This window comes from Hirsutella rhossiliensis, assembly GCF_020360975.1.
Source record: "Hirsutella rhossiliensis strain HR02 chromosome Unknown scaffold00009, whole genome shotgun sequence".
Taxonomy (NCBI): domain Eukaryota; kingdom Fungi; phylum Ascomycota; class Sordariomycetes; order Hypocreales; family Ophiocordycipitaceae; genus Hirsutella; species Hirsutella rhossiliensis.
The window spans coordinates 2204768-2345784 of NW_025408675.1; the positions used below are offsets into that span (position 1 = coordinate 2204768).

At 47.1% G+C, this 141017-nt stretch overlaps 21 protein-coding genes across 21 annotated transcripts; 7 read left to right on the plus strand and 14 right to left on the minus strand.

Annotated features, from left to right (window-relative positions):
- Positions 1–558: 558 nt before the first annotated feature.
- On the minus strand, positions 559–1487 carry HRG_08184 (uncharacterized protein; the record flags this gene model as incomplete). The annotated part of the gene is made up of 2 exons (XM_044866655.1): positions 559–843; positions 1329–1487. The coding sequence occupies 2 exons, from the start codon at positions 1485–1487 to the stop codon at positions 559–561; spliced, it is 444 nt and encodes a 147-aa protein (XP_044718544.1).
- A 3826-nt stretch (positions 1488–5313) lies between these two features.
- Positions 5314–5923, plus strand: HRG_08185 (uncharacterized protein; the record flags this gene model as incomplete). Its single annotated transcript, XM_044866656.1, has 2 exons — positions 5314–5744; positions 5812–5923. The coding sequence occupies 2 exons, from the start codon at positions 5314–5316 to the stop codon at positions 5921–5923; spliced, it is 543 nt and encodes a 180-aa protein (XP_044718545.1).
- A 2275-nt stretch (positions 5924–8198) lies between these two features.
- Positions 8199–11626, minus strand: HRG_08186 (AMP-binding enzyme domain-containing protein; the record flags this gene model as incomplete). The annotated part of the gene is made up of 6 exons (XM_044866657.1): positions 8199–9923; positions 9988–10081; positions 10148–10536; positions 10601–10683; positions 10826–10960; positions 11047–11626. The coding sequence occupies 6 exons, from the start codon at positions 11624–11626 to the stop codon at positions 8199–8201; spliced, it is 3006 nt and encodes a 1001-aa protein (XP_044718546.1).
- Positions 11627–14350: 2724 nt separating this feature from the next.
- Positions 14351–15769, plus strand: HRG_08187 (enoyl-CoA hydratase/isomerase domain-containing protein; the record flags this gene model as incomplete). Its single annotated transcript, XM_044866658.1, has 6 exons — positions 14351–14549; positions 14652–14782; positions 14865–14894; positions 14943–15059; positions 15281–15458; positions 15615–15769. The coding sequence occupies 6 exons, from the start codon at positions 14351–14353 to the stop codon at positions 15767–15769; spliced, it is 810 nt and encodes a 269-aa protein (XP_044718547.1).
- Positions 15770–18082: 2313 nt separating this feature from the next.
- Positions 18083–21587, minus strand: HRG_08188 (response regulator receiver domain-containing protein; the record flags this gene model as incomplete). The annotated part of the gene is made up of 5 exons (XM_044866659.1): positions 18083–18755; positions 18807–19076; positions 19302–19443; positions 19489–19692; positions 19775–21587. 5 exons carry the CDS (start codon positions 21585–21587, stop codon positions 18083–18085), a joined length of 3102 nt encoding a protein of 1033 aa, XP_044718548.1.
- Positions 21588–25109: 3522 nt separating this feature from the next.
- Positions 25110–26288, minus strand: HRG_08189 (heat-labile enterotoxin alpha chain domain-containing protein; the record flags this gene model as incomplete). The annotated part of the gene is made up of 1 exon (XM_044866660.1): positions 25110–26288. One exon carries the CDS (start codon positions 26286–26288, stop codon positions 25110–25112), a length of 1179 nt encoding a protein of 392 aa, XP_044718549.1.
- A 778-nt stretch (positions 26289–27066) lies between these two features.
- Positions 27067–28122, minus strand: HRG_08190 (uncharacterized protein; the record flags this gene model as incomplete). The annotated part of the gene is made up of 1 exon (XM_044866661.1): positions 27067–28122. The coding sequence occupies one exon, from the start codon at positions 28120–28122 to the stop codon at positions 27067–27069; it is 1056 nt and encodes a 351-aa protein (XP_044718550.1).
- Positions 28123–29545: 1423 nt separating this feature from the next.
- HRG_08191 (Regulator of G protein signaling superfamily) lies at positions 29546–31505 on the minus strand (the record flags this gene model as incomplete). The annotated part of the gene is made up of 5 exons (XM_044866662.1): positions 29546–30377; positions 30428–30511; positions 30601–30726; positions 30801–30925; positions 31014–31505. The coding sequence occupies 5 exons, from the start codon at positions 31503–31505 to the stop codon at positions 29546–29548; spliced, it is 1659 nt and encodes a 552-aa protein (XP_044718551.1).
- Positions 31506–37717: 6212 nt separating this feature from the next.
- On the minus strand, positions 37718–38491 carry HRG_08192 (uncharacterized protein; the record flags this gene model as incomplete). Its single annotated transcript, XM_044866663.1, has 2 exons — positions 37718–37819; positions 37868–38491. 2 exons carry the CDS (start codon positions 38489–38491, stop codon positions 37718–37720), a joined length of 726 nt encoding a protein of 241 aa, XP_044718552.1.
- A 3680-nt stretch (positions 38492–42171) lies between these two features.
- On the minus strand, positions 42172–44283 carry HRG_08193 (uncharacterized protein; the record flags this gene model as incomplete). Its single annotated transcript, XM_044866664.1, has 1 exon — positions 42172–44283. One exon carries the CDS (start codon positions 44281–44283, stop codon positions 42172–42174), a length of 2112 nt encoding a protein of 703 aa, XP_044718553.1.
- A 3765-nt stretch (positions 44284–48048) lies between these two features.
- Positions 48049–48399, minus strand: HRG_08194 (uncharacterized protein; the record flags this gene model as incomplete). Its single annotated transcript, XM_044866665.1, has 1 exon — positions 48049–48399. One exon carries the CDS (start codon positions 48397–48399, stop codon positions 48049–48051), a length of 351 nt encoding a protein of 116 aa, XP_044718554.1.
- A 1985-nt stretch (positions 48400–50384) lies between these two features.
- HRG_08195 (phosphotransferase enzyme family domain-containing protein) lies at positions 50385–51080 on the plus strand (the record flags this gene model as incomplete). Its single annotated transcript, XM_044866666.1, has 3 exons — positions 50385–50609; positions 50691–50931; positions 50998–51080. 3 exons carry the CDS (start codon positions 50385–50387, stop codon positions 51078–51080), a joined length of 549 nt encoding a protein of 182 aa, XP_044718555.1.
- A 5066-nt stretch (positions 51081–56146) lies between these two features.
- Positions 56147–57585, plus strand: HRG_08196 (cytochrome p450 domain-containing protein; the record flags this gene model as incomplete). The annotated part of the gene is made up of 2 exons (XM_044866667.1): positions 56147–56358; positions 56496–57585. The coding sequence occupies 2 exons, from the start codon at positions 56147–56149 to the stop codon at positions 57583–57585; spliced, it is 1302 nt and encodes a 433-aa protein (XP_044718556.1).
- A 2378-nt stretch (positions 57586–59963) lies between these two features.
- Positions 59964–60798, minus strand: HRG_08197 (uncharacterized protein; the record flags this gene model as incomplete). The annotated part of the gene is made up of 2 exons (XM_044866668.1): positions 59964–60632; positions 60688–60798. 2 exons carry the CDS (start codon positions 60796–60798, stop codon positions 59964–59966), a joined length of 780 nt encoding a protein of 259 aa, XP_044718557.1.
- A 1549-nt stretch (positions 60799–62347) lies between these two features.
- On the minus strand, positions 62348–62791 carry HRG_08198 (uncharacterized protein; the record flags this gene model as incomplete). The annotated part of the gene is made up of 1 exon (XM_044866669.1): positions 62348–62791. One exon carries the CDS (start codon positions 62789–62791, stop codon positions 62348–62350), a length of 444 nt encoding a protein of 147 aa, XP_044718558.1.
- A 5846-nt stretch (positions 62792–68637) lies between these two features.
- On the plus strand, positions 68638–71849 carry HRG_08199 (PIF1 protein; the record flags this gene model as incomplete). The annotated part of the gene is made up of 8 exons (XM_044866670.1): positions 68638–69614; positions 69809–70295; positions 70382–70519; positions 70566–70607; positions 70651–70852; positions 70918–71150; positions 71348–71439; positions 71501–71849. The coding sequence occupies 8 exons, from the start codon at positions 68638–68640 to the stop codon at positions 71847–71849; spliced, it is 2520 nt and encodes an 839-aa protein (XP_044718559.1).
- A 789-nt stretch (positions 71850–72638) lies between these two features.
- On the plus strand, positions 72639–73932 carry HRG_08200 (PIF1-like helicase domain-containing protein; the record flags this gene model as incomplete). The annotated part of the gene is made up of 4 exons (XM_044866671.1): positions 72639–73042; positions 73108–73486; positions 73541–73712; positions 73763–73932. The coding sequence occupies 4 exons, from the start codon at positions 72639–72641 to the stop codon at positions 73930–73932; spliced, it is 1125 nt and encodes a 374-aa protein (XP_044718560.1).
- Positions 73933–74380: 448 nt separating this feature from the next.
- Positions 74381–75374, plus strand: HRG_08201 (uncharacterized protein; the record flags this gene model as incomplete). Its single annotated transcript, XM_044866672.1, has 3 exons — positions 74381–74817; positions 74874–75273; positions 75336–75374. The coding sequence occupies 3 exons, from the start codon at positions 74381–74383 to the stop codon at positions 75372–75374; spliced, it is 876 nt and encodes a 291-aa protein (XP_044718561.1).
- A 3148-nt stretch (positions 75375–78522) lies between these two features.
- Positions 78523–80345, minus strand: HRG_08202 (lipase (class 3) domain-containing protein; the record flags this gene model as incomplete). Its single annotated transcript, XM_044866673.1, has 3 exons — positions 78523–80125; positions 80189–80301; positions 80337–80345. 3 exons carry the CDS (start codon positions 80343–80345, stop codon positions 78523–78525), a joined length of 1725 nt encoding a protein of 574 aa, XP_044718562.1.
- Positions 80346–84709: 4364 nt separating this feature from the next.
- Positions 84710–86932, minus strand: HRG_08203 (protein-arginine deiminase (PAD) domain-containing protein; the record flags this gene model as incomplete). The annotated part of the gene is made up of 1 exon (XM_044866674.1): positions 84710–86932. The coding sequence occupies one exon, from the start codon at positions 86930–86932 to the stop codon at positions 84710–84712; it is 2223 nt and encodes a 740-aa protein (XP_044718563.1).
- Positions 86933–109501: 22569 nt separating this feature from the next.
- Positions 109502–112258, minus strand: HRG_08204 (uncharacterized protein; the record flags this gene model as incomplete). The annotated part of the gene is made up of 3 exons (XM_044866675.1): positions 109502–109567; positions 109639–109898; positions 112213–112258. 3 exons carry the CDS (start codon positions 112256–112258, stop codon positions 109502–109504), a joined length of 372 nt encoding a protein of 123 aa, XP_044718564.1.
- Between the last annotated feature and the right edge of the window lie 28759 nt (positions 112259–141017).

Below are 141017 nucleotides of genomic sequence, written 5' to 3' on the forward strand. Positions count from 1 at the left end.
GTCAAATCAGCCTGGGTTGTCGTCCATTTCGTCCATATTGCGTCGGAGACTACATATACGCCCTGAGCCAGCTGCATGCGAGAAGCTCTTGGACAAGGGTGAGTGTTTAGTCCGCATTGTTTATAACAATGCGACGAACGTTGAGCAGCATGGCGAGAGGCTTGTGGCGCCCTCGTCGGGAACGTGATGTGGACATACCACATTTAGCTGTGCTGCTCTTTCAGTTTCGCTTCATTGTGGCTAGAAGACTTTGTCTGCTGTCGATAATGACCGCTCCATATTTTTAAACATGTGCGGCATAGCCTTCATTTCGATGCCTTGTCGTTACCCTTTGTCTCCAGTGCTGAACTGGATCCAGCCCCAGGGCTGCTATACGTCCCGCTCTTTGACTCCCAGCTGCTAGTTCTTTAAATGGTCAAAGCATCAACCGGCGGCCGAGATTCATAAAAAAGACCAGCCTCCCTCGCATATTTCGTTCGCACTGCCCATTACCAACAAAACAACATTGAGCCTCGACATCTCCGCACTCTCCAACCATCACAAATCACTCCTACCAAACTACAGCTCTTCTCCGACATAATCTACATAATGAAGCCTGCTTGCCTGGCGATTCTTTTCATAGCCTGCGTCGCGGCGGCGCCTTTGGCTACCGGAGATGGCGACAAGCTTGTCCAGACGCTCGAGATCATGAATCAGAATGGACTCCCAGTACCCAAGCCGGAGGCTGCTGCTAAGGGCGTCGAGTGCTGAGCACGTGGAGCATATTCGTCGGCCATCACGTCTGCATACGGCCACATCGACCTCGGCACCGTCAACCAAAGAGTCTACCCAGGTCATGGCCTCCTACAGATGCCAAGTCAGTGAAGTGATCGGGTTAAGTCATAGAGACGCCCCACGAGATAATATAAAATCTGGATTTCAGCTCCCCGAGCGCATCAGTGCTTTCGTGGACTCTTTTCCGGTGTAAGAGGTGAACGGTACAGTGGCAAGTCATATTTCAATGCCTACGGATGAGGGCGGGTAACTTGTCCTCCTTTTTGGGAGGCAAAGCGGCGTTAGATGGCGACAAGTAGAAACTGAAGCTACAACATTTCACTTTGTCAATATGGATTAGCAGGCAGATATAGTATCAGTATCAGGAAAGCCTGAGGATGAATTGAACAAGAACGCATTCGAGGTTGTAGCGCCTTGCAAAGAGAGATGGAAAATGGCGGCCGAGTGTCTCCCTGTCAATTTTATGCCACGCAATGCAAATACATACTCCAGTACTCTGGGTACCATCCGGCGAATTCCCAACCCAGGGGGGCGACGATGCGACCATCACGCACCATAGCGTTCCGCGCGGCAATATCACCATGCGTGAAGACGATAGGATAGTCGGCGAAATCGGGGGCAAGTCGGTCCTCGACGCCGTCGCGGCGGATGACGCCCTTGGCCAACCAGTAGATCAACTCTTTGCGCACCACAGTCCCACAAGACCTTTCCATGAAAACCCAATACAGAACCCGGCTCTCCTGTTCGCCCGATAGTTGCTGCCGCTGCGAGAGAGACGATGAGCTATTCGACAGTGGTTCTGCCTTTCAGTTGGATAGCCTTTATACGTGAATCAGATGGTCGAACTTGGGATGCGGCGCCATGTCAGCCTCTGGCGGCGAATCTGGGCACGAGCGCTTGCCGTCAATCGAGGATGTCGTTTTATGGCTAGTGGCGGAGCGGATGGGATTTTGCGGGCACGAGTCACCACATCCCTTGAGGAAACAAAACTCCCCCTTCCCATTGGCTCCAATTAGTCGCCACCGACCGTGCCCGGCGACTCTTCTTCAGTCAGCGTAATAAAGGGACAAATGATGCACATGGGCTGCAAGTCGGGAAAGCGCCGCCGAAAGGACATGTACATATGCCCTTAATGCCATCTATACCGCCAAAGTCAGTGGAGTGCAGGAGGCCCTTCTTATTTGCTGGGCTGATAGTGATACGACTATACACCCGGCTTAAGATGAATACAGCCCGGGCAATTTGGTCTTGGCTGATGGTGGAGCTAGTGCCCGACTATAAGGGGATCATCGATGCTTGGGTCGATGAAGAGGCATTCAAGCAGGTGCTTGAGAGTGCGGTGAAAGGCAAAGGGGGGCTATACATGTTTGAAGAAAGTAATGCACGTCCTATTCTATCTAGCGGGATATCTGTACTAGTATGGATACGTCTTGTGGCCCAAGGTAACCAGCATAATATATTTCGTACGTCGTGCTCTTTATGCATCCCGCCGGTAAGGGTGTAACTCGAAGGGAAAGGGGTGCTCGCACTGACTCTGCTGACGCCTTGGGTCGGCTCATCAAATAGTGGCCTTTTTAGAGGTTACAGCAGGGGTCGTGATTAAGGAACTGAACGTAGCCTGGCAATAGGCAGGGGAGGGCGCTAAATAACTCTCGCAATCAATGCATCAATGCAACGAGGGCGACGGGTTTTTTTATATATATATTATTACTCGCATGCAGCCTCTAGGGCCATGGCGAGGCTAGTAGGGGCCTAGGCCCCTATTAGCAGTCCTAGCTAGCTATAGAGCCTAGGGGCTTATAACTAATTAGGGAAAGGGTAGCTATAAAGGCAATAATAAAGGAAAGGTTAGTCTGGTTCCTCCCGCGCGGTGTTTTCCCCCCCTAAGGGCCCTAGGGCCCCTAGGTTACTCCTTTTCGAGCTACTTAGCTGTCCCTATCTCCGTTTTAGCTAAGAAGGTTAGAAGGGCTTCCCTTCCTTCCTTAGAGCTATAGAGAATAGGTAGGCTAAGGGCCCCCTGCCGTCTCTTAGAGGTCCGGTAAAGGGCCTCTCTTTCCCACCTATAGTTCGGGCGCCTTAGGATAAGGTGCCTAGCCGTATGCCTTCCTCGGCCGCAGCGGCAGTCGTCTCGGTCTACCTTATTAGTCCTTTTTAAGAAGGAAAATAGGAAGCCGGCCCCGAAGAGGAGCTGGTAGAAGGCCGAGAGGGTCGGCCTAGGCCTCCCTATAAGGTCCTTTTCCGGGCTAAGGGCTAGGCGGGGGGTCTTTCGAATAGACGTATAGTGCTTGCCTAGGCCCTTAGCGGGCGACGGGTTACGTGGCTAATATAAGCCGTCGATCTACGCAACTTGACTGTTCGGTGAGTTAATTGAGTGGTTTGCCACTCTGTGAATACCACAAACACTCCGGCGAGCAATAACAGCGGGCAGGAGCGGTATATCGACCAGTCGCTATATTGCCGCTCGCAGCTATCAGTAGCACGCAATACGTCTGTAATAACAGAGCCATTCATGTGAACCCTGCTGCTCCGGGCTCGAGTTGGCACAGTCTTAGTATAAGGTTTGAAACTAGTAATTCTACAAAGTACTCCATTCGCCTCGATTGCTAATGATGGAAGGTCCGGCAGGAGCTATATGCTGGTCCCAAAATTGGTAACGGAGCATCTCGCGACCTCGAGTCAAGTAGCTTTGTATGTAGATCTGCTAGTGGGTATCAATCGAGATGTTCTTTCCTAATTCGGAGGGAAGCTAGGGCCCACAAGTTACAGCCCTATGTTCTGGGTGGGCCATCCTGCTATTACCCTCTCCGCGATCGGCAATCTTTAAAAACTCTACTTGGCAGCTAGGAATCTGTGACTTCTTGGACTAGTCAGAGCCGAGCCGAGCTTTAACCACTGCGTGCTCATGGATGAAGGGTAGATATACCCTCTTAGCGCGGCATACATCTAACAAGACGTTATGTAGGCTATGTTAGTCGTAGGACGCAGCTAAACTTGATAGGTACTACAAAGGCCGCAATCAAAAGATTCTCAACTTCACTCGTTCACAAATCCTCCCTGTCACCGTATTAGCCAGAGCTCACATACTTTGTAACAACGAGCTACTGTCCAACTAGGTAGGAAAGTGAAGCTATTTCCAACTATTTCATCTTAAATAGGTTCAACCTGACAGTCCATAAAGATAGACCCCAACTGAGATAATGGACGCTGTATCTCTTTGGCTTGTCGCTCTTTATTCGAGAGCTCCATCGGGGCTATTTCTTCCTTGTAGTAGTTGCCTGTCGTAAATACCTGTTGTATAGAACTGGGCATTCGTTCCACACGCTGCCTCGTTAGCTTGGCTGGCTCTATTAGCTTAGCTTTACGTTATGACATTTCATGGGGTTTTAGCAACTTCGTTACTGGTCCTTAGGAAGAGAAATAGCAGGTACAGTACAATTTACTAAGGTTATTAGCTTTCTCGACGGGGTAAAGGGGGACAGTACAAAAATCAAGCAAGACCCGACTTATCGGAGACAGGGGGCCCTTGGAATGAGTTGAGTTTCGTTTGATCGCAGCCTGGGCACTTATGTTTCACTGTCATAGCCATTGACTGTAAAGTCTGTTTCATGTGGAGGGAGGCCTATCATGGAATTGTTAGGCTCTTCATTAGATTGATGGGTTGCATTGTGTAAATGACTCCAAAGAACCTTGGTTGGTGCTCCGGCCAGGTATATAAGAGAGAATGCGCGGTGGCCTATTGTTGCCTTTTATCATCACCATCATCAACATTCGCTTATCCTAACCTCGCTCGTCTTTCGTTTTGATCTTGTACGGTCATTTCCCTCTTTTAAAAAACAAGACTCGTACATCAAGCCAGCTATCATAAAATGAAGGCTCTCAGTGTTATCATAGCCACTGCTGCCGTCCTTAGCGCGGCTTCCCCAGCCAACATAACAGCTTCGTCGGAAGCAGATGCCAGGGATGACATTGGTTTGTCGAATGGCGAAGATTCCTCGGATGTCAGCACTCGCCAGGGTGCAGAAGATTCCCCGGGCGCAGCACCATCTCCGGCTGTGGCGCCGATTCCAGTCCAAAGCGCTGAGGAGTACTGCAAGAAGCTTTTTATCGACACCGATATGTGCACCAAGGTCCAAAGCGCATGCAACTTTCAAGGACCCAGCACACAGGAGGTGAATGAATTTCTGCTATGCGCTCGTGACGTTCAACAACATGCGCCAGAAGGAACGATGGAGGCGCCGCCATCTGCGGGTAGCAACACCAGCGCAGTCCAAGGGGAAACCTTCACTATCCCCATTTATGTCCATATAATGGCATTCGACAACCTGAAGCCAAGCGACCCCCCAGAGCTCAAGATTGTGGGGAATGAGTTCACAGCGACTGTAAGCTAAGCGCCGCTGCATCAGCACCTCCCCGTGCCCCCGTTTTTCTTCCACCTTTTCTGGTTTGTTCTGAATATAAGCTTACGCACGCTCCCCTGTATAGAGAGCGCAGATCGAGGCGCAGATAAAAGTAGCCAACAGAGCCTACGTCGCGGCAAAGATGCAGTTCGTTCTCAAGGACGTCGACTGGTCGAGAGCGTATTGGACACGGGAGAATATAGCACAACTTCATCAAGGTAAATGGGCCTCTTTGAACGTTTACGTGTTGCAACTCTCGGAAAAGCACGCCGGGCAGGCGCGGGCGAACCGCTTCGAAGACTCGTTTGATCCTATGCATGACTTCATCAGGTTGAATGCCAAGGCTCTGCCAGGCAGCAGCCACGCTCTCTACAACGAGGGTAAATCGTTGCCCCACGAAATTGCCCACTGGCTCGGCCTGGGCGCTCATTCGGCAGGCAGGTCGTGCGTCTTCAACGCCGGCAATGTTCCCGCCGAAAAGCCGGCAATCGAAGGGGGCCGCATCAGCGAGACCTGTGTCGAAGAGGAGTACGAAAACACCACGAACAATTTGTTGATTACAGTTGCGCCAGAGTACGTTGTGCCCCCATTGGAAATCGTATCTGGCACTTTGGAGGCTAACTCTTTCTTCTCTCAACAGTAACTGCAGCTGGCAGTTTACTTGCGAGCAGGTCCGGCTCATGCGCGAGTATTGGACTAAGAGGGTCGAGGCAGACGCTAAGGGCGACCCAGGCACTGCTCAAACAGAATAAGGATAAAGGGTCTTGTCAGGTATAAATTGTGGAGGTCATGGGATTGGATATATATATATGGACCCAGAGGTGTACCAGTGTCCAGAGGGAGTTCTTCCAAGAAAAGGGAAACATTATAGAGAGCTTTATACAGTATTAACTATATTTGTTTATTTGGGCCTCTCTTTTGGGCTTATCTGCCTGACTTTTATGGAGTTGTATTATTAGACAGGCTGTAGAGCCTCCAGTACTAACAGCTGCTTGTCGGTCATCTAGAGCAATCAACAAGAAAGGTGTTTCATAAGAGCCACTGCCGATCGCCATCGACGAATTTATGCATTTCATAAATGTGGCCACCGTTTCGCTGTATCCATCCTGTACTGAGATCAATACGGATAGAAACCCCCCCAAAACTACAAGGTGCGCGGGTGGGGTGCCGTGGAGATATCAGCAGGGGCATAGGAGGACGGATGAATCCAACCCCTCGATGTGCATGGAGTTAAACCGGCTCAAGATCGCAAGGCTTTTCAGCTGCTTCGATACACCTGTACGGAGTGTCCTCGCCGAGCGATGGCCAAAGAATAGAGTCAGTGTTCCTGCTTAAAGAAAAAAAGTCTTCACGAAGGCTGAGGTAATCTCGCAAATCCGTAGAAGCTGCAGCGAAGATTGGTCGGCGTTAGAATCGCCATAAATGACCATCTCCCCTGGCATGGACCGCCGCCACCGTCGTTCCGGTGACTGTCTCAGTTGAAATGTCGATAATGCCTCCGTCTCGTTCATGGCCGGCCACAAGCCACTGTGTTCGAGACCGCAAGAGAATTTCTTCTCCCTTGAGCTGAGTTGGCCTGGAGCGCCGGGAGGGGTAGCTTGGACATTTTGGAACCTCTCGTGAACAAGCCTTCCTCATCCAACCCCCCTGTTGATATGCGGGAAGCAGCTGCGTCATGACGTCGACTTTTCGTCCCAGCTGAGCCGCCGGGTCGGTGCTTGTAGACTTTTGACGCACACGCAGGTAGTGTGTGTTTCGGCCTACAGGGTTCGACACCCCCCCACCCCTTGCGTCTTGAAGGCGGAACATGGAGCACTCTGACTATCCCGAGGGCGGAAGCTACCGGGAGCTGGCACGCAAGTTCCATCCACACACGCGCATCTTTGACTGCTGGCGGATTTGACTCACGGCTACTCCCAGAGTGGCTGAGAACCAACATGCGATGAATGACACCGAGTTACCAAACATGAAGAGGCGGCTACAGGTGCCGTGTAACATGGAGTCTGACTGCTGTCGGCGCTCACTCGGCGGCTAATCGGGTTAGCCGCCCATCTTTACGTCGCCATCCGGTAGACGGCAAAATTGCGTGACAGTCGTGGAAATCTGTATTCTAAAAGTGAATAGGGAACAAGTTATTGCGTCAAAGCCCGAGGGACGGAAGCCTCTGTGACAAACTCTCCACCGGACACCAAGCTCAGCGACGCTGATGGAGCCAGCTCACTCATCCCGTCTGCACAGTGCGGTCGTCACCTAGTCTCAAAGAGCAGAGTAATGCCAAATCTCAGTTGCGCATTTCGTTTCCTCGAGCTTCAGAACACGCCGGTGCTTCGACAGGAACGTTCGTCAGGCGGGGCCGGCCAGAGGAGCTGACCTTACCCGAGAGGTCGTGTGGAAGGCCCTCCCACACGACCTCTCGGGTAAGAAGTGACTCAAGCCGGGCACAGCTGTGGCGGACTAGGGAGGCGGTGTTAATACCGATCTGGAAGAGCCTGGCTCTTAATCGCAACGGCGTAGCTTGTGCCTCGATGGCCGGATTCGGGACTGTTGCAGCGGCGCAGCGCATTTCTCGAGCAAGAGATATAGATAGCCTAGACATGTCAACATATTTGGGAACCATTTTCGCCGGATTCCATTTCATGTTCTGTGACATCTCATGATGCTGACCGTCCGTCCGTCTCCAGCCCGGCGCAGATCATGGCGGAGGGCGGCCCCACCCGGAGCCGAAGCTAGGGCCGGCGGGGGCGGAGACGGACCGGCCCGCGCCATTTCAACGACCATGGGCGGTGCGCTGACAGGCGGTGGAATGGGCAGCAGGCTTGGAGAAGAGCAAATGCAAATGGTATTCAAAGTGGTATCCTGAAGGTCTCCGACCCAGCTATGTGCATCATAAGATATTCGTTTCGCCGTAACCAATTCGTCTCGTGGATTGTCCACGCCCTGCCCAGTAAAAATGCAAAGATCCCGCCACATTATCATGTACAAATTGTGCAGTATTAGAAACCGGAAGAAAAAAACATTTCAACGCTTTTAGCTGTCCCAAATGGCTCCATAGGCCGGCAGACCTCTCGACTCGAGGCCATAGACTACCTTTTTGGTAATCTTCTCGTTGGCAATGATGATGACGGCCTCGGCGCCAAAGTCCTTTGCGAGGTTGAAGCCCATCTTGACCAGGTCGGGCCGGCCCTTGACTCTCGTGTCGTGGATAATGGCGCCCGGGATGGACCGCCGGATCTTGTCGATGACGCTCTTGCCAAACGTCTGCTCGGGGTTTGGCGTTGACCAGATGAGCTGCGTCGGACAGCTGGGCTGGCCGATGTGCCCGAGCAGGGGGCCGATGCCGGACCCGGTGGCGATGACGACGACGCGGTTGAAGAGGGTTGCGATGCGCATGACACCGCAAGCCGGGAGCCCGCGGACCCAAAGATGCGTCGGGGGGTTGCGGATGCACGCCTCTGTCCAGTCGCCGGCCTTGGACACCACGAGCGAGTAGCCCGGCTTGGTGGCGGTGCCCGACGGCTTGGGGGTGGGGATGGTGGCGAACGAGTGCCATTCGAGCAGGGGCCGCGTCGAGATGCGGGTGAAGCTGCCGTTGACGGGCACCGTGTAGCCAAAGTGCAGCTGGATGGCGTGGTCCGACAACGGCACGGCGTTGACGGGCACGCGGCGGAGGAAGAACCACGACGAGGCGATGCTGCACGTCGCCACGCCCAACATCCAGAAGCCGGGACTGCGGGCCAGGGCCAGGCCGAGATCTTGGCCGACCGACGTGGCGTCGTAGACGGACAGGACGGTGCGGACCCAGAAGAGACAGAGGGCGGTCCAGCCGAGGAAGCGGTGCAGGCGCTCAAATAGGTTGTGGTGGTTCTTGCGGAAGGACGGCCAGGCGAAGCCGACAATGGTGCAGCAGAGAGCCGACAGCAGCCAGGAGACAACAATGGTGGCGAGCGAGTCGACGGCAGAGCCCTTTTCCTTGGCGTAGGTCACTGTTGAGCGGATGGTGGAGGCGAGGAGCCACGAGGTCGCGCACACGCCGGCGCCAGAATGGACGCCGCCGAGGTGGTAAATCTTGGCGCAGCGAGTCCGCATCCACAGGGGGGCGCCCTTGGGCATGGAGCAGAAGAGGGTGTAGAGGAGGTTGATGACGGCGTCCTGGCGCACCAGCACGGCTGTGACGAGGTTGGCCGCCGTCAGGATGGCGAGCCACTCCGGGCCGGGGCTCAAGACGACGAAGGCGATGAGCGCGGCCATATTTGTGAGCCCGACGAGGCTGAAGAGCAGCCGGTAGACGATGAGGATGCGGTGTCTGAGACCCCGTAGTGGTTGCGGCAACCGTTTGCTCGGCATGTCTTGGTCGAGGTCCGGCGTGTCGGACACGACGGTGAAGGTCGACGACGATGACCGCGTCTCGATGAGTGTGCCGCAGTCGCTGGACATCTTGGCCGCCGACGCCGGATGCTTCTCGCTCAAATCTTCCTCTGTGATCACCGAGACGGGCTCGGCGGCCACGCGCAGCATCTTCTTATCGATTTTGCCGTTGGCCGTCGTCGGGAACTCGTCCAGCTGATGGATCTTGGCCGGAACAGCGTAATAGGGCTGGAGCGTGCGGACATACTCGAGGATGGCCTCTATGCTCTGCCCCGACGGGGTGACAAAGCCGTGGAGGTCGCCGTCAACCATCAGCGCCGTGGCCCGGGAGACGCCCGGCGCCGACGCCAACGACGACGAGACGCCGTCCAGCTCAACTCGGAACCCCTTATTTCTCAAGTCAGCCGGACAGTCTCCTCGTATAGGTGGGGGAGAAAGGAGGGCAGCGCACCTTTACTTTGACCTGGTCATCGCAGCGGCCGAGGATGTCGATGGATCCGTCTAGCCTCCACTGACCCAAGTCTCCGGTGCAGTACATGTGGGACCTGGTGAGACAGACGGCCGTCAGTCAGAATGCGAAACGTCAGCTGGTAGCAGGAGCAGCGTCTTACCCGTCGTCGACAAAGGGGTCTGGAATATACGACTCGCTTGTCTTGGACTCGAGTCCCACATAACCACGAGAGACTCCGTGGCCGCCCGCCCACATCACTCCGGGCACGCCCACAGGGACAGGCTCGCCGGCGTCGTCGACAATGTAGACGCTGTTGTTGGGCGTCGGCCGGCCGATGGAGACTGGGTCGCCAGCCACGTGCCGCGACATGGTGTTGACAATGGTCGTCTCGGTCGGACCGCAGCAGTTCCAGTACGTCGCGTGCGTGGCCCAGAGGTCGGCCAGCGCCTGGGACGTGGGCTCGCCCGCCGTGGCCACCACTTTGATCTTGGGGTACTGGGCCGGGTGGTACTTGGACAGGATGGTAGGGGTGCAGATGAGCACGTCAAGCTACACGGACGTCCCGTCAGCGGTCCGAAATGCCCATTTTTGATGCTCGCGCGTCACAACTCACCTCCCGGATCGTGGGCTCCCACTGAGACCCCCTGACCACCAGCGTGCCGCCGTTACACAGACACGCGAAAATCTCCCACGCGGCTACACGGTCCCGAGTCAGTCGTTGATGAGCATCACTTGACGGAGCACGATGTGGTGGAACGTGACAAAGCATGGGTCCCGGATACGGGACATAGGCGGGCGTGTGAATGTGTATGTTTGTGTCGGCGGCGGGAGAGCTTACCCATGTCAAAGCTGATGTTGAGCAACTGGCCGACGCACATGCCGGGACGGATGCCCAGGCCGCCGGGCGAGAGGCAAACCAGGTTGGCCACGTTCCTGTGCGTGACATCAACGCCTTTGGGCTTGCCCGTGGTCCCTGAGCGCGTGTATCAGCGCTACGTGTCCACACGTGTGAGTCGGAAGTAGAGAGACTAGGCTGTCACCGCCACGAGGAGGACGAACCAGAGGTATAGATGACATAGCATCCGGCATCTGGAGAGGCCAGATCTATCCAGCCGTCTGACGAGGGCTCGGCAGGGTCCGCCGCCATGTACTGGTCGATGAGGACGGGAGTGAGATGGGGGAACTGGCTCCGGATTCGATGCTCTGTCGTCGACAGGCAAAGAACGACGTCTCCACCAGACTGCTCGACGACGTGCTTGATGGTGGAGTCAGGGACGACGCCGCCGTCGAGGGGAACATACTGAGCACCGCAGGACAAGATGGCCCATATGCCGACGACCATCTCAAGCCCTCGCTTGACGACAAGGGGGATCCGTTGGCGGGGCTGGACGCCAAGGCCGCGTAGCCTCAAGGCAAGGGCCTGGGCATGGCTGGCAAGCTGGGGATAGGTCAACTCGCGAGGGGCGGTGCCGGATAGGTCACGGACGGCAATGTGGGAATGTGTGGAGGAGGAAGCTGAGGAGGAGGCTTGGTGGTAGAAGGCGGCGGTGACGGTGGGAAATGGGCAGGTAACGAGCTCGCCGAAGCTCAAGGAGGTGGTGGGACGGGGGCGAGTATTCCGAGCCACGGAGACGGCCATGGTGAAGAGCGTGGGTTATGTCAAGCCGAGTCCTGGTGACAGAGACCGGAAGACGATATCAAGAGGAGAGGAAGAAGAGGAGGGGGGAGGGGGAGAGAGGGAGAGAGGGAGAGAGGGAGAGCCAGAGGAGGAGGAAGGGTGCTCTGGTTGCTGGGCACTGCTGCCTTGCCTGGCACGACAGGACGGCTCCATCTGTCTGTGAAACGGAGGCTCTTTATATAGTTTTCGTCCATGCCGAACGCGGGCCCTGCTGGCGCTGTACTGCTCTTTGCCTGCTCTTCGGTCGTCGGTCGTCGTCGCCGGTCGCCGGTCCGGAGGTCCATCCGCAGGAACCTAGCCTAGGCTTGGTCTGTCTCCGGGGGATGGTAGCCCTGACTACGGGAGACAGGCCAGACGCACCCCCTTCCCCCTTCCACCTCCTCTTGGATGATGGACGGAGGAGTATGTCAAGTAAAAGGGAAATGTGACAAAAGAATGGATTAAATGGGATAAATGGGAGCTGGCTCGAGACAGGGCATCTGCGAAGGCCGACTGCGTCTGCGTCAACGATATGTACTCGATGGAATCAGTGGCCGCTACCGTCTCTCTCTCTCTCCGTCTTTCGCCTGCTCACTCTCCCGCCCTTTCTTTCCCCCGTTTCCGTGCGATCCGGACCGCACGCCCTTACACGCCCCTCTGTTCTCTTGGGGGGCAACGGAGGCGGTGGGGACGAGAGAGGCCGATTTTCGACAATGCTGGACATGAACGCGTTAGCCGGGGGCCTGTCGCATTCCGGGCCCCAGAGGAGGCGACGAGAGGTTTGCGTTGCCCGCGGCTCCGGCCAACAGGAGACGGCGGAGACTTGGTGGGGAGCCACATCGGCCGGAGGAATGCCGTGGATGGGGAAACCGTCAGTCCCAAAGGGGCAAGCAGCTGCATGGCCTGACGGAGGAGGCAGCTTGTTACCAAGAGCAAGACGCCCGAGGTCGAACCCATGTAGAGTGCAGCGCGCCTTTGAGACATCACTCGAACCATGGCAGAGGCACGGAGGGTGGTGATCGATCTGCCAGGCAGTCTCAGCCCGCGAGCTCCACCAGGGCCGTGCAGGGATTCAATCGCCATGGGGGCGGCGTGCAGACACGTTGCCAGCGTTTCTTTCTTTTTTTTTTCTCGCGCGCCTTTGACCGACCATTGACCGAGAACGAGAACTAGGTCGCCGCCAGGGAGGACGACTGCTCACCTCAATAAGAGATGTCTGGCGGAAGTGAGCTCAAGGTTCTGGACGGCGACAACCATCGAATCCAAGGGGAGAAAAGAGAAGCACATGTAGCTGGCGAGACGCGAGAGAGAGACAATCCAGCGCGATGGGAGAGGGAGCAAGCACATGATGAAAGGGGGGGGGGGGAGCTGCTGGTGGGAGTGTTGGCCAAGGGAGGGCGATTCATTCTCGAGTCGAAAACAGACAGTACAGTGTTGAGGTTGGGAATGACATGTCTACATCCTGGCGTTTGAGCGATGAAGGAAAGCCTGAGTGAGAGCGACGGCTGGAGCAGCAGTAGTGTCAGTGCGTGCAGGCGTGACAGCGGCACGCCGATCCATCGCCGCAGCGACAACTGCCGCGTTTCCATGGTTGGAGCCTCTTCCTTCTTTTCACGTCCGTCTCATGGTCTTCTTCTTCTTCGCCTCCTTGCTTTCTTTTTCCTGCAGCCCACCTGCCCCCCCGTGTGAAGCTGCATATTCTTGCCCCCCCCCCCTTCCCCTGTCTGCGCCCCAGCCAAAACTCTATGCGCACGAGAACGGGCATACGGGCAGGTAGCAAACTCGAGGGTAATCCCAGGCGCATACAGTTCCCGTACGGTCTCAACCTACAGCGTGAATTCGTACATGCATGCGTGTTGGCGAGAAGTCCGTTGATGGGCTAATAATACTGTGCTGGCAAAGACACGGCTGGTCTCTCGTGTCTCTTATCACCCCCCATCTCTGACCGACCCGGGACGAGTGCCATATCAAGCAGCATCATCATGATGTTCTTCTTCTTCATCTTCATAGCCACCTTCTCTTTCCAGTTTTGCTTCACGCCCCAACCCCCCCCCTTTCTCCCTGCCACGCCCTTTGCCGCGCTCTTATTTTCTTTTTTTGCTTTTTGGTGAGCTCACAACACGGTGTACTGTATGTGCGACGAGTCCCTTTTTTCAGGTTTCATCGCCTGGCCCTGGGTTACCGTATGCTTTCGGGTGGAATGCTTGCCCCGACGCCTCCCTTTGGCACATGGTTGTCGATTTGACTCAACGTCCCATCGTGTCGAAAAAGCTGTGCCCAAGCATGCTTATGTGGTCGTCGTCCTTCTCCACAGTCGCTTCTCGACTTGGACCAGGACCCCCCGGTCCCCTCCCTCTTCCCGCTGACCAGGGATCCATCTGGCCGACAAGGCTCCGGCCGGCCGTCCAGCCTTTGCCCCTCCCCGCCTCTCTCACTCTGTCTCTCTCTCTTGCTCTCCCTCACCACCGCTCACCTTGATCTTCCTCGCTCTCAACCTCCCTCTTCCTCTAGACCGTCTTCGTCTTACCTCCTCCTGGGCTCTCTGTACCCGACCTGTTCTTCTTCCTCACGGCCGCCTGCATCGCCCCTTGTTTCCTCTCGTCTCGTCCACGCCCCGGCCACTAACCTGCCCTCGTCCAGTCGTCCGACCCGGACGAGCGAAACACACAGCCCGTGTTGCTTGCACGCCTGCTTTGAATCACCAACATGTCCGGATCTGGCTCGGGCCTTGTCCAAGCCACGTCACCGGCCGATGGCGTCAGGGTTATCTCGTTCAATCGGCCAGCCAAGCGCAACGCCCTCTCGAGTCAGCTGATCGCCGCCTTTCTCGACAGCCTGGCCGGGGCCTCGCAAGACTCGGCCGTCAAGGTCATTGTTGTGACTGGCAACGGCCCGTTCTTCTCAGGTGAACCAATCCTTTCCCGCTGAATCAGCCCACTCACTCCTCTCCCTCCTCCCTCCTTGATGTCCTCCCCTCCCCCTCCGCCGGGCTGACAAGGACTCGTAGCCGGCGCCGATCTCAACGACATCGCGGCGCTCGACTCGGCAGGGGCCCGGTCGTGTCGCTACCTCGAGGACCTGTGCAATGGCATGGCGGCCGTTCGCAAGCCCGTCGTTGCCGCTGTCAACGGCCCAGCGGTGAGCGCCGCCCCTTGTCTTCTGGGCTAGCCGGACGACGATGGGACGCGAGGAGGGACACTAACCACTGGCGACGGTGCAGCTCGGCGGAGGGTTCGAGGTTGCCCTCATGGTGAGTGCGGCAGCAAGGGAGAGAGAGGCCCAGCTGACACGATGAAAGTGCGACCTCATCATTGCGGCCAAGTCGGCCTACTTTGCCCTGCCCGAGACTCAGAAGGGGCTCATTCCCGGCGCCGGAGGCACGCAGCGACTGACGGCGGCCGTGGGCAAGTATCGCGTCCGTCACTCTCCTGCTTTCTTTTCCCGCTTGTTGTTCTCTGTCTGTTCGTCCTCGTGATCCCCTGTCCCCATCCCCTGTCCCCTGTCCCGTATTGTCCTCCCCTTCTCCACCCGCGGGCGCATAACTGTACATGTATGCGGTCCAAGGATGCGTTTGCGCACTGAGACGTACATACATGCATGGGGGCACTGACCGTCGTTCGCTTTCCCGACTGATAGGCAATGCGCACCATCCTGCTCGGCCGGCCAATTACGGGCGACGAGGCCATGTCCTGGGGCCTGCTGTGCGACCTGGTGGCCGATGCCGACCTGATGGAGCAAACCATGATGACCGCTACCGAGCTCGCGGGCCGGGGGCAGGAGGCACTTCAGTTTGCCAAGGAGGCCATCGGCAGAGGTATGTATCCGGACAGGCATGCAGAAGGGTGCGAACGGGGATGAATTTGTCACATTCTGGCTGTGTCCCCTGAACACCAACGGTCTCCCCAACCACCTAACGCTGTGGTCCTTGACGCTGACGCTTCCTCTCTTCCCCCTCTCCCCCCGCCGGCAGCCGACAGCCTGTGCCGCGATGACGCGTTGGAGAGAACCCTGTATTACGCAACCTTTGGCACCGAAGAGAAACGGAGAGGCGTCGACGGCTTTCTCGTGCGGAAGGCCAAGACGAGCAACACCTCGGCGACCGGGGCGGGAGCGGCTTGCAGCTGACGCTACCACGGCTGCATGATCTGACCTGCCTTTCCTATACTGGAAGCATCTGTATCTATGTTTGGAACCTGCGGTTGTAACGATGGGCCGGAGAAGGGGGGAGGGGCGTGAAGGGGGGGACGGGCATGCAGCCCAGATCGTCGCCCATCAAGCCCGATTCTCTCCGGCAGGCCAATGCGTACATATGTAACTTATTATATGCATGCATCGAGCCTTGGACCAAACTCTTGGGGGTCTTGGTCGATAAACAAAGCCAAAACGTGGACCGGACCGCGACTTGCAACCCTCGGGGAGCAAAGCCCGGTTGCTTTCGCACCGGCTGCTCTCCCATTGCCCAGCCTTGCCCTGCCAACTGTGACCGGGTTTTTCGTTCCTTTTTACTTGTTGGTATGGCTTGCTTCTGCTTCGAATGGCCTTCTAGATGAAGAATAAATAACATGAGCACGGCCATCGAGTAGATGATGCGAGAGTCAAGACGGAGCTTTCCCTCAGGCTTCAAGCTTCTCGCCGTCCTTTTCTCTGCCTCCTCCCCTCTCCCATCCCTTAAGATCTCCGCCTTGCTTGCCAATCGTCGTATGTATATGCATCGCTCCGTCTCCCAGCCGGCAAACTGCTCTGCTCACCCACGCTCGAAAGCGAAACAGCAGTAGGGCTCCTGCGGCCGCACACATGGGGGAGCTGCACGAACCATCCATCATGAGGTCGTCGACAAGGGGAATCGGAAAACTTGACCGTTTCTTCCACACCGCAGAATTCCTCCTCATCGCTCGGGCCTCGTCGCTGTCGAGTGCTACAGAGGACGAGGAGGGCGGTCTGGACGCAACCCCCCCCCCCCTGGCCTAGGATTGCGGCACCGACCGTTGAGGCCGCGCCTAGCTTAGCCCGACGTTTGCAAGTGCCGGGCAACAGGCATTGATTAGTGCAAACTACACCGAAAGGGGAGCCGATTCCCATCCCTCCGGTGCCTCGCCTGAGACAGGCGTTCAGGCTGCCACGCGCTGTTACAGATAGGGCGTGCCGCCAGCAGCCCGGCCTATCGTCGGCATGTCCGGTGGGAGAGGGTGAGGCCGTAGGACATGCCAGAGACCTTGACTGGGACTCCACGGGCCTATTGTTCCGCGCCGACTGGATGATGGTCACATGCAAAGGGAAAGACGAAGGAGCAGGGGCCGATGACATTGGAGCCCTGCTCCTCCGACGGTGTTGACGTGTACTCGATTTGCTGCCGTCAAATGTTGCTGCCTCTCACCTTTCACCCGGGCTCCAGTCCCGGCAAGCTGAACCGAAGTGAGTCCGTGTCAGTCACCAAGAGGATGGATTTCCTTGCTGGCCCTGTTGGTCCTGTCACAGCCTCGTTCCATTCAACGTCTGCTTCTCAGCCCTTGCAAGCTGCCAAGGCAGGGCCTGGCACCGAGGAGTCAGACTTCCTCGCAGGGTCCTGGTCCGGTGGAATGGCGTCCCTCTAGCGCATTCAAACGTCGTCTCCCTCGCCCTCCCTCGCCCTCCTCGTGCTTGACCAGGTCGACGCTTACCACTTGTACGGGCCGCTGTCTCATCCGATTGCTACAGACGAGAAAACAGGGGATCAAGTCACGCAAACGGTCCGTGCTCGCCACGCCGTGCCCAGCAGCCAAAGCCACGAGTGTCTCATCCCGCCAATCCTCCCCAACCATCCATCCCTTCAAGGGACGCGTCAGAGAATTGCCATGAGCACACACCAACACCGCGAGAGAGCTGACGGGACAGGGTGGTCTGGCCGAGACCTGCCGACGCGGCGCTTCTTCGTACGCTATTGCCGTCTCAACTCGTGTTTTTTCCTGAGAATTCATGTAGCTTGAGGTGTTGGTGAGCCCATCCCCCACCCCTCCCCATTGAGACGACAAGGGGAAGTATACCCCCTGTTTATAATTTCTTTTTTCCAGTTCTCTCTCTACTGCAAGACACCGTGAGCGACGTGTCAGAAAAACATATAAGAGGGGGGCGAGTTCCTCCTCACCCGGGGGCAAATTTCTCTGCGTACCTGACAGCTGGGCCCTGCGTGCGCCCTGCCGTTCCTCCGCGTCTCCCCACCTCGACGACAGCTGCGCATGGCATTGAACCGGTGGATATTGTCTCGCAGGTTACAGCACCCTGGGGACGACATGCGTACAATCTGGCGCGCTCATATGCGCCAAAGACGCGAAAACTGAAGCCGTTCCTCTGCTCGTGTAGACAAGGCCCATCGCAGCCATGCTCAGTCTGCGCAACGCACATCTCTGCAGAAGAGCTCTATCGCTTTATATACACCCTCATCATAATTAGTACAACGTGTCCCTAACTGCTTGGGTTGACCGCCAAAGGTCTCCTGTACAGCGTTGCCTTCGTAGTCTCCGCCGCCTCCTCCGGTATAGTTGCGAACTTGGTAAGGACCTTTTTCAGGGCTGGTCGCCGAATCGGCTTGCTCAAGAACTCGTCCATGCCCGACTCCATGCACTCCTTCACGTTGCTCTCCTCCGAGAAGGCGGTCAGGGCCACAATGGGCGCCGCGTAGCCCATCTTGCGGATGAGGCGCGTCGATTGCAAACCGTCGAGGTTGGGCATTTGCACATCCATGAAGATGACGTCGAAGTTCCGGTCCTTGTCCATGTTGGCCTTGACCAGTTCGTAGGCCTCTTGGCCATCCGTGGCAATGGTCACATCATACACGTCCTCGAGCTTGAGCATCCTGCTCACGACCTCAACGTTTGTCGAGTTGTCGTCGGCGACCAGCACGCGCAGCCTGCCCTGGCCCGAGCCCTTGTTCGCCATGGCCTTGTCGATGGCGGCCGTCTGCTCCTTTTTACTGGCAAGGGGCGGCGGGTTCGGGTTGGCCGCAAAAAAGGGCGCGCTAAGCCCGACGAGTCGAGGCTGCTCGTCCTCTAGCACGCTCGACGTGTTGTTGGCGTTCTGCTCAAACGAGTTGCGGTGGAAGTGGCTGGCGGCCGACGACGCGATGCTGGCCGGCCGACTGGACGGCAAACTGCTTGACGCGGTGCTCGACGCTCGATCCTTGACGTACTTGAGCGGGATCTGCATGGTAAAAACGGAGCCTACGCCCAGCGTGCTGTTGACGCCGATGGATCCGCCCATGAGCTGCGCCAGTTGCGCGCAGATGCTCAGCCCAAGGCCCGCACCGCCAAACTTCTTGCTGAGGCCCAGATCCCCTTGAACAAAGGGCTCGAAAATCTTCTTCTGCATTGGCTCGGGAATGCCCAGCCCGGTATCCTCGACCTGGAACTCGAAAGTGTATGTTTTTGCGTTTGGCGGTGGCGGCGTCGGCATTCTCTCCCTTATGTAGACGTGAGGAGCGGCCTTGGGGTCGATGGATCTCATCTCCGCAGGCGTGGCCCTTTCTTTCATTGGCGTTGCGGGAGTTTGGTGCGTGGCCCTGGAGTCGACCGAGTGCGTCGTAGATGCGGAGCCGTCGTGCCGACCGCGCCCGGTCCTCGCGGAGCCGTTCTTGACGACCGACGGTGCCCTGTTGTCGTCATTGCGCCTGACCTCGCCGACGCACCGAATCCTTAGCTCCACCCTGCCCCCGGCCGGCGTAAATTTCAAGCTGTTGCTGACCAGGTTGATGATGACCTGCAGAATTCGATGCTGGTCTCCCCAGAGGCACATGTCCTGAAGCCGGCTCGTGCCCGGCAGCCCTCCTTCTGTTGGTTTCCTGCCTGAGCTGCCGGAATCCGGGCTGGACGTGCCCGGCTCGGAGTTGTCCGAGGTGGGCAAGGCCACAGTAAACGTAATTTTGCTCTCGCGCACCTGCTTGTCAAAGATGGACAGCATCTGTGACCTGATGTCGCCTAAGCGAAACACCTTCTCCTCGAGACTGACGTGCTGGCCGATCTGGTTCTTGGAAAAACTAAGGAGATCCTCGAGAAGGTGAAGCAGAAGGTCACCTAATGCTGTTCAGTAAAGGGTCATGTCACTTGGTCGACGCATCCCGCGACGGGGCAGCGAGCAGGCAAGGTAAACAAGGCGACGTACCCGACTTGTAGAGGGTCTTGAGTGATTGCTTTATGCGCACAATGCTCTCTTCCTCCATGCAAATGGCGCACATGCCCATGATGCCGTTGAGTGGCGTCTTGAGCTCATGGGACAGATTGGCGATGAAGAGCGTCTTGCTTTCGTTGGCAGCCTCGGCGGCCTTTTTGCTCAATTCCAGTTCGCGAGTCCTCTCGGCAACCTTATCGTCTAGAGACGTGTACTGCTTGAGCAGCTCGTCCGTCATTTCGTTGAATGTCTGCGTAAGCTCCGTCAGCTCGTCGGTGATGTAGTGTTTGCGGTCCTCGACCCGGCCGGGAATCTTGAATATGTGGCGACGAGCCTCGGCGTCTGCCTCGGCGGTAGCTTTGGCTCTCTGCCTCTTTTTGATGCTCCGTCGGATGTTGGCGATGATACCCTTTTTGGATCCCTGAGACAAAGTGCCGCCCGAGCCGGGGCTCCCATCCTCGAGGTTGTCGTCGTACTCGTCCTCGTAGCCTGGCGGAGCAATGGACTTTTCCGTTGCAGCCTTGAGCCGGCTGATGGGTCGTACGCTGAGATGGGCACAAGGGCAGACCAGAAGCACGACGAGGCCGGCAGTCCCGAACACACAGGCCAGAAGAATCGTTCTCAGGGTTCGGATGGGCTCGTAAGCCTCGCTCCTGGCCTGTTCGACGACCACGGCCCAGTCGACCAGGGTGGATTGAGGACGGGCGACGCCAACTGCGACCGGGATGCCTTGCTCGTTTGTCGTGGACAAGAATGCGGTGGCGTTGTTTGGTCTTGAATTGTTTTGGTAGTAGACGTCGAAGAGACCCGGATACTCGGACAGGGTAAATTGACGTCGGAAGCCTCCGTCGCCATATCCCCTACTCGAGTGGCGATCGGGTTGCCCCTGCGCTGCAATGGGGGGAAGGACGAATCGGGCTGAGGAGCGGGCGAAGGGACCCCGAGGAGGAGAATATGTGCCGTTGCTGGCGGGGAGGGAGGTATTGAAGCGGTTTGAAGGGTTGCCGGGCCCGATGAGGAGGGCCATGCCGGTCGAGCCCAGGCCTTCACGAGTGGTCTGGACGCCGACGAACGACTTGGCCGAGGCTACCAAGGTCATGTAGCCGAGGATGAAGCCGTCGATGGTGAGAGACTTGATGGGGATGGTGAGGGAGATCAAAGCAAAGGATTCGTTGACGATCAAGGGGCCGAGGAGGAGGCCGACATTGTCGTTGAGCCGGACGCCCGGGAAGGCGTTTGCGACAAAGGCCGGAGTGGAGGGGACATAGGGGTTGGGATATCCGAGGCCCTCGTAGGTGAGGTTGGGGTAGAGCGAGGGCGGGAAGCCGTCGTCGGGGTCGCCGAGATAGACACGGGAGCCGTTGGACCTGAGGTAGGGCAGCTCGATGCCCTGGTCGGGGACGCCGCTGCCAGTGACGTTGAGGAGGCCGGTGGGGCTGCCGGTTGTGTTCCTCGGATAGAGCCTGGCCTGGAGCAGGCCGGCGACGCGGCCGGCGCCCATTGCGCTCTCGAGATCGGAGCGGGCATTGATGAAAGGGTTGACGGTGGAGTTGGCGTTGTAGAAGTCGATAAAGGCCTGCTGGAGGAGGATGCGGGTGGCGACGGTCTGGCAAATGGTCTTGACGAGGTCGATTTCCGAGGCGATGCGCGAGGCCTTGAGCGAGGCGGTGAGGGAAAGGCCGTCGGACTCGACGCGGACGACAAAGTTGTTGACGTAGATCCAGGTCGGGATGGCGACGATGGCGAGGGCGACGAGGACGGCCGAGATGACGAGGGCGGCAAGCTGTTCGCGGATGGCGATTCTCATCTTGGCGGCAATCGGGCGACGCAGGCATCTTCTTAGCGAGCTCTGCGCGACATGGTGCGGCGGATCCAGCCCGGCATCGGCGTCGGCGTAGGCGCTGAGCAGGAGGGCCAGGTCGACAGTCGGGGGATGAGGCGGTGGACGGGGCGAGAGGAGGAGGACGAGGGGGAAAATGGAAGAGCTGGGCGAGAAGCTCAGCTCGACGGCCGACAGCAGCTAGTGCCGGATAACAGGATTGGCGGACGCACATGCGAGTGGGCAGATCGAGATAGGTAGGTATAGGAAGTGGGCGCTGCAGGAGCCGCAGCCTCGGGGACGGCCTAGACTTTTTCAGCTAATATTTAGCGCATATGCCCTAGACCTACAGCGGGCTAGCACTGCCTGCGTTGTGAGAATGGATGCCCGTGGATGGATGCGCTTACTTTTTCCCAAGAGCATTGTCTCTCGCGCTTGTGCTTCGGCGCTCCTCTCCGACTCTGCCACTCTGACAGGGCTGCGGTCTCCTGGACGGATTGGGCCACGGTATCCACTGCCAGTTCATCCCTACTCTGGACTCGTGGAGCAGCAAAACGCGGCATTCGCGTGCCACGGAGAGGCATGCAGTGTCACCAACGGCCACATGGCCCGTGGAGAGGATGAGCGACTCGAACTATTACTGTATGTATAATATATGTATGTGTGTATGTCCAGTACGTTTGGCGACAAAACCCGCCATTCACACAGCTCGAACAAAGGCGAGACAGGTCTCGCTTTGGCGCGTCCAAAAACCTGCCGATTTGGGCAAGATAAACAGGCCTATGCTGCTACGGAGTCTTGTGTAGACGTCTCTGTACGCATACAGCCGGCGGCGGAGCTCCGTCGCGGCAAGCAACTCTTCGGTATGCCCCCACGGGCTCAGCGCCGACCCGCCGCCAGCAGCAATTATCGCACAGGGGCATGGCGATGAACCTCTGATGCACAGGCTGTCTGTCCCACAGGCTGCAGCGCGCAGGGATGGCTCGGAAATGAGGCCGTTGCGAGGCGCCCCTTCGGGAGGTGCCCCGGAGAGGATGGTCCGGCGACGGGACTCGGCGGGTACTGCACAGAACGCCTTTCCATGGCGCCGTTAACTGACTAGTGAGTGGCTGCAATCAATCTGACCCCCGTTAACTTATTAATTAATACTCCGTGGCACTTGGAAGGTGGTCCTGGGGTAACAGTGGGGTCCTCCGACACGTGCGGCGGCTAGGCCCGATTCGTCCTCGAAGCGGCCCGGACCGTTGTATCGGGCCCGTTGCCAAAGGGGGTTCAACATGCTGCACTCGACATGTTACAGATGATCAACACTGTTCCCCTCGTACTGGCATGCCTCGGATTATGACACTGGACGAGCCAAGCTCAACTCTCTGCCGGGGACCGCCATCGCAGAGGCTGGGACTGCATGGCGTTTCAGGGGTACACCAGCCTTTGCATCATACTTCGTCCATCCCACCCACGGGCACCTCTACAAATAGTGCTCGGCGAGTATCTCAAACTCGTCCTCGAACCTGTCCATGGCCTACCTTGCCGGCCCACCCGTGGGTCCGCCACTCGTGCGAAAGCTCAACCCCAAGGAGAAACTTGCAATACTGCCAGTACTTTGGATACCACCCAGCCTGCTCCCAGTCGGTAATCTCGACAGTACTGAAATTGCCCGGCGTGCCTGTGACCATGATGTTTCCGAGATCGCTGCTCTAGACGCTTTAGAGCTGCGACGATTTGTTCCAATTGAGTCGTCATAGATTCCTTGACCTCCTCGATAAAAGACGGCCACGCACGACGCAAGGTTTGGCCAGGCATCAAATTCATATATACGAACACGTGCCGATCTAATTTCCTGCGCCCAAACAGCTCGGGCACTGGGATTTCGTTGATTTGAAAAGCATGCTTAATGGCTCACATTGTCTGCGCTTCCTCCAGCCTAAGCCAGACATGGTGCGCAAATTTGACCACGAGGTTCAGTGGCTCGTAGATGACCATGTTGCTGTGCTGGTAGCTGCGGCCTTGGAGGGCCTCGGCCCGACTTGGCAGAGACGCGTGGCAACGAGAGAAGGTCGTGTCGCGAAAGTCGGCTTATGCTTGCGTGATGTCGAGCAAGGAAGCAACATCGATGATGGGCTCACGCGGGCTTCTAAGTAGCCATGGTTGATCCGCCATCCTGCTACTGAACGCAGGTCGAGTGGTAGGGCGTTTAAACAGGCGTTGGTTGGTGCGTGCAGAAAACATTAAAGTCCAATCACGTCTTTTGTAGCTTTAGCCAAAGGCCGGTAAGCATCACGTTTCTTCCGCCAATCTCGCTAAGGAAAAGTACAGACTTGTAGTCTTGGATCGACAAAGTATACTAAGTCAGTTTGGCCTCTTTCAAGGTTCTACTTCCACAGATATACTTGCCTACATATACATGCAACACAACACCTACCCGCTTCTTCGTAGAGTAGGCTGTACTATCACTTATATAGCCTGTAGCTGTCGAATCGCCCGCTCAGAGGAAAGTTGGACGAGCGAGCCATGGAAATTCGACGCAGACATGACCCATGGAAGACTGTGGTCCCGGGGTCCGAAAGAAGCGACAGAAATCGGATGCAAAAATCTCAGGAATGTGCCGGGGTGCTGCCCAGATTCCCTTCATTATCGAGAGACTCTCACCCATAAACATCCTCACGCTACCTGTTCCGAAAACCGTTTCTTAGTAGGCGTCCGTCTTAGACATTTTTCATTAACACATGGTGTCTTCTGTTCCACTTGCCAAGGGAGAAGATCTACTCGGCTCTCGGTCGGCGCTAGGGCGAGGAGCAAAGGGGGATTTTAGGTCGCAGGTCGTTTTACTGCAAGTTATCTCACTGTACGAAGTAAGACATCAGATGAGGCAATATTACGAGTGGCTGAAACAGGTTCAGTGCCGAGACCCGAGCGCTGCTGCTACTCGTCCGTTTATGTCCTGAGCCGGGAGTCATTCGATCGTGGGTAACAAGACTACTGACCTCACGTCTCTGTGCTAACGAGATTTACAGGCAGCGAAAGCCACCTAGAAAGGTCGGATTATCTATCAACTCAAATCAACCATGTGGAATAAAATGATCATGGCCGGTGTCACTCACATTACACCAGATTTACGGACGATGAGGGCATGGGGGGATGTATTCGAGCACTTGTAGGGACGGATGTATTATTATGATATAGCCGCCCCTTCTCCTGACTTTGCTTCTTTCTCTCCGTCGTATGGATTCTGGACCTGTTATCCTTGACAAGAGTTCTGCCACTCACTTAGCTTGCTGCATCTGCGGCATCCCTAGGGTCTTGGCCTCGTTAGAAATGCTTTTCTTTGATGTCTGTATTGCTTCAACAGCTTTCAAATGATGCTCTCAGTCTCTCATCGGGCCATGAACAACGTTCACCCTTTTTTTACCAGATTCCCTTTTTCGTCACTTGGGACTGTCGTATTCAACAAGCACCCGGCTCGGCTGAATAACCGTCACATGCATGGCGTCTTCCATTCCATTTTGACCACTATGATATTGTGCACTTGACCCGGTGCCGCCAAGAAGTCCCTGGCTTTTTCTTGTTCTCATTGTCCCTCTCCCTATCGCGTCTACTTCCCGTATAGCTCTTGTCCTTGCAACGGGAGTCTTCCGCCTCGGGCGGTGGGCCTTCTTTATCGGCCCCGTCTCCTTCTTTGTTCGGCTCTCGTCCGTTACCCGGCTGATCAGTACCAGCATCGGGAGTCCTCTCTTCCTCCCCTTCTTTCTTTTTATCCTTGTCCTCTTCGTCCCCCTCCTTCTCCCTCTCCTTCTTCATCGCTTCGTCGTTTTCGGTCGCCTTGCCTTCCTTCATTTTCTTCCTTTTCTTCTTTTCCTCCTCCTCCTCCTCCCGGGGGTCCACAGGCCGAAAATTTTTATAGCAACTGAGATCGTTGTTGCATACCTTCATCTTAATGAAATCATCCAGTTCGTCTGCCATAGACTTGTCCGCGAATTCCTTCCACCTATCGTCTTCCCACGCGGGAGAACCTTTGGGAAACCCGGCGAGCTGAAACTGCGCGCCGCTGCCTTTCTTACCTTCATACTTGGCCGCTTTGTAAAGAGGGTTTGGGACGAATGCATCCTCTCTGAAACCCCTCTTATCCGCGGTTAACAGACTTTTGGCGTTGTCCCGGGTTACCACATAGTGCCCCATGATCTGGTCGGCCGGGACGTATCCCGCCACTGATTGCTCCAGCTCCCGATAAATACCGTGCTCACGGAGACTGGCCCTTGCATCGATCATCTTCTCATCGGCGTGTATCAGGTATACGTATCCGGTTGTGGCCGGATTCTTCTTATCGCGAGCATATGAGAGGGCATATTCCGGGCTCGTAGTCGTTGAGACGTACTGCGAAAACTTGAGATTAAACCCTTGGCTGTGCATAAATAGACTGCTCCCATCATCGGCATCTGTGGTAGAAATATCTTCTTTTTTACGGATTGCCTCGAGGCCTCGTGAGAAGAAACCGTCTGCGTCGTAGACCTTGTCTGAAGACCTGATATGTTCGCCGCGCCAAACAATTTCTGGATACAAGGGGGCATATTCGTCTTCGACACCGCGTTTGACTTGTCGCCGAGCCGCGGGGGATGAAGGCAGGCTTTCGCAAAACCCGAAAAGCAGCGAGAGGGTCGCCCATAGGAGGGACAGCCAGAGCCTCTCCACCATGGCTGGGTCTTTCGATATACTCGAGAGCAGAAGGCCGGTTTGAAATGTGTCAAGTCAATGGGGATGAAGGACGGGAACGGAGAACATATTTATTGCGTACTTGGGCATGACGAGAGAGAAAATTCCTGCTCTCTTGTCTTAGTTATGTGACCCAGGCCGCACAGCAGGCACAAGCGCGCCCACTAATATCATGCAAATAGCTACACCAACTTCAAAACCGTGGATCAGGGTGACTGAGTAGATATTAATTAAATACGAGCAATATGTTCATGCTGGAGATCCACGAGGCATAATCGCCAATATTCGCCAGACTAGCCCACGGAAAGAATCCACAGCATTGGATGATTGTTGGGTGCATGAACACGGGATGCTTGTGGGATGCATGAACAGGCGCCCGCCGCCCCGTGTTTCCCGCTTGCCAAGATCAGGCGGCCTATCGCTGAGTTCGTGTCAAAATGCATGTTACTATTTCGTAATGTCGCACAAGCACTGAGCATTCTAGGTGAAAATGCAGCTCAGGTGGCAACATCGCCACCCAAAGGCAACAGAACAACTACGAATCCAAGAGCCTTGTTTTCGGGGCTTTAAACACAACCATAAGAAGCCAAGTTTATGTGTACCTAGGTAGCTGGCTAACTCATCTTACTAAGCGAGTACCCTACTTTTGTAAACGCCTTATTATAACTCCATGGAGCTGAGTTAAGTTGGTTGACAGCATCCTAATTGACAAACTTCTTGAAATTGCCACCATGCCTCGATGCGGGAATAAGCGAATTTCTCAGTCGAGGAACTCCCGCAGAATTATAACCTTGAGACCAAGTTCCTCAGGAGTCTGCTCCTCGTCTCTCTTAACCATGCGCTTATCGAATAACTTATCTGGATATTCAACAATCACCTGTGACCTCTTGGGCGTCTTGTTGTCCTGGTACAGAGGCGTGGCTAAGTCACACGGCTTATTTTCGGTCCAGGTGATTGTATATTCCTTCTCAGAGGCCCACCAATTATTGCCAATAAGCTTGGACGGAAGGACCTTGCCAGCCGGCGAATTATTCTTCTTGGTCATGTTGTAGTATTCGGCTCCGATCTTGGCCCAAGCAGGCACCTGCTCGTTGACAGAGGGAAGCGTGAGATTGGCCTGCATAAAGTTCTTCAAGGCCTCATGGGCGGGGAACTCGTCGGAGCTCCCCACCCCCTGGACCAACCTATCGAAGCAAACTGGGTCGACTGTTGGCACCTGGGGGCAGGTCCCCGTGAGCTTTGCAACATAAGTCCAGGTTTGGATGGAGCAAGTAGTCTGGGCAGGACACTCGAAAGTCATGCTGACATCCTCGCGAAGCTCGTTTTGCTGGCCCGTCTCGCTGTTCTGCTCATTGGAGCCTGTCTGACTGCCAGAAATAGAGACCGTCGCGCCAGAGCCGGCGAAGCCGACGGTGACGGAAGCTTCAGCCCCAATCGTCGTAGAGTCTTCTATCCTCAACCCGCTGGAGGAAGTGTCAACCCTTGCGGTAGACGTAGAGATGTCGATCGACGCAGCGCTTGATCCAGTCGAGAATTCCTTGTCTATATTGGCAACAATCTCGATGTCGAGTCCCTCTGGAGTGGCAAGGAGTGGGCGATGCATATGGTAACAAGCGTAGCCCTCGCCTTTGAGATCATAAGCCACATGTGGCGGCCCCTTGGCTAGAATGTCGCCCTTGAGGCGTCTGATAGTCCTCTGGGCTTTTTGCGTCCTGCGAGCCAGATCTCCAAGGTCCAAAACGCCAAAGTCTCCTGTGGCGGCACCGTGGGCGCCCAGGGTAAAGAAGAGAGCGGCGAGGGCGCGTTCGGGAATCATTTTGGGTTTAAACGAGGGCTTGATATGTGTTTGAATGCACCAGAGGCAACTCTGTAACAAGCAGCGATGCCTTGAACGAATGAATGAGCGACAGGGGGGGTGAAAATCAGTCTCGTGAGGGAGCGGGTATATATGTGTGACAGTATGCGTGTGCAGCAGATGAACTTGCAAAGCGCCGTCGTCCAGTCATGAAGCACAGCTGCCATGGCGGCCTGAGCTTGCCATAAAGCTAATTCTCCGATAATAAGTGAAGAGAGCCAGGCGTTCCTAGCTAGGCGGGTTTACCGAGTAATGAATGCATGGCGCAGCACCGGCCACTAGGCCACAGCATAGCAACCAAGACCGAATTAGGCAATGCAAATATATTGAAAATGCAGCAACCGTTGGTACGCTAGTGCGGTATGCATCGCTCGTCTTGTTTATGGACCCGTCTACTCCGAGACGCGGGATGCCCATCTTCCTTCTGGTTTGCCTCGGCAGGAGACTCGAACGTGGCACGGGCTGCAATCAAACAAAGATTCATGCAAGGCCAGACGCTGAGACGGCCTTGCGGGGTCGCTACGCGAGTCATAGTGGTCACTGGCTAGAATACTGAAGCTATAACCAGAGATCCAAGCTCCCTCTTCCCCCATTCGTGCCTCTTGTCGCGAGGTTTCAACTCGTGAACCTGACCACGGTTTCCGATACTGACGTCGACAAGGAGGATGGAATTGGCACATCTACTCCCACAACGGGGCTGGAGTACTTCGCTTTTGGGCCCGGACGGTGCTCGGACGGCGGCCCTTTCCCGGCCGGTACCTGACGGGTTGCACTTGAAGGTGCAGGGTATGAGGTTGTAGACGCATACGAGATGACGGCAGTTCCGGGGCCAGGACGGCTTTGGTCGGGAGACTGCATGAATAATACCTTGCATCAAAGAGGCACAGTACGCCAAAGGATATGGATGCTGATAACGGGTTACTGACAAACGTGAAGTGCAGGCATATATGTAGCCCTTGGGAGTGCTAAAGAGCAATATTACTACCCGACCTGAACGGAGCTCCATGCCGATGCCTTGCTTAGAAATGCTTTGAAGTGAACTGGCCGCGTTGTCGAAGGACTTATCACGGGCTTCGAGGGTATCTCTGCGTCTCTTCCCCGATGGTGGTCTCAATCGGTAGCAATACTCCAAAGATATTTTAGGGATGAGACATATAAGCGTTATGAAAAGAATTCGCTGTGCTCGCAGCACTAAGTAAAATAGATAACATTTTTAATACCGACTGTTCGGCCTTCATCAAACAATGCGCCCACATGCTATACAACTAGAGCCTTCTCCCTCGCTGAGGGAGAAGGCAACGACATGTACCATTATAGACATTCTCTTTCCCGATACATATACAGAAAACGGCCGAGGAAGAAAGCATTCGAGACCGACAGTTGCTCACGGCCTCGCCGTTTCGACGCTGCCGGCCGCATCGAACGACCGTCTTTCCTTGATAAACTTGGGCCACGTGTTGGTGAGGACGAGGTATTTGATGCTCATTTCTGAGTCGTCAAAGACGGTGTCGACAAAGATCTCTGGGATGTCGCCCCAGTAGCGCACCTTGTCCAGCGTCTCGTTGGAGCGCGGCTCGTCGTCAAACGGCGTGGCCGGGTCAGGGGTTCGGCTTTCTCCGTAGATGACGCGGGCGGCCGGCTCGAAGACGGCCTGGAGATTCTTGAAGTCCTGTGATGACAGATTTACCTGGAACTCGGCGCTGTTGCTGCTGATAAAGTCTATGTAGATGCGCAGGGCGCTCTCGAAGCACTCGCGCGACAGGACATGCTGCCCCGACAGCACAGTCTCCTTTTCGTTGGAGACCCGGTCAAGAGACGACTCGCGGTTGTTGTGCGCCTGGACCAGATACGTGGCCCGCCACTCGCGAACGCGCGTCAGGAAGGCAATGTTCTCGCCCGAAAAGTCGCGCAGGGCGGAAAAGTGCTGCAACGGCTCCGGGTTCTTGGCAAGCGTGTGCTCGAGGGCGTCCATGGTGAGGATGGAGCCGTTGCCCGAGCTGCTAATGGACGACGTCTTGCCACGGCCCATCCATGCAGGCATTCCTGAGGAGCCGCCCGATGTGAGCGACTTTGCGCAGTGCGCTGCAGACTTTTGCCGCGACTCCCACCGTGCGATCGAGTTGAGCGTCTCCTGGCATAGAGCCTGCTGTTTGCGAACCTCCCAGCAGGGAATGAAGACGGTGAAGATTTCAATCATCATGATGGACAGGCCGATCCTGCAGAGTCTTAGCATCTGAGTCTGTCTCTGACGTGATGGGAAACATACCATTGTGGCGGAATAAAGTATTTGTTGACGGGGGCCATCCCGGGAGCGTAGATGCCAATGAGCCACATGGGCGCGGCGTGAAGACTGAAGAGACAATGTTAGTTGAGTCCATTACCTACGAGGTGCTTTCACCTGAAAGATCCCACCCTGGCTGACGAATGGTCCACACTTACCCAGAAAGACAGCAGGCAATGGTCTGCGTACGCCATCCCTGCGTGTCGCGAAGACCGCGAGCGCGCCATAGGATAGTGGGAGCTATAATCCAGGCCCAAAAGAGCTGCCAAAAGACTGAGGGCCACCTAGTTTGCCGAAAAATGTCAGCTGTGTTGCAAAAGATCAACAGGACGAACAACTGGGTCTGCAGGGGCCATACCATTCCCAACCTCGACCTTGAGCCGTCTTAACCTCCATGTAGGTGCCGCTGACCTCGGTGCCGGGGATGCCGAAAGACGAGTGGAATTTACGCGAGACGATGAACATGAAGAGCGTCAGGAAAAGCTGTTTCCCCTGCTGTTAGCTATGGGAGCCGGCTCGGCCTCTCTGCTACCGTCATGAATGGGACAGCCGAGTAGCACTCTGTGCTCACCTGGAAACCCATGCCGAGGCCGACGACCAGGAGCATCTTGTAGCTGTAGTCGAGCATCTTCCACCTGGCGACGAGCGTCTTGCGAATCCGCGGCCGCTCGTGGTCCCAGCCGGCGTCGGCGGCGTTGTTGACGTATTTTTTCTGGGCGTTCGCAACGTAGAGGAAGCGGCTGTTGGAGGCATGGAAGAGGGCGATGCCAAAGGGGAACCAGATTCCCATGATCCAGTACTCGGCCACCTCGGGCATCAGGGGCCCGTAGACGTACCCTGTCGTGACGGCAAGCCAGTAGAAATGTAGTAGGGTGACGGCGGCGAAGGATAACGGCAGGCCTCGGATCCTCAATATGGGCATGTCGCGCCGGGTATAGAGATATACCATGCCTCCGATGAGAACCGTCGTCCAGACGACGGCCCAGACGATCCAGAATATGCCCACCCCGTCGAGCCGCAGCTCGGGCACCGTGTCGGGCGTGACGCCGAACTCGGAACCCATGGCTGCTGTTTGTGGATGACAAGCAAACTAGGTTGCGGAAGCAGGATTAATGGTCAGGAAGCGGGGGAACGTCGAGGAAGAAGTGGGTTTATCGTCCTCGTTGGGAGAGCAAGAGCCACAAGATCCCTAATGGCGGCCGTGGCAGTCCGACGGTGCGGAACTTGCGAGGTGCATTGGGGTGAGGGGAGCTTGGTCTTTTGATATAGTTGCTAGGACGAGAGGATGCAGATCGAGAAAAGTGCCGGCACCGGCACCGGCACCGATGAGGCGTATGTAGTCGAAAAGTGACAGAATCTCTCCCCCTCTCACTCACCTTTCGCCCATGTACTGTACCCAGTCGTATGTGATCTCTGCCTTGTCTCACATCGCCTTTTTTACAAAGCCCCACCCCTGCCTTTATTACGCAGTATTGCTTTTATTTTTCTATACCTAGAACTTCCCAACTCTCGGGCGTACTCGTGGGGGGGAATGGCTGGGGCTGGAGGCGGCGGGGGATAGAACCCCATTATACGGTCAGTACTTCGCACGTTTGGCAAAAGAATGGCATTGCCCGTCGATCCCTATGGCTTTCCTGACGGCGTCGCAAAAGTAAAGACGGAGTGGACCGGGCAGGCAAGAAGAGCCGTTGAAAAGATGCCAGTCCGCTAAGGCCGTCACTGATGGACGAGCAAGACGAGCGTGTAAATGACGAGAGAAACAAAAAATGGAGACGCAAAAAGAAAGCATACTTGTCCGGCGATGTTGCTCCAGGTGGGTGGCGTGGGGGTCGGTAATCTAAACCATGCTTCTTGTCCGGGGCAAAAGGCACGGGGAGGGAAAAGGAGGGCGGGGAGAACGCAAGAGAGAGTGTGAGGCTGGATCAGGCTTGCCTGTTCGGACGAATCTCCTACCAAGGACAGCGCCCGAGGTGGATGTGAAATGCGGATCGTCGTCCGCATGTGTTGGCTAGCTGAGACAGCCAACACGCAAGCCCGCCAGCCTATCCAGCTAGCCGGCATATGGGAGCCGAGGTTGCTTTTTGTCTTCTTCTCTGTCTTTTGCTCTTTACTTGCTTTCTTTTTGGCATGCGGCTAAACCTCCTTTCTAGTCCAAAGCGGGCTTGAAACAAAAAAAGTTAGAACAAGCCCAGGACGACAAGAGAAAGATCATCTGGTAAGCTTGGCAAAAGAGATTTCATGTCGCCGTTCAGCCTTTGGAGGTACGGTACACAGTTGATACGTCAACATCACACACGAATAAAGGTACGTAGTACGAACAGGTCACTTACATGCATTGCGCGAGCGGCAGGGGTAAATATTTGTCTGTCCTTTTACAGTGGGGAGAGACACCGGCGAGGGCTGAGCGCCATCAACCCTTGCCAGTAATCCACGCTCGGTCTACCCTGTCTGCCTGTGTAGCCCGAGATCCCGGGGAGCTGGAAGGCCAGAGATTCCCGTGCCTGTGATATCTTGTTCTCCTCCTGCTGAACCCTGCCGGGGCCCCTACCCGCATGCTCTTCGCAGCAAGGGTTTCCGTCGCTGCGGCCCTGCTCACGCGGGTGTGGTGGGAAATGTGTGACGAGTTTGATGACCCTTTTCTTGTGAGTTGTTGTCATTTTCCTCCCGGCGTTCGAGGCCTAGCAGCCTGGTATGCCAGAGAGCTCGGACTCGCTCATCCTGGCCGACAGCATAGTTACTATGTCTATATGTACCTTTCTACTCATCAGATTGCTTATACGGTGTGAAGTATAAGCACTTGTCAAACCTTACTCGAAGTTCGACCTCGCAGCTCGGGCCAGCAAACACTCCCTGCCCACACGAATAGATCTAACGGCGGCCTCGCAACTAACCAAAGGCGGAACTCTCAACGGCCCCCGCTAGCCTTGCATGTGCGTCGGGCTCAGCGTGCCGGCGTTGGCCTTGAGACCTCGACACACGGGTTGGACCTTGCAGCCTCTACACAGCAAAATGGTATCAAAGGCGGGACGCGAACAGACGTCGCGCCGCTGCCGCCGCCATGTTTCTCGTCCGATTTGCCCCCTCCCCTTCAGGCTTAGGAGCATTTGAGATGGTGGGCGGCGTTTACGGTGGAGAAAGTGACGCAAAGAACACTGAGTCGCGCAATCACAGACTCGCGCCAGCGTGGAGTAATTACCTTGTCGTTAAAAACCCTCTCACTCAGAAACACACACGGGAATTCAGGCGGGAGCGGCGAGGTGTAACATGACGAGCCTATTATGAGCAGCGGCGCCAGGGCCGTGGGGCTGAGACCCGGAGGCATGGTCATGTCCCTGCTCTCTTGGCTCTTGGAAGCTTGGCTGCTTGGCCAGCCGCTATCATTATGGCACGTGAGTTCCACAAACACTGGACGAAGGTGAGAATAGAAATATGAGTGAAAGGGGGGAAAGGCGCCGTGGGCACGGCCCGTGTTGGGACACATCGTGGCTGTATCACCCCGTCGACGCGCATCTGCACTTGTCAACGATTTGTGCGCATGACCGTCAGTCAGTGCTGACTGCTGATGAAACGAAAAGAAAAATAATAACAAGAGCACGTTCCTCTTTCTTGGGCTGAACAAGTCATTCCTCTCTGTGGCTCCAGCTCTTTCTCGCTGTCGGGCTTTCTTCTTTGCTTCTCGCCGAAGAGGCTCCGGAGGATAGAAGGGAAAACTAAAGAAGAAAACAAAAGCAAGGAGTAAAGCTCGACGGTCGCGCCAGGGTTCTGCGAGTTCGCCCCCCAGCATTTTGTCGTTGCGGGAGTCGTAGCGGCAAAGGGGAAAAAATGAAGGCCAGCAGCTAGGGAGCGGAGAACCTGACGATCGCCGCTTTCGAGAGCTGGCGCACTGTCATGCTTTCTTTTTCTCCCAGACACCGGACCGGGGTTGTCCAAACTGGGCTTTGGAGCGCCGTCGAGGTCGCCCCAGGCTTGCTACCTAGGCCTGTACGAAGCATCACTCCAGCAAAGCGCCGGCACGATCAATCAATGCCATGGGGGGATATAAACATTGCCCATCTCGAACAGGCGTTGGCTAATACAGAGACGTGGGCATCAATCGAACCGTACAATTCAATTAGGCAACCATCGAATTGAGAAACAGAAAAGGCGAGCAAGTGGAAATTTGTCTCTGCAAAGCCAAAGCAAGTCTAGGATGCAATGCGCTGTCCGAGCTTTTCTCTCCGAGCGGTCAGGGGCTACACCGAAGCGATCCCCACTTGGAGCATGGCGTAGAAAGGGTCTCTTGGCATGCCCGGGAAGCAGAAGAGGCCATTCCCGATGGGCTGCTTCATCGAACAATACGTCGGCGGCAGACGGCCTGAGCGTCCGCAGTCAACGCCGCAGGGGCGCATCGTGCCATGTCCGCCCGAGAGGAGCATGTCAAGGAGATCGTGAAGAGACGAGTCGTTTTTGTCCTCCCCCTCCCTGCCTCCAATCTTTACATCCCTGCATTTATGTGCCTTTTGTCTCGCTCGGCTTTCTTTTTTCTTCCCCTTCTTTCTTCATACCGGCGTCCTCGGCACGCTAAAGGCAGGGTCAGGGTTCCGACTGAACCCGAAGCTAGACAAGGGGGACCAGACGGTTCCCCCTCTTCAAGCCTTTCTCCCCCTCCCCCTCACTCTTACTCTTTGCTGTCGGCAGAGCTCGTCGTCGAGTCCGGTCCCCTTAAGGTGCATGCGTGCCGTGCTTGTGACCCGGTCTCTGGACATGGTCGCCTTCGTACTGCCCGGGCCTTTGATGCAGGAGTACATCCTAAAGCTCTGCTGCATCGGCCAGGGGGCGCCACTACAGTATTCACCAACGAACGCTGACATGAAGGGGCGTGCCTGGAGCTGAATGAACTTGATGGACGAAATCCCAACATGTCTATAATCAGCTGCCCACATGCAGCTCATCGCAAGGACTCCGTATGCACTTCGTACTTACATTGTCGGTAACTCGTTACGCAAGGCGAGAGCTCCCCTCTGAGTGGACACATTGACCCAAGAAGGGAAAACGACAAGAGAACGTAACACAGAGCGTGCAGGTCATCCAGCCCTTTTCCAGCCGGGCAGCTTCGCAATCTCCCTGCCGCGAACAAGCTTTCCCCGGCAACGTGACAGCACCGCGCAGGCCGACTGGTTCTCTACCATGGCCGGGTAAGCGCAGCGGTCAGGGTACCAGCACCGCAAAGCCTCAATGACGGTTCCCGATGGCACGTGTATCTGGTTTACAAGTAATTCCTGTCAATTGCGCCGAGCACAATTCCCGATTCATATCACGGTATGCGGGATCCCGTCTTTGGCAAAAAACCCTCTTTTTCCCGCCCCCCCCTTCCCTCCCCCCCCATCCCCCGGGCCCGACAGGAGTGTGAGAGAAAAGGAGACGGGCTGAGGACATCTTCAGCTTGCGCCTTCGCCGCTTCGCATTTACCTACCCGACACAAACGCCACAGAGAACAGCTCGCGGGGAAATATTGGACGCTTGTCGTTGATGTCTGTCATTTTCCCGAGATTTCTTTCTTTTTCCAGATGGCTTTGGTTTAGCTTGTGCCGTCGCGGTGTGCGCCAAAGACCTCTGACCGCACCTCTCCTTTTTGCCCGACACTTTTGTGACAACTCAAGGGTGGCAAAGAAACAAGGAAACGGTCTCTCTGTGACGATTTCAAGTTGTGTAGCCGCATTAGTTTTGTCTCTCTTTGCTTTACCTTTTGCTTTTTCCTTGACTTCATCTTTCCCCACTACCCATGGATCAAATACCGACCGGCGGTGTGTCGACGCGTCTGCTACTGTGCCAACGTGTTACCTGAGCAAGTCAATAGCAACAGATCAATTTGACACAAGGTTCGAGGCGTTTGGGTTGCTAAGAGATGCCCTGATTCGGTATCATTCTTCTCATGCCCAACGGAATGTTAGCCGGGGCAAGATGCGTTGACGAACGTGCACGACAAGGAAGCAAGCCTCCTCCGCAAAAGGCTCTCGTCCTGTCTGTGCACGCCAAACCCAAAACATGGGTCCAGCGCCAGCACGATTGGCGAGCGTTCACGCATGCATAAGCGTTGAGAAATCTTGGTCCTGACCAACTTTGCACCGTGGACGACATGGTTCTTGGCCCAGTCCCAACCCTCCTCTTGAAGCAAGAGCAAGAAAGAGATGCAGTCACCTGACGGGAAATGGCGGAGCTTTGTATCGCCTTACTGCCAGCCACACCGCGCAGCTTGGCTGTCACTTAGACTAACATGCTCTTCTCCACCCCTGAATGTGACAGCTGCCCCATGCGCGGATCCATTCCAGGATGAGTGCGTGTCTGCGAGGTGGCTGGCCGCGGCGTCTGAATCAACCATCTCGTTCAGGGAGGGTTGCGGGTTCAAACCTTGATTGGGACCAACAGGAGAAAGGAGACGACTGGAGTGGCGGAGGAATGGCTTTAGGTATCCTATCAAGCCTATGTATGTACAAACACTCCGCTAAATACATCAAATCAAGCTCCGGATTCTCCTTGTTCTCCGACACGACCGGAAATAGAGGCGGATATGAGGCCCGGGCCGCAACCCTGATGAGACTCCATGACGACACCCTGCCCTCGAGAACACATGGACCACCGATGGATGGGTCTTTCCGCCAGATGCGTGAAGGTTGAAAGGGAAATTCCCTGTCATTCGTCAAAGCATCCAAGGTCAGGCAGGAGATAAAGAAAGCAACAAGGCTGCTTATCCAAAAGGCATCAGCCACGTGTTAGCCCGAGGAGCAGCGTGAGCCAACAATGGTAATAGTTTGGTTGAGAGCGTCGAAGGCATGACCGAACATTCGATTGATCAATTTTCAAGCCCAGCTCGGGCCGAAAGCTGGCTCATGGCTGATTACAGGATTCGAAGAGAGGGGCATTGAGCCTTGTCTGCTGAACGGGAAATGACTGCGGGTTATCCGGCCTTCAAATGGAGCCAGATATTCGCCGGGGGGGCGAAGACGGCCACGCGAGATGGCCATGGAGACTTCTTTGCATGGAAACGTGAAACGCGGCCGCATGCGTCAAGGGTATGTGTGTTGGCCGTCGACGACGTTGGAGTTGGATGTTCCCTACCTTCAAACAGGGATAGCTGGATGTTCTTCACCACGCTTCTTCTTCATTAGTCGACTCGAAGCCAACAGCGTCACCGAGGCTGATGGTGTAGGTTTGAGGAGGTAGCATCCAAGGCGACGACGACACAACATGGAGGTATGTAAACCGGGTAGCAAGCACCCTCCAGAGACATATCCAATCTCATTGAGGCAGCTTGGCGGGAGAGCAGGATCGGCGCATCTCCTCGTCGCGCCTCATGTCCGCAAACCACATGTCGAGGCGCAGCTTCTTGTCCTCGCTGGCCTGCAGACGAGCCTGGTAAGCAGCAGCCGCGGCAGCAGGGCGGCCGGCCCCTCCTTCGTGGTCAGCAGCCATGGTCCAGAGGGTAACGTGCTCGACAATAGCAAGCGTGGCGACGGCTCCAATCTCGGCAACGGGGCTGCGACGGTGCTGCCGCCAACACGCGGCCGCGAAGATGAGGACAAATGTGTCGGCGGCGTCGCTCAGCAGGTTGACGGCCAAGGCGCGGCGCACCTCGCGGTCGGAGCGGCGGTCAGCCGTGGCCAGCAGGCCGCCGAGCAGAACGTCGCGCACGCCCAGCAAGCCGCTGACCAGGAGCACCAGCGAAGCCCCCTCGCCACCACTGCCGCTGGCTCCGGATAGGGGCGGCGGCAGGTCGACGAGGCCCGGCAGCCCGAGGCCCAGCGCGGGAAAGGCGAGGAGGATGATGCCGCGGGCGATGTGCAGGGCGGCGAGGACGGCGATGGCGATGCGCTGTGCGCGGTTAACGGCCAGAGCGGCGGCGGTGTGCGGGGCCGGAAGTGGAGGAGAGAGTCGCCCCGGCTTCCGATCCGGAGCCCCACTTTCGGGCGGCGCCGCTGCCGCAGTGGAGCCGTAGCCGTAGCCGTAGAGAAGTGGGGTTGTGACGGAGGCGGGGGCGGGGGCGGGAGCGGGGGCGAGGGCGGTGGCGTTCATGGCGACCCGAGAACCCTCAAGGCTGCGCTACCAGGCGCTGCTTGCAAAGGTCTTGCCAACAAGACGATGCGAGATAAAAAATGCTCAGGGTCTCCAGGGCGTGCAACAGCGAGACCTCTTCTCCCAAGCTCCTCGGCACGGCTTCGAGCGCTGGGGGAGGAGAGGACTGGAGATGAGGTGGCTGCCGAGGAGCAAACGCGAGAAAAATGACGAGCAGGCGAAAGTAGAGCAAGATCAAGCCAGGAAAAGAAAAGACCAGCCCAGCCCATCGAGGTTTTCCTCTTGGTGCCCTTTTATTTTGTTCCCTGCTCAGTTTATCGGCTTGCTCTCCTTGGGAACGAAACCTCCGTCTCACCGCCCCATTCAAAGGCGAATTCTCACCTCCCCCCCCTCCATCTTCCTTCCCCCTTTTTCCCGGTACCACCAGAATGCCATCATCAGTGATCACCGTGCCGTTGTGACATGGGGGTGTCGTCACCACTAGCTCGCCTCGCTTCCCGCCAGGTCCTCCTCCTTTCACAGGTTCTTTCGAGGGACATGATAAATGCGAAGAAATATACCGAGAAAAAATAACCAACGGCGTACTTCTCTTCTCTCTTACCCTTCTAATATATTATAGACCTGTCTTCCTCCTCCCCGTGAATTCCTTGTTTAATCCCCGTGGCAACACAGAGATAGATAGGCGCACACACTACAATCGCGCCAAAACTAAAGGCCAACCAGTCACGGCTAACAGATGCTGTGGCGATCATGCGAGCCGTTTTGGCCTCTGCCGCTACCCTCCATCAGCCCCCACCGGCGGCTCTTTGGCCCCCCATCTCTTTTTTTCCCGAGTCTCTTCCTGTCTTTGCCTCTCGGATGCGACCCGTGATGCCATCCTCTTGTTCTCGCTCGACATAATTCGACCTATCTGTTCGTCGGAGCTGTGCTCTTGAAGCTGCATTATCGTCGTGGCTTTGGCTGGCCGCCTGTGGCGTTGACCCGGCTTCGTTTCTTCCGTCTTGTCTCTCGTCTCAGAGATCACCATTGCATGGTTGCGCCCCCCAGCTTCGCCCATTCGTGGCGTGGCGCGGCGCTCCTCTTTCCACGGCTCCATTGTCGAATGGGCGTTCCAGCTGCAACTGACGAGAAGCCTCGCTCGGACTGCGAGATAAGAAAAGCCCCCTCCCCCCTTGCGGGGATATGCAACACCCCCCGTCATGAGACAGACAAAAACGTGGGGGTGGGCAGGAGGAGGCGGGGATGCTACTGGACGGTACGCCATCCTTTCAAGGGTCAAGATAAGAGCCCGTTTCCCAGTCTGTCTTCACGTTCCCATAGAGGGAAAATGCCTCGTCACGCTGTAGCCAGCTTGTTGCACTTGGGTGTCACGCGCCATTTTTGGGGCCAGCGCCTTGAACAGATGCGGCTTGAGGCCTTGTCTAGCTATATCCCTTCCGCCTTGTTTGCGTGAGTGAGAGATCGACAACCACAGTATCATGTCCATCATGAGAAGAGCGACTTTTGCACATACAGTACACTCGCCGGGGAATTTCCCCAGGTTTTACTTATTAGTCGCTGATGGAATAAACATGCAATGCTTGACATGGCCCCATCGATTCTGGGATGCGAGCCTGAGTTAGGTGAGTAGCAAGCGGCTGACCCAAACCACATATAATAACTCATACCCTACAATAGATCGCCGTCTAGCTGGCTGCCGTAAGCCACCACCACCTCGGTCAAGCTCGTGGGTATGAATACGTAGGAGGAAAGGTGGTGAGGGGGACTGGAAAGCGGCTTTGGTCGATCGGTATAACAGTGTTATTATTAACCTTTCGATCGTATGACTTAGGCCGCCTCTAGCAATGTTTATTTCGCACTTTACTTCGTAAATTTACTTTAAATACTGGTTATTAAACTTGAAGTTTAAAATTTTTTAAGCTCTTTGAGGCACTTGGCTATAGCAACAAGCCCTTATTGTACACCTTAAACAATGGCTTGGAACATTGCTCATTTCTCTTGTTCCTTATATACCCATCCGTGCGCTTCCTTTGATGATGAGGTTGCGCGCTGAGGCGGCGATAGAGAAGATGTATTTCATCGCAATGCGTGCATCTCCACGAGTGCACCGCTGAAAATGAGGAACAACTTGCTCGCGCCACCGAAGAGTACGTGTCCACGAGGAGGTCTGATGGATTCTCTAACCGTGTGCGCCATTCGGATGGAATCTGTCAACCGAAGGCTGCTTTGCCGGCTGCTGCTCCGCTCCTTTTGCCGTAATAGCTCCCTTTGGTTGTCTATATTCTAATCCCATCTCCTCCACCACTCCCGTTAAGACTTTGTAGCCAGCAAGATGACTATCTCGTTAAGAAACGCTGGCGATGAAAGTCGTCATAGGCGTAACAGTCGCTTTCTTGTAGAAGATACAAGGACAGAGCGCGAGAAGGAAGGCAAACAGTGTGATGTCAACGCGGTGACTTTCTTTTCCCAATTGGCTGCTCTTTGACGCCGGCCTGGGGTGAGCTTGCCAAGCCCTCGGAGACTTGACGGCGGTTTCCATCACTAAGTTCGAACGTTACGACAGAAGGTCGCAATGAATGCCTCATCGTGGAGATCTTTGGCGAACATGTATAACAAGCACGTATGATTATTATGGTGACAACAAGGAATCAATTTGATGTTTAGGATGCGGCTCAACGGCCCTTCCCCACAGAGAAATGACGCATATCTTTGCCGAAGAACCTTGGTTGCTCGGCGGCCCACCTCGTTGGACTCTATTAGTTCGATGTTATCGGATCAGGTGCCTGTCTGGGTGCTGGCTCGAGACATTTTGGATGTGTAGAAGGTTAGACTTGGAGCGGCGGGGCGTTGAACGAAACCACCAAACTAGAAATCACCGCCTCACCGGGCAAAAGTGGAACGCTCCATTAGACGTGATACTCGTACGATTGTTACAGCTGATTCCTTATCTGCGCTGTCTAAGATTCCCCCGAGGTTGATGATCCTCGTTTGCCCTGCCTGGCAGAAACAGTGGGTATATACAGCTTGGTTTCACGACACAAAACAGGTCCAAAATACTATGATCTTCAGTCGACAGATCAGGCCCCAAACTGTTGTATGGGCGAACAGTAACAGCCGGCTCCCTCTTCCTGGACTTCCAAGTCGCTGCGTATTGCCATTGTTAGAATGCCTAGAAACTGGAGAGCATAAGCAGGCGATGGAGAACCTAGGCATGGCGTCCTATTCTTTCCCCGCCTTCTTTCCCTGTCTGGTGCCTAGAAGAGTGAGGTTTTGAAAGTGGAGAGACCTATAGATCAACGTCAGGCTCTGCAGAAGGTTGTGGTAGCAAACCTGTATTCTTAAACCGACAACATTCGATACTTCAAATCTTGTCTTGCAGATTCGAGTCAGTTGCCACTCACCAAGCAGAGGGCGAGCATAATCGACCCTCGTGTATGATGCCTTTTGGATCAGCTGCTTAGGTAGAGCCCCAGATGTGCCGTTTGGAGATGTCAAATTTCGTTCATGACAGCTTGGGCTGGATATGTCGCTGTCCATCTACCCGACTCTTGCAGGCCGCCAATTAGTCCAGCAAGAATAGCAGCCGTGTGCGAGAGCAGTAGAGCCCGACCCTGCGAGGCCGTTACCTGCACAAGCTCCTAGACTACAAGTCATTTCGACTAGGCACCCTCGCCGCATCGTTACCGCCCTCCCTTCTTCGCCCTCTTGCTCGCCCCTCTTGCAGTCTCTCCCCTCTCCACATTGTCGCCAGCCTTCCTCTTCTTGCGCCCCTCCTCCAGCAACTTCTTCATCCCCCCCGTTGCCTTGAACTTGGGGTTTGACGGGTCAATCGCAAACTCGTGACTGTCGAATACGGCATTGAATCGATCGTCGCCCACGTCCAATTCGAACCCTTGCTGGAGACCGCCCCGGCCTGAGCTTCCCTCGTTCTTCTTCTTCTTCCTCCTTGCCTTCTTGGTCTCCTCCTTCTCCGCCCGCATAATCTCGTTCATGTCGAAATGCTCCAGATGGTCAGCCCGATTCTCGTCCGCGCTCTCGGCCATGACCTTAGACAAGCGTGCTGCTTGTTCCGCCACCTCGGCTTCAGCCGCTTGGCGCGCCTCGCGCTTCTTGCGCCGCTCCTCTTTGCGCATAGACGTCTTGGACGGCGCGGCAGCAGGTTCGTCCGTCGTGAAGAACGGGTCTCCGAACCCTGCATCGTCCTCGGCACCCTCTTCCACTGCCATCTCCTCCTCGTCTTCACCTTGCGAGGGAGCCTCGCGCCTGGCCTTTGCGTCTTGTCGCTTCCTCTCTTTCCGTTCCCGCTCCTTGCGCTTGTACTTGTCAATGGTCGTCTCTTCTTGGTCGGGCTCCTTTGCCTTGCGGTCTGTAAGTGCCGGGGCAAACGTGATTTGCATCTCGCCGACGGGTCCGTCTTTTGAGCGACTCGACGCTGCTTCATCTGCCAGTCCAAGCGCCTCTCGCATTTTTTTGCGGGCGAGCTCCTTCTTGGTCAACGTTGGCTCGCCAGCTCCACTTCTATCGTCTTCGCCTTTATCCGCATCCTCCTCTTCGCCGTCGCTGTCGCTGGCGAGGTAGGCTCGCAAATCGTTCTCCTCCAGCTCGTTCCGACTCCCGCTGAATGCCCGGTTGATAGACTCCTTGCGCGATGCTTCTTCCGGGTGCATGTCCCAGGTCAGTTTCACCTTGGAGCTCTGCAGCGCGTTGGTCACAAAGTCCACGGGCTTGTATGAGTCGGGCACCGTGGAACACTCGTCCCGAGCCTCGTCATCAAAGGCGACGTCGTCGGGAACGAACCGCAGGTCAATCACGTTGGACGAGGACTGGTACTCGGTCCCGTCGGTCGCCTCGTAAATGTTCTTGGCTGTCTCTGGACTCGAGCAGACCATGACGGCGTAGTAATAACGCAAGCGGTCCAATTGATAAGAGCGCAACGCGTCGCTGTCGAAGTCTTGATCGTCGCCCTCCTTGATCAGCTCCTTTTTGATGTCCTCGTCCCCGCTGTCGCTGTCGCTGTTGGAGGCGTCGGAGTCGGAGTCGGAGTCGTCTCCCGGCTCATCCTTGAAGAGAGCCTTGGGAGGCCCTTCGACTTCTTCCTGCTGCATGCGCTCTTTGCCAAACTCACTAGGGTAGACGGAGATTTTCAGGATGCGCCCAGAGCTGGGCGGGATGAAGCTGGAGAAGAGGGCCATGAGGTCGGTGGAGTTGACGTGATCCCAGTCCAGGTTAACAATGGCCAGACGGCTTGTGACTTCGCCTATCTCCACCTCTGCGTGTTGGCCCTGGAGGCGCTGCATGTCGTGTTGCGCAACGAGGCCCACGCCGCCATCCTCTTGGTCCTCGTCGTCTTCGTCTGCCGACGAGTCATCGTCCGAGTCCGACTCTGAGGATGAGAAGCCGCCCTGGCGAGCGGGATCGTGCGCTTTCTGCGTAGCTTTCTCGTGTGCCGCCCTCAGCTCCCTCTGGACGAGCTCGTCGTCGTCCACGTCGTCCACGTTGTCGTCCTCTGCCTCGTCGGCAGGCTGGCCGTCTTGTTCGTCTTCTTCAGTTTGGTACAGCCTCTGGAGAGCCTTCTTCTTGGCGTCTGACTGGACTTTCCGGCCGTATCGATCGACCTTTGCGGTGGCGGTAAAGTCTTCATCGTTGAGCATGCCCGAGAATCTCTTGTCGATTGTCGTCTTGGTGTGCTTCTTGGACGGCAGGCGGAATCGAGGGTCAGTTTCGAAGCTCGCAAAGCGCGCATCGGCTATGCGGCTGGAGGAGGAACCCCCATCTCTCCTTTGCTTCTTCATCGGGCGCTGAGTTTTGCAGATTTGCTCCGCGCGCAATTGTAGGCTTGATGATGGAGGGGCTGCTGTGAGAAATTGGACATGGCCGCTTTTTTTCTGCCGGGCGGTGACGGTATCTCTGCCAAAGGCGGTGGGGTGATAATTGCCCAATCGGGAACATTGTCCAGGACTCGACTCGGCGTCTCTCGACATCGGAAACACTCCCATGTGATGCTCTTCCGATGCTATTTCTCGCTTTAAAGCTGTCACGACTTGAAGATGGGGCACGAAGGATATTCGAGCAGTCTTGACACCCAGCATGTGCCCCCCAGAAGCTGCTGTCCATCCATTCACCAGGCGCCGGATCGCATGGACGGTTCACACTCACAGTTGGATATATTGAATGAAGCCTCTATCCCGCCATGGAAAAGGTACGACATGCCTGTTGAGAACTGAGCCGGTGCAATGCATTAGACATTATTGTCAAGAGCTTTTTGCCCTGCCTGTGTTGAATCCAGTCTTTGGCCCTCAAACGCCAGCGGCCTCAGTCAGACTGGTCGGAGGCGATCACAGCCGGGTACGCATGACCAGGCCATGATTCTCCTAATGTCGTCGATCGTAACCCTTTCAAATGACGAAGCTGCTGAAAAGAGCTGCCTGCGTCTTGCAGACATATTTCCTTGCACAAAACGGGCATATATCTCCATCCGACAAGCTCGAGTCAAAGGCCAGACAGGATTCACTAGAAGGACTCGCTGCTATCCATTGGATAAGTGCCGTCGTGTTCATTCCGCCTGGTTGTCCAATGTCACGGATGCTCTTAGGATGTCAGTTGTTTCTATCGAGGCCCCCTGCATCCTGCTCGTCTTCGTTGTTTCCGCGCAGCCACTCCCCCATGGCATAATATACGTCGCCCATTCGAGTGGCGAACATCTAGCAATGTCCTTGGGCTCTGTATTTGCGCATTTTCCCAGAATATACACGGCGATCTTCGAATTCCTGCTGTTCTCTTCCATGGACAATGGCGTGTGGCCTTGCTCATCCACAGCCTCCAAGCTGGCGTCCTTGTCGGGCAGCAGCCGGACGATGGCCTCGTGGCCCTTGCGTATTGTGCAGAACAACGGCGTCGGACCGAAGTGGTTACACCTGGCATCCAATTCGGCGCCCCAGTCTAGAAGCAGCTCGTCGACGGCCTCGTACCCTCCCCACGCAGCTCTGTTCAACGGCGTCCTTGGTACCTTGCGTCCTTGGCTTCCATGTTGGCCCCCTTTTCCGTGACCTCTTAACGCCATATGGCTGCGTGGCTCTTTTCGGTAGCCAGCCACAACGTTCTCTGCCGGAAAGAAGGGGATCTGTTTCCGTCGACAGATCCAGTGTACACAAGCAGCCCGGAGACATTTTCGTGACTATTTTCAGCCGCCCTAAGCAACGGAGTCAAGTCGTTATTCTTCTTCTTTGCCAAGTCCAATGCGGCTCCATGGTCAACCAGGGGCTTCACGTAGACATGGCGACCGAGGGATGCGAAGTGCGAAATCGCTGTTATGCTATTTTCATCTCGGCTGTTGGGATTTGCTTCAAGTTCCAGAAGTGCGCCCACAACCTCGCTCCAGTCGTTTCGAAAGGCGAGAGGAAGCGCTGGCCGCAGATTCTGGGATCCAAGAGATCATTTCTTGATGAAGTCGAGCGCAAACAAAGCCTCTGTCCTGTGTTTGTCTCCTCGGATTGCGTCAACTAGTCGTCGATGGATGTGGTTAGATGACGGGTCTACGTATAGACCTGCGCCGAGCTTGGTGACCGTTTGCTTGACGTCTTGGTAACAGCCCAGAATCTCCATGAGCTCGAGATTTATCTGTTACTCCTGAGTGCCCCAGCCAAATGCATCGTTCACCCGATCAATACCTTGACTCAAGGATTCTCTCCTAGTAGAGTCAGTATAACTGGAAAGTGAGTGGCGATACAGCTTTCCGGTTGCCCGCAGCGCTCTGGCGAAGAAAGATACGGTGTCGGGCTGTCGCATAGAGAAACGCGAGCCGGCCCATCTCAACAAACTCTTCGCCCGATACCATTGCAACCTCTGGTATTCGCTGGTCACCTTGATTATGGCGTCGAGCAACTCATCGGCATCTGGAAGGGAAAGGTTATTTCGCAACGCAGGGTTCATGCACAGAAATGCGTCAGCCTGGATCCCAGGCAGTTCTGCACGAGTGCGTCGGCAAAGACTTTCATTGTGGTGCTCTCAAACCGCACCGAGCCGCCGCTCTTCGTATTAATATTTGCCTTGTCTTGAAGCGGGACAGTCGTGAGCGACCCAATAAGTGCCGAAAAACCTCAAGTGCTCAGATATCGAGCAACGAAAGTTCTGTTGTCGGAGGCAAGTACATTACTTGAAGCCTCTCTTTTTGGTAACCCCGCTGGTCTCCTGCTTCACCTGACACCTTAACTGATGAACCGCTGGGGTCGTTGTATTCTTTCACGGTCTCCTCAGAAGCGCTCCACTCGGAGTATCGCCTCAGCTGATGGCTCGATTTCCCGTCTTGGGCTTTCATGGAGAGATGCAATTGTTCGGGACCGGGCTTCCAAAGAGCTGCGAGTCCGCGAGTGCCCCCTCTGTGAGAGGTGAGGGTGGCCTCGCGATTCTGCAACACGCCGGCTCTAAGCTAGAGACTGATCTCGCCCTGCGTGCTGTGTAATTGCATCCTCGTCGCCGCTTCGGTCGACAGGAACGATTCTCGCGCTTGGAAACTTTTCAGCCGGGGCTGCGGACTTGACAATCACTCCGTTTGAGACGCTCATCAGAGATCAAGGCCCAAATCCAGAAGCCTAGAATCGCCTCCAATTACGCAGAGTTCGTAAGCCATTTGCCCTGCGAGGACGCTGCTGGTGGGTAAAATCTAATGTCGATGGCATGGGGGTTACGATTTATTGGGCACCTCGTCTGCCCTTCCCCCGAAACGGTAACTGAGATCCGGAGCCTGAAGCCGCGAGGCTCCAAGATCGGCTCCGTCGCCACACTGCAGATGGCAGCGGCAAGGTCTCGAGCTTTGGATCGGACCTTGACGTTGGCTTTCTCCGCCCAAGCCTGAGCTGAGCTCGGCATCCATGGCGGAGATTTGACCGATAGGATGAGCAAGCCTTATGCGTACACGAAGCGTCTTTTCAAAGTCCACGAAACTGCGTGGAGTGACGTTTGCTGGAGGAATGACGAAGCTGATTAGCCATTTATATCTTTGTTTGTTCTCATTTATCCTTCCAAAACGGCAACCACCTAGATAGAATCAAAAATCCCCATCAAAATACAGGTTAGTGATAGAAAGCGCTGTTGCGCCCACCGAATCGGGCGGGACCTGCCGCCGCTTTTGGTGGTTTCGACAGTGGGGGCCGGGCGCTGCCCGCCAGGTACAGTGAGTGGTTGGCAGCGGTTAGGTACGGTGGCCAAAACTCAAACAACACAAAATCACAACTTGGAAACTAATAAAGCCACTATATTTATAGGGGATAGCCACTATAAATACAAGAGAAGCTCACTATAAACATGGGGTATAGCCCAGAAAAAAGTGCCAACATCTCAACCATCTCCCCAGCTACTTTAAAACTGGCCGCTTCCTCGATATATATGATTTCGGAGCAATAACCACAAAAACTCGCCAAGTTCACACTTGACGTCTCTTATCTCAATGCATGTCCCTCTGAGTACTACTATTCTACTATGCCCTCCAAAAAGTCCAGGTCAAAACAAAAAGAAAACTACACGCGGGAACAAGCAAAAGCCGAGAGGGCATCTCTAACCTCCTAACTGTTATACTCTATCACCTTGGGCTCTCTCGACCTCGGTTGGCCGATCCATTGATCGGCGCAGGAGAGCGCGAAGTCCTTGAAGTATCGAAGTTCAAAATCTCGCACCCAACCTTGTCTCTGAAGGCGCTGAATAGCATTCATCACCCACGTCACGCAGCTCTGTTGGGGATCCATGTCTTTGCCCGGTAGGGGCACACTCTCAAAAAGAGTACTGACCTCAGCGATCGTGATTTTGTCTGGCACCTGTCCGATGATAATGCGTCCAAGAAGTTTGGTGCTGAGTGCGGGGTCAACGTTATCCCTATGATTGAACCACCAGTTCATGGTAGGATTTACCATTCGCATGGTGGCGGTGTCCAGATAGCATTTGTCGGTAGCTTCGTAAGCCCAGCAGTCTCGTCCTCGGCTAACCTGGGGCGTGATGATTATGCCCCAATGGTAAGCTTCGTAGCCAAAAACCCGTCTGGAATTTCCTCGAGAAAAGTGATCTCGGTGGTACAAAGCTACAGTAATCAGTCGCACCATGGCTGTTCAAGCAGTAAGAAGTCGACGCGTGGTCCTTTGCCAGGCCAAAATTGGCCTACTGCGATGTGAATGCTTATGGTATCAGCGCACAGAGCCAACCCAAAGTTGATATTGATGCGAAAAAAAAGAAGCAGATGAGCGGCGAGCAGCCATCAAAGTCACTCACTGGCTGACGTCCTACTCTTTAATGTCCCAGTCCTTGCCGGCAAACCTTTTGGGTAGCGCTTACATGCATGCTCAATGTTACATACATGTAGTTATGGCGCTTCAATTCGGCCATCTGCCGCCGGCCGTCCTCTTGGCCAAGTAGTTGGCCTCGATGTGTTCAAAAACCAGTCATTAGTTGCACTTGGCCGACATGCTTAACAATCAGACGACTTGTGAACCATTGATGGTCTGCGGCTTAGCGCCTGGGCTCACACATCGGCGCTGCATGGACCATGCCTGAAACAAGCTTTGTACCCGACGTGCCAGGGGACCCAATAGATGGACGGGTACCTATAATTACGCCTAAGATTTTAGCAAAATATTAAGAGTACTGCTATGTACACAATAGCATATTGCTGTTTGCACACTTACCCCATTTTTAAGATACGTACCAACGCCAGCCCGCCCCGCCTATTTGTACCGCGCGCGCCTGGTAAGTACCCGTACCGCCCAAATGCCCGCGCCCGCGCACACAGCGCACTTTTGGTCACATAACCCCGACTCAACGATCCCTCCAACGCCTGACGAAGCCGGCGGCGCGCCCCTCCTGCCGCGTCCTCCTCTTAATCCACTTCCCCCTTATATTTCCTCGGGCTAACGATCCTTATTATAACGCTGCGAGAGACCGCGGGCTACGGCTAAGTTTATCGATTGCGGCGTTAGTAATAGCTTTAAATTTAGTATGTGTGTTTATATAGGCGGGCGCGGGCGCGGGCATTTAGGCGGTACGGGTACTTACCAGGCGCGCGCGGTACAAATAGGCGGGGCGGGCTGGCGTTAGTACGTATCTTAAAAATGGGGTAAGTGTGCAAACAGCAATATGCTATTGTGTAAATAGCAATACTCAATATTAAACACACGGGTCAAATTATTAAGCAGTAGCAGCAACAGCGGCAGCTAGTAGTAGCAGTGGTAATAGTACCTAGGTAGTAGTGGTGGTAGTAGTGGTAGCAATAGTAGCGGTAGCAGCAGCAGCAGCAGCAGTGCAAGTGGCAGCAGCGGCGCCAGCAGCATCGGCAGCAGCAGTAGCAGCGGCAAGTGAGAGTAGTAGGCGTATTACTTATTAATTCGACCCGTACGTTTATTATTCTATAGGCAAAAATCTTACATAGACGTACGGGTGCCTATATATATATTACCGTACGGGTACCCGTGTAGTTTTTAGGCACACGGGACCCCGTACGATAATAGATGTACGGGTAATACCCGTCCGTCTATTGGGTCCCACGTACCTGACGTATCTGACAAATCTGAAGCGTCATGGTCACGTGTACACGTGCGGGATTCAACACCCAAGGCAGGAGCTAGCACGACCGTCGCCTCATCAAAGGAAACCGTTCTCTCCGCATTTCGCATCCATGGGCCTTTCAATCTCCATTCTATCCGTATTTCCACTACAACTGCGGCTTTGGCTCGGCAGGCTGTTCTTTCGTTCCCTTGGCCCCGCCACTGTGAGAGTGAGCTGGCATCGCGTCATCAAGGGACCATGCGACCCAACTGAGGTCGAGGCCATGCAATACATTGCCTCGCACACGACAATTCCAGTACCTAGGGTCTACGCAGTCCACACTGAGCATAATGATTTCATTTACATAGAGATGGCCTATGTACAAGGCGAGGATCTGGAATACGCCTGGAGTGGCCTTTCGACGGACCAAATAGATTCTATCTTTGCCGACCTAAAGCAGCACATATCGAGCCTCCGCGAGCTTCAACCTCCGGCGCAAGGAGTTGTCTCATCGGCTCTTCAGAATCCCGCCTATGACTGCCGGATCGGAAATCGCTTCTTCGGCCCCATGACCCATGATGAGTTCCATTCACTAGTACGAGCGACCGTGAGCCTAGAAGACGTTACATCTATGCTCAGCGAGGAGATCGCCAAGGTACATACGCGTCACTATCAGACTCTCTTCGCGCATGCAGACCTAAGTCCTAGGAATATCATCGTCAAGGGCGGGCGCATTGTCGCTATTCTTGACTGGGCATTTGCGGGATGGTATCCGGAATACTGGGACTTCACTAGGGCGCACTATAACTTATTTTTTGATCAGGACCGCTGGGAGGAGTACCTTCGTCTTGTTATGCCTTGCTACGAGATGGAACTCACGGCAGAGCGGATTCTCTGGGACAGGCTGCCGGAGCCGGGTACGACGTTATCTTGGTACCGCAATGGAGTTCATGGTAAGACTGAGGGCTCTGCGCCTGCGGCAGCCTGGTTGCAGGCGAGGGCAGGCCGTCAGTTGGCAGATTTGTGGACTCTGGCCCTTCGTCGAGAACGCTACGTTGTTGACTGATGTGATGGAGCATTGGGGCCAGGAACGGCACGTGGCCGAGGAGCTGCACGGGATTTTTTTAGGTTTTAAGGAACGGCGCACCTCATTATATATCTTGGGGAATTCGTCCTCTGGAAGTTTAGCATGGTACAAGTCGAGGTACTGATATGGGAGATCGGCGCAGATGAATACGCAGTTGGTTTCACCCGTTTTCGGATCGGCAAGCTCTCCAAGCTTCCCGGTTGCCTGTTGCTGTTTCAGGTATGCAAGTAAGCCGTGGAGAGCTTCACTAGACGACGGGCCACAGATAATGCCATTGCGGCAAAGCTCCATGGAGGTTCGAAAAGAGTCTACTGATTTCACTATCTCGTAACGGTCGATTGTTTGGAATATTTCCTTCGCGAACGGGGCACAGTCCATGCCGGGAAGATGTCGAGGCCCCGGAGTAGTGTCACCGTGGGCGTTGAAGACACTATCAATTGGTATTGGTTAGTATCAGTAACGTTTTTTATTTAAGGGGAATCATGCTTACCCGAGGATTGTGGCAGAAGGCTTCTCGGATTTGATATACTTTCCATTCCAAACGATACACCCTTTGGACAATAATATAATTGGTGGATACTTTGGCACCATATTGCGTGGTAGAAACACTTGCCTCCAGTGCCAACCGTGGCGCAGAAGACATTGATCTCGAGTAGTTGCCTCAAAATTTGCGGGCCTGTCCAACTAATATGGAACTTCCAATTCTGTAGAAGGGAAAGGGAGTCAACACTTGGCTTGAAGTGGAAGCCTCTTGGAATCAAGGCAGTAAAAGCAACCCACATTCTCATTGTGATACTGTCCAAGATTGAAAATGTCTCCTTTTTGGATGCCCCTGTTCCTCAATCTTCCCATTATTCCTTTCGGATCATCGTACGTTGGTTGGGTCATGCCTCCAAATAGGTCTCTTTTTGAATCCATGGTCAGCCTTGCATACTAGATGCCAGACAGAGCACTGTTGGGCGGGTAGGATATACACGTTGATGCCAAAAAGTCTCAACAGCTTCATCTGAGAAATGGGCTTTGTGTTGGAAACATAGGCATGGACATCATCGTGGCCGTAGAGTGCCCTGGCGACAATTCCGAGGGAAATGGCAGTGGAGCCGGAGCTTGCCCTCTGCGAGCGGCTTGCTTTTTACGTCAGGATCTTGTTGAAGCATGTTCAGGACTGCAGACACATGTAAGTCAAATTCGTGTAGTGGGTCCCATAGCGATCTTAAGCATACCAAATAATGGACTTGACATTTTGGGCCGGCGACGCTGTAAGCATCTTTGCCTAAATCCTGACGCCAATTTTACGCATAGGACCAAGACGCTCAGGGATTTCAACGAGCGGCAATGGGGGATTTTGTTATGGATCATAGTACCGGGCCACTGAGTCGGGGCCATGGATTTGCAGTAGCCATAACTTTCTCGTTTCTTGAGAGGTTCGGTTAACTTGTTTTCTCCTTAGGAAATAAATAGAGATTGTTCAGAAATTCCAAAGTAGCATCTTGGATAGCTTGTAACGATTTCTGTTCTTACCCTCTTGGACTGAACTGTGACTCGCGGCACCGTTCTTTAAAGGTCTCGTCCAGGGCGTTGCCTGGCTATCCCACTTATAGCGTCGCGGCAGTCCCTAGTTTACAAGAGGGGACAGCAACGTGGTAGATCACAAGACCATCAGCTGGGTTTTGTCCCGCTGGCTGGGCTGAATATGCCACTTCATGGGTTTACCTCATGTCTCGGTTGCGCCGAAAGCGGGCGCGTCGTGGCTTGCCATGCACCCCTAACCGAAGGGCATGTTTCAGTTCTTGATGGACTGTCTCGGCCGCGTCATTATGAGGGGACAGGGTCGGCGGCAGGCTTCAACCCGAAGAGTTTCTCTCGCGATGAAGGCGCGCAAGACTGGGACACTGGTGGACATGTTGAGATTATGAGAGGTTCCCTACGGATTAACAGGCGGGGTGCTAACAGCGCGCGGAAAGCCAATAAAACACTATGGACTGGCGCAGATAGCCTTCAATGTCTTGATCTTATCACATTGCTTGACCGTGTAAAGAGAGGCACCAAGGGCTTCGATAACCGAATCTTCGCCTCGCATTCGTCAATTCGGTTGTGGTTCGTGTGCCTCTAGAAATATTGAGTTGCAATGGCCAGAGTCATTGGCAACCTTGGCCAGCGGCCCACGGCTGCGCAGATCATGGCCTATGCCTGGCTGAATCCAGATCATGGCCGTAGATTTGGACATTCGGCAGACAGGTGGCTGGCATTATAAAGACAAGGGCACCCTGAGTTCTCTGCAATCCTTGTCAAAAGCCATGCTGCTCCTGCTTAACTACTATTGCACACATCTTCCAGACCTAACGTCTAGAAGAGCTGGACTGTCCGACAATTGCGGTGAGGCCTTGCGGAGTGTTGTCTGACGGGCGGTGAACGCATTCAAGGCACAAGGATCACGACCTGAATATGACATGTACGTTGCGGTGGCCGTCCGCTTGTCCTGTTAGGGATGTCATGTGTAAACAGTGGTGTCTCACCGACATGCCACTGATGTAGTGAGGAAGCTAACTTGTTGATATTCGCATCCTTTTCATACCCGGAACGTCTTTTGTTGGACACCTTCTGGTGCGCAGACGGCCAGACTGGTCTATGCAGTGCGACCACCAGATACAGCGTCTGACAGAACCGTCTAATCATGGTCTGCCAGACTGCAGCCGAGTGCGTAGGACAAGCCGACCTTCCCCTCTCCCATGTCGGCTGATCATGAAGGGGGGTTGCGCAGTAGCCCAGCCAACATTAACCTGCAAAATCGATTCCGCCGGCGCAATTAGAGTCGGAGCTTAGCATCACTTCCCTCTCTCGAGCAGCTGTTTCGGACTCCGACAGCGAATTTTCTATATAATCTTCTTACAGAGAAGTGTGTTTAATAGCTTAGAGACAGTGTAGAATACTAGGGTAATAATATATAAGGACTAGATAGATAAGTTTAATAAGGCTCGTAAATATGTCGTTAATATCCATATGTGTATTAATATATATATTTACCTTATTTGTAATAGGGTTGTTCGGAGAAAATTAAGTGATCGCTTCCTCTAGAAGAGGAAGCACTTCGTCTAAAATGGAAGCACACTTGCAGTAGACCTATACTTTTGTCGTAAATCAGCCGGACTATTAAGTACCGCATATGACGGTTCAACTTGTGACTGTGTCCTTCGTCACTATTGACGCCAATGCTCCATTGACAGCCCTCCATTGGGGAGGATCTCCCTGCAAGCTGACCGCATACTTGGACACAACGTAAAGTAAGGGTTGGGTGGGTTGCTTGTTCATCAGAATCCCGGAACGGTTGTGGACCCTCTCGCAGACCACAGTGAATGTACTCCAGTGGAGTGACATACTTTCGCTTTCGAGCACGCAGTGGGGAGACGGCAGCCATTGGATCTTTTTGCGTCATAGACAGGCCAGCACTTTTCCTCTTCGCAGCTCGCTGAAGCCAGAATAAGCCCAGCGAGGTCAATGGAATTGTCAATACAGTTTCAATGTGTTCTATGGGTTTATGTTATCAGCTCAAGGAAGCTCGCCAAATCACAAATTCGAGTCCCCGGAACCGCACCCATTAAGGCCTTGAGATTGTCACACCGTGCGTGTTGGCTGTTCTAGCCTGCCGCTTTGACACTGGTTACACCACAGAACCTGACATCACATCGCAGGTGAAAATCTCCAAAAGCACCTATCATAGCACCGGCGGCTACTGATTGTGTCCGGGAAACACCATTACTTTAAGAGCCCCCTTTCAGTGGAAACACGTTTGGTGATGGTGCAATGTCAAGTGAATGCCAAAAACTGTATAGTAGACAAACAGCGTATCAGCGGCTGAGAATCTGATAAAGGTAACTCCACGGGTCGCATCGTGGCTGGCTGATTATTTTGCTTATTAGGACCACAGGCGGGTAAAAGCGAGCCGTCGACATTGAATCTCTAATGGTGGTCGATGTCATTAAGCGCGCTCCCATTAATTTCGCATGTACATTCGGCCAGCAGTGTGGGATAACGCATACACTTCACCCGCATGCCAATAGAATGCTGTGTGTGCATGTGCAGATGTACATTCCTAGCAGACTTCGGGCCTTTGTATAGATTTGGTCGACTTGGGCAGCCTCTTTGGCCCGGATCCAACATTAAAACACCATTCTGCGGACACCAAGTAAGGGCAGATGAAGTGACATGTCAGACTGGAGAGAGGAATATTGCGAAGGAGACAAACACAACGAATCACGCTTGGCAGACGATGCTCCAACCCCGGTCCTTGAATGTGTATACTGTACATGAATGTGATATATGTATGGCCCCTGAACAGAAAAGGTCATGTCTTGTTCAATGGGGTAGCTCCAAGCTACTGAGTACTGACATATCAGGGATTTGGATGACCTTCGAGTCGAGCGGAAGCAATCGCGGCGGGCATCATATATCTATGTTGACGGTCAAAGTGGCGCTGATGCAACGCTTCGCTATGCCAACACATTTGATTAATATCGGCATCCTGGTTCATATGACCTCGAGATGCATTAATACTTACAACCCTGTATTGGGCATGCCTGCCTTTATTCCGTCCCGTAGGCAACCCGTGAGCTCAATTTTGGTTCTCCGAGTCAAATACGCTTCCAGCCCCCTCCGAAAAGGACGGCGTCCTCCGATGGGCAACACTCCTCAATCTTGAATCGGACGAGCCCGACCCAGGCTCACCAAACCTCTTCCCCATGGCGAACCCACACTTAATACAGGGCATCTTCATTGTAATCGGTGTCTTGGTATATCATCGATACTTTCGAAAAAGGACGAAGCTCAACTTACCTCCCGGACCGAAGCCGATTCCGATTCTGGGAAATATCAACGACCTCCCGCCGGAAGGGGTACCGGAGTATCAGCATTGGCTCAAGCACAAAGACAAATATGGCCCAATCAGTTCTGTTACTATACTGGGCGAGACAGCCGTGATTATCCATGACAGACAGGCGGCGTATGAGCTTTTGGAGAAGACAGCGAAGAAGACGTCTGGACGACCACCTATGGAGTTTGCCAGTCGATTGTGTGGCTTCGATAGGTTCCTCCCTGGCAAACAGTTTGATGATACCTATCGATGGCATCGTCGCCTCATACACCAACAGCTGGGAACCAAGTCAGCTGTTGCTCGCTATCACGACATTCTGGAAGGCGAGGTGCAGCACTTTCTGGTACGAGTCTCGCGCGAGCCCGAGAATCTACTAAAACTTTTTAAGACGTACGTTGTATCTTTCCCCTAACGTCTGCATCCATGCAAAGCAAATAACAGGCTCTGGTGGCCTGGCATATGAAGCAGTACTGCTTTGATCCTCACTCGACTGCCATGTGCGGGCTGTCTTACTGACTTGGCCATAGTGTGACGAGCGCCATTATTCTCAAGATTACGTACGGCTATTCCATAGAGCAGGAAAAAGACGACGATCTTGTCAACTTGATTGAGCAAATGATGATCAATCTTTCGTTTGCCTTTGTTCCGTTGGCATGGCCAGTGGACATTGTACCCGGGCTCAAATACCTCCCCAGCAGCCTCCCCGGAATGAAGTTCAAGAAGACGGCTCGACAATGGAATCAGGTCAACCAAGAGGTAGCAGACGTGCCATACCTATTCACACAGAAGCAAATGGCCGGTCAATATCCTCGGCCGTCATATGTGTCCAGGTTGCTCCAGCAGAGCAGGGACAACGGGGAAGAGAAATCTGACGAAGAACTCCGCCAGCTCGAGGACGCCATCAAGCACACGGCCGCCATTATGTTCGCCGGGGGTGCGGACACCACTGCGTCCAATCTGAGCAGCTTCCTTCTAGCAATGGCTTGCTTTCCGGAGGTTCAGAGAAAAGCACAGAAAGAAATCGATGACGTAGTCGGCACAGATCGGCTGCCGTGCTTCGAAGATCGGAGCAAGATGCCATACATTGAGGGGGTGATCAAGGAGGCCCTGCGCTGGCTACCCGTTGCTCCGATAGGGACACCCCATACGGCAAGCGAAGACACCACCTGCGGTGGGTATGATATTCCCAAGGGGGCCCAGCTGATGCCCGGGATATGGTGGTTCACGCACGATCCTCAAGTCCACCGAGACCCTGATGCCTTTGACCCTGAACGATACTTTTCGCCGCGCAATGAACCAGATCCCCGATCCGTGGTGTTTGGGTTCGGGCGCAGAATTTGCCCTGGTCAATATCTCGCCGACGCGAAGCTTTTCCTGATCATCTCCCAGCTCCTGGCTGTTTTCAACATTTGCAAAGCCGTCGACGAAAACGGATCGGAGATTGACGTGAAGCTCGAGGCCACGCCAGGACTCATCGCCCACCCGGCCGATTTCCCGTTTAGGATCCTACCGAGAAACGCGCAAAAGACGAACTTGCTCCAGAAGATTCAGACAGACCATCCGTGGGAGGGAAGCGACGCAAATCTTCTGGGGGAAATTGCTTCGCAGAAGGTTTAGGCATATGCGAGTGGCACCTGTGCCAGAAAGCCACTTCTGACGATTATTCCTCAGGTTCGAGACGCTCGAGGCGGGACTCGCGATCTGATAGGCTGAAAAATAGCTCTTCAAGCGAGAGATTGATGTGAGGACGCCTGTGATGGGGCCCTCTGTCCAAACGAATTGGGCGTACGTGCAAGGAACTGGTGTAGGCTTGGACAAGAGTCGTTTCCTCGTTGTTTTGGACTACCTGGTCCGGGAATCATGTTGACCTTCTTGTGAAGTGCCTGCCTGGTGAATAATGCATCTTCTCACCGCAGTCGGCGCAATTCATTGAAAGTAGCTCGCACTTAGTTGAGGTTTACAACACTTCTCTATGGATTCATACGCCATCAATCAGTGCAAAGTCCGAGCTCGTGTACGAACGTTTACGTCGCCTTTTCACCGATGGTAAGGGCTGTTCTGGCTGTGTTTGCCGCGACATTACCTGACGCAGTGCTCAAATCGGCCCCTTCGAGCTTCTGCAATCCGTGGACCCCGATCGCTGCGTCGACGATTCCCTTTTTTCCTTCGGCGCCATTCTACAAGTCCCCATTTTATTTCACTGCAACCTAAGCTTCTCTTGCATAAACCACTCAATAATGGCGCCGTCGGCAGGTTACTCGACGTCGAACACGTTGGGCAAGGGGACCGTCAGTTATGGTACAGGTCGCTGCGAATGACCCGAAAAGGGAGGATTCCAAGATGAGAACTCGCCTCCGAAGGACTTTATTCGGCGCATGAACTCCCTCTGCTTCTTGTAAATCCAGACGTATTTCTTAACATCGATATCGTTTTTATCCGTTAAGAATCCTGCGTCAAAGTCGACGGGATAAGAAGGCAAAGGGCCCGTGACGTGTACGTGACCTCAAGAGTAATAATGGGAATACTAGATAATCATTGACATGAGAATTTGGGACTTGTTGGGGTTGCTTTGAAATAAAGGCCCCAAGCATCTTGGAATTCGAAGTCCCGGGCTGCCACCTCATCGTCTGTTGAGCGGATCTTGAGGTAAGGTCCTGAGAATTGTGGCCAAGCTTGGGCGCATTATTCTTAATCATCTCTGCGTGGCCTCAGTACCCAAACACGACGGCATCAAGCGGACCAAGATTGGTTCTGTAAGCGCAGTTTATGAACTGGTGGTTTTTGTAGTCGCTGCCAGCACCTGAGAGATCTGCAACGAGACGCAACTTGGCGCGCTCGAGTACATCTGGGCTACCCATGCACGACCGCTCAAGAACAGCCAGGGAACCAAACGCACCACACGAAATCGCTACCAGCTTCCTGGCCTCGATTCAGCATTCAAGCCCTGCCCAGCGGCGGGAAGGAACTCAGGGTTTGACCGGTAGACGATACTGATAGCCTTGTCTCGCTCCACAATCACCTTGACAACTTCGGTTTCAACCAACACATACAAGTTGAGTGCTTTACATCTCCTAGTCGAGGATGGAGGTAGCAGTACGCAGCGTCCTGGCACTTGGCCATCTTCAGCGACGTATCGAGGGGATATATACACGCCATTGATGCCACTCAGCTGCATGCTTCGGATATTTCTTGTTCGTGGCTTGGTAGACCGGTGTGATCCTTCATATATGTGGATAGGTCCATCGAATCCGTGACGGGCCGCAACCCCACTCTCGAGATATGTTTTGAACTTTTAATACGAGGATGGATTAGTTTCTGGCCAACATATGTACACGGGGAAAACCGCCGGACACGGACAGAGACGGAAGCGTGGCCGGATATAGGTTAAATTGGGCAGTCACACGTTCACTGTAAGCATTAATTTCTTCCGCGATCTGATCGTCCGTACGCTCTTCTTTCTCACTCAGGCCAGAGATTCAGAATCCCAGGGAGCATGTCTTTGTAAGATGGCATCTGCCTCCTACTCACATTCGTAGACTTGACGGGCCCCTCGGTCCCGGCCCCTTCGATTATGATACACGACGACTTGTCATTAATCTGGTCCGTATCGGCGCTACGACTGATGTTGCAAAAGCCTTCATGACGCCTAGGTGGTATGCATATCTGTATTTTCGGGGGAGCGGGTAGTGAATCGCCGTGAAAGCAACAGAATGATCATTGGTAGAGCGAACTCGGGCAACGATGTATTGAGCCGCAGGAGTCTTCTTGAGGCCATTCTGAGCAGACTAGTCAGCTCTCGACTCTACACACTTCCCTGTTTACGTGTAGCCGAGGATGGTAAATTTTAACTTCGATTTGCACATCAACTCCTCTTAATCCTCCTACACATCTACCAGCAACGTGACCAGCATGGATTAGAGTCCAGCACTTCCCGTTACTTTCCCTTGTGCGCCACCAATCTCCGGCACATCGTTGGCCAGTCCGCTTACAGTCCCCTAAGGCTTGTCAGAGGTAGCGTCCGGTGAATCGGCCTGGACAGATCGGAGCCCAAGCTTTCCTGTTATGCCACTGGCCGCGTCACCGGCTACCGGTACACCCTTGACCAGTCCACTGATAGCCCCCTGAGGCTTGTCAGACGTAGCATCCGGTGAATCGGCCTGGATAGATCGGAGCCCAAGCTTTCCTGTTATGCCACTGGCCGCGTCACCGGCTACCGGTACACCCTTGACCAGTCCACTGATAGCCCCCTGAGGCTTGTCAGAGGTAGCGTCCGGTGAGTCGGCCTGGATAGATCGGAGCCCGAGCTTTCCTATTATGCCACTGGCCGCGTCACCGGCTACCGGTACACCCTTGACCAGTCCACTGATAGCCCCCTGAGGCTTGTCAGACGTAGCATCCGGTGAATCGGCCTGGATAGATCGGAGCCCGAGCTTTCCTGTTATGCCACTAGCCGCGTCACCGGCTACCGGTACACCCTTGACTAGTTCGCTGATAGCCCCCTGAGGCTTGCCAGAGGCAGCGTCTGGTGAATCGGCCTGGATAGATCGGAGCCCGAGCTTCCCTGTTATGCCACTGGCCGCGTCACCGGCTACCGGTACACCCTTTACCAGTCCGCTGACATGCCGCTTGGCAGCACCCGCGTCTCTTGAACCAGCATCTGGCTTCTTATAGTTAGTCGTATAGAACGTCTGCGGGTATCCTGCTCAGTGTATAGCTAACCTGATCAACAGCCTTGACGTTGCCAATATCTTGGTTCTGGTTGCGTGTAGGAGCCGCAAAAGTCGCGGTAGCGATACTGATCGCAATCAATGCCGTGGCTTGGAACTTCATGTTTAGAGTAAATGAGAAGATCAATGCCAGAGAAGATGATTAATTCGTAGATTGAAGAAGGAAAACCTAGCAGTTGTCACTTCAGAGAATGATGTAGAACTGAGTCTGTAGATTGTCGTATACTGAGTTTTCGGACGACTTGGACGTCTTCTTTATAGTCAGTGACCACCGTTGATCTCTTAGGCAAGCTGACGAGTGTTCTTTCCATTTTTGACACACAAAGCTGTTACCGGCCGGCGATCTGGGTATTCAAAGGCCGAACTGGCGACAAAATGAGCCGATGAGCTGCTGGAACAGAAAATGGCATGCATCGTGCCACCTCGTGCTATGCTGACAATACAAGAATTAGAGAGAGAGCGAAGATCTCGAGTAGCACGTGTCGATCTTGCTCATGACGACTGATCTTCGTTTGGAAAGGGCTCTGATGATCATGGGCCAAAACGTAATTTGGGTCCCTTGCAGGATTCCAGTTCTTCAGCAGTCTGGTATAATAAACAAAGACTTTCTCCATCACAGATCCATGTCTTTGTTATGTAGGATTAAACATGCCAACACACGGAACTAAACTTCCAATCGTCGTTGCCGGTCTTTCCAATGACGAGTAGTCCAGCGTGTACATTACTGTTGTTTTGGCCTATATGGGTGGTGTGAACCAATCCGTCCTATGGAATGTAATATTTTAGGCATCCACTTACCAGATAGATAGTCGTTGTTCTGCTGGAACCGAATCCCTATCTTGAAGTCTACCATTAGCTTTTCTACTCCTGTTGAACTGTGACCAGCCTGTCATTAAAAGGTTCTCTAAGTATGAGAAGGTTTGTCCCTTGCTTATTGCTATCAACATCAAATCAAGCTCTCCCGTTTTATCCTGCAGTATTCAAATCCTCCAGTATTCTCCCTGTGTCATGCTGGCTCTTTTCCCCCTCCGTGAGTGTACCGCCAACAGTCGACGTCCTGATTGGCCGTGACCGCTGCCAGCAACCTGTTTTGCTCCCCTACGCCAGCCACAAGAATAACAGTCCCCCCCCCCTGCTTGTGCTCCTGAGCTTTGAGACGACGCGACTCGGCGGCTGTGGGCTCGTAAGGGGGACGCAGCTTGCCAGCCAAAGCAGTTGACGGCTTGCGATGCGACCGCGCTTCTTGGCAGGGGGGCCTGGCATTGGTGTTTACGGTATCTGCATGCCGAGGTATTGGCAGCGAGGTACTGGCAGGGCAGGTATGGTAGGTGAATACTGAGGGATGGGCCTCCAATCCTGTTCCATTTCTGTCGTCTTGCTGCTAGCATTTGGTACGACATTTAACTGACGTTGGTCCAGATGTCTCGTATGCCGCCCGCGAAATGCTCTCCAGGCTTGGTCAACTCGCCAGTGGTGTTATCGTGATCCCTGCAGAGCGAGCAGTGCACGTGCCCGCGTCCGTCCGCAACGGGGTAGTTGAAGCAGTGCATGCTCATGGTATTGTGAAGTCGTCGTGGTATTGTGTGGTAGTTGTGGCCGCGTGGCTTCGCCTCTTAGATTCGATGGTGAACTAGTCGCCCAGCCACTTCTACTTAGAAGAAATTGGTGACCATGTAGGGGCGTACTCCCATTGTCTTTGAATTCCTGTCCGACACCGACACGTAGCTGATCTCGGTCTCGCCGGGGAAGCGCTCCATCAGGTCGGACCTGTTGACGATGGGCACTCTCCCCTTGAAGTCACCCAGGTCAGGGGTTGAGTCCATAATCTCGCAAGCCCTCGCGTACGCATTGGAAGTTCTGATCATGTCGGCGGACACAAATGTAGCCTTGGCGGAAAGAGGATCATCGTAAACGTTGACCTTGGTGCTGACACGTCCCGCGCAGGCGTTCTCGCACATGCTGCAGACGACGAGGTGGAATGTGCTCTTATTCCAAAACGTGTCTATGTTTTTCAGCGGGCTTGGGTCGTTGGCGAGGATCATCCTGTTGCACGAGATGCAGACGATTGCCCTGACAGTGTAGGTGTTTGTCTCCATGGCGGCGATATTGTGCCCACCGACAATGAGTAGTCAGTACTGTAGGCCGTAGGTGGACAGGTGTTGCGGATGATGATCATGACTCTGGGGGAGTAGCAGCTACTTATAACTGGCTTGAATGCTGAGGACTTGATGGCTTAGATCTAGGAATTTGTAATCGCTAGAGTTGTCTCACTCAGCCGTGTTGATGTGTTCTGAACCATGCAGCCGCAATACGACGGTGTTACTCTCCTGTTGGAGGGCACTGACGGCCAGAGTTGAGGAATGAGGACGAAAGAAAACCTGGTTGAAGGGAAGGACATGGGAGACGCGTTGGTTGCGAAACGCGATATGATGAGGCGTTTAATATCTCAATTTGTACCCCCACTGTAGCAGCAATAGTTGAAACTTTTGCAACGCGAAGGAACGGCAAGCAATTCAATAGCGCCTCGTTTGAGATGTAATTCGGTTACCACGTTGCGCGACAAACGCCAAGATCGCCGCCGCCATCCATTGTGTCTCAGGGGCGTTCAGCAGCCCGTCAAGCCCCCCTCGGGTGAAGAATCTGTGATACCACTATTACTCCGATTATGAAAGAAACTAGAAGACTAATTGTATTCAGAGCATACCGTCTCTTTTTCAGCAAGACGGACCTTAATGTTTAATTCATCTTCTAAATCAACCCTTTGCCCGGCAAGCCCGCGCCGAACTGCCGTGTTCGTATCGCCATTAAGGGCCACTTATTTCGACTCGGCTAGACGCTCCAGCTCGTGGCATTGAGATTCTTATACCCGGCAAATCCGCAATCGTGGGAGTGACACTAGTTCGCGTGGTTGGGTGCCGGATGCCGCTTTAACTCTCGCCAGGTACAGGGCGGCGAGCTGCACGCTATACGAGGTATCAAAGGCAACAGTATCGCCTTTGTTACCGGCTGGCGAGTAATATCCAAGGCTGTTCAGCGGCATACGAAGCAGTGTGCGTAGAAAGGGGCATGCGATGCCAACAGACGCACGCCGGCTGAGAACAGCTGAGCATGCCCAACGCCATGGCGATGCTGGGCGGTCGCTTTCCAGTAATTGAAGAAGTGAGCCACTCCAATCCACGAAGGGGACTGAATGGGGATGAGTGTGGACTGTGGAGGCGACGAATAGGATATTCGGATGTAAGAATGCGGGACCTTTGCTCCTTTCCATAACATGAACGAGAGGAAGGCTCGCCAGCCGCGGCTCGCGCAAAGAAGCCTTTCGGAACGAAATTTGGCGACAAGAGAACCGGAGAAGAGTTGGCTACAGAAGAGAGAGAGAGAGTTGGCGACAGTATAGGAGACAGGAAGAAGAGTGAGGTCGAGATACGAGACACGGCGAGAGACGTAGAGCATTATCGTGAGTGAAACCGAGACAGAGCGTCGGGGAGGCAGGCTAGGCCGCTGGAGGGAGATTTTGTTTAAAAGGCGCAAACTCAAAGGGCGTGGAGAGACGGCAGGGTTGAAGAGAGATGTGAGTGGGTAATGCATGTCTGGGCGAGTGGAAGGCTCGGAAAATTTACATGTGCTACCGGTATAAGTCGTAGGTATAAACAGAATAAGGAGTATATTGGGGAAGTTTTGACTTGATCGTCTTCATGAAAAGGAGAACAAGAAGAGAAGAGAATGTGCTATTCGAGCCTTTGGCAGTTGATTTTGAGGATGATGAGACATGTTGTCATGTTGTATTGTTTCGTTTGAAGCTTTAAAGTTTAGAGAATATTCTTGGGCGGACGTCGGGCGCGCAGTGGTCGGGAAGATATCGACGCGGGAGGTCTGATAGAGCCAGAGGCGGATGTGTCTTGGTGATTGACCTGTTCGGTGTCCGTCTCTGACTCTGCGGGGTCTTCCGGGGACAGAAAGGAGGAGGTATCGGATTTGGGAGTCTTGACCGTCACAGTCGGTGATTATGGTGGAAGTTTCGGGAGAAAGTCGCGGTCTCTTGGTTGGGGTTTGGTAGGGATCGGGCATTGACCGACTTGATGCCAGCATAAGAGATCGACTGGGCCAGAAGCATGCGGCGTGGGGAGGCGGGGCTTTGGGCGGCCTTGGGTTTCTTCGTAGAGGTAAACCTGGCCAACGCAACGCTATAGTCCGAGGATTGCCGACCGCGCTCTTGGGTGTCGTCGGCAGTAGTTGTGTTGCAGAAGCCTGGTCGGACATGGCCTTGTCGTGGAAAGTCCACGTGTCGGGGACGACGATGAAGATATAGTCTTGGTCGAAAGCCGGGGCATGTTTCATGATCTGGTGATCCAGTAAGCCGGCGATTTTGCCCGTACAGGTGAAGAGAGCGTTCGACTGGAACTGGCTGTCGCGCCTCTCGGTCATCTTCTTGCATAGGGAGGTCCAAGGATTAGCGTGAATGGGGAAGATGACGAAAACTTGGAAGGGCTGAAAGCCCTTGAAGGGGGTTGCCGGGAATCCCAGGACAAATAAAGGTGGAGAGCTGGACAAAGCCGCAGCAGCTCAGCTGGGTGTCGTCAAGGGCCGCAGCCGAGTTTCCATGCAGGAGGTCGCGGCCGGAGCCGATGACAGGTCCCGTGAAGGAGACAATGGGTTGTATCGTTGGGAAAGTATCCACCGAGCTGAGGTGCGAGTGACAATTCTATGGATATCGTCAGGAGGGCAGTGGCGACAGAGAGATTTGGAGCATAGACTCACGGTTGGTAGCTGTGATCGCGGACTATAAGCGCGGGGACGGTGTATTCTGTGATGTTATCATCGTCCGACTCAAGCCATCACGTCGCTCGATTTCCCGTCAGGGCAAAGGGATGAACACGGCCGACCATGAAGAACCATTGCTCGGTCCATTCCGAGGAGATTATCTGTTGGTTGTATATGGAAATATTAAGGCTGAAGAAGATGCAGGTCGATGGATTGCCAGTATCTGACCGGATTGCTGCATACCCGGAGTCGACAGCCATGAGGGCGTGGGAAGGAAGACCCTCGCTAGGGTTTCTGCGTTGAGCCCTTTGACACGATGCTCATTCTGGTAGGCGAACCTAGACGGGCAGCCGGGCTGGACAAAGGCCATCATGGACATGTCGGCGCCAGCATTTTTCTGGCTGTCAAGAGGTTGCCGCGGGAGGACGAGGTATCGACGTTGAGCTGGGAGGCCGACATCGTGAGAACATGGCAGATGTAGTCACCGTGGAAGTGTAAATGAGGGGTTACGCAGAGTGGAGGTGGGCATCCTATAAAGCAGGTTTTCTTGCTGCTCGAAAGAGGGCTCGCGGCTAGGGTCGGGGAGACTTAAGAGTCAGAGAATGCTACCTAGGTGATAGATTAGAAGCGGGGGTATGCGGGAATGAGCTGGCGAGGTTCTTGAACAGTCTCGACCATCTGGTTCTATGGTCGTGAGTGAAGTAGGGAGCCGGGGGTTGGAAGTTGAGTAGGGGTGATGGCTATGTCGCGAGAAGTTGGAGGTCGGCGAACGGTAAGGTTAGTGTGGGTAAGTCTGCGGAGAAAGAAAGTCCAGCAGTACCCTTCGGTGTCATCGTTGCATGGAGTAGATAGCAAAGGCGACAATAACGAATGAGAGTGAAGGAAAGAAAGAGGTTATGGTAGTATTGCAGGGGTCCCTTTTTGACGGTCGTCGGTAGTTGGATGGGCATTGCGTGCGGCTGAGCGAGGCGGGTGCCGACCGTGTCGAGTCCACTATTGGGACACGGTGAAGTCGGATATAGGGGACGAGCTGAGGAGGAGGATGCGAGTTGGTCACGAGAACTCTCCAAGAGGGTTTGCAAGTCGAGACTCCGGTGGCTAGCGACTACAAGAGGACAGGCAGGGGGATCCTGGCTGTCGCTTTAGCATGAAGGCCGTTGATGCGACGTTGGTGGTGGCGAGGGAGCAAACCTAGCCGGGTAGTCCGGTTGCACGAGGGACACCGTGGACATGTTATCGCCGGCAGCCTTTTGGCTGTTGCTCGACGAGGTGGAGTGGCAGATATTGATGGAGCAACTGATGCGCAAGGTGGGTGGGACGGCGTTGGAAGGGCCGGAGAGTATGGTTGGAAGTGTGCGGCGGGCGGTTGGCGCGGCCACCCCCATGTGCCGGAGGTCGGCAGTAGCCAGGGATTGGCTGGAGTGCGCAAAAGAGAGCACGGCGATGGAAGGGCCGCCTTTGGCAAAGCTGGGGTAGCAGGTCGCACGTGGAGACCAGCCGAGGGTCGGGACGGTGGACGCACATAGGGAGGGTAAATGGGGGATTACAAAGGGGTAGTAGTATTGCATCGCTTCGGTACCATAGGCAAGCATTATAAGGGAAGAAATGCCACGGCCATGAGAGTAGTGATCGTTAGGAAGCTTCCACTCGGAAAGAAATAGTGTACGCCAAGAAGCGAGATTATCCAAGTGGAAGTGCTCCGGAGCCAAAACTTTCTAGCCTGTTGCCAATCCACGCTAGTCGACGTCGAGGAGGCAGTAGCATGGCGGACAGTCCTGCAGGGAAGCTAGGCGAGGCGGCCGCTCACCGTGGAGCCTGTTCGTTGTCAGTCGAGGATGGAGAAGAGGGTAGGAACGGGGGAGTGCCTGTTTCGGGGTGCGGAGATGATACAGGGCAACTCCGAGAAGGGGCACGGAGCATGGGAGACAAGGTTGGGGCGGTTCGGGAGATACAGATCAGTGGCGAATGAAGCATTAACGTTCCGGCTGATTCAGCCTAAGCAGTCTGCGGTCGAAGAAACCGCATGGAGAAAGCATGCAGGGGCGATCGCAAAGTCACTGCCGAGAAGACCGCCGCGAGGCGGTTTGCGGTCAAGCAGAGCACGGAAGTCCTGTAATTTGGTCAGCAGCGGAAATTCCGCGCAACGTCAGTCACCGAGTCCGCTTCCGAGGTTCGTGTTGCCTACAGAACGTGGAGACCAGGGGGCAGTGGGCTCTGACAGTCCGCCCCTTCATCGGCCGTTTTTGCCCCAGGAGAGGGGTCCTGAAGGTGACGGGCAGGGAGATAAGGCGGCGACCGGCGGTGTCCCGGGTGTTCGTTCGGAAAGGGGACCGACGCTCCGACCTATCCAGCCCAAGGATACGACTTTCCAAGACCTAAGACGAACGGCGCAATTTGCAGCATCGATTGCATGGGGTTTGCCCAAGCTCCGTCGGGGACCGGTTCGGCGGCCAAGGGCACAGGTGGGTGTGGACGATGGCGCAGCAGAGGCAGCGGACGGCTCGCTGCGCGGACAGAGGCAGTCCCGGAGGCGGGAGAAGAGAGCCCGTCTTCCTAGCCGGGATGGGCGCCCGATAAAACAGGTCCGAAGTGGAATCGGAAGGCATAGGAGACGGGAGCTGCAGGCCGAAGACCTGGCGAGTGTGCTGCGCTTTTTGGAGGAAGACTTTGCCTTGAAGGAGAGATTGTCTAACGATCAGACGTGGTGCACGCCAATACCGCTCGAGAGGAAGGTGTCGACGGTGCGAGACTTCTATCAGGCGTTCCACGATGCGAGCACGTTGCCGATACGGACCTGCATGGTGTGCTACCGCAAGTGTACGAGAGGAGAGTTGAGGGAGATTACATGGGATCATTGGCTGTCAAGTTGCGTACCAAAGGGCGGCCGCTCACCATTTTCATGCCGGAGTTGCTTTCCTGAGGGCGAGTCCGTGTCGGTGTGCGCCGAGTGTGGCCGATGCCTGGCGCGCAGGAGCCTGTCGCCGGCGATCCACCTTCACAGTCGCCTTGGCTGCGAGCACATGTTCCCGATGAGCTCAAGGGACTGACGCCGGTCGAAGAGAAGCTCATCTCGCTGAACTCATGTTACGGGTTTGTCACGAGATATAGCATTCCGGGCGGGCAGAGACAGAGCGTGAAGTATCCGAGGCATGTCAGGGCCACATCACAGTGTTTCCGAACAATGTGCAGGAGCTGGCCACCAAAGTGCTCCCGCACCCTTTTGCAAGCACTGGACGAGATCCACATCTCGTGGCAGGGCGCGGAGAAGCCGGCACCGAGCGACCTGTCGAGTCTCTTGTCGGTGAGGCGGCGGGTGGTCGAGAGGGCCCTTGTCTGGCTGAAGCGGAACAACCCCCACTACGCCGAGATCGAGATCGACGCGGCGGAGATGGAGAGCTGGGGAGACTCGATACACGGGGTACCGTCGTCGGTGTGCGATCGTATGGAGCGGAACGAGCCGTCTGGGTGGGAGAAAGCGCGGACGGCGCACGTTGTGCCGCCCACGGAACGCGCCGTGGACGAGGAGGGGCCGGTGGAGATCGAGGAGCTCTTCGCCCTGCTCAACCAAGGACAAGAAGCCGGCGGCCAGGGTGAAGGTCACGGGCCCAACGGAGAAGGCGCGGTTCGCGATGGAAGTGACGCCTGCCCCGACCAGAACGTTCCAGCGATCAACGAGGTGACGTCTTCTGGCATGTTCGCGCTCGACGGACCGCCAGACGTCGCGGACGTGGAGAAGCTGCAGTTTGCCTGTGACGCTGTTGGTGAAGGTGCCGACGACGGCCGTGCGGGCCCGAGAGCGTGGGTCGGGTCCCTAGCCGGGGGGGTTCGGGGGCGTGGCGACGGTGGTTGTGAGCCATACATCCGGGTTTCGCGGGGGGGTGAGTTTACCGATTCCTTTGAGGCGTCCTTCTTTGCCAGGACGTTCCCGACCCTGTTCCCATTTGGCGTTGGGGACCAAGGCTGGTTGAAGAGACCATGGTCGACGCGGGAAGGTCACGGCCAACTTGCGAGGCAGGGCTGTCGAGGCAGAGGCGGCCGCGGAGACCCCGTATCGTCTCGAAGCTTGAACCTTCAGGCGTGGGCCGAGATCGTGCTCCGGCGCCATGGTGGTCGATTTGCACTGCACCACATCTTCGCATTTCTCGTCTTCAACATGGGGTGCGGTCGAGGAACCGCCGGGTCAGCATGTTGAGTGTGGGAGGAAGAACTTCCGCAAGGTAGAGCGCATCGTGCGTTCGATGACCACAGAAAGGCTAGCGGCGGCGAGGGTCGAGTTGGAGAGCTCGGGTAAGACGACCGATGGTGACGTGAAGGAGCTTCTCAGGAGCCTCTCGCTTTACGGCCACCGGCAGCCCATGTCGAGAGGTCCGTCTCAATATGCGGCGGAAAATCCAGTCGCTCATCGTCGGATATGGCGTGCCGGCCATCTGGTTCACCATCAACCCGAACGACATTACGAACCCGGTGAAGCTGCGACTGGCGGCATACCGCACACGCGATCCCGACGCGGCCGAGGAGTTCTTAGAAGGCCTTGGGGATGCGTATAAGCGGGCACGGCTGGCGATATCGGATCCCATGAGCTCGGCCGTGTTCTTCCACCGCGAGATGAAGCTGTTCTTCGATCATTACGTGAAGGTCGGTGAAGAGTCGGTATTCGGGCGCATCGGCAAGTACTATGGCGCCGTGGAGACGAACGAACGAGGGGCGCTTCATGTTCACGGCTTGCTCTGGCTGCACGGGAACGCGCATCTCAGCTCGATGCTTGCCGACATCCACGGGGAGGATCAGGCGGCGTATCGCGAGCGAATCGTCCGATACATCGATAGCGTCTTCTCAGAGGTAAGAATGCCTACCTAAGATGTGCCACCGGGAGCCTGAAGTACTCTTCTGATGGCCAAGTGGGGCCGGGTTGACGTGCAAGGCAGGATCTGGACCAGGAAAGTTTTTGCGCCGTGCAAGCGGAGCGATCTGTGACGGGCGGTATTGGTTCCCTGCTGGACAACGCCGCGCAGTTCTCGGCCGCGTTTATCGAGGAGGCCAACTTCTGTGCCGGCGCGACGCAGGTGCACACGCATAGCCCGACCTGTGTGAAGTATTCCTTGGGCAAAGGAGGGCGGAAAGGGACCTCTGCCGGTTCAAGGCGCCATGGAGGTTAGTCGACAAGACCGCCCTCACGGCAGACGGGGTGCTGCAGATCCGGAGGACACACAGCATGGTCAATCGATGGAACGAGGCTATTGCTGTCGGGCTCCGGCACAACCATGATATTTCCTTCATTGCGACGCAGCGCAAGACAATGGCCCTCATCTATTATGTCACGAACTACGCGACCAAGGTGGAGGACCCGGTGTGGAAGCGTGTGGCGGCCGCGGCCGAGCTCCTGGCCGCCTCAACAGGTGATGGCACGGCAAACGGAGGGCGGGACGGTGGCGGAGACGCTGCCACCGATGACCCTGTCAAGGGAACAGGACGCGACAGTTCCTGATGAGAGTGGCGAACCGCGTGTTCACGGAGCGTCCGCTATCACAGGTCGAGGTCGTCGCTCACCTTCTCGGATATCCGGCCGAGTTCACCGACAGCAGCGCGTGGGCGTACCTGAACTGTTCTCTGCTGTACTGGGAAGTCTTTCGGCGATGGCGGCATCTCCGAGAAGCCAGTGGCGCTGCGGCTACGGATGACACCTTGGATGAGTCGGTCGTCGTCGAAGAAGAAGGCCTGAGAATCTCCCACGTCGAGGCGTACCAGCACCGGGAGAGCTGCTGAAAGGCCTATGCCTGTATGACTACATATCGATCGTCAGACTGAAACGCATCGGCAACGACGAGAGCTGGGCGGCTTGGGGGGAGATGTCTTTCGAGGATGGATGGGCGCCGGGACGACGCTGGGTTCAGGTGCTCAGGCGGCCGGGCAAGCACGCTACCGTCTGCCTCGACGGCTACCTGAGCAAGGACTTCACCTACGATGACGAGTCGTGCTACCGGAGGTGTGTATGGCAACTGCTCTGTCAGCGGGCATTATCGGAGAGGCTAACCCACCCCCTGAAGGGCAGCCGTGCAGCATCTTGCGCTGTTCGTGCCGTGGGAGTCCTTCCTGGGCGAAGGAACAGGTGAGATCAACAGCATCTGGGCGCGGGCTCGAGACGCTATGGTCCCGAGAATATCATGTCTGGTCGACAACGTGCAGCTGCTTCGACGATCCGCCGAAGACGCAAAACGCGACGCCAAGCAATGGGCAGCCTCGTCCGGCGATGGCGACCCGACGGTCGCACACGTCGAGGAGGGTGGAGCAGGCGAGGCGGGCGCGGAGTCTGCAGCGACATATCAGCCCAACAGCATCGGAGACGCAACGCGGCTCATCGACGTCGTCCGAGGTGCAGTGGAGCGAATCAGGTGACGGCCAAGTCGCCGGAGCTCATGGCAATGATACAGCAGCTCTGTCGGTTTCAGCAATCGGCGCTGCGCTCGACGGCCGAGCTCGAGGCCACGGCGCTGATCGAACGAGGGAGAGGCGGTTAAGCATGCCAGGGCGGGTATTTTCCGGGGCCGCACTACCGCCGCAGGATCAGGTCAAGGCTATCAAGTCGCAGCAGGTAAGTGCCTCGAAGGAGAGGAGAGGATGATCCAGGGATACAAAGCACGCCCGCCGCCTGGGAAAGCGATCGCCGCGCAGCGTTGCGAAGGGTGATGACCGGTTTCGGGGAGGACGAGGTCGAAATGACGATGGCCGACTCCGACGAGACCGCTATCGACGCAGGGGCGGGAATGGACGTTCAGTTTGGCCCATCAACCTCCTTCCTCGCGGCGGGCAAGGTGTTGGCAACACGGCTGACGCTGAACAAGAGGCAGTCCATCGCTTTTCTGATAATATGCCGCCAGCTCGATTTGATGCAGCAGACCGACGGGGCGATGCCTGCCAGCTGCGCCAGTTCGTCGGTGGCGAGGGCGGTACCGGCAAGTCGCGAATCATCGAGGCACTCGTCGAGCTGTTCAGTAAAAGAGCCTTTCGAATCGTCTGCTGATCACGGCGACGTCGGGGACTGCGGCGGCGCGGATCAACGGCATCACGATCCACTCCGCCTGCGGGTTCACTAAAGACCAAGGGGCGGGGCGCGAACATGGTCAAAGACCTTGACGGGTGCGGCTGCCGAAACAGGCGGAGCGGTTCATCCACGGCCAGTCTCGAATGGATTGGCAGGAGAAGGATGTGCTCGTCATCGACGAGGTGAGCATGCTCGGGGCGCGGACGCTGCACGCCGTGAACGAGCGGCTTCGCCGGCTTCGCGGATCGCGGCAAGATTTCGGGGATCCCATCGTCCTCTTCTGCGGAGATTTTCAGCAGTTCCGGCCGGTCCAAGAGAGGTCGATCGTCCTGCCTAGCGCGGCCATCTCGTGGGACGTAGACAACTCGTTCAAGGCCGAGCAGCGTCACCAGCACGACAAAGCGCACGCACTGTGGAAGAGGTTCACGACGGTCGTCATGCTGGACGAGCAGATGCGCGCCGCCGGCGACCCGGAGCTGCAGAGGCTGCTGAAGCGGATCCGTCTAGGCGTGCAGGATCGGACGGATCTAAACCTCCTCAACTCAAGGTGCTACCGGGAGGAAGGCGGATCCCTTGGGAGACGGGCATCACCGTGGTGACGCCGCTCAATAGGAATCGGTGGAACCTGAACATGGAGGCGAGCCTGGCGTTCCGGGTCCAGCAGCGGTCGACGATGCGCATTTTCATCTCCGAGCACAAGTGGAAGGAGGAGCTGCCGACGGAGGAAGAGGCGATCATGATACTCAACCAGGGCGACGATAGCGCGATCCCGGTGCCGGCCGTCTTCATGTTCGTGGCCGGGATGCCCATCGTCGTGAACCACAACACCCACCAGGGGCTGAAGCTAGTGAACGGCGCGAGCTACTCGGCGGTGGAGGTCATTGTCGACAAGGCGTACCCGGGGCATCGGATCTCGGCCGATATGACGATCCACTTCGGGCCGCCGGCGGGGATCATTCTCGAATCGGAGACGACGAGATATCTCCACTTCGTCGGGATGCCGCCGGGCACGATCTTGTTGACACCCATGACCGTTAAGATACAGTGCCAGCGAAAAAGGCCGTGGCAACGCAACGACGTCAGCCGAAAGGGTTTGCCGTGCGCAGCAGCGTTCGCGTGCACGGACTACAAGGTGCAGGGCAAAACGCTGGAGCGCGTGGCCCTCGAGCTGCGAGGACACGGACGACGAAGATGGATGGAACGGTGGTGCCCTCGCAGTGCGACCCGTACGGCCTGTACGTGCAGCTATCGCGCTGCCGAACTCTAGACGGCATCATGCTCGTGTCCAAGGTGCGGGACAGAGACTTGGTGGGCAACCGGGTCCCCGAGGAGATGACTGCCGCACAGGCCAGGCTCGAGGTACTGAGCGAGAGGACCGTTGAGGAGGCGTTGCGCTGGCTGGACGGTGATGCTGAAGAGTCAAGGCGGCCGCGCTAGGTGACGCGATGAAGAGTTCGGCAGGCGGGAAGAGTCGGCAGGCGGCAGACAGGGTGGGAGGCGCCTAGTGGTGGGATAAGGCACGCGAAAAGGCAACAGAAGCCGGGGGAAGGGCAGCGACCAACGAGGAGGGAGGCAAGGAGGGACCAATCACAAGGGACCAATCAAGGGGCGGAGAACTTTTGGGGGGAGAGGGCGGGGTCTGCGGGGCACGTTAGAAGGCCTTTCGTTCCTCAAGGCATGTACACAACATGATCCTTGGTAGACACCTCGTCTCTCAGTGGTTCAACTCATGACCGGCTTGTCTACCTTTCCTGCAGCCGCTATTGGTGCTCAACCCCGCTGGGATGCAGCTTCTCTGCAGCAGCCTGTCTGCAGCTAGATGTAATCCTATCAACCCATCCCTCCTCAATACCAGGCGTGCGACTGTTTCTCTCGCATCGCCAGCATGTCCGGTCTTGAAGTGCTTGCGGCCTTCGGGCTAGCATGCAACGTCATGCAGGTGATTGGCTTCGTCCACGAGGGGGTCCAAGTCGGCAAGACCATCTACGACACCGGGTGCCTGGACCCCAGCCTCGCCGACGCCACTGATTGCCTGGCCAAGGGCTTGGAGGATTTGAAGAGGTCGTTGGAAACGACACCGAAACCCCTCAACAGAGACGAGCAGGAGTTGCTCGACGTTGCCATGGGGAGCCTTGACACGGCAACGGGCTTGAAGGCCGAGCTGGACAAGATCGCAGGCGTTGCGTCTAAGAGCAAGCAATCTGCTGCGCTCCGTGGGTGGTTAAGAACGATCATGGGAGGTAAGAGGAGGATCGAGAAGCTAGAAAAGGCGATGCGCTCTCGACGGGAGGTTCTCGAAAGCCGGCTCCTGCTTCGAGTTTGGCAAGCATCCGCGCTCTTACCACTGGGCGATGTTAGTGTGCTAACTTGGTGCACAGTAACAAGAGCGACGCTATTCTTATCCAGCAGCAAAATGACTTTGACGAGCTAGATACGATTCTGCGAGGCTTCGTCCAAGCCTGTGGCCGTGGGCAGACCTCGCTCGACAAGCTCATCCGAAACGAGTCGACGTCAGTCAAAGCGCACATCCGCAGCGAGACGGCTCACCTACAGCACTCTTTGAATACCAGCATCGTCGCCGAGTCCGGCAGAGTTCAGGGCCATGTCTCTTCTCGCTTAGAGGAATTAACGCTAAGGGAAACCGAAAAACAGGAGCATGAAAGACTGCTGGGGAGTCTGCGATACGAAACCATGAATGAACGTCGAAACCAGATCCAGAGTTGTCACCAAGGCACTTTTCAGTGGATCTTCCACTCGAGGAAAGACGACGACCGCGAGGTGGGTGTTGGGTACATATTCACACATTCATTAATTACGTGTGTTGCTGAATTCTTCTACAGTTCGCGTCCCGTGAGAGTCAAGATGGTGGTGAGGTATGAGACTTCGTCGTATGCTCTTTTACCTCGCGCAACTTTGAAGGCTAAGTCGACTAAAGTCCACGTCTCTACCGCTGCCGGAAATTACCTGGCATGACTTTCTCGGATGGCTGCGTTCGGACGGAAAACAGCCATATTGGATCAGTGGAAAGGCTGGTTCTGGGAAAAGTACGCTGATGAAGTTTCTGATTGAGCATCCACAAACAAGGGCCACTCTGGATGCCTCAAACCCAAACACCATCGTCTTATCCCACTTCCTCTGGGCTGTTGGACAGCCGCTCGAGAAGAACATCAAGGGCATCCTTTGCTCCTTGCTTCGTCAGCTCCTGTTAAAGGATCCTATGTTTTCCAGTCGAATCTTGGAGAGGTTCCAGGATACAAGACACAAGAGAGCCCCCAGCGATTGGTCCAGCGAGGAACTCACAGTCGTTACCATCGATGCGTTCTCAACCCACTCACGGCACTTTTGCATTTTCCTCGACGGCCTTGACGAGGTTGATCCTCGAGACGGCCAAGCGGCACTGGTCGGGCTCATCGACAAGTTGTGTGCCAATCCGCAACTCCGAATGTGTCTCTCGAGTCGGCCGGAGCCTGCACTCCAGAAGCGTTTTGGAAATTGCCCCAGGCTTCGAGTGCAGGATTTGACGCGGAACGACATTTGCCGCTACGCCAAAGACGTACTTGCGGAGCTTCTCATTGACGAGAAAGGCTCATCCAAAGACCTTGTTCGCACTGTCTATGACAAGGCCAATGGCGTTTTCTTATGGGCAGCCCTAGCTCTCCGAAGCATACAAACTGGGTTGTCCAATGATGATGATATAGCCGAGCTTACACGGCGTCTGGAATCCCTGCCGGATGATTTGAATGCGCTTTACCAAGACATGTGGCGGCGTCTCAACGATAGCGAGTCCATTTACAAGACCGAGGCTGCCCAGTACTTCAATCTTATGTTGGGTTATATGGAAAACCAAGCCATTTTTGGGAGATGAGTCTTGGCCTTTTGACCTTGGCATTTAATCCATCGCTGGCTGCGGTCGTTCTGGGGGAGGGAACCACATCTTCTCCGGGAGACTTCGTCGGAGCTTGCCAAAGAACTTCAAGTCGTCTCAAAACACGGTGTGCTGGCCTCTTGGAAGTCTCCGAAGCCGGACTGGTTACCTTCATCCATCGTTCAGCGCAGGAGTTTTTGACAGGCACGCCTGAGGGACAGCGTATACGTCAATCCGATCAGCTGTCCAGCGAAAGGCGCCTCTTGGATCTCTTTCGAGGCCATCTTGGCTGCATAAAGATGTTTAAATGCTCGGAAAATCAAACTTACGCGCCTTACTGCATCACTGACGGAGTGGTCACCAGTGCGTTCAGAACACTCTGGACCGTTTATAACTATCTCGTGGTTGAAGGAACGCTTTCCGCAGAAAGTGTGGTCGAATACATTCGTCCTTCCAAGGCCTTGTATGAGACAGGCCGATGGGACTTTTATCCTAGTGCTATTGCTCGACCAGACTTTCTAGGCCTTGCAGCTTACATAGGCTTCCTGGATCAAGTTTCTGCCGAAATTGAACGGCTCGTCTCGGAAGCCCCGGACGGCATGAGAGTTTCAGGCAGCTACAGGAATTACCTTGTAGGAGCTGCATGTTCAGGTGTCTTATGTGCGGGCGGCTTTCCCGATTACGGGCTGGGGTTCCTACGTGCGGTTCTCAACAGACCGGTAGCGCCATGCATTGGTCACACCCACATCAACATGGGCCCAGTAATGGCCAAAGCGTTCCCCTATTACATATCCTCCGACCCTCTCACGGATTTTATTGACAAGGCATGTCACTCAAGCAGCGCATTATCAGATCCGAGTGTCCTTGATGTTCTGGTGGAGCTCCTTGATGCGGGATATAACCTGGCCAGCCGTACGATCATCATATTCCGCAGGATGCAGGCTCGGTCCAATAGGTTTTATAGCAAGCATCACTGGATTCGCGAATGCTGGCCAGAAGCAGATATTCAAGAGACTCTGGTCTTCGAGGTTACTCGTTCACTCTTCCTTCAGCTTTACCTGCGGGTGGCGAAGTGGCAAAAGCGAACGCCACCGCCCGCTCTCCCTTCCGTTATTTCTTCAGCGGTTGGGGGTCCAAATGCACCGATGCTTGCAAGTCTTCTTGCAATCATTCCACCCTGTTCCCCAGATGAGACTTGGGCAGATGAGACGGAGGTTTTGATCCCTTCCACAGAAGACAACATCGATTTTATGTTGAACTGCCTTGATACTCGTTTTTTCGTCGATAGATGGCCGGAACTTGCACTTCCCGACCCCCCACACCGGCTCCAGCAGATATCAGACCGAGCACGCCGTGCCACGCTCCATGAACTAGAGCAGTCCTTAGTCCAAGCTGGGCACTTTACATCATACGAGGATGGGCTGAGGAACTGGCCGCCAAGACCCTATTCACCGGAGGGCAAATACGATTAGATTCACGTATTTAAATGGCATATTAAATCTAGCTTGCGTCCATTGCTTTGTTGTACTTAGGGGAACTTCGATTTTGGCACTGTGCGGAATACCATGACTGGCATATACACAACCATCGAGCAAAGACTGTAGACGAAGGATAAAGTGCGATTGGAGAGGATGCCCAATAACTATGCCCGATCGGCTCGCCCAGGCGAAGTTGTGAGCAGTGTCAAGACTGAGATTGCACTTCCTGAGTGTCTCGTTTTTAACAACTTACATAGCGAAGTTATAGACTTTACGCCGACGCTTACGAATTGGAGACGATTTAGTCGGGCGATTTCCACTGCAGTTATTGCTCGATGACACACACTCGCGAGGCTCTGTTTTCTGCGAATTTCAGACCCGTTTTTGAAGGTCTGAGGATCGAACAATACCAGCTTACACACGACCTCTCAGGAGTATCTTGCGGGCGCAGTATTTTGACGGAGATGCAAGGGCAAAGATCACAAACAACTCAAATATTTTGGTTCTTCTACCCTGTGACTTCAGTTGCCCAGAAGCTATCCGTTCCTTCTCTCAATTCGCGATATCCATCATTCATGTTGTTCGGCTGTTATCTACCCTTGTTGATTAGATTATTCCCATATTGAACTGCTCCCAACTTCCTCCCGCAATCTCGATTCCTATACCCCATCTTCTCCGACCGACCTAGCTATTCAACTCATGAGAAGCACTGCTTGCAGATAGCCCCCATGTTTTCTCTATTTGGAAATTCACCAACTGATCTTCTCGCTTGCCGCATTGGGGTCCACCGGGAAAAATCTTTTCGGGAAATATATCTATCGTGAGAATAATGCGTTCATCCTTGGCCAGATTGCCTGACTGGCAGCTCTTGCGGAATTCCTCGACAGATCCTTGCAGGTGAAAGAATTCTCTGACGCAAGGAGAGTTGGAAAGCTTCTCCCTGCACCGTTGGAACTCCATGTTGCCATCGCGTTCTGCCCACATTGATTCGTCTAGGAGAACGCACTGTTCGCAGATAGGTCCATAGTGGTCCTTTCTTGTAAGCTTCATCGCCAATACCCCGTCGAGGTAGTTTCCGAACTCGCCACACTTGGGTCCTTTCGGGAAGACATCGTTTCGATAAAAGCCAACTCCAACATTTAGATATTCCTTTTTGCGCAAATTACCGTCTCGGCAACTTTTTCGGATTTCGTCGCTGGATCCTTGCAAGTAGAAAAGTTCTCTGACGCATGCGTTGTCGGGAAACACCCTTTTACATTGTTTGAAGTTTTTGTCGCCGTCTCGTTCTGCCCAGATCGGCTTACCAACTGGCTGCGGCATCTCATGTGGACGGTTGGAGCTGGTGTCAGGCCTGGAAACGTCTAGTTGAGGTTCCTCTCTCGTGGAGTCCAAGTCGGTGGCAGACTCAATGGACGTCCGCTCTGGAAGCTCATTGACCTCAACAGAATCCGAGCATTTCCTGACTACTGCTCGTTCATATGTGCTCTCGTTGTCCACCAGAATCTCTTCGTCGAGGATTTCTGCACAATCATTACTTTGTAGTCTTCTGAAAACAGCGTCTTGCTTTGCCATAGCGCGGTCCTTGTTGATGTTGTCTTTCCACCCGTCAGGGATATCGAATGTTTCTTCTCGCCTTCTCAGAGGGAGTGTCGGCTTGCAGGCATCAATCTTTCTGAAATAGTGGAAATGGGCCGGGAGGCCAAGACCTGATGTGCTAAGCTGGCAGTCGTGGTTCTTAATTCCTGTGCAGTTGAAGATTTGGCTTTTGCCATATTTGGTTTCCTTCGAACCCGCACTAATCCAGAACTCAGGAGATGTGTGAGCATAGCCCATAAAGATTGGCGGTACAAGGGCTATCGTGTCTGCATCATGCGTGACGCGATACGTCGTGCCATTGAGCCTCGATGAGGCAAAGTTAGCAAACGGGATGTTGCCGGCGCGTGGGGCGCCGTAGGTGTACGCTTCCACGGGTAAGCCGCGATAACGAAGGTGGGCAGCGGCAATCGTCGCTGCCGCACCGCCGAGGGAATGACCGGTGACAACCACGGGGTACTTGTGCTCTCTGTGAAGGGACTGGAGGATGGCCGTGACCTTGTCCGAGACTCCCCCCCAGGCCTTGGCAAAGCCTGTGTGAACTCTGCACCCCGGAACATATTCGCAGTCGGTGAAGAAGAATCGGACGTCATATACCCAGTTTGGCAGACTCCAAGACCCCCGAATGGATAGGACGATTTCTTTTCGTTCGTGGTCGACGGCGATGTAACCGTTGAGGGCGCCAGGCCAGCCACTTGTATGGCAAGGTCAGTTATCAGCGTCCGCCATGCACAGTTGTGAGAACAGGAGTACATACCTAAATGTGTGATTCAAAATCACTCTATTTTCCTTGACCGTCGGACAATTTCCGTCACATTCAACCATCTGCCCGGGCTCTTTCTTGGAGTTGCAGTATGCGGCGGCCGAATGCTGGGCATAAAAGTCAAAATTTGCCGGTAGTTTACTTCCGTCATTGTCCTGTTGAAGTTCTGTTAGGATCGAGGAAGTATAGGCAGTAGAAGTTTTACACACCTGTTCTAAACTAGACTTTGTATTCGGACCGGAACACAAGTGGTCGGGGTTCACGACACTGGCGTCATTCCGGCGTTCAAAAAGCGTGAACTTGGCGTTTGCGTTGTTCTTTAACAATTCCTCGGGCTCATTGCTTGATCTTTTTCTGGCACATGCTATCGAGAGGTTACACTTGGTTTCGCAATAGCCGGACTCCCTCGTATGAAGGCGACATTCGGATTTAGTGTTTGGCCAGTCCACATCTTCGTTGGCACAGGGCCTAGTCCAGTTACAGACTTTTTGGAACGCGTCTACGTAGCCGCGTGGGGGGTCGAAAAATATCGTGATTGGCTTCAGCCCGCAATTCACGGCAGCGGTCCAGTTCAAGTCTGTGCCATCGCCAGCAGTAAGATTGAGAAGTGCCTAATAAGCGTTAGATGATGTCGTCATCGACTTTGAGCAACAGGCTAACCCGACTTACAGGGCCAAGGAAAGGGTTCTTGTTATGAAAGTCTTGGATGAGTGGGTTGAGATCCCAAGCTGATGCTAAAGGAGCCTACGGCAATATGCCCGCGAGGAGGACTTGGAATCCCGTTACCTTGAAGGTATCCATGGAACCGATTATTCTATGAAGACGAAGTTTAGAGCTCACATATGAACGTGCTTGTTGGTATAGAGGGCACAGGCTAGGCTTTATGCTTGGCGTTGAAGAGCGTAGTCATTGCGCGATTTGCGGTGATCTTGCAGTAAAGAGGCAGTAGCTTGTCAGTTGATGTCACTTTCAACTGCTGGCCACGAAAGGTCTGAAGTGAGTCCTGTTAGCCCTAATGCTGGAAAGGACCGAATATCGCATGGTCGGTATTACTTCAGTATCCACATATGGACAGACGAGCCACACCATGAATACCGGCTTTATCTGCACCAGACTTTACGAATCGGCAGATGGAGCTATAACCTGTCAAGGAACTGTACAGAGAATTTTTTTATATATATCATTACTCGCATGCAGCCTCTAGGGCCATGGCGAGGCTAATAGGGGCCTAGGCCCCTATTAACAGTCCTAGCTAGCTATAGAGCCCGGGGGCTTGCAACCAATTAGGGAAAGGGTAGCTATAAAGGCAAAGACAAAGGAAGGCGCGGTCATTGGTGCAGTTCACTCTCATTCCAACCTCATCCCACTCTTTTCCAAGAGATGGTCCAGTAGCTAAGAGAGAGTACTCCTGAGAGATGAAGTAGCTAATAAGACCTTGTTCTACGGTCGAATAAGCGTTTATGTTGTTAGGTCAATGCGGTGGTGCTCTACGTTCCGCAGTTGTCCGAATGGTCGCCGGGTAGCGGCTGATTCATGCATGGGCACTATTGAGTTAAGATTGGCCAAATACTAATCTTGAAGCCGTTCCCGAAATAGGCTTCTCTCCGTGGCATATTGCGGCGTCGGTCCGAGATCGTTTGTTCAAGCTGAAGACATGTGTGGGGACGTGGTGGCTACAGAGTACAATAAGAGCTGAACTGGTCCTTCCAGATTTTCCCTTTGCATAAAGTAGAAAATAATTTTAAAAACTCCGCCCGTTTTCTCGTATGCGTGGAGAAGCAACGGCACTCATGTCGACGATCTCATCTGATATATAGTTTAACGATCACGTTGTGTGACGTCGCCGAGATGACCGTTGCGATCAAAGCCATGCACTACGCCTAGACTCTGCCTTTAGCTGCCGAATCTACGGCTCTTAGCTCATAAATTCCTCGGGAGGACCGTTTGCGAAATATTGCTACTAATGTTGCAGAAGCTGGTAGTTACACCGTGGGCCTGTCAGAACATTCGTTCACTGTTGGAAATGTGTATCCTTCGGGCAGGTGGACCATGATACAGTTTCCAATTGATCGGTCTTGCTTGGGAGCCGGAGTCCATGGCGACCTCCGGTGCTCCGCCTATCGAAACGTACAGTTCTTTGGGCTCTGCTCCGCTTCAACCCTCTCCGTCACCGACCATCTCATACGAGTTGGCAAGCTATTGGAGATTGTGGCATGTGCTATCTCGTCGCTGGATGCTTTGGACATGTCACGAATCAGGTACAAATACATTAGACAATCCAGCAATGTGCCCTACGCGGCTCTCTCTCGCCGGGGGCTTTGGACCCAAGGGCCAAAAGGGAGGCACAGCTCGTAATGCTAGGTATTTCATAGCATGACGCATGCGTGATGGCTACCTGGGTTTAGCTCGAACATGTTGCAATGCTTACGAAGTTAGGTCTCCGTCGATGTGATTCAAGGACAAATGCCCACTTCTGGAAAGTGGTATTCTGCTACCGATATCCTGCAACGACGGAGCAGGGAGCCCGTGGCCAACTGTATGAACAAGCACAAGCTAGTGATGCAGCAAGACGGAGGTACAGTAGGGCTCCAAACGTTGTCAAGTTGCTGTAGTTGTTGGCTGTCGTGCATAGCGGTGTGAATACTACTTCCCCGCACGACTGAAGTCAAACCAACAGCATCTTGTCCAGGCTGGAAGACCAAGGGCGATTCCGTTGTCGACGAGGAATAAGGATAATGTGATATTGAAAATTGCTTTCTTATTTACACGGATATTGAGTCGTAGAGACTTACAGTCTGCGCTCTTTTGAGACGATGCTGATGAAGTCACTGCCTCGGGAAGCAATGCCTTTCGTGAGGGGACTGCCGTGTGATTGTAGACAGAGGGGAGTGGGTGGATGTCATGCTGTTGGTCGCCGTGTTGCTGGCGACAATTTAATCGAACACATGTTCCGGGTTGTAAGGCCTGGTACCCGCCTTGAGCCAGCAAAAGGTCTGATTCAACCATGCCACTCATTGGCTAGCCACCGTTAGCTTGCATCTCCTACGATCTTCAAGTTGGAAGGTCGGAGCCGGCTACAGTCAATTGTTCTATTGCAAGGGTGCGAATAAAGGCCCAGAAGACGGCAGAGCCATTCCCTTGGTGCGAGCAAAGCAACCTTATTGGCGACATTTGCCAGTTAATTACTGCTTGTCAGCCGCCACATGGTTCGACACCAGGTGGAATTGATCGATTAAGGGCATATAAGTGTCAGTGTAGCCCGACTAGAGTCCCAGTCACCGCCCCCCTACTCTACACGTAGGGAAACCATACACGTCTTGAATCAACATCATGAAGGTACGTATAAGCGATGGATCTTTCAGGCCTGTCTAACAAGCTAACTAATGGCTAGGCTTCTCTTCCCACTCTGGTCCTCGTGCTCAATGCCGGCTGCTTCCTGGCAGCCCCAGCTGAGCCGCCGCCAACCTCGCCGAACCATTCCTACCTGGAAAGGCGTAGGTGGCATCACCTCGGTTGCAATTCGTCATACTATGGGCAATGTTCCAGGTCGTCACGATGCGACTCTGATGGACTGGTTATTCCTCGACACTCCGTATGCGCGGTACAATGCTGGTGCGACTATGTCGGTCCCTGCCGTCCACTTTGTTCGGCGGGGGGCAGCGGCGACAAATCAGAGGGCAGCGACGACCAGTCGGAAAATACAGAAGATGCTGAAGTGAACCAGGTTGCAAAGGAACATGAATAATGCCCTGGCCACGGTCAAGGACTTGAGTACCAGAAGGACACAAAGTGGTATGACGTGGTTATGCCTTGGAGGTGGGAACAGTACCAAAGGCAGACACGTGGTACCAAAATTTCATTCAAAATGTCCACATTGCATCACCTTGAGAGCCTCAATTATTCCTCGCCTGTCTCTTTGCAGTCTAACTCTTCCTGTGTACACATGGCTCTGATGACGGCCTTGGCTTCTTCGCACTCGTCGCCATTATTAACTCGAGTCCAAAGGACATCATGTAATTCAGGGACGTTCCGGACAATTTTGGATATAGACGAGTTCCTCCTGGGTGAAGCTGTAGTCGTTCATGTTGCCCTCTAAATCGCCTCGTCACTTTACAGGCACATCTCTCTAGTTGCCATGTACCAGGGGACCAGGAGCCCAGGAACTCAAGACCGATTTCTCGCGGCATTGTGTCTTTTTCGGCCTTCAAAACTCGTCTCAACCGACTCGCAGATGCAATATACTAACCATCGAGCCCGAAAAGCGAGATGGGGGTGAAAACCGTAAACACCCCCAGTCGCCGCCCTGCCGTCGTCAGTACGTTTAATATGGAAAGTGCTCTGACTGACCGTGTATCACTCCTGGTACAGCAGGATGCCTCTCCTCAGCTTCTCGATATCCTTCCATATAGCTTCTCGATTCTTCTTGGCTTCTACAGATTTCTCGGCTAGCCATTCATTTCTCCCATACACAACTGCACACTCGTATTGTAAGAGCAGCAAGATTCTTTTGCATATTTACCACCACTTATGACTCATATCCCGAATCACGTTCGAACCGCAATGTATATCGCCAAATATAACGTGGTGCGTGAACCAGTCGTCCATGTAGCTAACAGTGTAGTTAACCCCAGCGTAGGCCGCACTAACGGCCGCGCCAAGAATGTCCTTTCCCCCGATGACGGGTCCCCACGGGTTAGGAGCAAGAACTTCCTTGTTGTTGAGTACGATGCTGTTGATCGTGCTAGGGTAAAACGATGTGACTCGGTCCTCCTTTGCCACCTTGCGGCGCTCTACTGGTTTGGGTGGCGTACCAGCTCGAAGGACGGGGATTTCAGTCATCTCCCCGAAAATATTCGCTACCTGAGCTTCCAGTTGCTCCGGGGGAGCCAAACTGGAGTTTCTCGAGCTCTGCCCCGAAGCGGATTCGGCATCCAGGTCGCGTCGTTCGTTGCCATTCCGTCCCTCGGCCAGTTCGCAATTCCAATGAGGGCGAGACTTGCCGGCGTAATAATAGAGGGCCGGAATGCGAACAATTTCCCTATCCGTGATTCCCGTCTCTCTCTTTATGATGTCGATGTTTCTCTGAATTTCCTTGGCACTGTTTTCCTGAACGCTAGTGAAGTCGGTCTTATTAATGACCTGATCGATCGTGTCGGCCGGGTAGCAAGCTTTCGTTGGATCAGTAGGAAATCTTGGACGAGAAACAGCCTTGACGCCGCCTTGGCCGTCTTGTTGAGCCTTCTTGAGCATTTTAAGGGCTGTAAGCGGATCGTCAACAGCCATAACCCAGCCGCGCTCACTTTCAACGGGAAGAAACTGCATAAACTCGTCTATATGTCCGACACCAAGCCATGAAGTGTCGATCCTAAGCGGTTCCTGTACCTCCTGCGCCTCTAGGAAGGCCATCATATGTAGCTTCTTTCCTTCTGGCGATCCCATGACAGCTCGTCCCGCGGGATATGACTTGCCGTTGTAAGTATAGGGCGGAATAGTCTCTAGATTGCCCGTAGATTCGAAATCATCTCTGGGGTGACCGACACCGGAGAAGTCCTGAACAGCCCCTGCTGTACTAGATCGAAGATCCCCGAAAATTTTAAGGCCGGCCGCGCGACTCTCCTGAGAAGACCTTATCATAACACGCAGGCCAATAGGGCCACCAGGGCCAGGAATACTCGTGTAGCCAGGCTCGAAGAAATCTTGGGTCCAGATGTCGTCTGTGTCGAATGCGTGTAATGGTTTCTTCATCCCAGCTCTGTTGGAGACGTTTTTGAGTTCCTCGACAAATTGAACCATGTCTGGGCGCTTCCAGTGGAAGTGTTCAGGTAGCAACGTTGTTAGTAGCTGTTCGGCGAGCTGGCCATGATTGTGGGTTAAGATAGGAGCAACGCGAAGCGCTACTGAGTCCTTGGCCTCTTGGTTGCCATCCTTGACTCTAAACTCCACTGTGGCCCTGCCATCCCATCCTCTCGGGCGGCGAATATCGCGAGCATCAATGCCGAGCTCAAGGCCGATCTTTAGTTCTTCGGCTGTAAATATATAGTCGGAGGCCACATAAACCCATTTATTGCTTCTCCTATAGAAGATACGGACCTTAGGGGCGGCTGTTTCGTTTAAGACGGTAATAAAGCCGGTAGCAGAGTTGCTCAACTTGGGGTTGGGGACGGTCAGAAGGGGCGCGAGGTAGGTTGAGTTGCGCAGCACGTTGTCAGAAGCGTCATTACAGTTTTCGGGTTTAAACAAATGTGAGCATCGGCCGTCAGTATCGCCAATATTTGCCATAAAGAGCGCGCCGGACTCTGGTGTCCAAATCTCTTTGCCAGCGAAGTCAGTTTCGCCCGTCACGTCCACTTTGCCATCACGGTTGGTATCCGCAAGGATGGTTACGCTCAAGTCCTTGATAGTGCCCGAGGTTTCGCCAGCTGGAGTGCTTCCCGTGGACTGGGGAGTGATGGTGTTGGTGGGATTGGGTATGACGCATTGGCAAGCGGATTTCACCGCGTCCTGGAGATAGTCACAATATTGACCTAGCTTCCCGCTCTCTTCTTGAGTCAAAAGCTGGTAGTAGTGTTGGTCATTGAGTATGATGTCTTGACAAAAGGCGTGAGTGCGACCGTTGAGTAATTGGTCGATGCCGAGATAGCATTGACTCGTTTGGCAGGAATCCCGAATAACGCGGGAGGAGGCAGAAGCGGTGGTAACGGCGAATATGCCGGAGACCAACCTGAAGAGGCGCTTCATAGTTGACATTATATGCGTCATGGATCAAGTTACTTGTGAGAATAATGCAAAGCCAAGCGCAGAGCTAAAGATTCGCATCTGATGGCAAAGGGCTAGGAATGAAAGGAACTATGAGAGAATAGTCGACATTTTCAAGGAAATCCTGAGACGAGCTCCGGTCTACTTTCTTCGTGGATTCGTTATGCGGTCGTCCCTTAATATCTTTTGTCTGTGCACATAAACGCCGCACACATATCCCTACCACCTTTTTCGGTTTCGGCTCTCTTCAGCTCATATCAAGGATCGCCAGGATTCCAGAGTTCTAGATTTTGCAACCCACTCTACTTTTCGCCCTCTGCGTAAAGTAGCTTGATAAACTAGGTGTGACTGCGTCATGTGTCACGAACAGTCAATTATAATAGTCACTTGCAGCGTTACCTGCTGGAGTGTGCACTCTACTTTTGACTAGCAAAATGACGTGACAGACTGACTACATCGTGAATGACCCCAGACTTGCGATAAGTGCTGCTGGCTTGTCCCTATCTTCGGTTGGGAACGGACTCTCGCTACCCCATGCACCCTTGGCTGCCACTTGACACATGTCAGGACGAGCCATTTATGCGAACTGTACGGGGAGAAGAGACTACCTTAGCGTGAGTATAAGTGGAAAACTGAGGACCTTGAAGGTAGGTAGCTGACCGCAGACGGCCTATGGGGCTTGATTCAACCATTCACTGTCGGGGAAGGCGGAGGGACCAGTTGATGCTGCGTTATTTAGAAGCCTGGGGCTTCAGCGGGTCCAGTTCGGATGAAAGCTAAGTGTCTCATGCTATGCTGTACCATGATCATTCACCTGCCTATTCATGAGTCACGACGGTCCTCGGTCATCGGTTAAATTGCAAGCAAACGTGTGCCTTTTTACACCAGATAGCATTTGGCGATATTGACTGCGCATCAATTAGGTTTGATAGCTAGCCTACGAGGCGGTGGCCGCGGTGCACCTTTGAAGTGCCGAAAGGCCACTTTTTAATAGCTCGGATGAGGCATGAGAGAGAGCAATGGATATGGCAGTATGGGCAGTAGGCCGGAGAGATAATAACTATGAGGCGGAGGCGTTAACTATGGCGCGTTCGAGGGCAGCAGACTATCGTGGCGAACGCGCCGGTTAAGGCTAACTTCGGGGTACTGTACTTAGGAATTTGGTGGGAATTGAAAGGAGTTGGCCGAATGGTGGGAGTGGGTGGCCTGATGGCTCGGCCCTTAAAACTGAAACGGCATAAGGGGGTCCATCGCAGTGTGAAGACAGCCCCTATGTCGCTTATAAGGGTTATAGCCAGTCACCTTTGCTTGATAGCTAGCATCTCACCCTTCTACTGTAGAGATGTCCTAGCCAGTACTAGATCGCTACTTCGCGCTCGTCCTAGAACTCGTAAGGCACGAGTTGTAATAGGCTCTCTCTGCTGAGTGATGCGTATCGACTTGGTCTCTATGTAATTATTGTGGGCTCCGCAACCTGGGCGCTGTATTCGCACTGCTAAAGGGATATAAAACAGGTGTCAGCAAGAGTTCCCAATAAGATGACCAAGGGGTGAGCAGAGTCAGAGCATTAATGTGAGCACCCTTTCCTCTTATAATAACACCCTTTAATATAAGGACGTGTAAAAAGTATAATTTAGATATGAAAACCTTTTTATCCCTATTATGCTGGTTATCTAGGGCTATATAAGGTGTCTTAAGCAGGGGCTTGAGAGCATAGTAGAAGAAATAGGGGCATAGAAAGGTAAATTAAGTAATATATATTTTAGTCTATCTATTAGGATAAGGGAGGGGCTTATATAGGTATAGTAACTATATATAGCTAGCTAAAAGAGGGCATTAAGATATTCCTATACCTAAGTTAGGCCTATATAATATCCTTAGGCTAGGGGAGTTATATTAGTTAGGTAGGCTTCCTTATATATAACTATTAGGTCTACTAAGCATAACTATAGCCTCTTATACACACTCTCCTTAATAAGGTATATATACCTATAAAAACTTCTATAATTTCCTACTAGATAACATATAATATACATTACGGTTTTAACCTATGTATGCCCCCCTTACCTTCTAGGCTTCTATGCTCTTAAACGTTTATTCGAGAAATAGGTATTAGGGTTAAAAGACAAGTGCTTGACCCACAGCAAGCCATAGTGTTGGTAGTCTGGAATACGCTGTTGCACCCACCGGGTATGGTGGCATCCCCGATCGGGTATGGCGCCCTCGCCCGGACCCCACTCGACCCCGCGCCCGTATAAATAGACCGACCTCCATCCTCCCCGGCGGCTTGTACTCTGGACTTCAATCCTCCCTCTTCTCTCCTATCGCCTCCCTCATCGATGACCGCCATCCCCCTGCAGGGCACCACGTCTTCGTGCATTTCTGCCTGCGACTAATCCTATCTTTACGACCTCGTTATTTCGCTCCGAGACGGCCTGTTTCTCACGCTGAAGCGTCCGTCCCGCGAGCGCCCCTTCCAACGCACCTCTGTCCGTGTTCGTCCATTGCTCCGCCTGCATGTTCATTTCACGTCGAAACCTGGCCCTCTCATAACGGGACAGTGCAAAAAGCTGCTAACTAGTTCAGTTCAGACTATTTGGCAAGCTTGGAATCGATCTTCTATCGTTCCACTCGAATCCCTCTATTTAATATAGATATCGTCACTCGCCTATTCGTTCGAACGAATGCAACAGTCCTCGGCGCGGATGCTCAGAACAGCGTGATAGCTTGTCAGTCAATGGCAAAAATGCCGCATACGTCGGACTTCCCCGATGGTTGACCCAGGAGGCCTCCGCAACGCTCCAACTACGGCAGCGGCTGACGCCTTGACGAGCCGATGCAGTCTCACGAGCGGGCGCATTAAGGTGACACGTCATCAGCAGCATGGGGCGGGAACTTTTGATGCGACGATCGCGGCTCGGCGTTGTCTCGGCCTTGCGCTTTCCGACGGGCTGCGTCGTCAGCAATGGCGCGACCAACCCCTGGAAGTCTTTTGCGGAGGTTCTTGTCGATCAAGCGAATGCTTGGCTCGGTCTCGACCCAGAAGCTGAGACAAACTTGCATTAGGGGTAGGACGAAGGTGATTGGGGGAACCGAGGCCCTACGACGGCATAGAGAGCCTACGTGTGAAGCGCTGGGCGGATTCGGGAGACGCCGGAGATAATAGGCTCGTTCCGCGGTCATATCGCTTAGACGAGGAGTACTTCCGGACCGTGTTTCGTCATATGCGGCTCGGCGTTAGGGTGACTGGCGGCAAGCTGGATAAGAGCGGAGACGAAGGCTAACTTAAGGGGAGCCTAGACCTAGCAACTAAGAATCGCGTTTTTTTGCGATCGGGGACAAGGAATAAGGCAGCCATCTAGAGCCAGCTGAGCAGTCTTCTCGAGCATTTAAGGTCCTTCGCCCCCCACGCTTGTTCAGAGAAAGTTCATCAACGACGCTCTCGTATCACCCCCGAGACAGCATTTTACACGCGGCAGTAATCCCTCCACTATAACCACTCTTATTACTCTCGATAATCCGATTTTCTAGACTCCGCTAGAGGCGCACTTAGCGGATCCTTCCGTTATAAAGTTCTCGCGCCTATCGGGACATTAGTTGCCTCCAGCTATAACAGCAGCGTCCTTACGTCACGCTTCCACGGGGGCGGATAAGGGGCGAAGACGTCCATCGGCTGGTCAGCCATAGACTACGAATAACATAATATTAATTTCTTCCGATAAAGAATCTAACGTAAACGATTATAACGACGATAACGACTAATACGATTTCAACGCCGATAAGTCATATCTAGATAACTCGCTTCCGTCGATCGCCACTATTGCGGCATCCATTGCCAGCGAGCAGCTTAGAGGTTAGCAATCCTAAAGTAGCGTTCTAGCGAGCGGACGGGCTGATAGTTCCTCTAGTAACTACCGATCCTTAAGAGTCCGAGACTGTTAAAACTGGAAACGCCCGCCTATGTGGTGCATCTGCCATTGATCAAGTAGGACAGCCAGCTAATACAAGGACATCATCGCTAGCTTCATCCCTTAGCAACCCTGTCGATACCTTGCCCGTGGCAATCGCCTCGCTCCGGACAGCCCCCCATATATCCGAAGATCATAATAATTTGCTTAATTAAGATGCGAATATCTCTTATCAATCCCGTTCTATATTTGCCGCCGACTCTATTTCTCCTCAGTCCATGGTCTACCTAAGCACGACTCCCCTAAATCGACGTGGACTTATTCGTGGTTCTGACATCGAGGGCCAACCAAGAGCTGCCGCCACACATGATGGCTTGGGCCATATAGGGGTCGACGAATCAGCTTCAGCTCAAAGGACTATAATAGAACCCGAGAATTCCAGCCCCGGTCAAAGAAGCCCAAGTAATAACGGCGAACGGCATACGCCATTAGCAGACAATCGTGGGCGTGTTTCTATTGCTTCCACATCACCTTGAACTAATCAAGCACACGTTAAGGATCTTAAGTCAATAAAAATCCTAGGGCATGTTCCTAAAATACTAATAAGACTAGGAGGCGATTATAGATGTCCTAGACTGTCGGCAGCAGGCGTAGTTATCGTCGTGTCGTAGCAAAGAGAGATTATATAGAAGACCGGATGGATTATAGTGATGATGAGGACGTGCTAGTACGCAAGCGTTATAAAGCTGCGGCCCCGGCTCGCAGGCAGCGCGATCAGGTTGTGAATCCTCGACAGCCTCCGAGACCCCAATCACGCCGTGCCCGGAGGCAAAAGGGCAACAGCGACATCGTCTCGTCTTTAAATAGCGAGGCTGCTAGCCTAGCAAGCTACGAGGAATAGCCCCTTCTCGATGCGGTGCTAAAGTGCGCCCGAGATAACGGTACGGCAACGTTTTAGCTATAGTTTATATAGGCTACCTCGTATATAGCATACGCTAGCTCGAAAGTCCTCGGCCCTAGTCTCGCAATTCTAATAAAGAGAAATAGGTCGTCCGTAGAAGGTAGCTTAGAAGAGCTAATTTAGCGAGATAGCGTAGATAGCGATACCGACGATATCTACTAGGTAGAATGCTTACTAGCTCGGTAGGGGAAGTATACTTTCTTCCTAAGGTAGTATAACGGTCCTATAGGGTAGGAGCTAAAGAGGAATATTCTAGATAAGTAGATACTTAATAAATTTAAGGCGAGGTATTAAGGTTTCGATAAGGGAGTTAACGTTCTAGATTCGCGAGGTAGGGCTAGTAAACGTTAATATCTCTTATACTAGTATAGTCGCCCGCTATATAAGGACTTATAGGTAGACGAGAAACTAATAAGCATAAATCGAATAAAGAGTAGGGTATACGGGTTAGGTATTACTATCTAAAAGTCCAGCCTATATAGATATAGCGCCGTTAGAGCGCGAGTAAAATTTACTTAGGAAATAATTTTAGAGATATTATCTTATTATATTAGGTATTATAGTTAGTCTTCGATCGAAAGGGTAAAGATTTATCGTGCGTTATATATCTCGAAGAGGGGGTCTAGCTATACCGGAGTTAGCGGCGGAGCCTATTAAGATTTAGTAGGCTTTATCGGCTTCTTTAAGGAGAATAATAAAGTCTAAATTATTAATAGCAATAAGGATATATATTATCGTTATAGCTCGGTTAAGTAGTACTAAGAATAGCACGTCTGCGACTAAACCTAACCGATAAATATAGCGAAAACGTAACCCTAGAAAGCTATCGAGGCATTTAGCTATATAAATTAAGAGATCGAAGCACTATAAGCACCTCTATTCTAAGCAAAATAAACTAGGAAGATAAGGAGAACGTAAATAAGAATAAAGAGCGTAAAGGATACTATAAAGATAAGTCAGAAATAAGGCTCGTATTCTATAAGAGCGCTACTAAGAGGTATAGGCTAATAAAGTACTTAGGTATATAGTACTAATATATTAGTAGGGTATTAGTAGGGAATCGTGCCTACCCTACTTATAAGTTATAGACTACTTACTACTACGATTAAAAAGGAGAAATTCCTCTTCTCGTAAGCTTTAATCTTATAATAAGGAGAATATAATATATATAGTATAGTACCTCTAGCTATCTCTACTACCTAACTAATTATACTATAATATATATTCCCTTATAGTTTTTAAAGCTTCCTTTTTTAGTTACTTAATAAAAATAGCTACTTAGAGAAGACTATATAACGCTCTTATAGCGTAATATAGTAGTTAACTAGTTAAGGCCTCTTTATTATATATATTAAGTATCTACTTAAGAGATAAAGAATAGGAAGATATATCCTTAAAATAGACCCTTATTATAGATAGCGTTATAACTATATTAAAGATATCGCTACTTATAAGTATAAGATAACTATCTTATAAGGAAAAGTTTATAGCTTTATAAGCGCGTATTAAAGAGCTAGAGGAGATAAAACGCCTATAAGATCGCGTTATATAGTTAGAAGAGGAAATTACTAAACGTACTAGTATTATTATTATCTATTTAGGAAAGTATTAATAGTCCTACTCCCTTAAATCGGACGGTAGTTATAGTAGTAAGGTTAAGATTAAAAATATCGCTTAATTATCTTAACCTACTAATATATAGAAATATCTAAACTAGATTTACGATTTAAAGGACGCTTTTAAGGTAGCGCCTAGACGTTTTTATCGTAATAAAATAAAGATCTTCTATATAGTAGATTATATATATAGCGACTATAAAGCGAGATAGCGCTAATACTTTAAAGAATAAACGCCGATTAACTAAACTAAATATAGTATAGATTAAGTATACTTTAAAGAATAAATACTTATCTTAATTAAGGATACTATAAATAAGGAGATACTATTAGCGATATAATTAAAGGAGGCTTATTAATAAGAAGGCTAGTCCCCCTTAAAGTTTAGCTTATACCTTAACTCCTTAAAGAGGTATTTTAAACGCTTATTAGAAAAGGTATATACTCTTATATTTTTCGCTAAGCTAGAGCTATAACTTTAAGACTAAATTAACCTTTATTTAATACCTATTTATACTTATTAATAAGAAGAGCTTATATAAGTCGCTTAATAATATTAAGATACTACTACTAATAAGAAGTAATATATTAATACTACTTTTACCTTTAAAAGAACTAAGAATAAAAGTAGTACTATACCCTAAGGTAGTATATATAGGGGGAGGAATTAAAGGGGCTAATAAGCTAGGCTAAATCGTTAAGTAAATACTACCGATTTAACTAATAACTAGTAAGCTAGCGATATACTTACTAAGGGCTAAACTAAGGGATATTATTAATAAAGAGGATCTTTTACTTAATTAGGAATTATATATTTCTAATATAATAAGCTAGGATACCTATATATAAAATATCTAAATATTTTAAAGGTAGAGACCTTAGTAAAGACTCTTAGATTTAATACTATAAACTAAGGAAAAGGTAAGATATTAAGGTAAACGCCTTTCTTTTAATAGACTTAATACCTATAAGATAGTTACTTAAAACTCTTATAACGATATTAAAGCGAAACCTTACTAAGGTCCCTATATACTTAGATACTTATAGTACTATTAACCTTATAAATATATACTTTACTTAGTAGTAGGGATTACTATAAGTAGCACTATTATACCTTAGGATATTAAGGCTAAGTAATAATAAGGTAAGAGAGTATAAAGTATAGTTAGTACTACTTTAAATAATAAATATAAAAGGTATTAAAAAGATAATTACTTATTTTTATATTAGTATTAATAAGTTAACGCTAAATAATTAAGTATTAATCCTTTTATTAATTACTACCTTAGAGGATAAACGTATCTATATTATCTTATAGAAATAATAGTAATAGTTTAAGTATTAACTAAGTAGTAAAACCCTATAAAATCCCTATAGATTCCTTTAAGAATATAAGAATAAGGTAAGGGTATATATAATAGCGCTTTATCCTAAGCTAATCTTACTATTAAATAAAGATAAAGATAAAGGGATTTTATAAGAAGAATAGGCTAAAATCCTATTAACTCTTTACTAGTTTCAAGATACTTTCTTAGCTAATAAATCCGACTTACTACTAGCTAGAAAGGGAATAGATTACTTAATTAATTTAATCCTTAATATAAAACCCCCTTATAAACCGATTTACCTTTTATTATAAAAGGAACTCTAAGTATTATATAACTAGATCTAAGATATAATAAAAAGGAAAATAATCTAAGAGTTAAAGAGCTTAGCTAGGGCGCTTATCCGTTTTATTTTAAAAAAGAATAATACCTTATAGCTATATATAGACTACTAAGAACTTAAGTAGGTTATATAAAAGAATTAGTACCTTTTACCCTTTATTTTAGAGATTATTAACCGTTATTAAAGAGCTAAGTATTTTTCTAAGATTAATATATAGAATATATATTAACGTATTTAAATTTAAAAAGGAGATAAATAAAAGACTACTTTTTAAACGTATTATAGATATTTCGAATACTTAGTAATACCCTTTAAACTTACTAATATACTAGCTATATCTTAAAGCTATATTTATTAAGCGCTTAAAGGGCTTATAAATATAATCTATATAATCTACCTTAATAATATCCTTATATACTTTAAGATAAGAGAAGAATATACTAAATACTTAGGATAAGTAATAGAAAGGCTAAGGGCTATAGAGCTTTATATAAAACTATCGAAGTATATCTTTTATTAATAGTTAGTTAAGTTCCTTAGGTTTATTTTATCTATTAATAGGGTATTAATAGACCCTTAATAGGTAGAGGTAATAGCTTAATAGCCTAAACCTATAACCTACTATAATATTTAGGTTTTTCTTAGGTTCTATAATTTTTACTAATAATTTATATATAGGTACTTAGGAGTTATAGCGCCCTTAACTATATTACTAAAAGGGAGTAAGAATAAAAAGAAGCTAGGGAGTATAAAGCTAAACCTTATTAAAAGGGTAGCGTTTTAAGCTCTTAAGGATACTTTTTAAGGAGCCTTACTCCTTTAATATTATAATCTAAAAATATATATTTATATCGAAATAAATATATTATAATTCGCGATAGTAAGGATTATCTCTTAACCTAATAATAAAGGGCATTACTATCTAATTATATTTTAGTTAAGGAAGTCTACTAGAGCTAAACTTAATTATAGTATTTTAGACTAAGAACTATTTATTATTATTAAGTTATTTAAATACTAGCAATATTATATTAAAGGGGCAGCGTATAATATATAGGTATTATTAGACTATTATAACCTTTAAACGTTTATATACTATACCTCCTTAAATAAAAGGTAAGTAAGATAGTATATATATTTAGTACTATTTAACTTTATAATAAGTTTTATATAAGTAAATTAAACCTAGCGGATATACTATTAAGAATACCTAGATATAAGGGCGAGAAGCCCTTATTTATAAAACTATTACTAAAGCTATTAGTAAAGCTAGCTACTATTAATACTATATTTATATAAAGAAATAATAAAGTATTTTTATAAGTAAAGAGATACTTAACCTTAAGTTAATATAAGTATAGTAAAGTACCTTTATATAAGGAAAATATATAAGCTTATCTATAGCGAAACTATAATACTTTAAGCGTAAGACCTCTATAATTAGCTAATTAAGCTAAAGAGAGAGCTAGTTATAAATAGTTACTTTTAAGGAAGACCGCTAAAGAAGCGGCCTACTATATAAAGGTTTATATAATAAAAGTTCTAGAACTACTACTAAAGTTACTAAAACGTACTTAGTTAGTTAATATAGTAATTAGTAAGCTAAAAGAGACTAAAAACTTCTTAAAAGGGAAGGGTTTCTAGTTAATATACTTAGATAGACTACTACTATAAAAGGGTTATATTATAATACTTTTAAAGGTAGCTTTATAATAAGAGCTAATATAGCCCTTTTATAATAATTCGTTTATAAGATACTTTAGCTTTTAATATACTAGCGAACTATTAATAAGGAACTTTTACTAAGATAAAATAATAAAATATATAAATAAATACGTTTAGTTATACCTAGTATATTAAGGTATAGTATTTAAAGCGCATCGCCCTTATAGTACTATATAATTATTACTATATCTTATATAACTATAGGAAGAATTATTAATAGACTTTACTATAGGTTTACTTAAAGTATAGTATAATAAATAAGACGTTAATATAATCTTAGTAATTATAAACTAATATACTAAGTATTACCTTTTCTTTCTTATCTTTAAGATAATAATAGCTTTAGAGCTAGTAGATTTATTTAATTACTAAGTTAAATTAGTATATAGACCTTTAAAAGGTATTATCTTAAATAAAGGGTCCTTATTTATAAGTAAGTTTTAGTTAGAGCTTTATTTTATCTTATAAGTAAAATATAAGCTATCGATAGTATTTTACTTATAAACTAATAAGTAAATAAAATAAATAAACTAAGCTATATAGTATTACTTAAGATACTTTATTAACTTAAAATAAACTAACTAAGCGTTACTCTTATATATTACTTAATTTATATATAATAATACAAAGAACGTAATAACTAAGTTATTACTTAATAAAGTATTAATAGCTATTAACTAAACTTCTATATTAATATTAAGGATAATATTATTTAAAAGGAAGTACCTAAAGTAAGAGTAAGGGTTACTAGGCTATAAGAGCTATAAAAGAGGCTTAAGGAATACTAAGGAAAAGCTATTAAATTATAAGCGAAATACTATGATTTAAGGCACTAACTACTTATATTAAAAGTAAGAGATCTTATAGTATTATTTAATAAAGAACTTACGCTTTAAGGATAAAAAAAAGAAAACTCTTACCTAAGTATATTAGACCGTTTTAGGTCCTATAAGCTATTAAAAGTAAATATATTATCTTATGCTCCTTAAGAAGTACTTATATCTCTATAACCTTTTCTATATTAGTCTCTTAGAGCTATAAAAGGAGCGTAAAGGAACCTATAAAGATAGCGAAACCCTATTAATACTAAACTTAAAGGATAATAAAGGTAAATAGGAAGTCTAAGAGATTAAAGACTAAAAGAGATTTAAGGGCGATACCTTTTTCCTTATTAAATAATAAGGATAGCTAGCTAAGTATAACTAATAGGTCGATATTAAAGATATAGCGAATAGCTAAGACCTTATTAAAAAATATACTACTTACTTAGCTAGGAAAAAGAAGTATAAGACTAAGTAAGGTAAGGAAACCTATTAGTATAAGGAGGCGCTATTAAATCGGTAATAAATCCCTATTAAATAGCTACTAACTTATTAATATATTAGTACGCTTAAATCTTATAAAGAGAGATATAAGAAGTATATATAAAATATATAAAGGTAAAATTAAAAGTAAGGGGTTAGATAGGTAGGGCAAAGATATTTAATTCTTATAAGGGTAGTAATTATAGTAAGGGGGTAATTATTATATTACCTTAATTCTCTTACTTTCTTCTATCTAACGCCCCTCTTTATACTTATTTAGTATCTTAATTAATAAAGAAGATCTTACTTAAAGAAGCTACTAATATCCTCTTAACTACCGAGCTTTTTATTAGTTTTTCCCTTCCTTTCTAGCCGTTACTAGTATATCTATCTTATCTCTCGCTACCTCTATAAGAAGCTATTACTACTTTTGCTTCCCCTTATACCCCTACCCTCCTCTTTATACCTCCTTTTAGCTCCTTCCTTAAAACTTATTTTTTAGCTTCCTAGGTCCTTCTTTTTAAGGGATATCTCCGAGAACTATAAAATTAGGCTATGCTTCGCAATATACCCCCTTAGCTATAGCCTACTATTATAGTAAGGGCATAGCTAATACGGCTTTAAGCTAGTAAGCGTATAAAGGAGGTTCTTAGCTCTATACTTATCGCTTTACTTAAGGAAAGTAAGGGCCCTTTTAGGTCCCTAGGCTCTTTTAAACCTACTTAAGGAATAGGAGCTTAAAAAGGGGAAAGTCTTATAAGAAAGGGGGCCTTCTTTAAAAGGAGAAACCTAATTAAAATAGGGAGCCCTTTAAAAGGAAAACCTCTTTTTTCTTCTTTAGCTATAAATATTACTTTCTTATACGGGCTATTAGCTCTTCTTATAGACTCTTAAAGTAGGCCTCTAAGGATAGCTTCTTATAGACGTCTTTTAGCTTAATTTACTATAAAAAGATAGCTAGCTTCTACTTTAGTAAGTATAAGAGTCTAGGCGTTGCCTAGATAGTTAATAAGTATAGTTAATTAATAAGCTAGGCAGCTTAGTTAATTCGTTACCTTTTATCGCGTAAGTATAATACGCCGTACGTAGTAGAGGGGGGTAGTAGCGCGACTATAGCCTATGCCCTCTTAGGTCTACTCTATAATATATTAACTAAGCTACCTACTAGTCGTAGGTTTAAGTCCCCGTGTATAAGGCTAGATAGGCGCGTATATATATAGGCGCCGTAGCCTAAAGGCGTGTATATAGTATAGGCAGCGGGGGATCTTAACCTAGGCTAATAGGTAGTGCGGCACCTAGGGGTAATAGCCTATTAACTAAGGGAGAACGGAAGAGAGCGCGGGAAGAAACTATATATAAGAGTCTAGGCATTGCCTAGATAGTTAATAAGTATAGTTAATTAATAAGCTAGGCAGCTTAGTTAATTCGTTACCTTTTATCTTATACGTATAACACGCCGTATATAGTAGAGGGGGGTAGTAGTACGACTATAGCCTATACCCTCTTAGGTTTACTCTATAATAGTAAGGGCTTTATAAGACCGTTTACTTTTATCGATACTATTAAAACCTAACGGATAGAAATAAGTCCCTTTTAGACCTCTTAGTATAACTAATACTAGTAGATATTAATATATTATAGCTAGGTTTATAGCTTACTATTTTCCTCTATAAGAATTTATATAGTTTATATATTATTATATTTTATAGCTAATAAGGTCGGAATTTATAGTTATAAAGATATTAGTAGCTAGCTAAGGAAAATAGCTTCCTTTAAAGCTTTTAAGAAAGCTAGTAGCTCTACCTCTATACTAAAAGTTATAATAGTAGCTTACTTTAAAGCTTTCTAAGTAATAGTTCCTTTAAAAAGGGATATAATATACCTCTATAAGCTCTTTCTATCTAAGGAATTATCTATAAAGGATAAATCGCTTAAATAAAGGAAGATTTTAGTAGCTAGTTTCCTTCCCTACCCTCTTAGGCGTAGACTATATAATCTTATTAAATAAAGATAAAGGATAGCTCGGTCTACTACTTCTTAGTACCTAAGGCTAGGATTCTAGTTATACTTAGCTAGCTAAGAGACTATAAAGGAGATATCCGGTCTAGTAGAAATAGCTAAAAAAAGTAGGGAGCCTACCTTTTATTAATATCGGTGTTTCTCTTACTCCCTAGCTTAAAAGGACGGATTAAGTAAAAGCTCTTTATTTAATATAGGCGTAAAGGGAAGCTTCTTCTTAAGGGAATTAAGGAGGAATTTATAAGCGACCTTATCGATATAGGCGTCTTAGGTAAGCTAGATAGTCTATTAAGACCTATTTTAAAGGATTTAAATCCCTAGGAACTACTTTAGCTCCCCTAGCTTAGTTATCTTATACCTTTATTATAGGCCTTATATAGCCTCCTTAGTAGTTACTTCTTCCTCTTTTAAGTAAGCTTAGATAATATCGTCGATATAAAAGAAAACTATGATTTTACCCTTTTATATTATATACGGTTCTTAAGGGACTTTCTTAAAGCCTAGGGCTTTAAGGGAACCTATTAAATACTATTATTAAAGAAGGAGTAATCTTTATAGTCTATATAAAGCTTTCCTAAGCTATAGGACCTTTCCTAGTTATTAAAAGCTTAGTAAAAGGCGTATATAAATAACTTCTTCTTCCTTAAGTAGGTAGTTAATAAAGGCGTTAATAGTATCTATTTAATTAAGTTTAAGGTCGAATTCTACTACTATAGCTATAAGGGTCTAAAAAGATATCCTTACTAAGGTAGTTGCTTTAGTAGGTAAATCCCTTTTTTCCTATTAATTCCTTTAGATAACTAGCCGGGCTTTATACTTTTTAAGGAAGGTATACTTATTAGTCTTATAGATAAAGACCTACTTATAGCTAAGGACCTATTTTCCTCTTATGTTTTCCTTAAGAACCTCTTTAAAAGACCTTATCTTTTTATATAAGGCTAGGTAGTCTTTCTAGGCCTAGAAAAACTAGTCTTTAAAAGGGTGTTTTTCTAGCTACCCTTAGTTTACTAGTAGGTCTAGGAGGTCTCTTTTATATACCTTTCTTGCTAATAGCTATAGCTTAAAGAGCTAGCCTACTATAAATGCTCCGTAGGAACCGTCTTCTATAGGCGTTAGATAGAAGTTAGAAAAACAATCGAAATAAGGGAGAGGTTAGTTTTCTTTTATATTAGGCCCTATACCTTCCTTTACTTATTAAAGTAGGGATAAAAAAGCAGCTAGGTAATTCTTTAAGAGAGGTGCCTTTCCTACCCCCTTAGGGGTTAAGATAAGAAGACTAATAAAAAAAGCTACTTTTAGATCTTCTTCTTATATAGAAGGAGGCGTAGGGAGGTAGGTATATTTTAGCTCTACCGCTTTCCTATAGTCTCCTTCTTTATTTAGATTATTTAATCTAGTAGTTTCCTCTTTTCCTTTAAAGTTAGCGTTATCCTTAACTACTTCGATATTAGTTTCTTCCTTTAGTTCCTTATTTAAGACCTCTTCTTAAGACTATTAAGAAGGTAAGATTTAAATCTTTTAAATTAGCTAACGTTATAAGAGTAAGAGGGGCTATTAATCCCCCTTTTTATTAAAGTAGCTTAATTCATCGAAAATTATATCCTTAGTCGAAATAACCTTCTATAAAAGAAGAATCTAGATCTAGAAGATATTAGTAGAATTATAACTAACGAGGTAACTAATAAAGGCTCTAGGATTAAGCTTTCTTTTCTTCTTTCTTTTTAGCTATATATCGGTAGTTATAGTATATACCTTATAGCTATAGGTATAAAGGTAGGCTAATAAGGCCCTCTTCTTTATAAAGAGCTTAAGGGGAGATTTCTAGTCTATTCCTTAGGTAGTCCCTCTAAGGGTCCGGTTTTATAGGTAATAGGCGGTCTTAACGACTTCCCTTTAAAGGTTATAGGGAAGCCTTATAGTAAGTCTTATTATATAGGCCCTTTCTATTATAGCACCCCTTAATCTTTCTACCCCTTTATTATAGGCCTAGGTATTCGGTACTAATAAGAGGGGTAAAATACTTTTTTTTAAAGCTAATTTAAGTTATCCTTTATAAATAGCTCTCTATTAGATTATATCTTCTTTATCTTATAGCTAAAGTAGGATTTTATTTAGTTAATAAAGTCTTAAAAGGTAAACTAGTTATACTTACTTAAGTAGTATTATAACTATAGTTAGCGGGCTATAAGAGAGCTAGCTATATTTATATAATAAGGTAGCTTAAAATAAAAGTTAGGATATAAAGTTACTTAAGCTTAGCTTACTTAAAGTATATATAAGCTAAGTAAGCCTTATATAAATAGATTACTACTTAGGAGTATAGCTTATAAGTAAGCTATAGTAAGCTATAAAGGGGATTATAGCTAGGACTATAATTTAAAGATAGTCTTTATAGGTATATATAGCTACCTACTTTTACTACTTTAAATAAATAGCTCTCTAGCTTTTAATATAATTATTACGATCTCTATTATAATCTTATCTTTAATTTAATTACTTAATTACTTAGTTATAGTCTATAGTCTATAACCTCTAACTTATTACTAATATAATATACTTATTATTACTTAAACTATACCTTATTATATTTATTAATATAAACCGCTTAATAGGTTTATCCCTTAAGAATAATACTAGTTATTATACGTTAAAAGCTCTTATTTAATATAATACTATATTACTCTAAGTAATATTATAATTATTAATATACTTATATAGTAAGCTAGATTAACTAACTCTAGAGCTACTATATTACCTTAAGATATAATACGCGAGATTATTACCGTTTAATATAAGGTATAGTTACTTAGGAATAAGGGAGGTAATAGATAAGTTATAGACCTTAAAGAAGTAGTTAAACTAAAATAGCTAGGACTATTTAATAGTACTTATAGCTATAAGAATATACCCTTATATTCCTATTTTACTATTATAAAGAAATAATAAGTATAGGGAGGCTCTATAGAATAAGCTAGTAAAAAGAGGTTCTATAATATAGTCTAAGGGAATAACCCTTAAAGATAAAGACCTCTACTAGATATCTATACCTTCCTCTAAGAAAAGCGGGTTAGGATAAGCCTATCCTTATAAACAAAAATATACATAAAATGCATAAGTTAATTACGAGCAGAACGGATACCTTATTGCCTATTTTAGCCTAGTAGTTCCGAAGATATCCGCGATACGAGAATAGGTAGGGCATAGAATATTCTAGTTAAATCTACTACTTACGCTAGAACCTATAGTCTTACGTTAACTATTACGCTATAATTAGACCACCTACTAAGTTAGGAAGATATACTATAGATAGAGCTTTTTAAGCACTATAGAATATACTAGAAAGCTAACTAATTAGTCTACTAGTAGGCGAGTAATAGTCTATAAAAGACAAAGGATTTCCCTAGGAGTAGTAGATAGAATAAGTAAGTTCGTAAGTATCTTTTACAACGCTATTCTTTTAATATATTATTTAGCCCCTTATATGCTCGTTATAAATTCCGGACGAAATCCTACCCCTATATAAGAGTCTTTAACTATTATAGGTAATAGGCTTAGGCCGCGGCCTAAGCTATATAGTCACGTGCGGAGGGCCGGATCCCGCAAGTATAGGGGCGGGCTAGCCGCGCATAGAAGAGCTCTATATAGCTTATTAATATTATCCTACGGACGGCACCTACGCACACGCCTCTGCCTACTCCGTGATAGTATAAGCTATTAACTAATAGATCTAATAGATATCTCCCCGGAAAGGGTGCCGCTTCCCTAAGGGAGCACCCCGCCACCCCCCGGGCGGATAGGAAGTATTGCAGCTATCCTAGAAGCGATTAAAAGCGCGACGGCTAGCGAGAAGAACGAGGTTCTCGCTATACTAGGGGAGCCGTCTACGAGACCAGCGTTAACCCCTACGACCTTAGCAACAGCGGTTGCGGCGGCGGCACCACCGATATAGAAGCCGCTTCCCTAGCCGACTTAGGACGGTAAGCCTAAGTCCTTCTACTTCTTCCTTAGCCGGCTATAGACGAAGTTTATAATAGACGAGAAATAGGGCCTAAACGGCTATCGTGACATAGCGTGGTATTCGCTCCTCTATACGCTGCCGGAGCCCTAGATACGGCGGATCTCCGGATTCTAGGATAAGGGCGGCCCTAGAGGTAGACGCGACCCGTAGGACTTCTTCTAACACCTTATATATGCGTTCGGCAACGTGTAGGAGCGGGAGAAGGCGTAGGATAGGCTGCGGACCCTTAAGTAAAGGGACGGGCAGACCTTTAGCGAATTCCTCCCCGACTTCGAAGAGACGCTCTCACGAGCAGCGGGAACCACGGTATAGGAAGACAGCGCGAAGCTTATATAGTTACGGAACTCGATTACGCCGGCCCTACGGGAGCTGCTTATCCCCGTAATTATGCCTATTAACTACGGCGAGTATATAAGCCGGTTAATAAAGGTAGCATAGGGCTACGAGCAGACGCCGCGTTTCTAGAAGCTTCGCAAGCGCACGCCGTATAGCGGTGACGGGATCACCGCCCCTCTATAAGAGGAATAGCCGACTATCGATACTAACGGAGACACCCTAATATCGGCTACCCGCACGGACCGAGCTAAACGCGGTAGGAAGTCGTCTTCGAATATCCCCTATACTATCCCGCTCTCTAAGTAGCGGGCGAAGTAGGTAACGAGCGAGGAAATCGGGAAAAGGAAGGCTAACGGCCGCTGCCTACGTTGCGGCGCGTCTATATACTTTATATTAAAATGCCCCTTCCTTTTAGCTAAGCGGCCTATAGTAGTTCGAGTAGCGAAGATAGAACCGCTCCTTGCCTTAGACGACGAAGAGGACTCCGCTCCCTTAGGCCTAGAGGAAAAAGAGTAGCTCTAGAGCAAAGACGGGCTCCGGAGCCCTAATTACTAGTACTAGCAAAGGAGAAGGAGGAATTATCCGCCCGTATAGAAGAGGAGCCTACTTTAATATAGGTTATAGTTAATAACTCCTTGCCCGTCGCCGCCCTTATAGACGAGGGCTACTAGTGCTACGCCGTAGTTAACGAGGCGCTTATACGAGAGATATAAGTGCCGGTAGAAAAGATCGCCTTAAGGCGAGTAAAGGGCGCCTTAGGCGCGATAGAGGGTACGGTAATTAGGGGCATTACGTAGCTAGCTATAGAGGTCGACGGTTGCTATAAGCTTATCGTGGCCTATATAATCCCCTAACTAGAGTTTCCCTTAATCCTCGGGAAACCCTGGTTATTATATACGGAGTTATACTCGGTTCCGTACTAGAAGAAGCTATAGTTTAGGCCTACGTAATAGTAGGTCCGCTACGACGACGGTTCCATAGGCGTAGGACTAGGCGTACGAGCTTTATGCTCGGCATAAGAAGTCCTTGCCTCTATCTTTATAGGAACCGTGCGACGGTTAGAGTAGAAGGAAGGCCGGGCAGCGGCTAACGTAGCGGTCTACGCAGTCAGCCTAGCGGACATCGATAAGGCCCTCTAGGCGAAGAAGCCGAAGTCGCCCTCTAAGCTACGGTAGCAGATACCGGAGCGCTTTCACGACCTCCTACCGCTATTCGAGTCCTAGGAAGCGGATAAGCTTAACCCGCATAAGCTAGGGGTAGACTATAAGATCGTACTCCGCACCGATAAGAAGGGGCAGGAACTGCCCGCACCGTTCGGACCGCTATATAGTATATTATACCCGGAACTACTAGTGCTAAAGAAGACGCTAAGGGACCTCCTAGATAAGGGTTTTATTTAAGTAAGTAGCTCCGAAGCAGGAGCGCCGGTCCTATTCGTACGTAAACTAGGGGGCGGGATACGGTTCTATTGCGACTATAGGGCTCTAAACGCAATTACGAGGCCGGACCGCTACCCCTTGCCCCTAATCTCGGATACGCTCCGTAACCTTTCGAAGGCGAAGTGGTTTACGAAGCTAGATATAAAATAGGCGTTCTATAAGGTGCGGATCTCGGAGGGTAACGAGTAGAAGACGGCGTTCCGCATACGCTACGGCTTATTCGAGTAGCTTATAACGCCCTTTAGCCTCTTAGGAGCGCCCGCCACCTTCTAGCGTTATATTAATAACGTGCTTTAGGACTTCCTCGACGAGTTCGCCTCCGTATACATAGATAATATCCTTATCTATACGAGCGGCTCCTACGAGGACTATATACGGAAAGTACGGAGGGTCCTAGAGCGCCTCTAACTTTATAGGCTCTACCTCGACCCGGATAAGTGCGAATTCGGGGTTAAGAGGGTTAAGTACCTAGGCTTTATTATCTACGCCGGCGTAGGCATATAGGCGGATCCCGTAAAGATCTAGGCGATTCGGGACTAGGCTGCCCTAACTACGTAGATAGGCGTACGGAGCTTTCTTAGGTTCGCGAACTACTATAGGATATTTATTAGGGGCTTCTCCCGTATTATAATGCCCTTAAACGAGATTACCGGGAAGCGGACCGCCTTTCGCTAGGGGCCCGTATAGGAAGGAGCGTTCCGTACGCTTAAGGACCTATTCTCTTAAGCCCCGGTGCTGCTCTAGTAGGACTTCGACCGGTCTACGTTAGTTAAAGCGGACTACAGCGGCTAGGCACTTAGAGGAACGCTCTCCTAGGAGGTAGACGGGCGGAAGCAACCGGTAGCGTTCTACTCCCGTAAGCTAACCCTAGCGGAGCGGAATTACGCTATTTACGATAAGGAGATACTAGCGATTATTAGCTGCCTCGAGCAATAGTAAGCGGAACTCTAGAGCTATAAGAGCTTCGAGGTTCTTATAGACTATAGGAACCTCGAGTACTTTATAACCCGCTAGCACCTCTCGGAGCGGTAAGCCCGCTAGGCGGAGTATCTCTTACGCTTTAACTTCTCGATTAAGTACCGGCTAGGGCGGGACTCCGTAGTCCTAGATACGCTTTCCCGGAGGGATTAAGACCGGCCGACGGGAGCGGACATCGAGGCCCGGGATCTATAGCTTATCCCGTAAGAAGCGCTACGGACTTATATAGGAGCTTCCCTAGTAGAGGAAGGCGCGGCGCTAACGGATAAGCCTTCCCCCGCACCTTCGCCTCGGCCCGGCGAGGAGGGATAGACCGGCCTAGGGGCGCGTGCGGCGCGGGTGTTCTAAGATAAGGTCCTCTAGCGCTTATGGGATAGGATGTCGTCTCTAGACCGCACCTACGAGAGCGTGCGCCGCGCCGTTAAGTCCGGCGCTCGACGCCTCGATCCGAAGCTAAAGCTAAAGGTATAATTAGCCGACTATTATATCGACCTACGGGGGCACCTACGTTAGCGGGGGAGACTATAGGTGCCGGGCGCGCCGCATACTATAGAAGCTAGGGAGAAGGATAGACCGCCGGAGCTAGACGAACGGAACAAGCTCTAAGGGAAGCTAGTCTAGCTCGTCTATAACTCTAGTATCGTAGGCCACCCGGGTAGGCAAGGCATAGCAGCAGGCCTCGCGAGGGATTTCTACTAGCCCCTCCTATAGCACTACGTTCGCCGCTTCCTCCGTAACTACGATATCTACGGCCGTACTAAGATTTAGAGGGCGCAGCTTAAGGGGCTACTTAAGTAGCTTCCGGTGCCCGACCGGTTCTATACGCATATATAGATAGACTTTATAACGGACCTCCTACTTATAGAGGGCGGCAACCGCTATATATAGGTAATTAAGGACCGACTTAGTAAGTCTATAATATTAGAGCCGATGCCGTCTATAGATATAGAGTCCTACGTAGAGCGCTTCCTATAGTGCTAGGCCCGCTCGTATAGCTAGCTAGCCTCTATTATAAGCGATAGGGGATCGAATTAAACTAGCCGCTTTTAGCAGCACCTATGCTAGCTACTCTAGATTACGTAGCTGCTTAGCACGGCATATTACCTATAGACCGACGGAGGGCCCGAGAGGGTTAACTAGGAGGCGTAGGCTTACCTATAGGCCGTCGTAGCCCGCAACTAAGCAAACTAGGACCGTTAGCTCCCCGCGGCCTAACTTACGTTAAATAGTAGACTATATACCTCTATTAAGATAGCCCCTTTCTTTGCAACGCATAGCTTTAAACTACCCTTACTAGTTCCCTTTGCCGTAGGCGTGGTAGCGGAGTAGTATAGCAATTCGTTACCGGAGGGCCGCGCCTCCGCGTTCGTACGAAAGCTATAGGAGACCACGGATTATTGCTAATCCGCGATAGCCGCCGCGGCGTAAGATTAGGAGCGGCACGCTAATAAGACTAGGGCCCTAGTAGATAGGTTTACGGTAGGAGATAAGGTATAGCTAGACCTCCGTAACTATAGGTCGGCACGGCTAAAGAAGAAGCTTAACTAGCTATACGCGAAGTTTACGGTGCGGAGGGTTATTAGCCCGTAGGTTATAGAGCTCGATAGTCTCCTAACGGGGGTCTATAATAAGATTAACGTAGACCTCCTTCGTAGAGCCTCCTCTAACCCGCTGCCTAGATAAGAAGCAGCGGACGCCTAATCGCCCGTAATCGAGGTAGAGGGAGAGGACGAGTTCGAGGTCGAAGAGATACGGGCCGCGCGCTAGAAAAAGGTCGGTAGGGGGAAACGCCGGGAGGTCCTCGTTAAGTAGCGCGGGTATCTCGACCCTACGTAGGAACCCGTACGTAAGTTTACGGGAACCATAGCCCTCGATAAGTTCGAAGCCTTATTTAGAACGGTAGACGAGAACGACGGACTAGCGGACTACCGATAGCAGCCCGGGCTAGGACCACGAAGTAGGCATAGCGGAGGGGGCAGTCACGGCAATATAGGCAATATAAGCGCAATAGTATAGGCGGAGATAAAAATAGCGTTTATTATAAGGCGAAGCCCCTAGACTACCCGGGCCTATTCCTTATCGTTATTATTATTATTATCTTCGTTATCGTCGTCCTCGTCGGCCTCCTCCTTCTTATTAGCGGCGGCGGCGGTCTCTAGGGCGCTAAGGCGGCCCTCTAAGCCCGTAAGCTAGTCGGCGGCGGCGGCGGCTCTAGGGGCAGAGGGGCGGCGGCCAGCGGCGGCGGCAGGGGCAGCGGCGGTAGCGGAGGCGGGCACGGCTAAGGGGACCGCCAACAAGGCGACGGAGGCAGTGTCCCTAGCGCCGGGTGCGTTAGAGGCGGAAATAGGAGAGCGGAGGAGTAGGACTTACTTAGGCATAAGGCCCTATCGCTCGAGGGCGCGGAGGTTGCGGTAGGCGGCGGCGGCGGCGGTAAGGCGCTTCTTAGTAGCCCCCCGCGCCTACCCGTGCGAGCCGGCCTTCTAAGCCGACGCCGCAGCGAGCAGGACGGGAGGCGCCGCCTTATAGGCGCGGCCGGCTCGCGCGCACTAGTAGCAGCTGCCGCCGCGGCGGCGCCCGGCCTAGTCGGAGCAGTCGAGCTCCTGCGACGCACAACGCATATAGGGGGCCGAGCGGGCGGCGCCGGCCTACACTTAGCGCTTATGCTATAGGAGGTTAGCGGACAACGTCTATTACGCTTACCTGACTACGGACTTACGGGGGTGGCGGAGACGGAGGCGGGGGCCGAGGGGCCGGGCGTTACGGGTAGCGGCGGGGACGGCGTCGTTACCCTAAGGGGCGACGTGAGAGCGAATAGCGCAGCAGAGGCGGCGGCGGCGGCGGTGGGAGCGGTGGCAGCGGCGCGGGTAGGAGCGGCGGCAGCGGCGGAGTCATCGTCGGCCGCGGCTAGCACGGCGTCGACGAACGACTCCGCACGCTCCGAGAAGGAGGAGGTAGGAGAGGGAGAGGCGGATATATCTATCGTAGAAGTTAGCACGACGGAATACGGCCTCCCGCTCTATAAGGCGCGGAACTTACTAGTTAGAGTTATTATTATTATTAGGGCTATTATTGCTACTGCCGCTACTACTACGAGCATACGTTAATAGAGCGGCCCGTATAGCTAGGAACGGACTAACGCCCTAGGTAGAGCGGAACTTACCTATTAATACTACTACTACGGTTAAAGAAAGGAGAGAAGGAAGGGAAGGGGGAAGGGGGGGATACCGCCTTATATACCCCTTAGTAGAGGATACTACCTAAGGCAGAGGGGACGGGCAACCTAAGGCTTACGTAGGTCCGGACTAGCCGCCGGCTACCTAGGGGCGTATATAATAGGTTACGCCCCTATTTAAACGGCTAGCCGGCCGACGAGTATAGAGCTAGGTCCCGGCTACCCGGGCTAACGGGCGCGGGGATAATAGGGCTAGTAGGGCCGGCCCTATTAATAGGAAAGGGCAGGGAAGAGCCCGCGGCACGGGCCTAATTATACGGGAGCCGTTAATAGGGCAGCGCTACGCCGCGCTCGAGGGAGGGCATTATATAAGAGTCTTTAACTATTATAGGTAATAGGCTTAGGCCGCGGCCTAAGCCGTGTAGTTACGTGCGGAGGGCCGGATCCCGTAAATATAGGGGCGGGCCAGCCGCGTATAGAAGAGCTCTGCATAGCTTGTTAACATTATCCTACGGACGGCACCTACGTACACGCCTCTGCCTACTCCGTAACACCCTATACTCCTTCGACCGATCTTTCTACTTACGTTATCGATTACCCGATCCTACGCTTATTACTTATACCTTTTAATAGGTTATAAGCCCGGCTTTTCTATAAGTCGGGTAATAACTTTAAAATTCTAATACTAACTATACGACCTCTAATTATTTAAAATAAGCTCTAGGGATAAGTTCGAATTTACTAAACTTAAGGGTAGTTCTAACTATACCTTCTAGGCTATTCGAATATAGGCTCTTTTAGTTAGGGAGAAGCTTTCTACTACTATATAGTAAGAAAATTACTTAAAAATAAAAGAAGGACTTACTTTAATTTTTCTTCGTATTAAAGATAGTCCTTTAACCTAAATAAAGTATATAATAAATGCTAAAGAGGCGTAGGATAGGTTAAAAAACCTATATAACCTTATTTCCTTTACTTTAAATTACCTATTTATAAAGGAGCCTTTTAATACTTTAGTAGGGGATTTCGAATCCCTAGAAGGCTACCTAAATAAGGTAAAAGAGGTATTCGAGGAGCTAAAAGCACGGAATATTATAATTCCGGAAGTAGTTATTATAGCTTAGATTTTAAACAGCCTTTTGGGCTCGTTTTCTAGCAATATAACTAATATAACGTAAGCTCTTCGAAATAACTTAGAGGCTTTTAATCTAGAGTCTGTCTCTAGTAGTCTTATAGACGAATCTAAGAGGACTAAGTCTCTAGAAAATCCCCTTAAGTAAGATTTCTTTACTAAGAAGCCCTAGAAAAAGATAAAAATTATATTATAATGCACTTACTATAAGAAGAAAGGGCATCTAGTTAAAGATTACTACTATCTTTACCCGGAAAAGGCCCTTAAAGGCTTTTCTAAAAATTTAAAAAATTAAAATAAAGGAATACCTTCTAAGAGGCCTAGAAAACCTTCTATAGAAGGAAATCCTATCGAATTAGACTCTTACGTCGATAAGAAGACGAAAAAACCCTCTTCTCTATATATATCGGAAGCAGAAAAAATAGAAATCGATAATTAAACGGACGAAGAACCGGAAATCGATTTTTCTATTCCTTCTCCTACCCCTAGAGGTTATAAAAGCTCCGAAGAAGAAGCAGAGGTATATATCTCTTCGAATATCCTTAAAAAAGCCGTATTTAATAATAGGCAAATAGGACCTTTAAATTCCTCTCGAATTAAAGACCTTATATATAAGGTAAAAAGAAGGAAATCCTTATAAAACCTTAGAGAATAGAAATTTCTATAATTTTATATATAATACCGGTGCTACTAGGTATATAGTATCGGAAAAGAAATTCCTTATTAATTTTCGAACTATCTCTACTAAGGTTAATTAAGGAAAGGCATCCTATATAGTTATTAAAGGCTATAGAGATCTTCTTTTTAGATTTCCGAATAATAAAAGGCTATTTATCTTAAGAAACTGCCTTTTTATACCTAAATTAAGGGTAAATATTATAAGCTAATCGTATTTTAAAAATACTTATGCCTTTATTAATAGCACGGAAATTTTCCTACTAGATAACTAAGCTAATATTATATCTAAAGGAAAATACTAAGATAACCTTTATATCTTCTCTTGAGAAATTCCTTTCTTAAAGAAGAAGACATTCCTATATAATATTAATAATATAAGGAATAATATAAAGGACCTTAACTTTTATTTATAGCATTTAAGGCTAAGATATATAAGTCTTAAAGCCTTACTAGAAACCTTTAAAAGATATAATAAAGATATAACTATTCCTAAGAAGGATATTATAAAAATAAAAGAATGCGAGGCTTATATTAAAGCAAAGGCAACTAATAAGAGGAATAAATCCCTATTTAATAAGGTATATAATTACCTTAATAGAGTTACTATTAATATTTAGGGACCTATAAAGACCCCTACTTATAATAAATACACCTCCTTTATATCCTTTTTAGATATAGGGATAAGATATTTAGAAATATCTTTAATAAAATCTAAGGTAGAAGCCCTAGAAAAATTCTTAGAATATAAAGCCTTGGTTAAAAATAACCGGGATAATATTACTATAAAGGAAGTCTTTTTAGATAACGTAAAAGAATTCCTATATAAAATAAAACCCTACTACTTAAGAAAGGGAATTAAATATTATACTAGCCCTCCTAGGACTCCCGAATTAAACGGAGCAATAAAGAGGATTAATAGGACTATTTTAAATAAAGTCCGAGCTATTTTATTTACGGTAAAACTGCCTAAATATCTATAAGGAGAAGCTATTCTAATAGCAGCCTATTTATATAATAGGACCCCTTACTTACGAATAGGCTTCTAAACTTCTATAGAGAAGAAGGAAAATAAATCTCTAGCCTTAAAAGACTTAGAGAAAATTAAGACCTTCGGAAGTACTATTTATTATAAAAATAAAGACCCCTTAGATAAGCTAGAGATAAGAGCTTATAAGGGTATTATTATAGGCTATACTAAAAATACTTATAAAATATATAACTTTTCGAAAAGAAAGGTAATAATTTCTAAAGATATTATTATCCTAGAAAATAAATTTATAGAAAATTAAAAAGAAGTAGACCTTAAGGACTTTAACTTTAATACCTTACCTTCTATAAATAAGGTCCCGGATAATTATTTATAAAGGGAACCTATATATAAAGAAGGTAATAACTCTTCTTTAAATAACGAGGAAAATAACCCTCTTATAAAGAAGGAAGATAACCCTCTTATAGAGAAGGAAGATAACCCTCTTATAGAGAAGGAAGATAACCCTCTTATAGAAAAGGAAGATAACCCTCTTATAGAGAAGGACGATAACCCTTTTATAAAAAAGGGAAATAATCCTCTTTTAGAAAAGGGATTAAATAAGGATCTAAAAATCTATATTAATATACCTAAGAAGCTAAACGGATTTTATAAAGACTATATCGTATACCCCGAAATAAATACTATATTAAATAGTAAAAGTAAAGAGATTATTCTATCTTTACTAGGAAATAAGGATCCTATAGAGCCTAAAACATTTAAATAGGCTATAAATAGCTTAGAAGCTATAGAATAGAAAAGAGCTATGTTTCTAGAAATAGAAGAGCTCTTAAACTAAAATACCTAGGAATTAAAGCCTCTTCCTAGCAATAGGGAGGCCCTAAGCGGCCGTTAGGTCTATAAAATAAAGCGGGATAATAATAATAATATTATTAAATATAAAGCCTGCTACGTAGTATAAGTATTTAATTAAGTCTATAGCCTAGATTATTTAGAAACCTTTTCTACGATAATAAGACCCGAATCTATTAGAATGCTACTTATAATAGCTATTTCTAATAATTATACTCTACTATAATACGATATAAAAAATGCCTTTATATATACCGAAATAGATATAGATATTTATATAAAAATCCCTATAGGCTACGAAGAGCTAATACTTAAAGACTAGTTTAATAAAAACTAGTATAAGTATAATATTAGCTATTTATAGTTTCTAGAGCTATATAAAAAGAAAAGGCTAGTAGCAAAATTAAAGAAAGTATTATACGGCCTTAAATAAAGCCTAAAGCTTTAGTATAACTATCTTAGCTCTATATTAGCTAAGATAGGATTTTCGGCCCTCCCTATAAATAAAGGGGTATTTATAAATACGCAATATAAAATTATAATAGCAATCTACGTAGATAACCTCTTAATAATAGGGCCTAATAAAGGTATAATAAATAGTCTGCTTAAAAAAGTAGTAGATTATATAAAGGTTTAGCCTCTAAGCAAGCTAAAAGACTTCTTAAGAATATATATAATTATAAACTAAAGTAGAAAGGAGATATTTATATCCTAGGAAAAATATACTCGTAATAAAATACGAGAATATAATAAAGAAGACTTAGGGACTTTTAATACGCCTACTATAGTAGGAGTAAAGCTTAAAAAGGCTACTATAACGCCTTCGTAAAAAGAAATCCTTATTTACTAAAGGGAAATAGGGGCTCTATTATATCTAGCTATAATAAGTAAGCTAGATATTTTATATACTATTATTTCCTATGCTAGATTTACTTCTAAACTAGATAATACGTATTTTAAAGCGTTAAATACTATCTAGAAATAAATAAATAAATATCCTAACCTAGAGATAATTTATTATTATAATATCCCTTATATATATAATTTTATAAAAGGTTACTCCGACGCTAGCTAGGCGTCTAACCTTATAGATAGAAAATCCGTTTCCGGATACTATTTCTATATTTATAAAAATATTATAAGTTAGGCCTACTAGAAGTAAAAGTCTATAGCCCTATTAACCTACGAAGCTAAATTTATTGCCCTTAGGGAGGCTAATAAAGAAGCTTTATATCTAAATCGGCTATTTTATACGATAAATAATAGCTTGTTTATTAGAATTCCTAAAACTATACCTCCTATCTTAACGGATAACGAGGCAGCTATTAAATTAGCTAAAAATCCAGAATTTTATAAAAAGACAAAGTATATAGATATTACTTACTTTTATACCTAAGAAAATATTAGGGAAAAGAAGATTCGGATTTTCTATATTAAATCTAAAGATAATATTGCCGATATATTTACTAAGGAACTAAGAAGAGAAAAATTCTTTAAGTTCCGAGAGCTTCTTTCCCTTAAGGAATTAAAAGAGCCTTAAAAAAGAAAAGCTTATATCCCTTTAATAGAAGTTTTTTAGCTGTCTTTCGCTTTCTTAGCTTTTCCTCTTATATAACTAATAGGTTTTTTCCTTTAAAAAGGTTTCCTATTAGTAAAAAACAACTTATAAAAATAGGGGTTTTCCTTATTAAAGGTTTCCTATAATAACTCTATAAGGCTTTTTCCTTATAAAGGTTTACCTAAAAAGAGGAGAAAAAATTATAATAATAACTAGGATTTTTCCTACTAAGGTTTTTCCTAGAAAGGGTTTTAAAATTTTCCCTTATATTCCTATTATACACCTTATTCTTAATAAGGATAATTCTACTATAAAAGAAATAACTAGTAAAGAGTACTATTTACCTAGTACTCTTTAAGGGAGGCTATAAGAATATACCCTTATATTCCTATTTTACTATTATAAAGATATAATAGGCATAGGGAGGCTCTATAAAATAAGCTAGTAAAAAGAGGTTCTATAATATAGTCTAAGGGAATAACCCTTAAAGACAAAGACCTCTACTAGATATCTATACCTTCCTCTAGGAAAGGCGGGTTAGGATAAGCCTATCCTTATAAACAAAAATATGCATAAAATGCATAAGTTAATTACGAGCAGAACGGATACCCTATTGCCTATTTTGGCCTAGTGGTTCCGAAGATATCCGCGATACGAGAATAGGTAGGGCATAGAACATTCTAGTTAAATCTACTACTTACGCTAGAACCCATAGTCTTACATTAACCATCACGCTATAATTAGACTACCTACTAAGTTAGGAAGATATACTATAGATAGAGCTTTTTAAGCACTATAGAATATGCTAGAAAGCTAACTAATTAGTCTACTAGTAGGCGAGCAATAGTCTATAAAAGACGAAGGATTTCCCTAGGAGTAGTAGATAGAATAAGTAAGTTTATAAGTATCTTTTGCAACGCTATTCTTTTAATATATTATTTAGCCCCTTATATGCTCGTTATAAATTCCGGACGAAATCCTACCCTATACTCCTTCGACCGATCTTTTTACTTACGTTATCGATTACCCGATCCTACGCTTATTACTTATACCTTTTTATAATAGCACGCTTTAAGACTTTCTTACTTAACTTAAGGCCTATTATTAGTTTTACCTTATAAAACTCTTAGACTTAGTTAAAAGGTACTTTATATAAGAAATTATTTATCTAAAACAGTACTTACTTAGTTTAGACTTATTATAAGGGACTTTCTTAATAACTAACTAGTATAATAAGATAATAAAATAGATAAAATCTTTACTAGTTTCTAAGGATTTAAAAAAGCTATTATAAAGGTATTTTAAATAATTAATAAGGAATAAGAAGCTAAATAAAAACTTTAAGAACTCTAATAAAGGATCTTAGTATTAGATTATACTATAAAGTTCTATTAAGTTACCTTAAAGCTTAATTAAGATAAGGAACCTTTTATATTACGATTCTATAATAATCTTAAAGAAGAAGTTAAGGATAAGCTTTATAAGGAAAATCGACTTAATAACCTCTCGGACTATATTACTATAATAGTATAAATCGATAATAAATAGTATATACGATACTAAGAAAAGAAATAAGAAAGAGGAAACTAAAACCCTTTCTATAAAAATAACTTTAACTAATATACTAACTATAAAAAGAAGCGCAAAACTCTTATTGCCTATACCTATATAACTAACCTAGGTAGGATAGATCTAAATATAATATAGAAAAGCAAAGGAAAGTATTTTAATTATAAAAAACTTAGATATTACTTTAAAGAATATAGATAACCTTATAAAGAGAAGAAAACCTATTAGGTACTAGCCCTAGAAGGTAAGAAATACCTAAACGCTACTAATAGATAGGAACTAAAGTATAAACTCCCTAGCTAGACTATATACTACGACGATAAATATATAGTATACTTAAGTAATAAGAACGGTACTAGATAGTTCTTAAAGCTACTAAGGAAAACCCTTATAATAATATAACGAAGGGATCCTAAAATATAAAAATAAGTTAAATTTATAGAACTAGAATACCCCTACCTTAAAGGAGTCTCTTAAGACTAAATTAAGAAGAATAGTAAACGATTCTAAGAAGATATATAAAATAAAAATCAATAATAATAATAGGCAGTCTATAAATAATATAATAAAGAAGATATAGATATAGCCCTTATACTTACGAAACTCGGATAATAACCTAAGGAAGAATAATAAAGTATCGACGATATAAGCTCTAAAGAATAAGAAATACCTAGAGAAACGGAAGACGAGAACGAACTTATACTACTACCCTTACTATTAAGGGAAAATACTATAATTAGAGAATACGCTCTATACTTTAAAGAATTTAAAGAAATACTTAAAATTAAAACTTAATAAATACCTTAAATTCTTATAGAAAACTAATAAGCTATACTAATTTAATATTAACTAGTACTATATAAAAAAGACTATACTATAGCTATTACTATAGTCGATACTTTTATAGCTCTATAATAAGAATAGTAACTATAAAGAGAATTTAATAATAATCTATAAATACTACTTACTTATAAGTACTATAAGTATATTTTATAGATATTATATATTTACCTAAACTATATAATATACTTTTAGATAAAGGTATAATATAATACTTTCTTAGTTAAGTTTAAGGGATAAGTACTTTTAAAACCTTACTTAAGTATAAAACTAAACTACTAGAAAGTCGATTAATACTACCTAAACGACTAAGTTATATTATTAGAACCTAATTATAGTATACTACTTAAATACCGCGATAATTATAGTTTATTAACGAGATATCTTTTAAAGATATATAAAATCTATAAATATATTAAAATAAAAGAATAGTATAGCGCTACTTACTTTAAGGTACTTAAACCGTTAATCTTTTAAATACTTATATAATAAATTAAATATAATAAAGAGGATTATAACGAATATATACACTTTAACTATAGAGTTTATAAATATAAAAAGGTATAACTATAGTATAAATAATATAACGATATACTAAAATATTATTAGTAATATATATAAAGGCTATAAGCTATATTCGACTAAGGAAAAATTAATATAAAAACGCTACGCGAAAAATAAAAAGACGCTAAATAAAAACTTAACCTTTAATATAAAAATAAATAAAATTAAAAAAATATAATATATAATTAACTATAAAGTAGTATAATATAAATAATATAGCGTTAAGAAATAAGAAATCTTTAATTAGCTATAAGAAATTAGTTTCTTAAGCCCTAATATAGTACTATATAATAAAAATATAAGGAAATAATATTAATAATAAATTAAAGAAGAATACCTAAATAAAATAAATAAAGATAAAGTAAAAAATAAGGTATACTATCTATAAAAGGGCTATAGACTAGTATAATATAATAAGATCTAAGAACCTTATATATAGTAATAGTAAGCTATAGTAACTAAATAGTATTAAATATCTAAGTTATAAGATATTATATATATATACTTTTAAATTATAGCGCGATAAGTAATTATATTTTACCTAAAGTTATTAATTATTACTAACTTATATAAAGATATAAAAAAGATCTAAATAAACTTATAAATATTAAAGGAGAGGCCTTTAACTATAATAATAGAATTATTAATATAGAGATTAATTACCTTAATATTAATATCTAAGGCTATAATAAATAATAAATATTAAAGAATACGACTTTATATTAAGGCTTCTATAGCTATAAGAGACTAACCTACTAATTAATTAGAAAACTAGCTAGCTATATTAAAATAAAGATATAAGTTTATAAGACTAATAGATTTAAAAGAAAGTAATATTTTATAATAATTTAGCTATTAAATAAGATAAAAGAGATAACCGTTTAAATAAATTATTATAGGCTTTAGTAATATAAATAAAAATAGTAACTAAACTAATAGATATAATAAAATCGACTAATAAGACTTATATACTAGCTAATATAGCTATATATCTCGCGAAGAGAGATATAAGAAGTATATAAAAATATATAAAGGTAAAATTAAAAGTAAGGGGTTAGATAGGTAGGGCAAAGAGATTTAATTCTTATAGGGGTAGTAATTATAGTAAGGGAATAATTATTATATTTCCTTAATTCTCTTTCTTTCTTCTATCTAACGCCCTTTTTTATACCCGTTTAGTATCTTAATTAATAAAGAAGATCTTACTTAAAGAAGCTACTAATATCCTCTTAACTACCGAGCTTTTTACTAGTTTTTCCCCTCCTTTCTAGCCGTTACTAATATATCCGTCTTATCTTTCGCTACCTCTATAAGAAGCTATCGCTACTTCTACTTCCCCTCTTACCCCTACCCTCCTCTTTATACCTATTTTTAGCTCCTTCCTTAAAACCTGGTTTTTAGCTTCCTAGGTCCCTCGTACTAAGGGATATCTCCGAGAACTACGAAATTAAGCTACGTTTCGCGACATACCCCCTTAGCTATAGCCTACCCTTATAGAAAGGGTAAAGCTAAATACCTAGGCCGGTAAGCGTATAGAGGAGGTCTTAGTCTATACTTATCCCTTACTTAAGAAATCCGGGTTTTAGCCCTAAGCTCTTTTAGACCTACTTTAGGAAAAAGGGGCCTTAAGGAGGATATTAAGTCCTATAAGAAAGGGGGGCTTCTCTAAGAATAAGTCCCTAAAAAGGGGGCCTTTAAGAAGAATAAGTCCTAATTAAGCTAAGGGCCCTCCTCTAAGATAAGTCCTAATTCCTCTCTTTAGCTATAGACGTCTCCTTCCTCCTATATACTATTAGCTCCTCTAGTAGACTCTTAAGGCGGGCTTCTAAGGATAGCTTCTCTTAAACGTCTTCTAGCCTAATTTACTATAAAAAGACAGCTAGCTTCTACTTTAGTAGGGGCTTTATAAGACCGTCGGCTTTTATTATTACCGTTAGAACCTAACGGACGGAAATAAGTCCCCTTTAGACCTCTTAGCGTAACTAATACTAGTAGATATCGATATACTATAGCTAGGTCGATAGCTTTACGTTTTCTATTAGAATTCGTATAGTCTATATATTATTATATTCTATAGCTAATAGGGTCGGAATTTATAGTCGTAGAGATATTAGTAGCTAGCTAAGGAAAATCGCTTCTTTTAACGCTTTTAAAAGAGCTAGTAGCTCTACCTCTATACTTAAAGTTATAATAGTAGCTTACTTCGAAGCTCTCTAAGCAATAGTTCCTTTAAAAAAGGATATAATATACCCCTATAAGCTCTTTCTATCTAAGGAATTATCTATAAAGGACGAATCGCTTAAATAAAGGAAGATTTCGGTAGCTAGTTTCCTTCCTTACCCTCCTAGGCATAGACTATATAATCTCGTTAAATAGAGATAAAGGATAGCTCGGTCTACTACTTCTTAGTACCTAGGGCTAGGATTCTAGTTATACTTAGCTAGCTAGGAGACCGTAAAAGAGATATCCGGTTTAGTAGAAATAGCTAAAAAAAGTAGGGAGCCTACCTTCTATTAATATTAGTGTTTCTCTTACTCCCTAGCTTAAAAGGACGGATTAGGTAAAAGCTTTTTATCTAATATAGGCGTAGAGAGAAGCTTCTTATCGAGGGAATTAAGAAGGAATTTATAAGCGACCTTATCGATATAGGCGTCCTAGGTAAGCTAGATAGTCTATTAGGACCTATTCTAAAGGATTCGTATCCCTAGGAACTACTTTAGCTCCCTTAAACTAGTTATCTTATACCTTTATTATAGGCCTTATATAGCCTCCTTAGTAGTTACTTCTTCCTCTTTTAGGTAGGCCTAGATAATATTATTAACGTAGAAGAAGACCGTGACTTTACCCTTTTATATTATATACGGTTCCTAAGGGACTTTTATAAAGCCTAGGGCTTTAAGGGAACCTATTAAATGCTATTACTAAAGAAAAGGTAATCTTCGTAGTCTATATAGAGCTTTCCTAAGCTATAGAACCTTTCCTAGCTATTAGAAACTAAGAGGAAGTTATATATAAATAACTTCTTCTTCCTTAAGGGGGCAGTTAACGAAAGCGTTAACTATATCTATCTAATCGAGCTTAAGGTCGAATTTTACTGCTATAGCTATAAGGGTCCGAAAAGATATCCCTACTAAGGTAGTTGCCCTAGTAAGAAGATCCCCTTTTTCTTACTAGTTCCTATAGATAACTAGCCGGGCTTTATACTTTTAAAGGAAGCCGTGTTTATTAGTCTTATAGATAAAGACCTATTTATAGCTAAGGACCTATTTTCCTCTTACTTTTTCTTTGAGGACCTCTTTAAAAGACCCTATTTCTTTATATAAGGCTAGGTAGTCTTTCTAGGCCTAGAAAAACTAGTCTCTTAAAGGGTGTTTTTCTAGCTGCTTTTAGTTTACTAGTAGGTCCGGGAGGTTTCTTTTATATACCTTCCTTACTAATAGCTATAGCTTAAAGAGCCGGCCTACTATAAATACTCTATAGGAACCGTCTTCTATATATATTAGATAGAAGTTAGAAAAACGATTAAAATAGGGTAAAGGTTAGTCTTCTTTTATATCGGGCCCTATACCTTCCTTTACTTCTCGAAGTAGGGATAAAAAAGTAGCTAGGTAATCCTTTAAGAGAGGTGCCTTTCCTACCCCCTTAGGGGTTAAGATAGGAAGACTAACCAAAAAAGCTATTTCTAGATCTTCTTCTTATTCCGTAAGAGGAGGCGTAGGAAGGTAGGCGTATTCTAGCTCTACCGCTTTCCTATAGTCTCCTTCTTCGTCTAGATTATCTAATCTAGTAGCTTCCTCTTCTTCTTTAAAGTCGGCGTTATCCTCGACTACTTCGACGTTAGTTTCTTCTTCTATTTCCTTATCTAGGACCTCTTCTTAAGACTATTAAGAAGGGGGGATTTAGATCTTCTAAATTAGCTAACGTTAAGAGAGTAAGAAGGGCTATTAATCCCTCTTTTCGTTAAAGAAGCTAGATTCATCGAAAATTATATCCCTAGTCGAAATAACCTTCCGTAAAAGAGGAATCTAGATCCGGAAGATATTCGTAGAATTATAACTAACGAGGTAACTAATAAAGGCTCTAGGATTAAGCTTTCTTTTCTTCCTTTTTAGCTATAAATCGGTAGTTAAGCGTATGCCTTATAGCCGTAGGTACGAAGGTAGGCTAGCGAGGCCCTCTTCTTCGTAAAGAGCTTAAGGGGAGATTTCTAGTCTATTCCTTAGGTAGTCCCTCTAGGGGTCCGGTTCTATAGGTAATAGGCGGTCTTAACGACTTCCCTTTAAAGGTCGTAGGGAAGCCTTATAGTAAGTCTTATCGTATAGGCCCTTTTTATTATAGTACCCCTTAATCTTTCTGCCCTTCCGTTTTAGGCCTAGGTATTCGGTGCTAACGGGAGGGGTAAAATACCCCTTTTTCGAAGCTAATTTAAGATATCTTTTATAAATAGCTCTCTATTAGACCGTATCTTCTTTACCTTATAGCTAAAGTAGGATTTTATTTAGTTAACGAAGTCCTAGAAGGCAGACTAGTTATACTTACTTAGGTAGGTCTATAAGAAATAAGGGAAAACCATCCCTAAAAAAGCGTCTATAAAAAACATTACCCTAATAAAGCTTTCCTAGTCCTTAGAGACGTCGGTCTAATCGACCTAAATTTCCTTATATAGCTAGTCCGGCCGTAAAAGGGTCCGTCTAGAAATTCGTCTCTTAGCCGTAGTATTCGTATTCGATAGTCTTTAGGCCCCTTATTTATACGCCCTATTATTAGCCTAGTCTTAAGGTATATAAGCAAAAGCGGAATTTTAGGAAATCAAGGAATCACGTAAGACTACGTGATAGAGGGGAAGAAGGAGTATAAGGTAGGATTTTCAACGGAATTTATTAGTAGTGTATTAGTGTATAGAAGAGGTGTTAAAGTTAATAATTCTCTCTATCTACTAGCGGACATGCTGTCTTATATAGACAATTATAGCTGAACGGAAGAACCTTTCGGGACCAGATTTAGGCTGCCGTATAGCCCTGAGACTAGGGAATTCCGTGATATCTCGAGTGAATCTAGAAGTGTCTTAGTTCCACTAATATTCGTGTTTAGAGGAGGTTGGTCGTGCCGGTGTTCTTAAGAGGTCTTAGCTAGCATTCTAAGCTAGCTCTGTTCCTTCGATTCCCGATTATACGATAACCGGCAACCCGTTTAATGCATAATAACATGCAAAATAACGAGCGATTCTTACTCTATAGGATGAGAATTTGTCTATAATTAATATACTACTTATTAGCTTATATAATCGGGAGAGTATATTATAGCTGCTTTATTTATAGTAGGAACACCGTTCCTTATACCTAGCTTATATAAAGCTAAGGGGCCCGGGTAACTAAGTTATATATGCTAAAGAAGACCGTCTCCTTAAGCTGCTAGAAGAGGGTCCTTTATAGTAGACCTATTCCTCTTAGTAAGGAAAGCTAACTTCTTAAGTAGTTCCTTCCTATAAATAGGTTAGAATTCGAGAATAAATTAACCGAATTTTTCCTCGATAAGCCTAATAGTCTAATTCTTCTAAACTAGCCTTATAGGCTTAAACGTTATATCCTAGAAGATTCCTTCCTCTTAAAGAAGGCGGAAGGAAATTAAGCTCGTTAAAAATCGAGCGTAAAAAGCTACCCTTTTTCGTCGAAGAATTTATATAGTCCTATTAGGTAATTTTATCGTAAAATTCACCCTTCTATACCCCTCTATCTATACGGTTAATTCCCCGGTAATAAGGTATTCCCTCCGTGCCTTCTTAAAGGACCGGAATTATAAGAGTATATTATAGATATTAAGGGAAGTACTAAAGTTAAGGATAGCTAGTTTTCGTAGGGGATAATCGGAGGGTCCTAATAGGTAGTCTTACTAATCTATAGGGAAGATAAATACCGGATTTACTATACGAATAATTTTCCCTCGAATTTACGGCTCGAATAAGGGTAGCGGCGTTAGTTACTATTTCTTAGCAACCTAAATCTCGTCTATCTTCTTCTATAACGAGGGGTCCTCCTTAAGAGACTATTATATCGTTTCTTATAGCCTCTTTAAAGGGTTAAATCCTTTAGGTCGGTTTTCCTCGAAGACCTACTAGCATTATAATAACCGATGGCCTAGGGATTTATAGGCTAGGCAGCTGTTTCGTTGTCTAGTCTTCTACTTCTTCGAGGAATCCTCGTCCCGATCTAGAAGGTCTGCTTAAAAACCCCCCCTTTTTACCCCTTATTGCTGATTTTAACGAGGTTCGATTTCGACTAGTTCCCTGATTTTTTAACTAACGGACTAAAAGGTCTATTAGGGGACTAGTCGGGCCGGACGGACTAACGGGGCCGGGCCCGGAGCAGTAGGCGGAGCCGGGGCCGGGACTAGGGCAGCCGTTAAAGACAGGGTTAAGGTTCTCGAGGGAGGTAGAGCTAGAGGGGCAACAGCCGTAGCAGCAGTAGTAGCAGCGGGAACCGTAGTAATAGGGGCTATAGCAGCTATAGGGGCAGCAGTTCGAGCCGTCTAGGTCGAGTACTAGCTACGAAGGAATAAGACTACTTACTATTATATACTAGCAGCCTCTTTATTTAGTTCCTAGCTAGCCTCTCGAAAGATAGTTAAGTAACCGTTACTAATAGGCTTTATTAATAGAGATATATCCTATAGCTACTAGCCGGAAAGAGCTTTTATTAGGAAGTATTAGTTAGCTTCCTTAAGGATTTCTTCTTACTTAGCTAGCTACGACGAAGCTAGTAAGTTCCTAGCAAAAAAGGCTCCTAGGTATACCGTATAGGTCTTCCTTATATAGTTAGTTATATAGCCCCTCGAGGGAGCTATTAAGGTCTCGAGCTTTAAAAGCTACTACCTAGGAGTCTCTTCTTCTCTAAGAGAGATTAGCTTTACGGTACTAACGGATTCCGTTATCGCCGTGCGTATAGTAGTTAGTAGCTTCGTCTCGTAGAGGTACTCCTTTTAGTAACTCTCGTAGTCGCCTAAGGTAGTAGAAAAAGCTCTTTGCTATATAGAGGTTAGCTCGGAGAAGAGGGTAGCTCCCTCTATAAAGTCCGTTGCCCTAGGATAAAGAGGGGGCTTAAGAGGGTCCTACTTATTAGAGAAGACTAAATTATAGATAGTTCTATCTATATAAGCCCGTAGCTCCTTTACCTACTTATCCTAATCTTAGGGCTTTATAAGAATCGTCCTATAGACTATAGGGACGGTAGAGGAGTCGTTTTTTAATATCGTTATAGAGAGAGGGGGGGTAGAAAAGTCGGTTAAAAATCGGCTTTTCTAGTAAGAGGGGTAAAAGGAAGCTACGAGGGATATAAGAAAGGTGCCTTTTCTAGTAGCCGGAAGGTATAGGAATTCTATTCCTCCTAGGCTTATAACTCTCGCGAAGAGAGATATAAAAAGTATATAAAAATATATAAAGGTAAAATTAAAAGTAAGGGGTCGGATAGGTAGGGCAGAGAGATTTAATTCTTATAGGGGCAGTAATTATAGTAGGGGAATAATTATTATATTTCCTTAATTCTCCTTCTTTCCTCTATCTAACGCCCCTCTTTATACCTATCTAGCATCTTAATTAATAAAGAAGATCCTACTTAAAGAAGCTACTAATATCCTTTTAACTACCGAGCTTTTTACTAGTTTTTCCCCTCCTTTCTAGCCGTTACTAGTATATCCGTCTTATCTCTCGCTACCTCTATAGGAAGCTATCGCTACTTCTACTTCCCCTTATGCCCCTACCCTCCTTTCTATACCTCTTTTTAGCTCCTTCTTTAAATCCTACTTTTTAGCTTCCTAGGTCCCTCGTACTAAGGGATATCTCTAAGAACTATAAAATTAAGCTACGCTTCGCGATAATAGTACCTTAGCTAGTTTCCCTTAAAGGTCTACTATATTCTTAGAAAAGTAAATATTCTTATAGATATACTATCTCGACTACTATCTATAATACCTAGGAAATATAAACCTAGGGAATTAGACCGCGTTTAGGAAGATAAAGTAGCTTAGAAGTAATAAGTCCTAGGTCGGTCTCTTATTTATTTAGCGGAATAGGTTACTTTACCTAGTTAAGTTTAAAGGTCGTTACCGGCTTTATATCCCTACTACCTACGCTAAGGAAATTATCGCCGATAACTATACGCGTAAATTCTACTTTAGACGGCAAAGGATATAAGAGGAATTATCATCTATATTCGCTATTACTAGCCTTATTAAACTTATCGATAGCTTTATTAATAAGTATAACGCCTACTATAAGAACTAAACTAACTAGTTAAAGGCCCTTAGTAAGTTAGTTTTAATTACTTCCCTAGCCTTACCTTTCTATATAATTACTATAGATTTTATAATAAGGCTCTTAGACGTCCTTATAGACTAAACTCTATAGATACTACCTATTAAGGTCTACTATAATATACTATTAATAGTAACTAATAAGTTCTTAAAAATAAAGCTCCTTATCTTAAGCTACGATTAGTTTACTATAGAGGACTAAGCTAAGGCACTATTTACTAAGTTAATATACTATAACTAAGGGATTCCTACTTAGATTATTTCCGACTAAGACCCTAAGTTCCTTTCGGTATTTTAAAAAGGACTATAGATAGTATATAGGTTTAAGTTACTAGTATCTACGGCTTAGTATCCCTAGACTAATAGCTTATTAGAATAATATAACTAGGTAGTTAAAACTATACTTTAGTTCTTTATAACTAACTTCCTATCCTATTAATAGGTTAATATATTACTATTACTTTAATTTACCCTTAATAACTCTTACTCCTTAGTAATTAATACCTTTCTAAGTAAGCTATTAACCGGGATATAAATAGATAATAGTAAGCGATACGTTAAGGAAGGCCCCTTATAAATAGATAGGGAGATACTTTAAGACTAAGCTAAGATCTCGATCGCTCTAGCCTATATAAGAATAAAAAGGTAGTATAATATAAAGTACTAAGCGCTAGAGTTTAAGCCTAGGGATTAGGTATAGCTCTAGCTAGGGAAAGGATATAGTATAGCTAATAAATAGGTAGCGAAGTTAAAGGAACGCTATATAGGACCGTTCGAAGTCCTTAAATAGATCGGCTATCTAGCTTACCGCCTCGACCTAGCTAGATCCCTAAATATCTATAACGTCGTTTCTATTATATAGCTATAGCCGGCCGAACGACTAAACGCCTAACCTAGCCTAGAACCTAATACTAACTACTAGGAAGTTAAAAGAATCCTTAACTTTAGAACTTATAAATATAGCTAAGGGACCGCTTATATAAAATACCTCGTTAGCTAAAAAGGCTAGCTAAGTAGTTATAATTCCTAAGTAGCCGCTAAGGATATTATCGCTAAAGACCTTATTAAAGAATTTAACGTATAATAAGGAGCGTTATAAGGTCGTATTACCTATACTTAAAAGCTCTACGCGCGCGCTATATAACGGTATAAGCCGCTATAGCTAAGGGAGAAATAATAGTATATAGTACGCGCTATTACTATTTATTCTCTTAGAAGTTTAAGGATAAGTTAACTAGCTAATAAGTATTAATAGGCCGCCCGCAGCGAATAGTAATCTAATACTATATTTTAGTACCTATATTTATTTTTATTTTAGGAACCTAATTTCCCTATCCTTTTACGCTCTCCTTTTTATACTAAACCGCGCCCTATTTATACTTATATTTAAGGTTCCCGCTATCTAAGGCTATAAGTATTATAGTAAGGACTTAGTATTTCGCTAGTATTTCTCTAACTAAATCTACCGCTAACCGCCGCGCTTAAGCCTTAAGGGATTCCGCTAAGTAGTTTAATTATATAAGAATAAAGTAAAACTCCTTTATAACCTTAAGTTTAATATAGCCGCTTTTACTAAGTAGAAATAAGATAATTATAGTATATATACTAACTACCGCGACCTCCTTACTAAAGAAGGATACGATCTTAACGTAGGCTTAGTAAAAAATAGTATATACTATACCCTTTTATCTCTTCCCTTATTTAAAGCCCGCGACCTACGCGACTATAACTAGCTATACTTCTCTATACCTTATAGCGCCGCCGCTTATTATAATATTACTATAACTCTTATAACTACTTAAACTAATAGGAATATAATATTAATTATTTAACTATAATAGGTTAGCGCTTCCTATTACTATAATCTTAGTACTTCTTTATATATTTACTTTAACGACTATACTTTATTACTATTAAGCTTTAGTAATTTATCTAGTAACTTACTACTATCGGTTTTAGGTATTATAAGAAAAACCCTTAGTACCTCCTATAACGCTTATAAGTAGTTTACCTTATTATTTAATAAGGACGAGCTTTTTCCTTTATCGCTACGCGACCTAAATAAGGCTATCTTTCTTAATAAAACTAAGATAATAACTAGCGCCCTTAGAACTATATAGATCGCTACTATTTTAGCTAACGTCGTTAATAAGCTCCTATCTAAATAGGTCGCCTTTATAGACGCCGAGATACTTAATATTATCGCTACTATTACTAGCGTAAAGTACCTCCTTACCTATCTAAAGATATTTAAGGCCGCCGCTATAAAGGAGCGCGAGGCTATTAATATACTAGGAACCTATAAGTTTAAGGAGAGCCTTAAGCGTACCCTAGCTAAACCTAGAGGATCTAGTATAATAGACCTTACCTTCGACGAGCTATTAAGGAACCTATTTACTAAACGCTTACTCGCCGCCGCTATAGCCCTACCCTTTACTCTTTTTAAACGGGCTAACTTATTCGCCGAGGAATAGGCCCTAATACCGGTCTAATAAAAGCTTAACCCCTTCTAGGTTCTAAGCTATAAAAAACCTAGACTATTCCCTATTATACCTTTTATAGTATACTACGATAACCTAGCTAATATAGACGGCTATATAAATATCGTTTACTCTAGGTTAAAAGCGTTAGTCTATAGAGCTTTAAACGCGGCTATAATTTAAGTAAATCTATTCGCTGCTATTTATAAGGGGGCCGACGCTAACCTCTTACTTAGCTAGTACGCCGCCCTCGCTAAAGTACCTACTAGCTTTATTTATTAGTTCGCTTTCGCCGCCTACCTCTTAGATAACTTACTTAAGCTCGCCGTAGTATACTAAAGAGCGGCCCGCGTTAGCCCCCTTTATACGCTAGTAGCGGCCCGCCCCTATATAGCTAACGTAATAGCCTATTTTAACTTATTAGACTAAAGGTTTACTAATATATACCTAGGTAGGTTCTAGAACCTTAGCCTAACTATATAGGTACTAGTAGTAGTAATTTATAACTAAGTTTTAGCCTCTCGCGATAGACTAGCTATAATACTCTTAGTAAAACCGGCCTTAAATAACGCTTATAGCGTGCTTATTTATAGAGCCTCTAATATATAGGATGCCTCGGATTACGTGCTAGTAGGCCCTAAAGATCTAATAGAGGAAGAAGCTAAGGAGGAGATTCCCTGCCCTACTTTTACCCCCGCGGCGTAAGACGGTCGGTTACTAGTTTAGCCTTATTATATCCCTAGTCTAATTTTTTTTTCTACTAGCTTAGCTATAAAGCGCCCCTAGTTATAATTAGTTTTCCCTAGCTTAGCTATACTACGCCCCTAGCCCTACTTATTTATTACCCTAGCTTAGCTACTTAGCGCCCTTAGTTTTAATAGTATTTTACTCCTAGCTTAGCCGCCTCGCGCCCTTAGTATTAGTTATACTAGGTTATATCCTAGATAAGATATAAGTTATTCTTTATACTAACCTTAGAAATCTATATAGCTTTACTACGATTCCTTATTAGCGCAACTCTTACTTAAATACTATAAAAGACTAATAAGGATATTAGTTAATTCTTTCGCCCTAGGTATTTATTATAGGATACCCTATAGTTAATAATCTAAGTACTTATAACGATATCGGCCTCCTTTAAGGAAGTTACCCTTAACTCTTTAAGGCTTCCTATAAAAAAAGGAACCTAAAAGCTATTAAGTAAACTCTAGGAAATTACCTAGAAATCCTAGAAATAATAACTAAGTAGATTATATAGATATTTTATAGAGATTTCCCCTAAGGATATATTATATAGGGAATATACTATAATTTTCTAAGTAATAATAGCTCCTTAGGGATTATACTAATATTTCCCTAAGAAGTTACTATAAGAATATAGTAGGGAAATTATAGAGAAATACCTATGCCTACCTAGGGAAAATACTAGGAAATATCGCTAATACGCTATACTACTATTATACGATTATAAGGTTAAGATATTACTTAGTTAAAGCCTTAAGTAAGGTCTTACGCTCGCTATAGTATATATAGAAGATAAAGAACCTATTAAATCTTAGGCGGTATTACGGGCTACGCCTATAGAAGGCTAAGGTTATACTATAGCGACCGCACTAAAGTTAGGCTAAAGTAGACCTACGTATAGGCAGAGCTCGACCTAAACTTAGGCCGAATAGCACCTAAATATAGGTCGAGCTAAGGACTAAGAAAGATAGATAACCGTCGCGACTAAGATAGAGTTTTCCTCCTTTCTTCTTAGCTTTAGATAAATAATTATTCGGCCTTATACTACTATACTAAGTATACGCCGGCCCTTAATATATCTAAAGCTCCTTTTAGATAAGGCTATAAAGCTTAGGGAGAGATCGGACTAAAAGAATATAATACGGATATCCCGATAACCTAGAGGGGGGAGAATAGGCCTAAGGACGGTAAGGAGTAGTAATAGGAGGGCTAGACGCCCGGCTAATAATAAAGTAAGCGATACTCTCGCTATAAGTAAGAGAGGTAGAGATAAGGCATTAGGTAATATAAAGCTAACTATAGATATAAGAACTAATTAGCTAGATTAAGAGGATATACTAAAGGATAGATAAACTAATATAGATAGGTATATAGGAGGGGGCTAAGGGCGGAGTAGGTAGTTTAATACCGCCCTTAAGAGCGATAGGGGGGGCAGCGTATAACGACTAGTATTATTCCTAAGGGATAAACCTATTAAGGGGTTTATATTAGTAGATATAATAGGGCGTGGTCTAAGTAATAATAAGTATATTACGTTAGTAATAAGTTAGAGGTCGTAGACTATAGACTATAACTAGGTAATTTAAATTAAAGATAGAATCGTAATAAAGATCTATATTAAAAGCTAGAGAGCTATCTATCTAAAGGAGTAAAAGTAGGTAGCTATATATACCTATAGAAACTATCCTTAGATTATAGGCCTAGCTATAATCCCTAACGTTAGATCGTATAGGGCGTAGTAATCCTATTAATCCTAGATTACTTAGATCTCTACGATCCCTTCGATCTTATATCTATTAAATAGTTATACTAACTATTTATCCGTTAGGCTATATTACGTACTTAACGCGGTCGACCGTTAGCGGCCTAGTAGCTATAGTTATAATACGATATCTCCCCTCCTTTTAGTCTTATCTATAAGACCTACTATAGCTGCCTTAGCCGCTATATATAAATATACCTTTATCGCGTTATATATAAGTATATCGTTCCTTATTTCTTTATCTTTTCGGGATATACTACTAATAGTATATCTAGTCGTATACTAAAAAATCGTTCCTAAAAAGCCTCTAAGCGCGCTACTCTTACTAAATATATTAACTTAAGCGGAGATCCTACTAATATACCGTGTACTCGATACTTTAAGGTAAAGAAGACGAATTATTAGATAGCTAAAAATTCTTCGCGCTATAATAATTATATTATTAGTAGTTATCCCTATTATAATAGTGTTTTAGTAGCCTCTTTTTATAGGTGTCTTTTAATTCTTTCTACGCGTAGTAGCTAATATATTTCTTTTAGTAACTAAATTATTAGCGGAGTAGTATAGGCTATATTCTAAAGAGGAGGAAGCTAGGGAAGCCTTATTAAAGCTTTAGGTATAGCTTACGAACCTTTAGTCGTAAATATCTATCGCCGTTAATCGTTTAGCTTATATCTAGAAGATTTAAAATCGTATAAAGGAAAAGAGTTCTAAGTTATTTCGTCGTAGTATTTAAGAAGTAGATACCGAGGATAGCGTTTTACTTACGCTCGATATATATAAGTATTAGGTAGTAAATAACTTATAATCGTTAGGCGTTCCTAATAAGGCGAATTAGTCCTCGTTTAATATTAGCGAGGAGTTTATAGATCTTAGCCTTTTAATCCCTCTTAAACCTTTTAGTAAAATTATCGAAGTAGAGAGCCGTAGTAGGTTAAGTGCTTAAGTAGTTCCTAGGTATTCTCTTTTAGTCTATATCCTTTTTATTTAATAAGGTATTCTTATTACTAACCTTATTTTCTTATATCTAGTATTTATTCGGCTTTATATTCTTAATTATCGTTAACTTTAATTTTATCCTATAGTTTAGTATCTTATAATACTAGTTTTAATAACGAGATATAAAATATTAGGTATATCCGTATTATTATTAGTAGTAAAAGTTTATAGTTAACTTTTAAAATAGTTTTCTTAACCTTAAACGGTCTAAGTTTCTTAAAATCTAATTTATTACTTAGTCGTTTTATTTTAATATTTCGTCGTATAAAGTAGACTATATCTCCCTCTTAAAAGATTAGTCCTTATAATCTTTTCCGATTATAGTAAGTAGATATTTATTCTTTAACGAATTAAAGTTCTTATTATATTTCTTTATATAATTTTTATAGCTAATCTACTTATAGTATTACTCGTTCTACTTATAGTCCTTATCGAGTAACCTTAAATACTTTTAGGTTATATCTATAATTAGCGTATATTAGTAAGAGCTTAGTTATTTCTATAACTAAGCTATTATAAGCTAGTTATACTATTAATAGCTATTTAACTTAATCGTTTTATTTATAGCTAATATAATATCGTAAATATTATTTAAGCGTTTAGTTAAGTTATTCTATTTATCTATCTATTTATAGGTAATAAGCTATACTAAGCTTATATTTCGTCCCTAATTATACTATAAGAGCTTACTAAAACTTAGCTATAAATATACTTCTTCTATTAAAGATAATCTTATTTAGTAGTCTATAATTACTAATAATTATTTATAGGAATATATATACTAGCTCTTTTATATTACTTACTTCTTTATATAGTAAAAAATACCTATACTTCGTTAGTCTATTAGTAATAATAAATATACTATCGTACTTAATATTAGTTATAGGTTCTTTTAATAGTAGTAGCTTTATAATATAGTTAAAAGCTATCGAATCCTATAGTTTCTTTAATACTAGTAGCGGTTATAATTCTCTATATAGTTTATATTATTTAGCTTTACTTCGTACGTAAAGTTTATATTCTTTAATAACTTATCGTACTACTTCCTTAAGCTATAGGAAGTTATATTATTATTTAATCCGTTCTATTATTCTTCGGATTCCCTAGTATCTATATATTAAATATTTATATATATCTTATATAACTTTATCTCGTAATTCTAGTAGTATCTAGATTTTATTTTTATATATTAGAACTTCTAAATATCCTATATTATATCCGTTTAGTACTTTATATTCTTTTATCTATTTTAGGATCTTTTAGTAAGTCGAGTTATTAGGTTATACTTTAAATATTATATTTAGCTATCGTTGCTAGTAGTTCCCGTTTTCGTTGATTTCTAGGAGCTATCCTTTTACTATAAGTGCCCCTATATCGTAGTCGCTTCGTTAACTAAGGGTATTAGCTCGACTATTTTCTATTCCTTTTCTATAAATTATCTTATAGTTAAATTCTAATAAGTATTCGGCCTATTAGATCTATCGTCCGTTTAACTATTACGTCGTTATAAAATATAAGATATTCTTATAGTCTATATAGACCTTAACTTTATATTTACTTCTAAGAAGGTAGTATCGAAATTCCTTAAAAGCTTAAATAATTATAAGGAATTCTTTATTATAGATAAGGTAATTAAGTTCTACGCTATATAGCTTCTTTAAGTAGAATATAATTAGTTATAGTCTTCCTTTATTATCTTTTTATCTAATTTATACTCCTAGAGTAAAGTCTAATATATTAGTTTTAAGTTCGATTTATCGTTTTAGATTAAAGGTAGTTAGGACTAGTTTTTATATAATCGTAGTCTTAATATAATCGAAAGTTTTATTAGCTTTATCGTCCTATATAAATTCTTTTTCCTTCTTTATTAAGTTATATAATAGTACTATAATCTTTCTAAAATCTTTAATAAATTATCGGTAGTAATTTATAAATCCTAGGAAACTTTATATATCCTTAACGTTCTTTAACGTTAGCTATTCTTTAATTAAGTTAATCTTATCTTATTATATTTATATCTCTCTTAGTAAGATCGTATATCTAAGGAAGTCTACTTCCTATATATAGAACTTACTTTTCTTTAGTTTAACTAGTAACTTTATATTTTAAAGTATATAGAGTACCTTATAAATATATTCCTTATATTCTTCTAAGGTATCCGAGAAGATTAAGATATTATCTAGGTATACTACTATAAAGATATCTAAGTATTTATATAAGATATTATTAATTATCCGTTAGAAGTTAGCTAGTATATTTATAAGTTTAAATAGTATTACTAAGTATTCGAATAATCTAAATTTCGTTCTAAAGGCTATTATCTATTTATATCCTTTCTTTATATATATTAAGTTATAGGCGCCTTTAAGATCGAGGGCTATAAACTATTTTTTACTATATAGTTAATCTTATAGTTCTAATATAAGTAGTAATAGTATCCGGTCCTTTATTATAATATCGTTTAAGCGTCTATAGTCGATAACTAGTTATAGCTTACTGTTTTTCTTTAAAATAAATATAACTAGATAGCCTACTTTAGATATTAACGTTTATATATATCCCTTTTATAGATTCTTATTAAGGTAGTCGCGTAATATTTATAGTTGCTTTTCGTTTAAGTTATAGATCTTATAGAACGTCGGCGTTATTCTATCCTTAAGATAAATTTTATAGTCTTATTAGCTATATTTAAGTAACCTTATCTTAAGTTCTTCCTTAAAGAGTTTATTATATTTCCGGTATTCCTAAGGGATATTCTTTATTCTATCTTATAAGCTTTATTCTTTCTCTTAAGAGCTAGTTTCTCTTAACTTAAGCTCTTTATTAATTTATTTAAGGTCTTTCCTTAAAATAGCAATAACTCTTTAGATCTTCGTATTATATCCTTTATTCTATTTATATCGGATACTAAGTTATATAGCCGTATTAGTTAGTATATAGGTCTTATTAGTCGATTTTATTATATCCGCTAGTTTAGTTACTATTTTCGTTTATACTACTAAAGCCTATAATAATTTACTTAAACGGTTATCCCTTTTATCTTATTTAGTAGCTAAATTATTATAAAATTTTACTTTCTTTTAAATCTACTAGTCTTAGAAACTTATATCTTTATTTTAATATAGCTAGCTAGTTTTCTAGTTAATTAATAGGTTGCTCTCTTATAGCTATAGAAGTCCTAATATAAGGTTATATTCTTTAATATCTATAATATCGAAGTTAACTCGTTTATCGTAGCCCTAGATATTAATATTAAAGTAATTAATCTCTATATTAATAATTCCGTTATTATAGTTAAAGGCCTCTCCTTTAATATTCGTAAGTTTATATAGATCTTTCTTATATCTCTATATAAGTCGGTAACGATTAATAACTTTAAGTAAAACGTAATTACCTATTACGCTATAGTCTAAAAGTATACGCGCGTAATATCCTATAATTTAAATATCTAATATTATTTAGTTATTATAGCTTACCGTTACTATATATAAGGTCCTTAGATCTTATTATATCGTGCTAGTCTATAGCCCTTTTATAGATAGTATACCTTATTTTTTACTTAGTCCTTATTCGTTTTATTTAGGTATTCTTCTTTAATTTATTATTAATATTATTTCTTTATATTTTCGTCGCGTAGTATTATATTAGGGCTTAAGAGACTAATTTCTTATAGCTAATTAAAGATTTCTTATTTCTCGACGCTATATTATTTATATTATACTACTTCGTAGTTAATTATATACTATACTTTATAATTCTATTCGTTTTTATACTAAAGGTTAAGTTTTTATTCTATATCTTTTTATTTTATATATAGTATTTCTATATCGATTCTTCCTTAGTCGAATATAGCTTATAGCCTTTATACGTATTACTAATAATATTTTAGTATACCGTTATATTATTTATACTATACTTATACTTTTTTATATTTATAAACTCTATAGTTTAGGTATATATATTTATAGTAATCTTCTTTATTATATTTAATTCGTTATATAAGTCTTTAAAAGATTAATAGTTTAAATACCTTAAAGTAAGTAGTATTATACTATTCCTCTATTTTAGCGTATTTATAGATTTTATATATCTTTAAAAGATATCTTATTAATAAACCGTAATTATCGCGGTATTTAAGTAGCATACTATAATTAAGTTCTAATAATATAACTTAGTCGTTTAAGTAGCGTTAATTAATTTTCTAATAGTTTAGTTTTATACTTAAGTAGGGTTTCGAAAGTACTTATCCTTTAAACCTAACTAAGAAGGCGTTATATTATACCTTTATCTAAAAGTATATTATATAATCTAGGTAGACGTATAATATCTATAAAATATACTTATAGTGCTTATAAGTAAGTAGTATTTATAGATCGTCTTTAAATTCTCCTTATAGTTACTATTTTTATTATAGAGCTATAAAGGTATTAACCATAATAATAGCTATAATATAGTCTCCTCCGCGTAGTACCGGTTAATATCGAATTAATATAGCTAATTAGTTTTCTATAAGAATTTAAGGTATTTATTAGGTTTTAATTTTAAGTATTTCTTTAAATTCTTTAAAGTATAGAGCGTATTCTCTAATTATAGTATTTTCCCTTAATAGTAAGGGTAGTAGTATAAGTTCGTTCTTATCTTCCGTTTCTCTAGGTATTTCTTATTCTTTAGAGCTTATATCGTTAATACTTTATTATTCTTCCTTAGGTTATTATCCGAGTTTCGTAAGTATAAGGGCTATATCTATATCTTCTTTATTATATTATTTATAGACTGCCTATTATTATTATTAATTTTTATTTTATATATCTTCTTAGAATCGTTTACTATTCTTCTTAATTTAGTCTTAAGAAACTCCTTTAAGGTAAGGGTATTCTAGTTCTATAAATTTAACTTATTTTTATATTTTAGGATCCCTTTATTATATTATTATAAGGGTTTTCCTTAGTAGCTTTAAGAACTATCTAGTACCGTTCTTATTACTTAAGTATACTATATATTTATCGTCGTAGTATATAGTCTAGCTAGGGAGTTTATACTTTAGTTCCTATCTATTAGTAGCGTTTAGGTATTTCTTACCTTCTAGGGCTAGTACCTAATAGGTTTTCTTCTTCTTATAAGGTTATCTATATTCCTTAAAGTAATATCTAAGTTTTCTATAATTAAAATACTTTCCTTTGCTTTTCTATATTATATTTAGATCTATCCTACCTAGGTTAGTTATATAGGTATAGGCAATAAGAGTTTCGCGCTTCTTTATATAGTTAGTACGTTAGTTAAAGTTATTCTTATAAGAAGGGTTCTAGTTTCCTCTTCCTTATTTCTTTTCTTAGCATTATATATACTATCTATTATCGATTTATACTACTATAGCGATATAGTTTAAGAGGCCGTTAGGTCGATCTTCCTTATAGAGTTCGTCCTTAACTTCTTCCTTAAGTCCGTTATAGAATCGCGATATAAGGGGTTCGTTATCTTATTTAAGTTTTAAGGTAACTTAATAGAATTTAGTAGTATAGTCCGATACTAAGGTCCTTTATTAAAGTTCTTAAAGTTTTTATTTAGCTTTTTATTCTTTATTAGTTATTCTAAATACCTTAGTAATAGCTTCTTTAAATCCTTAGAAACTAGCAAAGACTTTATCTATTTCGCTATTTCGTTATACTAGTTAGTTATCGAGATAGTCCCTTATAATAGGTTTAAACTAAGCAAGTACCGTTTTAGATAAATAATTTCCTATATAGAGTACCTTTTCGACTAAGTTCGAAAGTTTCGTTAAGTAGAACCGGTAGTAGGCCTTAAGATAAGTAAGAAAGTCTTAAAGAGTACTATAAGTACCGTCGAATAGTCCTAGCTACTTTAGTTTAACTACTTTTCTAAGGTCCCTAACTTATCCGTTGCCTCCTTCGTTCCTAAGTAACTATACCTCTTATTAAAAGGTAATAATCTTACGTATTATATCTTAAGGCGATATAGTAGCTCTAGAGTTAGTTAATCTAGTTTACTATATAGGTATATTAATAGTTACGATATTACTTAGAGTAACGCGGTATTATACTAAATAAGAGCTTTTAACGTATAACGACCGGTATTATTCTTAAGGGATAAACCTATCGAGGGGTTTATATTAGTAGATATAAAAGGGCGTAGTCTAAGTAATAATAAGTATATTACGTTAGTAATAAGTTAGAGGTTATAGACTATAGACTATAACTAAGTAATTAAAATTAAAGATAGAATCGTAATAAAGATCTATATTAAAAGCTAGAGAGCTATCTATCTAAAGGAGTAAAAGTAGGTAGCTATATATACCTATAGAGACTGTCCTTAGATTATAGGCCTAGCTATAATCCCTAATATTAGATCGTATAGGGCATAGTAATCCTATTAATCCTAGATTACTTAGATCTCTACGATCCCCTCGATCCTATATCTATTAGATAGTCGTGCCGACTATTTATCCGTTAGGCCGTATTACGTACTTAACGCGGTCGACCGTTAGCGGCCTAGTAGCCGTGGTCGTAATATAGCGACGCCTATAACTAAGGGGGAGGTAGTAAGGAAGAATAGATATAAGAAGCCTCTCTTAAGCCTAGGAAAATTCTATAGATAACGATAGTACTATACCCTATAAGTATAATATATATAGGAGAAGTATAAGATCGATAAAGAATTCTTTTTAAGCTTAAAGGAAATCTTCTACCTTATTTATAACTACTTAGATACTAAGCTATAATAAACGGTCGCTATATACTATAAAATAAGGGCGGAGAGGGGCTATAATTAAAAGGAATTCCTAAAGTACCTTAACTTAATCTATATTAACGTAGATATCTAGTTATACGCGGCGGCTACGATCTAGATAATAAAATAAAGGGAAAGTTAAACGTTTATAGCGTTCCTCTTAAAGTTTAAGTAAAGACTCTTTAAGGCTAGAAGCGGGTCCTAGCTATACGACGTTTAGATCGTCTTCCTAGAAAGGGCTCTAGGAATCTAGCTCTATAAGGCATTAGCTATAGTCGACCTCCCTATATTAAGCTTCGCCGCTTATACTAATCGGGTAGTATAAATAGCGGCTAAGCTATAGAGGGTTTAGTAAATAAGATAACCCCTTTTAAACTAAAGGAGACTAGCGGATATATACCCCTAGGAAAGGAAGGATAAAGATAGGGATACCTTAATAATTAGTATTAACGCTTTAAATAAATAAAGGGAGGGGTAGAGCTAGCTAAAGAACTAAATATACTTTAACTATAGAGTTAAAAGATATATCGCGCTTTATTATAAGAAGAGGAGATAGGAACCTTAGAGGGCGGGCGTAATAAAGGAAAAGAGGGACGCTAAGGATAATAATAACTTAGAAAAAAGGGAACCTTAGTATAAAGTTAGGCGCTAAGGGTAAAAGAAAAATAAAAAGAAGCTTAAAAGTTAATAAGGGACTATCTTACGCTAAGCTTAGTAACGCTAAGGGTAAGTATTAATAAGAAGAAAGGACTTAACGCGCTTATAGATACTAGCTATAATTACTATATCGTAGTAAGCGAGAGGGTAGTAAAGAAGCTATAGATGCCTCTTACTAATAAGAGGAGAAGATAACTAAGGCCGTTTTTAAAAGATACTCTAGCCCTATAAATAAAAGGAATTATAGTATTTAAGATAGATATTAATAGCTATATATAGTAAACCTTTATATATATAGTCCTTAGGCTAAGCTATAACGTATTTTAATAAGGACGAGGGTATATACTTAAAGTACGCGTAGTATATAGCTAAGGATTAGTAGAGTAATTAACTACGTAATTATCTAATTATTAGTCCTATATATAGGCCTTAGGTTATAGAAATAAGTCTTAGAGATTTCTTTACTCTATACCTCTTTATCTCTACTAAAGTCGCGTAACTAGCGGCCTTTACTTTAAAGGGGAAAAATAAAAATTTAAATTAACTATAATTAAGGAAGATACTTAATTAGATAATTAAGGTCTTTATAACGCCTTTAAGTATACTTAGAAGTAAGTTAGAAGGGGAGTGCTAGGGGTCTTATCCCCCCCTTAATAGGCTTATATCTATAGGGGTGCGATCTTACCTATTAAACTCCTCCCTAGCGACTTTTCCGACCTAGGATATTAACGGAAAGGGCGCGATAATAATAAGTAAGGTTCTCTTCCTAAGTATATAAGTAAGTAAATAAACTATCGATAGAACTTTTCTCCTTTACTATAATCCTTTCCCTTTACGTTCTTTATTCCTCCCTTTACCTACGAGCTACTTATTTAGCTCTTTTATATTTTTGCTCGCGTACTTCCTTCTTTAGATAATTATCTACTACCCCCTATATACGCTCCTAAGTATTCGCGCTTATTATTCTTAGAGGCGTTAGGGAAATAAAGTAGTTAGCGTCTTTACTAGTCTATAGCTTTAAGTATAGCTAGATTAAATAAGCTATAAAGTCT